Source organism: Sinohyriopsis cumingii, chromosome 16, assembly GCF_028554795.1.
Source record: "Sinohyriopsis cumingii isolate HCF-2022 chromosome 16, ASM2855479v2, whole genome shotgun sequence".
NCBI lineage: Eukaryota > Metazoa > Mollusca > Bivalvia > Unionida > Unionidae > Sinohyriopsis > Sinohyriopsis cumingii.
The window spans coordinates 47,902,193-48,024,088 of record NC_142976.1 but is presented as its reverse complement, the minus strand read 5'-3'; the positions used below and the strand labels follow the sequence as shown (position 1 = coordinate 48,024,088).

The following is a 121,896-nucleotide window of genomic DNA, read 5'->3' as shown; positions in this document are numbered from 1 at the left end:
TTATATACTTTTTCAGAACACGTTTATTGAATGTTTTTTTTTAAACATGAATACGAAAGACAAAAATACATAAAAGCCAAAGGCTTAAGTACAAGGATAAAAGGCACATGATAACTATGAACGTGGAATAAACACAAGTGTCTGTACAACATGTTTTGGGTAATGTTCTAACCAGTTCTATAGTAGGGAGTAAGGTCACACAAGTGTCCTCCCGAAAGGGTCTTTCAGGCCTGTCCACGACAGTCCTGTCCTGGGTGACGGGTTCTTCTGGCACCGTCACTAACACGGGTTGAAAAGTAACTTTTTTCCTTGAACAACTCTCGTGCATATTGGGCCACTTCTTGGGTCCAAGCCTCAAAACCCCATTCTTTCCAGGCACGGACATCTGTCCAATGGGGATGTAAGTCACAAGCTACACACACATCGTCATACACGTCTTGGGTAGCTAAAAGTTGACGAATCTTTTTTTCCTGTTGAGGTAGAGAAGTATCCAGATGAAACCGCAAGGCTTTGAGCAAAAGGAGTTTTCGTGACCATTTAAGGCCATTGAGGTGGTAAGTACTGATCGTAAAGAGTCCACAAGGAATCGGCTGGTAAACGAAATCCCAGAAAACAAGTCACTAAGACACACACCACTTGTCGTCCCAAATTGAATGGATACAGTTCTTGTAATAATCGATGGTAATGATCCACAGTTTGAATATGGTCATTGAGTTCCTTCCACGGAATCTGTTGGATGACATACGACATAAGTCGTGGCATAGCAGCCTGTTTTTATAGTCTCTTTGTTTCGAAAAGAATACACGTACTTTCTAGCCAGTGATCTTCGTTCTCCAGTTGGGAATGTAAATCTTGCACACTGTAAGCGAAACGTCAGAGTTCGATTAGAAGTTTCCTCTTCCGCTAAGTAGATTCCACGTAACAAATGTTGGTAATCCTTTACCTCGTCTTCCTCAAGGGGTCGCTCTAGGTGAATCTCGAAGTAACCAAAATGATCAACACGTGAATCATCGGGGACCTGGAAGTATTGAACAAGGTCTGACCATTGAAACAATTTCTGACGAATCAGTTCTCTTATACCATTCAGGTACCAGTGGTTAAAGATCTGGTGACGTAACGGATGCAATTGTTCTTTACGTTTCACTTGTATTTTCACCAGCTCTCGGTAAATCCTTTCTCTCAACTCCTCAGGCAAGCCCAAAATGTTCTCTTGTAAAGTATCCATAAGTATATACACTGTTTTTGTAATCGTTGGGTGGTGGCCAATAGCCTCGTTTACCTTTGTGCCTAATGTAATATCCACTCATAATCAGTCTTCTTGTACTTTGGAACATAGCATAATTTAAAAACGGACGAATCACTTTGAGTTTGCGTTTCACTTGTATTTTGATCAGTTCTCGGTAAATGCGTTCTCTCAACTCCACAGGCAAAGCACGAATGTTCTCTAGCAAAGTATCCATGAATAGGTCATACTAAATCCTCTTTGGTCTGACACAAGAAATGTACTCTTTGCACAAACATGGTTTTACTTCAGTGTCGAATTTAAATCGTTGAGTCACTAATCTACACATTACAATTCGTTCAAAAGTTTCCTCTTTCACCAAGTTGACATTGTGTTCAAGATGTTGGTAATTCGTTAACTCTTCCTCTGGAATTCGATGCAGTACGTTTACAATGATGTAGGTAGAATCGTCCATACCAAACCAATCCTTTTGAAAACTAGAGGATCGTTGATCAATGTCTGTCCGATGGAACACTTTCAATTGAATCAATCCTTGTATAGCCTTCAGGTACCAGTGGTTCAAACACCGGTGACGTAACGGATGCAATTGTTCTTTACGTTTCACTTGTATTTTAACCAGTTCTCGATAAATGCGTTCTCTCAACTCCACAGGCAAAGCACGAATGTTCTCTTGTAAAGTATCCATGAACAGATTATTATGGTAAGAAGTTACTTCAATGTCTCGGTCCCACTAAGGGTAAGTAATGACAATTCGGTGACCATCGAGCATGTTCTACGTAGGCCGAATCTTGCGGTTCCCAGTGGTGAAGTGACACACCGCAACTGAAGCACTTGACTTTATCTCCTTCGCCCAAGTAGAAAAATCCGGCTCTGGCTAATTCTTCGGGGGTCGGTCCTCCCAGATACTTAGGCCATTTTCCTTTGAACGATTGAAGACGATTTTCAAAGTCGCAGTATTCCGACAAACGCACAGGAAACGAATATTCGTTTTTCACAGGTTCGTTTCGATGAGGGTTGGGTGACAGGAACAGGAGTTTGCTCAGGGCTGGATGACATCCGTAGGGGGGTAGACGTGAAGGTGAACATTCCCCTTTAAAACGAAACCCGGTAAAATGTCCAAGAGGACGAGCGGCATCGCTCTCGCATCCCTCAGGTTTGACACGCACAGCATCACTTTCCATGATAGGGGCAGTGAGAACAAAGTTCCCATGATGCTTTACGGCATCGCTCAGGTCACAAGGTACAGCATCGTATCCATCGCAAGGCTCACAATCGCACTCGTCTGCAAACTCCGTTACGCAATTACAATGGTAACCACATGGACAATCGCAGTTTCCTTCCGGACATTTTCCGTCGCAATGCATGGGTCTTATCCATCCAATATTAGTCACACTAGAGGAAGATACAACTTTTTTACAATCCCCAAACTGGAACGATGCCTCTTTCAAAGTATTCATCTTGTTCGCTCGGTCTTGGTAGTCACAATGAACTATCGATCTTGCCTAGGGTTCCTTTTTTATATACAGACCAATACCGACGTGTCCATACGGTAAGGTGAAATGATTGGGAAGTCGCACTCGCTTCTGGTATACAATTTGATAGACTTTTTCCAAGGGTCGACTGACGATGTGGTGAGTGGGTAAACGTACAATCTTGTTCGGTTGATAGGTGGTCACTTTAAAGTTTCCATCCTCTCCCGATTGCAAGGCTTCTTTCAATACCCCAAAGTTGACCACACGACTGGTACGATAATTCAGAGTCAGTCCTTTCATTTTGCACGTCGTGTGCACTTCTCCTTGTTTGTCACGGTATTCGTAGCCGTAATTTTTGGGACCGCCACTGACGAAACTTAGAATCTTGTCGTCGGGATGCTCGTCTGTCCAGGCTCCTAAACGGTCTCCTTCGATGTCAGGGTGATGTTGAATCGGGTGATGGATGTAAATGCAACTGTCCGTGTCAAAGTACAGGACGCGTTCCCCTAACAGTTCTAAAGCTTCGTACAATTTTAAGCGAGCATGGGCTGTCACATAAGCTGCAATGATGACATTTCCAAAAGGGTCGTCTTGTACAAAGTCCAGATCTTCTTCGTAATTGACCAAGATCAAATTCTCTCGAACGACGTCCACGTGTTTCATGTATTTGGTTTTGTCGTGAATCATCTGGAAGTAGCGGGAAGGTTCTGTCAAATATTCCGTCTTGGGTAAATACGGTCGTTGTGCCATTTTACCCCACAAGCAATTTAACATCACTTTGGCAAACGATCGCCTGCCTTCGTTTTTCTCGATGTGGTCTAAAGTGATGCCTTCTTGTTCGTAGTATTTCTCTTTGAATTGTATTTGGTCTTCGGGAGTGTGACACCAGGAAGGATAGCCGCTGGCTTCTTGCTTCAGTTTCAAAAAGGCATCCACGTAGTCTGCGAAAATGCCTTTCTGACTGGGGTCACCCTTGCGGTACTGTTGTGTCTTGGGAAAGTGGCAAATTTCGTACACTTCTAACAGTTGGTATCCCATGTCCAGAGCTTTGAACAATTCTACGCTGACCCAGGTTCCCGTCAAGGCCCGTTCTTCCTGGGTGTGCTGGCAAGGTTGGTCTTGGTTGCACGTTTCGGCACAAGTACGGCACAAAGGAAACATCAGTTTGCCTTGACAATGGTGAGGTAAGACGGGATGGTATAGGTTCGTGGGAGGCAAAACTTTACACTTGATCAAGCCTTCGTATTGTCGAATGTTTTTCAGGTCGATGTGTTCAGTCAGCAATTGCGGGTGCCCTACAGGAAAGCGACAATATTTGCACACGTAGGGATACAGCGAACACACGTCCAAGTATTTGATTTCTTCTCCTTTCTCTTCGTCGGCTTGGTACAGCAAACAGGTGGCATTGGTCCTTCCTCCGTACAAACTATCCCCCGGGTTCAGCGGGTCCATGAACTGGTAACTTTCCACGAGGCGTTTAAACTCGGGATCGGTTTTCATACGGTGATCGTACTCGTGTTCCCACATTTCCACCACTTGGTATCCTTGCTGTTCTAACTTTAGGCGACGCTGACAAGTGTCCTGGTACAAGTCTTCCATGGTTCGTTGCAAAAACTGATTTTTGGTGCCACGGTCAGGGTAACAGACGGGTCATCCGTGAAATAAGCAACCGTTAAACTCGTACACGATCTTGGGGTTTTCCAAGTCCCAGCCATCGACCGAATACGTTCCGATGGTCTTTTCGCCCCCTCCGTTGCGGGCATGCTGAATCCACTTGTCTTCCTTGTCGCACAAGTAATGTAACCAACGTAGGGCTTTGACCGAGTATTGACTTTTGACATAGTGGGTCGTTTGAGGACTGATGACAGCCACGGTGTTTTCAGGCATGAATCGTTGGCGGTACACTAAGGAACACGCTTTGGCAATGGTGCAAGCTTCTTTCAAAGGATCGACCCCTCCGTGTTCCATGAACAGTTCTCGAAATTTTCCACAGCAACGTCGTAAAATGTCCACGTCGGAATGACAATACTTTAGCATTTCTTCCTGAAAGTCGAAAGGGTCCGAGGCGTGAGCCTGGTACCAAGCGTAGAAAGCTTCTCGTTGTTCGGTACGCATGTTGTCGGGGTCGTAATAGTGAGCCTCAGGTAAATGGGGTAGAACGGCATGTTGATTGGCTTCCGTATTGAAAAAGTGTGGAAAGTACCCTTTAGCCATTTCTGTCATTCCAAACGTTTTAGGCATTCGACTCAAAGGCATGGCCAAATAGCTCATCGAATCTTTAAACTGTACTTGTCCCACTTGCATGAAAATGATTTTGGCTCCGTTCAAAGTCACTTTAGGACGCTCGGTGCCTTGTTCCGTATAGTACCTCAAAAGAAACTGTCCATCGTATCCGGAGAAATTGTGAGCCATCACCGTGGCATGACGATGACAATCTCCGTAACGTTCGATGTCCTCTTGGCTCCACGTCTTGTCGACGGGGTCTAAGACCCATTGGGCAAAATCGGCTAACGTGTTCGGCCCCCGAAAGATTTTTTCACGCCCTCCGGGAATCTTGCTGCAGTGAGGGCAATGACTGAAGATAGGTTCTTGAATGCACTTCTCGCACGCTCGATGAGCCACGCAGAAATTAGGAATGTGAATGCCAGTCTCTTGCATGCATTCGAAATCGAAAAACAGGTAGGGCTGACAAACGTGCGCAGACAAGTTGAACAAGGCACTGGTTCTTCGCTCAGACAGGGTGAAGAGGCCAAACATCCTGTGCATTTCGATCCACAATGCTTGTGTTGTTCTCGATTGTTATAACCATGGTCACATTTCTCACAGTAATAACTGTATCCCAGGAATCCAGTGATAGTGGTAATCGTATCGAAATGGTCATCGTGATAATAGACATGAATGTATTTTCCGTCCTTAAAGCCTTGCCCTCGAAACAATAGAGGTCCGCGCACTTCTTGAGGGTGCACTTTCAAGGTGTATCGTGGAGCTAGGAGATCTTGCAATTTTTGCATCTCAGGAATGCCACAGGGTGTGTCTTTGGACAAGCCAGCTTGTTGCAACAGGAGTTCTGCTTCGTTTCGTTGTTTGGCTCGGTCCGATTGTTGAATAGTGTTCCAGGTTCTTTTCCATTCTACCGTGTCGTTCTTGTTGGCATAGGTTCGTCCCACCACGATGGCACGGGCTAAACACATCTGGTCATGAGGGTTGCGAATTCGGACGAGACTCTTTTTGGTGTTGCGAAGGTCGTCCACCAATAACATCTTTTTGCGTCCAGTCCCTTGAGGAGGAGAGACGTGGGTCATGTCCAGTGTGGCTTTACCATCGGTGATGTCAAACTGGTCATTAGATTGTTGCACGTGTTGAATCTTGTCCATGACTTTGGAAGCAGTCAATTCTGCAGGGGTGCTAAACTCGATCCAAACAGGGGATTTCAAACCGTCGTGTTGTATGGAAAGTCTCAAGCGGTCGTCTTCTTTGGGTTGACATTGTCGCTTGAGTGAAGTGAGCAAAGAATCCCACACCTCAGTGATGAACACTTCTGCTTTCTCTAACGGCACTTCAGCCTTGAAATCTTTAAACTTCACCGTGTATTTGTAAGCCGTGGTTCTAAATTTTCTAGAGGAGCGCTTTTCCGTCTCTCGAATGGAATAGTACTTTTCAGGGTTGACTAAGGGAGGTGAACTTGGTTTAGAGGGTTCTGATTCTGGTTCACTCATGTCCTCTTCAAAATCACTGGCATGAATTTGTGCCAAGATTTCAGCCCTGGTACGAGGCGATATATCACGTTTCTGCCTCTTACTTTCTTCTTCTTCTTCTTTCTTCTCGAATGAATTAGATCGTTTCATCTTGAAAGCAAAAAGTCAAATGACTCAAGTTCAAACACCATGAGCTACTTTATAGTCATAGCAGACCAGCGTATATAAAAGGGTGTGTGTCTTGTCCTTTCACTATTCATTTCACTCTCAAGCCGAGCACAACGATGGAAGAGACTAACCAGATGGAACGTTTCGTCAGAGCTTTGCGAGGGGTCATTAGAAAATTCTCTTCAGACCAGCCTACGGACTACTCTCCTTCCTTTCGAGATAAAAGTCAAGATACTTGCTATATCTGTCAGAAGAAAGGGCATTGGTCTTCAGAGTGTCCAGACCGTCAAAAAAGAACAAAAACAGGGACTAAAAAAGACAAAAGTCAAGATACCTGTTATTATTGTAAAGAAAAAGGACATTGGTCTCCAGATTGCCCAAAAAAGAAACAAGAGGAGTCAGAAGAAAAGAGGGATTCTTCAGAAGAAGAGAGGGATTCTTCGGAAGAAGAGAGGGATTCTTCAGAGGAAGAAAGAAGACAATTCCATTTACAAGAGGCAAAGAAAGAGGAGAAGAAAAGAAGAAGGGAAGAAAATGAGGAAAAGACGGTGAAGAAATTTAAAAAACAGAGAGACTAAACAAGGAGAAAGAAGAAGTCAATAAACTTTTTATTAAAGTGTTGTGTTGTGAATTGTGAATTGGATTGTAAAAAATGGATAAAAGAATAAATGAATGATATAAGGTAAGTGTCTTTGAGTTTTGATTTTAAAATAAGAACGTACACTCACGCACTCATACACAGACACGTACTATAAGGGTAAAATGGGTGGGTTATTTGAGTTATTGGCAAATTGAAATTGTATTTCTTTTCGAGAAATGTGGGTGGCCCTGAGAAGGGCCTTTTTTCTTCATGGTGAAGGGGTGAGTTTAAGCAATCAACTTTAACTGCCTTATGCCTTTGCCACGGCCAAGGCCTACTTCTGGACTGCGTAATGTTGATGATGATGATGATAATGATTGGGTTGAAATCACTAAGGGTGGTACGGTAGGCTTAGTCACAGGGTTGACGTGTTTAGCTCGGGAAGGTCGTATTCTCTTCGGTCGTGATAAAGAAGTCTGATACATTTGTTTCAGACTTCTTAACTCCGCTAAAATGTCCAACAGTACCGTGACCGTTTGAGTTTCACCCTCTTGTTTCTTTGCTGCTACTTCTTCTTGCTGTTGTTGCTGTTGTTTTTTTCTTACCTCTTCTTCTTGTTGCTGTTGCTGTAGGAGAAAAGCCTGTTCCGCTTCCTTTTGTCGTTGTATAAATTTCTCCAATTCTTCTTTCTGTCTCTGTCTAAAATTCTCCACTTGCGGTAATGAAGAAGGTAACGCAGGTTCCGGAACAAATTCTTGCGAGGAGAGAAAATCCACAAAATCCCAATTCACCTCTTCTGAAAGTAAGTCCAAGTTCCCTTGGGCGGTCTCCGCTGCTGGTGCACCCCATTGGATCGTTTTCTGAGTTTCCGTCATGTTGAATCACTGTCGCATAGATCGACTGCACACAAGCGCTAGCAAATCTATATTGACTACGTGACGTCACAGACTGCTCTCTTCGGATTGGATGCGGCTGGCTGAATTTTGTAACGCGTGTTCGGATTGGTGAATGAACTCAATCCGTTTCAATCCTACCTCTGCCTATAAATAAGCGCAGTTCACTACATTGATTCACCTGTTTCTCGGAGCCTCAAGATGTGGACCGACGTTCAATCTTCAACCCTTGTGTCAACAATGATGTTCAGGACGGACATGCTCATGTATGTCCGGTCCAAGTATACTGCTGTTGATAGGACAGATACAAGTCTATGGATGAGGAGAGTTTATATAGAAAGACAAGGATGTCTCAAGAGGGTACTTGTGTATGGACCGGCAGTTAGAAGGAGTTTAAGAAGAAGAAGAAGATGTGACAGATGCCATCTATGTTAATATTAATATTAACATAATCCCAAAGTCCCTTTTCAGGGCCAGCCATATTTCTAGAAAAAGAGATAGCCTTTCCATTGCCTACCCCTTTTTTAATTTTTTTAATTTTTTTAAAAAAAATATATAAAAAAATCCCATGTTCAATTTCCCTTGACGGTATAAAGGCCCACTTTAGTGAAGGCCCTTGACGCTATAAAGGCCCACCCTGTTTAATTTCCTTTGACGCTAAACTGCCCCACGATTTTTTCTTTCTCCATGTTAATTTCCCTTGACGGTAATCTTACCCACGATTTTTCTCCATGTTAAATTTCCCTTGACGGTAATCTTGCCCAGGGGTGTTTTTAATGCTAATTCCCATTGACCGTAAAGTGCCCCCCTTCACTACTCATAGATGTGGCTTGTATAGTCATATATTTTAAATATAAAAATACATATCAAATGATTATATTCTTACTAACTTCATGCAGTGTTAGAATTTCTTTATTTGTAGAACATAATGTAAATAATTAAATATCAAATAAGTTAACGATTAGCAAAAAAAATCTTACTAACTTCAATATTTCAGACTGACTCCAAAATTGCTTGTAGCCATGATCCGTCTTATCCTGATACCTGGGGTGGCAAGGGCAAATGGCAAAATTTGTAGTTGTGTTTTTTATAAAAAAAAATGCTGCTTTTGATACGAGCAGTGACGGTACAAATACAGAACAACATCCTTTCTAATTGGATTCAGGCTATACGAGCTATGACATCTGCATTACATAAAACATCTTACGAAACAAACGCCGTTTCCATCTATATGGATTAGCACCTCTTAAAAACCCTTAAAATGAGTCAATTTTCGACCAGCGTTCTTGCGATCCGTATCATGCGATGACATCCGAGCAGAAGGCAAGTCAAATTCAACTGAAAGAGGCGAGTTTGTTTAATGTACGGCGGTATCTATGGATAAATGTCTCGTGGCGGCTAATAGCTTTAATTATTGCTTATTTTAAAAAAGGATTTTCAGTCCAGTGACGGCATCATCTTTGCATGTGTCATATTTTCGGCATGTCCTCTAGATTCTCTATTGAGACAGGGTAATTCATATACTGACAGAAAGAATGTAACATGTGGAACACGAGCAATTTTATTCATTTCAGTAAATACATCTTAGTATAAGGAATACGTTTTATATTTCAGTATGCATCATAAAAAGAGCAACAACTTGACGGAGGGTTGATTACCCCACACACACACACACACAGAGACACACTCATCCCAACCGAAGGAATATATTTATTTATTTATGAGTTTATTTATTTATTTATCTTTGTAATTCCAGAGAATATTAATTTGAATAAATGATTCCAGCCCATATCAAATGCTGAACACAAGAATAAGACAGATTCTGACTCAGGTAAAGCAACATTATAAAGCGATCTACTTGACCTAGGTCACAATTAGCATTTTCTGGAAATAACAAGACAATGGACATTTCCATTCTAGAACATTCCGGGTTCACAACATGATACAATCTGTTATATAACAAATTAAAGTGTAAGCAAAACGGTCATTTTTTTCTTTCTTTCACACGTGAATATTAGATGATACAAATGAATATTTATTAATGCTTGATTAATGGTAAGAACACGTATTATATACTATATTCGAATTAAACGACTTGGTGGTTTGTGAGTTACTGTTTATAATTAATTGTCTATGTGACTGTACCAATCATTAAATGACCTTGATATTCAAACGGTTCAGATAGATTACATCAGAGATATCAAGAAATCAGAGCGATTCTTAGTGACATCGAATACAAATGCAGTAACCTATAATTACAGAGCGATTTTCCTGCACGACTAATTAAAATCAAAGGAAATCACTCCCATGGAGTCGTTGCAAGACATTATCTTGGGTACACTGTCCTCATTACACTGTTGTGTTGCAAGACAATATCTAGGGTACACTGTCCTCATTACACTGTTGTGTCCCAAGACATTATCTTGGGTAAGCTGTCCTCATTACACTGTTGTGTTGCAAGACATCATCTTGGGTACACTGTCCTCATTACACTGTTGTGTTGCAAGACATTATCTTGGGTACACTGTCCTCATTACACTGTTGTGTTGCAGGACATTATCTTGGGTACACTGTCCTCATTACACTGTTGTGTTGCAAGATATTATCTTGGGTACACTGTCCTCATTAAACTGGTGTGTTGCAAGACATTATCTTGGGTATGCTGTTGTGTTGCAAGACATTATCTTGGGTACACTGTCCTCATTACACTGTTGTGTTGCAAGACATTATCTTGGGTACACTGTCCTCATTACACTGGTGTGTTGCAAGACATTATCTTGGGTACACTGTCCTCATTAAACTGGTGTGTTGCAAGACATTATCTTGGGTACACTGTCCTCATTACACTGGTGTGTTGCAAGACATTATCTTGGGTACACTGTCTTCATTAAACTGGTGTGTTGCAAGACATTATCTTGGGTACACTGTCCTCATTAAACTGTTGTGTTGCAAGACATTATCTTGGGTACACTGTCCTCATTACATTGTTGTGTTGCAAGACATTATCTTGGGTACACTGTCCTCATCACACTGTTGTGTTGCAAGACATTATCTTGGGTACACTGTCCTCATTACACTGTTGTGTTGCAAGACATTATCTTGGGTACACTGTCCTCATTACACTGTTGTGTTGCAAGACATTATCTTGGGTACACTGTCCTCATTACACTGTTGTGTTGCAGGACATTATCTTGGGTACACTGTCCTCATTACACTGTTGTGTTGCAAGATATTATCTTGGGTACACTGTCCTCATTAAACTGGTGTGTTGCAAGACATTATCTTGGGTATGCTGTTGTGTTGCAAGACATTATCTTGGGTACACTGTCCTCATTACACTGTTGTGTTGCAAGACATTATCTTGGGTACACTGTCCTCATTACACTGGTGTGTTGCAAGACATTATCTTGGGTACACTGTCCTCATTACACTGGTGTGTTGCAAGACATTATCTTGGGTACACTGTCTTCATTAAACTGGTGTGTTGCAAGACATTATCTTGGGTACACTGTCCTCATCACACTGGTGTGTTGTAAAATATGTAGTCTATATTTTGATATGCTGTTCTTATTTCACTGTTTTGTTGTATTTTAAGATGTAATCTAGAGTAGTACACTGTCCTAATCTTACACTATTGTGTTTTAAGATGTAATCTGGGGTACATTGTCAAGGTTTGTTGTAATTAAACTACATGTATTTATGTTGTGAGATGTAGTCTTGGGTTCACTGTCAAGACAGTTTTTTGCTAGGCATTAAAGTACTACTGCTTGTCAGTGTTCCCAGCTAAACTACATCTGTAGTAATTATAATAAAACTTGCCAAAATTACAAACCCTCTTTTGATAAAACATTGCTAAATTTTACATCTGTGTAAAATGTACTGATTAATGGTATATGCATTTGGTGGAATACTGCAGAGATGGAAAGGCATTGTACATCTGTACATAATCTTGGTTGATGAAATGATACAAATGTAACATGATAGACCTGTTCATCTTTTCCACAACGATTTCTGCAACTCATCTGTTCTCTTAGTCTGAACTCTTCTCAAGACCTAAATTATGAAGATCATGTAAATGTCATGTGATTGTATGTTGTTGTTGTTGTTGTCATTGTGGGGTTTAACGCCACTTTTCAGCACACGATTGGCTATACATGGCGGCCAGTATTAATGGTGGAGGAAGAACCCAGGAAAACCCCAGAAAGAATAACTGACCAACAAGAAGCCAATTTCAAGATTTCTCACATAACCACATTGGCCGAATCGGAGACTCGAACCCAGTAGCATCATTGGGGGGGGGGTGTGGACCGCACCAGGTGACACCATCAGAGGGGCTGACACCCAAATGACTATCTATAAAAGTTTCGACTTTTGTGCAGGAAGTGTTCCATGGGGGTGACACCATGAGTTACTGTACATGACTGTCTATAAAAATTTTGAATTTTTGTGCAGGAAGGAGGTCCATGGGGGTGACATCATGAGTTACCGCACTGGGTGACACAACCCTAGTGACGCCACTGCTCGAACCCACGCAGGCAGAGGTGAGATGACAGTGATCCGTAACGGAGAGCGCTTTAGACCACTCGGCCACTCGAGGTCCCGTGACTGTATGTGACTTACCATGTAAATGCAATAGGTAATAACTAATTCACCATGGCAATAGATTAGTGGTACATGAGCCCCTGAAAGGAACTAATGTTCTATTAGGTGAAGATAATACACTGGAATCTGCAAAAAGTAAATTTCTTCCGTCCTTAAATTCTTACCTGCCAAGTAAAAAAACCATTGAGATATCCATTCCAGCTAGCAAAATAGGACAAAGAATTGCCATGTTTTGGTCTTTGCTTCTGAATGTGATATAATTTAAATGAACTTGTCTCAAATACTGTTAAGTTATACCCTCATAGTATGTTTGATCAAAATCCAGGGTGAAAACTTTAATGTTTTCCTAGTATTTATAGACCAATATACAGCAGTTCACTAACCCTTTGTAGCAACAATAAGCTTGCATCCATTGAATGTTTTCTTCAGATACATCCTCAAAACCAGTCTGAAAAAAATTCCTTCATACTCATCTACATTATGCAAACAAGCCATTACAGACAATCGAGGTAAAATTAGCACCTTTTTTATTCTGAACCAGCTACACATCACAAGAGGATGTTTTAGGAGAAAGCATATGTCAATACAAGCACCTGGAGGAGTGCTGCAGTTTAAAGACACCTAAAGATTGATAAAATCAATACTGAATGACAATGACCACCAGATTCATGTAGAATCAACCTGACCTATAATTAAAGCTGTGTAAGTTTCATGACTATCAAAGTACTAGTTTAGAAGGAAAATGCTAACAATCACTAACGGAAGTCAGTCACTGGATGTAGGTCCAGAAAGACTAAAACTTGTTACCAAATTTGAATCTCATGTTCTCAAAACCTTTTGAACAAGGAACTCAAGCAGTGGGGAATTCTTCATGTTTACAAGTAGTAAAACCTATATGACTAGACCAGTTAAACTTATGAAATGACCATTTTGACAGTTTGTGAAATATGATTAAACATTGTGGATTGTAGACGTACCTACACAAATAAAACAAGTAACCACAGCATTAATAGCACTTATACATTTTAATATATATTAAAAGAATTTTCAATTTAAAAATTTCATTTTTAGGGGGTCAACAACATTTACAAAATTTTGATTAACAAAAGTGGATCTTGTTGATGTGAACAATTGATTTAATGCTTGTAAAAATGGAGAATTTTATGCAAACATTTCTTGTAATTAATATCCATTTTAACAAGCACAAATTAAGTAAATACAAAATACAGAATCATTCAGAGGAATGTCCTGACCATTATGGTCAGTGAGATGTGCTGATGTGAGATCACCAGAAGAGGAAGTTTGTCTCAAGGTGTCTGGATAAAGATAACAATGTGCAGCACCAAGATAATTACTTTCTGGCCTATATCTTATAAAAATAGCTCAACTTGAAATCTGGTACAATATCTTAAAATTTAACGAGGATTAATATAGTGATAACAAGTTTGAAGGACACAGTTCAATTTAATAGTTAAATGAAAGAGCATTTGGCCAAGAGCTAAAAAATGGTTGACTTTGCTATTCTTATAAAAATAAATTATTAATTTCCTTATTTCTTTAATGTCAATGAACAAAATATACAAATGAAAATTTGTATGAGAAAAAAAAATACAGTCATCTATCTATCCACCACAACAGACTCCAATAATTTACCTTGGATTTTACATTGCATATATGGATACTTGATTACTGAAAAAAATATGTACATGTAGCAGAATGGTTCTCTTGATCTAAACTGTAAGGTGATTGGTAACACTGATTGTTTGAGCTACTGAACTATGAAGAATGATTTATATAAAATTGGTTGTATAGGAATGTGTGTCAATGCCAGCAATGCTAATATTAGCTGTTTGAAAACAAACTCTATATTTTGTACTGGTTGTTTGGATTTGGTGATAACTGCATGTTTGTGAATTTATTTCTGTTCAAAGGCATCAATTTTGAGGTTTCAACTCAATTACTTTCCTTTTTCAGTGTTTAAATATATGACTGTGCCAATAAAAAATAAATTAGTTCTGTGATTTTCAAAGTTTGAATTTTCTTTGCTAGGGTGAGTGGGTACATTTGTTGTGCCCAGCAGCCATGAAATCAACAAAAGCTGAAACCTCCTAAAAAATTATTTTCACAAATAGTCGTGTAACAAAAGGGAAAATCAGAATAGCATCATAATTAGATTATAAGAGTACATACATATAATAAATCCTTTTACATTCCGTAAAATCCATAATCAAGGTTTCTTTAAAGTTTCTGACTCTAATGCTTACAAAAATGATGTAAATCACGAGATTTACATGGCTTTTATTTGACAGGCAAAGAGTTTTAAAATTTCCAGATTTTGAGCTAGAGCTTGCATTTCAAAAGACCCAAGTAGGCCTGATACCACTCATATGGTTTACATAGATCAAGGTTGGTAATAGCCAATCAGATAGACTCTGAGAAAATGACGATTTAAGCATATTGAGCAAATTGGAACAAAATCCAAGATAAATTTGATCTGCGGAATGGTAACAAGCTCAGTAATTTGAACGCATTATTACCTCATAAATATGAGTAGATCATAAACATATTTATCCAACTATTTAAAGCCTGATTAGATAAAAAGTGGCTAGAGTGTTGACAAGCACAACCAATCCAATTGAAGATTGTGCACTTAAATTTGTAGATGTTGTTAATAATCATATCTTTAATGAAGATCCTGTTGATCTAAGCCAATTTACCAGGTTTTATTAAAGTTAGTTAAAAATACAGAATTAAGAATGGTAAATACAGAGTATCAAATGCAAAATCACTTCATAAATATGTGTAATACAATTCAAACAAGATCTTGATGATATCAGTATATTTACCAATTTTGATAAAAATCAGGTCAGAAATACATTGATAAGAAATAAAGCCAATTAGTTGCAAGACAGCCCATTAATAAGAATAGATCTTAGGTGTAACAGTACTCCTTGGACACCTTGATGATGTAAGCTTATTTACCAGATACAAATTTAAAAATTTCAGAAAACCATCTCTGGTCTAGAGTGATGACAGATTGAGCCAAATAGATGTAAGATCCGGTCATTAATAAGTCTGGATCTCACTCAATATCAAACTCATAAGACAGATTAAAAGTCAGATTAAACATATTGCCCAGAGTGGAACAGACCATAGGCTTCTTCCTTATCCCAAGTCCAATTCATCCACAAAGTTTGGTTCAGGTAGGTGATATGGAACTAATATTTTTGTGCAGAAACTATTTATTTTCTTTCAGTCATAGTGACCTTGTTATTTTTCCAACATTAGCTTGACCTTTTTGACCGCCAAATTTAAGGCCTCTTCCTTACTCTGAATGCAAGTAATTCACAAAAATCGTTTCAGGTCTGCTATATAGAACTAATGTCATTGAGAAGAAACCATATCTCTCCTTTCAGTTACAATAACCTTGACCTCTCATCTTTTGACCCAACAATTTATAGGCTTCTTCCTTATCCCAAGTGCAATTCATACACAAAATGTGGTTCAGGTAGGTGATGTTGAGCTAATATTATTGTGCAGAAACTATTTATTTTCTTTCAGTCATAGTGACCTTGCCATATGACCTTTTTGTTACCCCAAACTTCTTCCTTGCCCCACACACAAGTCTTCCACAAAGTTTTGTTTCTGTAGATGATGGAAAACTCAAGTTATTTAACAAAAATTGTTTCTTCTTTAATTAACCTTGATCTTTGAGCCTTTGACCCTGAAAGTTATAGGATTCTTTTGTAGTCCGAGTGCAAGTTATCCACAACGTTTGGTAACTGGGGATACAAAGAACCCAAGATAATCTGCAGTAACTGTTGCTCTTCATTCAGTCACAATGACCTTGTTTCTTTTGATCTTTTGACCCCAGATTCAATAGGGTCCTTCATAAATTGCATTGCAAAGCACGTGTCTCAAGGTCAAGTTATACCCATGAGCTAAGTTTGGTTGAAAGTAAATATTGGGAAAGGGGCATACTTATTTTTGTGGCATCACTCAATGTATTTCATCCGATATATCCCCAAAGTGATGTGATCAAATTCCTTCCACATTTATTTTTGTTCTCTTGCTCACAATTATCCATTACAGCTACAACCTTTGTCAAGACTTTTAGTCTTAAAATCACTAACAGAGTGCTGGATATTAGCTATCAAATGCAAACATTTTAGTGAAATGCAAGCAAATATAAATTCTAATCAAAATTCACTTGTATATGTACAAGTCAGTGTGTTCTTAATCCCAATAAAAAAAACAAAAATGCACGCAATAAATTTGACTCGACCCCATTGTCAATTAGGATTGGTTTTCAAGACACCTTCACAAAAGTGCAGACGTGCTGGTGGTCTGCATCTGTGTGATTTTTCATTCAATGCTGCAGGTGTTTTGGTGGAAACCCCAAGTCAGTGCCATCATTCATTTTCAGTGTAGGGACAACAACCTTCTGCTAAAAGATGGACAACAGACAACAGGTTACACTTTACCTGATAAAAATATTACATTGTTTTCTATTGTGTTATTTTTGTTCTACAACTCTGATATGACTTTACATGCAGGCATGATATTTTTTTAAGATGGCTGCCCTGCTGGACATATTTGACATCCAAGATGTCCACCATTTTCATTCAGGACAAACTTGACCATGGGATGAATGTGTGTTAAAAGTGTCACGTCAATCTTCAATGCAGTTTCGGAGAATCGATTATAATTGGTCACTAAGAGCAAATTTAAATTTTTGTTTGATATACAGTTATGTCTTTGCTGAACACTTCATAATATATGTACAGGAGTACTTTTAATACTTATACTTTAGCCTGATAAGAATATTACCGTGTTTTCTATTTGTCGTGTTATTTTCATTTTACAACTTTTTTATATGAAAGCAACATTTTATGACTGATCAGTTTTATGTAACTCAAAAACTGTTGCAATCTGACTCCTAAAACCTTTTCATGTGATGTGTCTATCATTTACAGTATAGAAGGAAATTATTCTTTTAACATTATTTACACATACTACAAACGACTGTACATTTAAACTGAAACAAATCATCTAAATTTTTATAAACTGATTCACTCAATAATTTAACAGCCAAATCATGTAATCATGACCATGACCTAATTATGAATGTTTGCACTGAGCATGATGTGATTATACAGGAAATAAATAATTCACATCGATGTAGATTGAAGTCCCATACAGCTTACCCTTTACATAGAAGTTTTCCTAACCTTTGTGTTTTTCTTGTAACTAAAAAGTAGTCTCCCTTTCCACACAATCGATTATGGAGTTTCACAATCGATTATCTTATTTGATCCCTCAAACCAACCGATGATTGATTATAATCAATAATCGGGTCAACACAACAGTTTAGGAGGATAAGCAATAACAAACTTGTGCAATTGACAAGTCAACTGATGATTGATGACAAACAGGTCATCCCCTAAGCTCCTTTGGTCCATGACAGAGCTAAAAAAAATGAAAAATATATAATCCAGTTCTGGAAACAATAGAGCCTTTTCCAACCCATAAATTTATAAACAGATGAAAATTAAATAGTTTTGCAAAACAAAGGGGATCAAGGAACATAAATCAATTCTTGGTAATTTAGTTTATTAAATTTAAAAGACATTGTGAAACCTGAGGTCAGCTTTTGGCAAGAATCATTGATTCCTTGGCCTTAAGGTAAGTGTTTCAACTCAGTTACAGGGGGAGAATAATTCTTTACCTACCAATCTGGCATGGGCTATTTTAAATGTTCTTAAAATTTGATTTTTCCCTTATTTTTTCTATGCAGAAGCTGTGCTTTTAACATGAAATTTCACTTGCCCAACAAAAAACTTAGCTGTTCAAGTTAGTTGACATAGAAAAGTATCATCCCCTGAGCCATCCATTTGTGATCCCTATTTCAATAGTTTACAGAACAAATTAAGTTAGTAATTTTTCACACAATCACATTCTTCATAACTTAAGTCTGTAAAAATTAAACCAATTTTGTGGCCTCTAATTTTGGATTAAAAAACAACAATATTCTTACTTAAATTTAGAAAATTGACACTACCTAAGATAAAGATAAATAATTTGTTCCATTAACACCTGAAGATATAATCAACAAAATCTGCCAAAAAATCATCACCATAAAGCAATTGAGTTTTACACATATCACAGTAGTAGAGTATAAAGACCTAATCTGATGAGGCCCCTGTGAGAAGAAGGCACAGTACTGAAATACAATTGCTTTGGCGGACAACCTGTCTGCAGATACCAAATACATAATGCATAATTAATATATTATACAATAAATAAAGGAGTTGTCTCCCATTAAATGGGTTCTAATGCATAAGAATACGTTGCATCTTTGCTTTTAAAATTTTGTTATTGTTTTGATAACAGATGATGTTACATGATTACTACTTTCAGATGAGCTGAAAATAGCATGCTGATGTAAATTAAAATATATCATTAAATATTTAGGTTTCAGTTCACTGTTTCTTAAATGGTTGAATAGTTAACTAAAAATAAATTCTGATTTCATCTTTATTTTTAAAATTTGATTTCCTTCACTGGTAAATAGATGAATGTATTTGTTGCTTAAAGGTTTGTCTTCCATCCTGACCTTATTGCATATTTGCTTTCTAATTTCTATATATAGGTACATATATGACACTTTGTGTGATTAGTTTTAACAATTTTCAATAGATTTCATTTCTACATCATCAGACGACACCACTGGATTGTAATGAAATATTTCCTGGCAGAGAGATGGGTCTTTCTGCTGAATTGCATTGTAAATTTCTAACATACAAACACCCTGCTCTACACAGTAATTTTTGGGGATGGCAAATTTAAACTCCTGTGCGACATTTTCATCATAGTACCAGTCAGGGAAACCTCTAAGGAGCATCAAGACAACATAGGGCATGTGATCAGCAGGGCTGATCCAAACTCCGGGTGCTCCCGATGCACCTTTCTCAAATGTGCAATGCAGCAGCTGGCGGTGCACATTTTCAACTCCATCGAAACCCCCTAATGGTGGTCTTACATTATTGTACTGCCAATTATGCAAGGCTGAAATCTGATAGGGAGTTAGTTGAACACAGCTGAATTTATCCATCTCCTTAATGTTTGCTCTAGAATGTCCTATGAAATACAAATTTCCGTCCATTTCCCTCAGTTCAGAGAAATTAATTAATGGTGGTGGATAGGCATTGGCACTTGGCTGTAGCTTGAGAATGGCCACATCAAGATCTTCATTTTCAAAAACAATCTCTGGCTCAAAGAAGAATCTGGAATTTTCATCAACTGGTTGGTTTGGGATTTCGTATGAGAAATCTATGTACACACTTGTGTCACTCAGGTAGTTAATTATGGGCTGTCGCTGTTGAGCAATTTGAACTGGAACTAAAATAAGAAGACAAAAAAAGTTTAAAATGTAATTGATTTTCATGGTATACATGCTTTTGACTTCAGTAATTCCTAAACTCAGTTCTTTTAACACTTTAAGCATTATTCTTTTAAGAAGAAAAATAATTATAGGCTTATAATTCTCCAGAGCAGTCGAAACAAGGAAAATTAAGCGTATTGTGGACACTGCCTACTATTGTGTGGTCAGCAAAAGCACATCATTATAAATAGAATTTGACCATGACCAATATGACCTTAATTCCAAGTGAGTAGCAAGAAAGTGAAAGTGACTGATCAGTCACCTTTTTACCTTGAACATAAAACTCATGGTGATACATAAGATGAGATGCAAATGACTCGGAGTGGTACGACACACACCTCGTAGTGATAATGTACATGTATAAAGTATAAGTAGTTTCATCTATTTATTCTAAAATGGTTCTAAATTTCTCAAATGAAAATGAATCTGTGATGGAAACTTTAAGATTGAACCATGGCTCAACTGAATGTGGTACAGTACATACTTATTTATAAGTCAAGTCCAATGGCAGACTGTGCAGGCCTAGAGATATCTTTGCATAATGTCATCCCACTAGATCAAGGTCTTCAGATGCAGCTTGTTAGGAATAATTAGTAGAACTACAACAAACACCTGGCATTGTGTTGTTCTGACTTATAAATGAGTATAAAGGTAAGTATATCAGACATCATAATTAGTAGAACTACAACAGACACCTGGCATTGTGTTGTTCTGACTTATAAATGAGTATAAAGGTAAGTATATCAGACATCATAATTAGTAGAACTACAACAGACACCTGGCATTGTGTTGTTCTGACTTATAAATGAGTATAAAGGTAAGTATATCAGACATCATAATTAGTAGAACTACAACAGACACCTGGCATTGTGTTGTTTTGACTTATAATTGAGTATAAAGGTAAGTATATCAGACATCATAAGAATGATATATGTACATTCCAAGATGCATCCTGTAATCTAACTTACAATTAATTTATAATTAATTACAAAAGTATTAAAGTGCAGAACAATATGTATACCAAAAATTATGATGAGATTCTTATGCTAAAAAGTGTGATGGGATTCTTATGCTAAAACGTGTGATGGGATTCTTATGCTAAAAAGTGTGATGGGATATGTATACTAAAAAGTGTGATGAGATTCTTATACTAAAAGTGTGATGAGATTCTTATGCTAAAAGTGTGATGGGATTCTTATGCTAAAAAGTGTGATGGGATATGTACATTAAAAAGTGTGATGGGATACTTATACTAAAAAGTGTGATGGGATATGTATACTAAAATGTGTGATGGGATTCTTATACTAAAATGTGTGATGGGATTCTTATACTAAAAAGTGTGATGGGATATGTATACTAAAATGAGTGATGGGATATGTACATTAAAAAGTGTGATGGGATACTTATACTAAAAAGTGTGATGGGATATGTATACTAAAATGTGTGATGGGATATGTATACTAAAAAGTGTGATGGGATATGTATACTAAAATGTGTGATGGGATACTTATACTAAATATTGTGATGGGATACTTATACTAAAAAGTGATGGGATATGTATACTAAAAAGTGTGATCGGATTCTTATACTAAAAAGTGTGATGGGATATGTATACTAAAAAGTGGGGGATATGTATACTAAAAAGTGTGATGGGATACTTATACTAAATATTGTGATGGTATACTTATACTAAAAAGTGTGATGGGATATGTATACTAAAAAGTGATGGGATATGTATGCTAAAATGTGTGATGGGATATGTACACTAAAAAGTGTGATGGGATACTTATACTAAAAAGTGTGATGGGATATGTATACTAAAAAGTGTGATGGGATATTTATACTAAATATTGTGATGGGATACTTATACCAAAAAGTGTGATGGGATATGTATACCAAAAAGAGTGATGGGATATGTATACTAAAATGTGTGATGGGATATGAATACTAAAAAGTGTGATGGGATACTTTTACTAAAAAGTGTGATGGGATTCTTATACTAAAAAGTGTGATGGGATTCTTATACTAAAAAGTGTAATGGGATATGTATACTAAAATGTGTGATGGGATATGTATACTAAAATGTGTGATGGGATATGTACACTAAAAAGTGTGATGGGATTCTTATACTAAAAAGTGGGATGGGATATGTATACTAAAAAGTGTGTGATGGGATATGTATACTAAAAAGTGCAATGGGATATGTATACTAAAATGTGTGATGGGATATGTATACTAAAAAGTGTGATGGGATACTTATAATAAATATTGTGATGGGATATTTATACTAAAAAGTGTGATGGGATATGTATACTAAAAAGTGTGATGGGATATGTATAATATAAAGTGTGATGGATATGTACACTAAAATGTGTGATGGGATATGTATACTAAAATGTGTGATGGGATATGTATACTAAAAAGTGTGATGGGATACGTTTACTAAAAAGTGTGATGGGATATGTATACTAAAAAGTGTGATGGGATTCTTATACTAAAAAGTGTGATGGGATTCTTTTACTAAAAAGTGTGATGGGATATGTATACTAAAAAGTGTAATGGGATACTTATACTAAAAAGTGTGATGGGATATGTACACTAAAAAGTGTGATGGGATATGTATACTAAAAAGTGTGATGGGATATGTATACTAAAATGTGTGATGGGATACTTATACTACAAAGTGTGATGGGATATGTACACTAAAAAGTGATGGGATATGTATACTAAAAAGTGTGATGGGATACTTATACTAAAAAGTGTGATGGGATTCTTATACTAAAAAGTGTAATGGGATATGTATACTAAAAAGTGATGGGATATGTACACTAAAAAGTGTGATGGGATATGTATACTAAAAAGTGATGGGATATGTATACTAAAAAGTGTGATGGGATACTTATACTAAATATTGTGATGGGATATGTATACTAAAAAGTGTGATGGGATATGTATACTAAAATGTGTGATGGGATATGCATACTAAAAAGTGATGGGATATGTATACTAAAAAGTATGATGGGATACTTTTAAAAAGTGTGATGGAATTCTTATACTAAAAAGTGTGATGGGATATGTATACTAAAAAGTGTGATCGGATTCTTATACTAAAAAGTGTGATGGGATATGTATACTAAAAAGTGTGATGGGATACTTATACTAAATATTGTGATGGGATACTTATACTAAAAAGTGTGATAGGATATGTATACTAAAAAGTATGATGGGATACTTTTACTAAAAAGTGTGATGGGATTCTTATACTAAAAAGTGTGATGGGATATGTATGCTAAAAAGTGTGATGGGATATGTATACTAAAAAGTGTGATCGGATTCTTATACTAAAAAGTGTGATGGGATATGTATACTAAAAGGTGTGATGGGATTCTTATACTAAAAGGTGTGATGGGATTCTTATACTAAAAAGTGTAATGGGATATGTATACTAAAAAGTGATGGGATATGTATACTAAAAAGTGTGATGGGATACTTATACTAAATATTGTGATGGGATATGTATACTAAAAAATGTGATGGGATATGTATACTAAAATGTGTGATGGGATATGTATACTAAAAAGTGATGGGATATGTATACTAAAAAGTATGATGGGATACTTTTAAAATGTGTGATGGGATTCTTATACTAAAAAGTGTGATGGGATATGTATATTAAAAAGTGTGATTGGATTCTTATACTAAAAAGTGTGATGGGATATGTATACTAAAAAGTGTGATGGGATACTTATACTAAATATTGTGATGGGATACTTATACTAAAAAGTGTGATGGGATATGTATACTAAAAAGTATGATGGGATACTTTTACTAAAAAGTGTGATGGGATTATTATACTAAAAAGTGTGATGGGATATATATACTAAAAAGTGTGATGAGATACTTATACTAAAAAGTGTGATGGGATATGTATACTTAAAAGTGTGATGGGATATGTATACTAAAAAGTGTGATGGGATATATATACTAAAAAGTGTGATGGGATTCTTATACTAAAATGTGTAATGGGATTCTTATAGTAAAAAGTGTGATGGGATATGTATACTAAAATGTGTGATGGGATATGTATACTAAAAAGTGTGATGGGATATGTATACTAAAAAGTGTGATGGGATATGTATACCAAAAAGTGTGATGGGATATGTATACTAAAAAGTGTGATGGGATACTTATACTAAATATTGTGATGGGATTCTTATACTAAAAAGTGTGATGGGATATGTATACTAAAAATTGTGATTGGATTCTTATACTAAAAAGTGTGATGGGATATGTATACTAAAAAGTGTGATGGGATACTTATACTAAATATTGTGATGGGATACTTATACTAAAATGTGTATGAAATATCCTGAACGTGGTATGTCAGTTGCTACTGATCATAATATACCTGTATACATAAGAACTGTCTTTAAACTCAAACAGATCTAAATACAAGGAGCAGAAAAGAAAATGCAATGAAAAGACTTACAATAATGTATAATGAAAGATGACATTGATTTTTAAGACACTGGATCCCCCATATTTTACAATTCACACATACACACGCGTCTCAGTTTCAATCAGTGCTAAAGTCATAGTGTAAAAAGAAGATGGAAAACTCAAAATACTGACTCATGACCTTGTACGTAGGAGACCAAATGTGGAACATACTTTATATTATGTTGATACTGAGTTGTGAAGAAAATGAAATAACATCAAAAACTTCAAAACATTAAGATGTGATTGACTTTACAAATACGACACTTCTTGTTGTTAACACAGCTTCCAATGATGTATAAGCATATCAAGTTTCATTCCTTAATCTGAAACAGTTTTAAAGTTTAAGAGCACTGTTTGTGCTGCAGGACTCTAGTATTAAAAAAAGCCATTAGATTGAAGGCTTTTATTAGTAAGTCCCACTGGTGCAATTGTGCTTCTGGCTGCATATATTAAACCTTTGAGATTACACTAGTCTTCAAACTGAGACATTTATATACACACCTGCTTTAAGAATTCCATCTTTCACATGCTTTGCTGTCATTACATAATTTGGGCCCACACGAAATCCTGTGCCACATGTGCTAGGAGATGTAATAATTCCTATGGATGAAGCAAGATTCACTATCAACCTCTGGTTATAAACAGCATCTGTTCTGTCAAACTGTGCCTTAAGATTCCCTGGTGCAACTTGATGTTGCAATGGCCATCTTGGAATTGCATTGGTATCCTCCTGGTGTGGAGCAGCTGTTGTTTTTGGTTCTAGGTGAAATAATAATAATAATATTAATAATAATAAACAGGGATTTACAAATCACTTGACTAGTAACTCCCAGGACAAGTTCAAATTTGGTTTGGGCAAGCTCAGATTTGCATTAGGCATTAGTCCATGGGCAAGTCCACAAAACTAAGAGAGGGATGCAAGATACAAGAAATTTTATTTATGCTTGAGGTCTGGGTAAGATAGTAGCTCTGTACAAACTTGTTTATCGTGAAGGGGTCATGTTCAGTTCCTAATTCTTTATGTTTTTGCAAGTTGCGTACCCTTTGACCTAGCCACAATACATATATCAATACATTTATTTAGCATTTAAACTGTAATGAATAAATTTATTAAAATTTAACTTAACAGTTGCATTGTACTCATAATATTTGTATGAATCAGGGATTTGTCAACTTTAAGGTTCTCTAAGGTTTGCCTCTGGCAGTTTTCCAAATATTTTCAAAGATTATTGTTTGATGCATGTCACCATTTTTTTGGTGAGAAGGTTTTAACTGTTAAAATTATAACTCATGAGGTTTGTTTGACAGGTGTGTGTTTCGAAATAAAATTATAACTCATGAGGTTTGTTTGACAAGTGTGTGTTTGAAAATAAAATTATAACTCATGAGGTTTGTTTGACAGGTGTGTGTTTGGAAATAAAATTATAACTCATGAGGTTTGTTTGACAGGTGTGTGTTTGGAAATAAAATTATAACTCATGAGGTTTGTTTGACAGGTGTGTGTTTGGAAATAAAATTATAACTCATGAGGTTTATTTGACAGGTGTGTGTTTCGAAATAAAAGGCACACACCTCTGATAGCTAACTACCAGGAAGATTTTTTTCAAAGTGTGATTATATTCAGAAAATGTAGTACCCAAATGCTTTGTTTATGAGATGTTGTTTATTTTCATAATTACAGGAGACTCACAGCTTGGCAAACAATTAAATGGACAAAAAAATAAGTGTTCTCAAATCATTCTCAAAAGTTGGATTCTCAAATGTTTTGATGAATGTTGCGGATTTGAAGGTGACTATTTAAAAATGGTTATATAAATGGATAAAATAAGTTTTCACAAATCTTTGAGTTGTGAATATACAAAAATCACTATAAAACAATCTCTCTCTCTCTCTCTTAAAAAAGATATTTCCAAAATGTTGTCTACCTGTCCCTTTATATGTCTGGATATGAGTATACCTTTGCCTTAAATTCCAACTAACTCTGTTTTCAGTTGAACTCTTTCTCATCTATATGCATTATATAAATATATAATGTTAGATAACATTAACTATCAGAAAATGGCTGAAAAGTGCCATCAAAGATAAAAAGGAAACATAAGTTTCAATAAATATAATGTGATTTCCTCAATGTATACCATCTTTGTCTTATTTTTTTTACTCATTTTGGGATAATATTTGGGGCAAGCTCAACTTTTCCAGGAGCAAATTCAATTTTCCAGTAACACTGTACTAGACAAGATAATTTTTATTAAATTTGTAAATTCCTAATGATGATTATTATGAAAATGGTGGAAGCATATACTTTTAATCATCTAAAATCTTGACAATATTAGACACCAATTTTTCAGAGCTAAAAATGACTTGAAAATAACACTTAAATTACAGATGCAAAAACTACTTGAAAATAACATGCTCAACGTTCATGCATGCACTCCTTATACACCAGTATGTAGTTGTATTTATTGTGAATACAGACAACAACAAAATATAAAAAATAACATGCATTAGATTTTAGTCTGCACACTTTATTCTTTATTACTGTAAGTAAATAAAACTGCTTAAAAAAGAATAGATAAACACAGTTCTTGATCCTACACAGAGGCCTCGGTCTGACTGGGAGCTGCATGACTCATTGACTGATTATGGTTTATGTGGTAAATCAGCACTGTAACGCTACCTAGTGACATATGAAAGGTTATATGCAAGATTATTTACACCTAATAAAAGGTTCATTATTGACCAGCAATAATTAAAAAAAATCAAACAATTAACAGCAATGTGATGAGATGTTGGGGGTAATATATGAAGCTTCCTGATCAATAGCAGTGGAATATAAATGGTGTGTGTTAAAGTTTAATTAGACAAATAAAGGTATTTAGGATGAATGACAGTATGGTACAAATACTCAGAAAAGGCACAAAAGTTATATTTTAGAATAGATGTTTACTTCCATCAAGAAATTTGCAATGCAAGACATGATAACTGTATCCAAAAATTACTTCATGTGTTTAACTTTATAGTAACAATTGCCAGTAGGTTGGAGATCTGAACAATGTACCCTAAAGTACTTCACAGTGAAAGGTTGATCGCAAGAAATGCACTCAAGTAAGTCTTCGCCTTTTAGTATATGTTGTTGTTGTAGGGTTTAACGCCATTTTTCAGCACAAGATAGGATATACATTGTGGCCAGTATAAATGGTGAGGAAGAACCTGGAAAAAATCCAGAAAGAACCACCAACCCACGAGATTCAACTACAAGCTTTCTCAGATACCCACATTGGCCAAACCTGAGATTCAAACCCACACAGACAAAGGTGTAATGGCAGTGATCTGTGATGGTGAGAGCTTTAGACCACTTGTCCCCCCTCCCCCCCCCCCCCCCCCCCGCATTTCAGTATAAAACACTGGGTTATACAATCATGATTAATTCTGGTTCTGTAGGAAGGAAGTTGCATATGGTTGGTTTGATTATATGTAGATTTTTATTGGGTACCTGTTCTTTGATTTTATGCCCATCATGCATTGATAATTCCATCATTTTCACCTTTGCTATAGGCAGATCCAATACCATTAACATGATGGCCCACATTGTTTTGTATTCATTAATATTATTCTAAATCAAATAGTTATAGTGAAATATGTAGGATGCTGCAGAGTCCTTACATGTGATCAGAATAAGGTTTCTTTCTCCTTGCAATATCTAAAGGAATAACTACTGTGTGATACTTTCAAGTCTTGATATACTGGTGTTCAAGTCTTGATATACTGGTGTTCAAGTCTTGATATACTGGTGTTCAAGTCTTGATATACTGGTGTTCAAATCTTGAAAGACTGGTGTTCAAATCTTGATATACTGGTGTTCAAGTCTTGATATACTGGTGTTCAAGCCTTGATACACTGGTGTTCAAGTCTTGATACACTGGTGTTCAAGTCTTGATATACTGGTGTTCAAGTCTTGATATACTGGTGTTCAAGTCTTGATATACTGGTGTTCAAATCTTGATATACTGGTGTTCAAATCTTGATATACTGGTGTTCACATGTATGTATTGAGCACAGTGAAATGTAGTACAAAAAAAATAGAAGCAAAAAACAGCAATATAAACTTCTCATTTGCACATAGATCAGTCCTGAAAAAGTATTTAACAGTTAATTTGCTCATTTTAAAATAATCTTTATATGCAATGAAAACTGACGAATCAGTGTCTCCTATTCACAGTAGACATTTACGGATTTCTCGCAGGGATACCTAAAAATGTCCCTGTCTATTTAGACAGGTATCCCTTTTATTCAGGTATTCTTTTAAAGAGGGTATCACTTCATATACAATATGTGTCTAAGAAATATTTTCTACATGCACTTGTATAAAGAGTAAAACATGCCCTGGTGTAGATGATTACATCACAAACTGTTCACACAGACAGGAAATTAAATAAAAGCCATGCACATGATTATTCAAATTAGTTGTCAATAAACTGATGCCATATAGTGCTTGCATTTACAACTAAAACATAGAACTGTGTATGCCCCATTTTGCACTAACTAAGCATCTGGCTGATGCAGTTCATTTTCATTTGCAAGACATTAGATCCCTAGTATTTTATGTCACTATCTATACACCTTGCCTCTCCTCATTGATGCTAGGGTTGGTTCCCATCCATTTTCCTCAGCAATCATTTGTAAACTTAACTTTCATTGTAAACATTAAAAAGCAATTATTCATAATGCTGTTTTATAGACATTCTTACTCAAATATGTTGACTTATCAAAAAACCTTAAGGGATTTGTTTTTATTGCTACTCTCAACATTTGGCAAGCTTAGACAACCATATAGCCATGGTATGTATATTGATCCCATGGTTGAAGCATTGCTGTGATCTTGACACCAAAGATTGAAAAGGTAGGTAAGAATGCCACAGAACAAATCATTTTACTTTCCTAAAGATTGATCCTGAGCATCAAGAAAAATAATTAATGACTGAGAGAAATTAAAAACTTATGTAAATTTTCTATGACAGTGACCTTGACCCAGAAGTTATAGGTGTGAAGAAAGAATGAACTATCCGAGCATCATAATGATTCATGCCAAGAATCCATCAGAGAGTTTAGGAGAGATATGCAAATTAAAAATGCTGTAACCAAAACTTTAATGCAGATTTCTATGACCCCAAGGTGAAAGAGGTGAATTAACATATAATAGGATGAACTGTCTTTGCTTCATAATGATTGTTGCCAAGAATAATAAGAATCCATCAAAGAGTTTAGGAGAGATGTGCAAATTAAAAATGCTGTAACCAAAACTTTAATGCAGATTTCTATGACCCCAAGGTGAAAGAGGTGAATTAACATATAATAGGATGAACTGTCTTTGCTTCATAATGATTTTTGCCAAATACAAATTATATATCAAGGGGTTGAGGTACTGTATGCAAATTAACAAACCTTAACTGATGGCTTAACAAATAGTGCCGGACACTTAAACCATCACTTAGGAGAAATAACTGCTATGTCTTGCTTCCCACCAATATTGACCCAACGATAAAGCAACTTATTTCATGACTATGAAAGCATCTTGGGGCAATGGTGAGTAACTCTTGGAGGTTACTGATGTACAAAATGTGACCAAAACACTGGTGATAGAGCTGAGCATGGAAGCAAAAATGACCTATAATCCTCAGGGAGGGCAGTGTAGCTTAGAACCAATAAGTGACAAGTCTAATGCATGACATGTGCTATCAACCTCAGCTAATTGTATGAATCTGGCAAAATGCAGTCAAGTATGGAAATTTAGATGGCAATAAAATTACTATGACCACAAACACAGCAATGGTTAAGGCTTTATTAATATAAGCTACTATCAGAAGAAAATTAAAGATGAATTTAAGGTCAAGCAATATGTAGAGACACTGGTTAGAGAACTCCAAATAATCAACTGTAATGGCTGGCCAGACAACGAAGCACAAGATCGCAACTAACAGTTCTGCCAAGCAGTGCTAGGTATATTAAAGCTCTAAATAATTATATTATTGAAAATAACCTTATACTTTATTATAATTTCTCTTTCATATGTCTTAACTAAAAACTTAACTCTTTGTCATCTTCAACCAATATTTCCATACTCAACTGATTATACTCTCATCGTTTAAGGTGACTGAATTATTTATTAGAGGTTGATGATCTTAATTTTTTAATGGGCGCTTAAAGTTTCAATTAGGTTGCCCTAGGAATACAAAATTTCTTAATGGGCACTAAAAGTTTCAATAAGGTTTCCCTAGGGATATTGAAATTTGAAATGGGCACTAAAAGTTTCAATAAGGTTACTCTAAGGATATTGAAATTTGAAATGGGCACTAAAAATTTCAATAAGGTTGCCCTAGGGATAGTGAAATTTGAAATGGGCACTAAAAGTTTCTATTAGGTTGCCCTAGGGATACTAAATTTTTTAATGTGCACTAAAAGTTTCAATACGGTTTTCCTAGGGATCGTGAAATTTTAAATGGGCACTAAAAGTTTCAATTAGGTTGCCCTCAGGAAATTAAAGTTTGATAGGTACTTGGAGTGCTGCCATGACCTAGAGTTTTTTAAGCATTATCTGTAAAGGCATGGCAGCTCACAATTTGCTACAACATAAATATCCTGAGTGATATGCTATATAAAGATATTTTGTGTTATATTTTGTTTTGTATATGCAATTTAATTATTTGTCTGTTAGTTTTATATATAAAAAAATTATTCCAATACATGCTATTGTAATATAATATTGTTTGCTTGATTTGATATTGTCTGGAACAGAGTTCAGTTCTGAGTTTTTATATGTTTCAGGTATTTAAAACAACTAATAATAAACACATTGTACATAATGCTGACCTAGTTCCTGACCTTGTTTCAAAATCAGTGCCAGATTTGGTAAACAACATTTTTCAAAATATTTTTGTAAAATTCTTTCTTAGAGTAGGAATTGATAAGTTGAGCCAAGGTCATACCTGGACTACATGATAATTTTCAAGTAACAAACTTCCATTTTTTTGTAAGGTTGAACTCTTGACGCCCATCCGGGAATCTGTTTTGTGTCTTAAGTTAGCCTTATAACCAATGTTTTGAAGTAGTGAGTGGGCTCTAAACTTTGGACACATTAAGTTGTGTTGTTGTGACCAGTTTGGGCGAGATTTTATTTTCTTCAAATTATTGGATTTCAAGTGATTATTTTCCCTGAAAATACTAAGGTGCTCTAAATTAGTTCATGGACAAGGACATTTATCAAAATTTATACAAAATTAAAAAAAATGGAATAATATTTTCTGTGATTAAACAAGAGCCTGTTGACAATGCAGCACTTCACAGGTTACAACAGACATCATTGTCTTCCATTTTGGACTTCAACAGGATTCAAACTCAGTTTCATTCAGGATTTATTATTACGAGGACTTCTATTTTTTATTTTTGGATTACTTTTGGATTTCATTCATAAAACCAAAAGTCCTTTTTTTCTTTCATTTCTTTACTTGATATTCAAGAGAAATAAATTATTTCTTAAATTTTACAAAGCTTATTGTCTTCACTTTTTTCCTGTTACTTTTGGCAAGAGCCTAGATTTGTATCAATTTATTCTGGTTGTTTTATCTTTCATATGTACATATAAATAGTTTGGTACTTTAATATTTTTTGTCTTAATGTGTGAACCTCTATTTAGTCAGTGGGCATTATCTTGTTAATTATGTTGCCCTCTTTACATACAGGATTACTATTATTATCTGTTAGAACTATATACATGTACATAGGGTCACTCTACAACTGAATATTTTTGGGCACCTTGCCCTATTAAAAAAAGGAGAAACTTTTCTGAATATATATGTAAGAGTGATTTAATAAAGAAATAAGGATAGGGCTTAAAAATAACTGGTGCATGATTTTTGCAAATTCTGTTGATTTACTAGTGCAATTTTGAAAAGTTGCATGAACCCCTCAACTGCACATGTTACAGAAGACATTATATACACTGGACACCAGTACTTTTGTTTTCTTCTTGGCTTTAATGGTGCTTTTCAACAGATTCTTTTATCACACAAAGGAAATAGGAGCAAAATGTCTTTCCCTAAGACTCAGCAAGGCAGTTTACCTGAGTGGGTACATATTGAACTGAGATGATATATGGCTCTCTTACAAAAGGATACACAATGTGGGTTCCTGCCCACACTTCTGTTTTCCAGACTTGTAACAATTACCATGAAATTTCTATGGGCCCAGGTTATTTCATGTTGTCAACATGCAGAACAAGGAAATCTTATGGAAACAAGAATTTTTTTTCTGTGTGCTGACATTTATTTTAAACATGGTAAGTAACACAGAAATCTTGCATCATATGGGTATCATCAAGTACATCAGATAGAAGTATTTTACAGAAAGATTTAACTTCAATTAATTAATTTTAATATCACAATTGTAATTTTTTCATTTTCATTACCTTGACCTTTTTCACTTGTATGCTCCTTCTTTTTCTTGGGTGTATTGTACTTATTTATTGTACTGTTTTTCCCAAACTGAAGATACTTCCCTGTGATGTTGTAAGTCACCATTCCACCTATACTTGGAAAGAAAGTTTATCTTAACAAGAAATACACTGTAATTTGTAGTCAGGCATTTATTTTTAATCATTCTAAATATACATTTACACTCACTAATGAGTCATGTTCAACTGCATAGACCGTGATCTACGATTGCATAATGTTCAAGCAGAAGTTGGTCTGTGATGTTTGTTAAGACTAATCAGTAGAACAAAAAAAAAAACCATAGAACTTGATCTGTTGCATTATGAGATGGCAGATCAGGGTGTATTTTGTTCACCGTTTGGCTTGACTTATATGAATATTTATGGTTACATACTGTAAATATTTCATTACAATATCATGATTCTGGATCAATGATTTACAAGATAATACCAATTGTGCAAATAAATGATTTCACATTGTTTTACAAAGTGTGAATAATTTTGATTGGATGAAATATCACGTGAAATAAGAGAGTATTTATCTTTCATAAACACCAAAGCATGGTCATGTAACTGGACATTCATAAACACCAAAACATGGTCATGTAACTGGACATTTTGAATTCAGAAAAAAATTTGACTTACTAATTATGAAAGAGATATCATTTGCCATAAATGTTAAAGCAAAATCAATAATTGTTTTAAATGGATGGAAATGATGATGCTTAAATTCATCCGATTCTGTGATGATAATATGCCACTAAGTTTTAATACTCATCATGTACATTTATCACAACTCCTTTACAACTCATGTTGTTGTTGTTGTTGTTGTTGTGGTGTTTAACGCCATTTTTCAGCACACGATAGGCTATACATGGCGGCCAGTATTAATGGTGGAGGAAGAACCCGGGAAAACCCCGGAAAGAACCACCGACCCACTACAACTCATGTGTCCACTGCCACCCATAGTGGTAGCAATCTGATGTCATTTCTGTCAAGGTCCTAACAAATAGTTATAATATACCCACATACTTACAAAACACATACATTGTTTTTAAAAGGATCTAATTAAAAATTATAATAGACACATAACCCAACAAACTCTCCCATCTTGTTCAATCTACCTTCAAAATGTCTGCTCAAGGTGAGTATTTGTTTATCTCATTTGGTCTTTTGATGCTATATATATATATATATATATATATATATATATATATATATATATATATATATATATATATGTTTAAAGTATGCCCACCCCCATTAATCAAGTCTCATAATTTGAGGATTGTAACCCCCGCATTTTCAAAGTAGCATGTGGATACTGTGAAACAATCTGTCCATACCTGTACATGGTCATATGTGATTAATGTCTCTAAACCTCTAGTCACTGTTAAACTCAGTGAAACTTAGGGGGCCCCGAGTGGTCTAAAGCACTCTCCATCATGGATCATTGCCATCTCACCTCAGTCTCTATGGGTTCCAGTCTTGGATTCGGCATATATGGGTATGTGATAAAGCTTGCCAGTAGCTTTTCGTGGGTTGGTGGTTCTTTCCAGGTTTTTTCCCCGGGCTGGCTGCCATGTATAGCCTATCATGTGCTGAAAAATGGCATTTAAAAGCCAACAACAACAACAACAATGAAACTTGGCTCAGTGATTATGAGTGCACATTTACATTGTAACAGTCTGACTCCATACATGGATGCAGATGTGGATTGTGTCAGTCTATGCATACATGGGTACACATGAAGACTGTGACAAAGTCTGTCATGTTACATGCGTGTACATGAAGATCGTGACCCAGTCTGTCCATACCTGTATACATGTCATGTGTGATTAATGTCATTGAACATTTACAATGTTAAAACTCAATGCAACTTGGCTCAGTGATTATGGGTGCACATGTACATTGTGACACAATCTGTCCATACATTTATGCTGACATATGTGAACAATGCTCTTGAACTTCTCCTAGATTGTGACAAACTAGATCAATGAAACTAAAAGGTTTACATTAAAGTCACAATCTGTCCAAACATGTATACAGTTCTATGTGAGTAATGACCTGGAACTCATCTAACACTTAAAGGTAGACAATACAATTTAATCAGTGACATAGTAATAGCAATACAGTCTGTCTGTCCCAATTTACATTTGTGAGTACATGTAATGATCTTAAACTTGTACAGTAATGTCTTACTGGCAGCAGACAATTAAACCATGCTCAGTGATAGCTCAATGAATATAGACTGTGGTACATAGAAAATATCTCATTGAGGGTGACAGTAGACTGGGATATGGTTTATTCGTAAATGCATATACAAGTAGCAACTTGAACTCCCCCTACACTGTTAAAACTCAACAGTAAATGGCTCGATGATGGACCAGTTGATGACTAGATTGTGACAACTCTTTCGGAATTTTGGTCACATCATGACCTGTACGAAATTTTCCACATGGAATGGATATGGAATCCATACGTACTTTTACAGAAATATCCATATGGACATTTCTATTCTATAGTTAAAGCACTCTTATGGATTTCAGTGTATCCATATGGAAATGTTATGGACTCCGTACGTACACCATATGGAAAATCTCATGGAATATGCTAATTAGTCCATGAGATCTGTAGGTTGTCCATATGGAATAAAATTAAAATTCCATATGGAATTTGGCAATAATCCATATGGAATTTGGCAATACTCCATATGGAATTTGTAAATGTTCCATATGGAATTTGTAAATAGTTCATATGTAATTTGGTAATAGTTCATCCCATACAAAAATTTCCAGGCATACTTAAGGCGGATTTCAAACGGGTTTTTTAAGTACTTTCTGTCTAAACCATAAAAAAATCTGCTTCAGATTTCTATTAAACTGCCTAATGATTCTTAGACATTATTGGGAATCAATGATGAATATTTCACCATAATTTTTAAAATGGATATAAATTTTATTTTGAAAGACATTATCAAATAAGATTTAGGTTTTTCTTGTCCTCATTTTCTTTCTCGCATACAAAGCCTAATCCATGATGGCATCACTTAAATCTTTTTCATTTCACTGAAAAGTCTGGTGAGATTTCACAAATATTTGACTAAAATGTTTGTGAGATTTCACTACAGTTTTGATCATTGTATAGTATTTTACTGAAGTTTCAGAGGTTTTTCATACATTTCAGAAGGTTTCAGATTAATAATGAATATGACTTAAACAGGACTTTATTAACCAAGGTGATATTAAGTTTGCATGATTTTGTTTACAGATGTTGTAATTATATGACATCCAAGGCAAGAGATATGGGAGTTAATAATACTAATAAAATTAATAATAATAATGACTTTATTTAGAGAAGGTAACTTAATTGCAGAACTAATCTACCTTGAGGCCTATCTGTTATGTACAATATTTATAGTATATACAACATGATGTGAAGAATCTGGCTTGATACTAAATAATTAAATGATTTTAAAAATCAAGGTATCAAGCCTAGAATATATGCACAGGCATCTGTGAACACATAAACATATATAAAATATTAATCTGCATTGAAAAATTCAACTGTGAAAATAATGCAAAATTACAGAAAAGCATCCATTTGAGACATGAAAAGAAATGCTAAAAGCCTGCCAATTGTCACTTGTACTGCAACTTGATTTTTGATTAATGTACAGACTATGATGCTGTTGTGGTCTCTTGAATTAGTCCTTGTTCAATAAGCAGCGTGACAAACGTTTATCATGACAGAAGTACTCTTATTTTACACTGAATTCCAACACACCTAGAATATTTAGATAATATACACAATAATGCCTCACAATATTGAATGATGATTCTACGTGTGGGCCAAGAAAATTCCACAAAGATATGACCATCTTTGATAGGCATGGGTATTTCGCAAGAATTACCACCAGTGATCTATACTTTGTCCTCTTTAAATTCATCCTGGAAGTTAATCAGTTTTGAGTTATATAACTTCGAAATCATCCTGGTTCAATTCCTTGTCCTATTTAGCATGTTAGCCGCTACTGTAGAGCTGTTATGGTACAAAAAGCGAAATGCTAATCCTGGCATTCAGTTTTCATACACACTGACCAATTATGCTCCCATCAACTTTGATCCTTTTTTTTTATTTTTGGGAGGCACCAGACAGATGCCCCTCCACCCCTACTTAATCAAAGAGAAAGTAGTTTTATGTGTTTATGTTTCCCCCAATGATTTGTTGTATCTGTTGTTTTTATTAAAAGAATTTTACAAAGCAAGTTTTATTTAGAATTTTGTCAGGGTATTCCAAATGACCCTAGTGTGTCTAAAGGTTTTTTTTCCGAAATAGATTTCCATCACCTAATTTCGGTTTTGCTGCCCTTTGTTCTTTTGGTGACCTTGCTAGTGGTCTCTTACGTCCCATGTGTGTTATATGTTGGTGATATTTGTTGTGTTTGCTATATATTGTTTCTATGCAGGGACTTCAGCCGTGTTCAAATCTCAGCCCAGTTGTCCTATCACCTCTCTCAGAGGCTATATAATTTTGATTTTGGACGAGATAGCGTTGCGTTGTTGTGAAATTAAAACCCCGGTGGTTTATATGTTTGCTATATGGTGTCGCTGTCGTATTTTTCAAATTAAGACAACTGTGCTTGAGGTGGGTTCAGTATTTTATTTATTTACTGTACTTCTCCCCTTTTGAGCAGGTTGTCTTCTAGTTATTTATTTCCAAAATTTCTAAAGTTTATTTGTTGATCTAATAATTTTGTATAGAAATAGAAGAGTGAGAATATAGTAGGCAAGGAAAAAAAGTAAGACTAAATGTTAAGAGTCAGTTTTTGTGTTATGTTGTATTTATTGTAATTCCCTTTATGGGCTTTTTCCATTCTCTTCCACAGACCTGCTCACTTCGTGTGGCGCCTTGTAATATAGCCCTGTGGTTCATTGATAGTACTTGCTCCATAAAGGGCCCTGTCCCTCCCCCTACTTCCCCTAAATTAGAGGTTTGCGATTTGCAAAGGGTTGTCCGTCAGTCTCTTCCAATTTTTATAATTTGTCCACATTTCATCATGGTGTCTACTATGTAATTTGTCACTGTGTATAAGGTTTTCTTGTCAAAATTACCGTCGAGATATAGTAGATTCTGCGTCTTGTATGTAGTCTTCTCTTTAATTTCATCATTTATCTTCTGTCTTAGAGTCTGTCTTGTTTCACATTGTATTATAGTATGTATTTTAGTAAAACTGTATTTTTTGCACAGTGGGCATTTCGGCGATACTCTGATCATGTGCCGCCTCACTGCGGCTTCTCCGGTCAACCATGCATTATGCATGTATTTGAAACAGAGGCTTTGCATTTTAAGGACCCTAATTTCACCCAGTTTTCCCATGCTTTACCCCAGTTTACATATATATTTTCTAACTCTACTTTACTCTTAGTTTTCCCAGTTATATCTTCCCTAATCCAATTGTATGTCTTGTCTTTTTCTAATTCCCACTGTTCTGTTCTGTCTCTATATTTCATAAGTATTTCTCTAATTTCCCTGAACTTTTTGGGTGTTTCCAGTAGTCTGCTTAGTTTATTATTATTGTATATGTCTTTCCTATGCCTCATTAAAAAACCAAACCAATATATGTAAAGTCCTTCCATGCCATATCTGGCATGGGTTTTAAATCTCTAAACCTATTTATTATATTTGACTGTTTTAGTATAGTTGGACTAGTGAGTGCTAAACCCCCCTTTTCCCTTGCTTTGTAAAGTATTTCTTTTTTAATATAGTGAGTTTTAAAATCCCAGGTATAGTCAATAATTTGGTTATCTATTATTTTTAGCCTATCATTTTTAAAGTCAATTGATTTAGTTATATAGTTCATTATTGCCAAAGTATATTCCTAATGCTTTGACCATACCTTTTAGTAGATTGGGGGTTATCCCAAAGTGATCTCCCCTCCAGTTGCCTATTTTTAAAATTTCGGTCTTTCCGTGGTTGATTTGGGAACCTGATGCTTTACCGAATTTATCATATTCACTCATAAGGTACTTGAATGAATTGGCATCTCTCATAAAGTTAGTGCAATCATCTGCGTGCTGAAGCATTTTAATTTCTTCTTTCATGTTCGGGACTTGAATTCCTTTAATTTGGTTGTTCTCACGTATTTTTATACTTAGTATTTTAATCGCTATCACATATAATAGCATCGACAGGGGGCATCCTTGCCTCACCGATCTTTTTATGTCAATTTTATCTGTGCTGGCTCCGCTAACCTGTACTGTTGAAGTAATTCCATTATACATGATTTTAGTCCAATTTCGGAAGTTTTCCCAAATCCAAATTTCTTTAAAACTTTGTGTATATAGTTTTGTTCTAATCTGTTGAAGGCTTTCTCCTGGTCGAGTAGTACCATAGCACCCCTCTGACCCGAAGTATTTATATAATCAATGTTGTTGTTGGCATCCGTTAGTCTCGAGAGACAATGGAACTGCGCCCATGAGAGATGTCCCGGTTGGTGGTTGTGCAGCATCTGCTGTGGCTAAGTAGTCCAATGCAGGAGTGGCAGTCCCTGCTGCACTTGAAGGTTGTGTCAGGTGTTGGTTGAAGCTGCTTCTTCTTCCTCTGCGATCGTCTTTCATCAGCTAACAAGCATTGCTTGTCCTCTCCGGCTTTCAGACCAGTGATCAGAGCATGTCGCCAGCCTTATCTGTCTAGAGCGAACTCTTCCCAGGTGTTGACATCAATATCAAGGGCTTTCATGTCATGCTTACAGACATCCTTGAAGCAGAGATGTGGCCGTCCGATCGACCTTTTGCCAGAGGCAAGTTCCGAAAAAAAAATGTCTTTGGGGATCCGTCCGTCAACCATCTGACATACATGGCCCAGCCACCTGATGCGGCGTTGGCAGAGGAGTGTGATCATGCTGGGAATCTTGGCACGCTTGAGCACCCAGTTGTTTGTTACTCGATCGCTCCAGGTGATCCCGAGTATGCGTCGGAGGCATCGCATGTGAAAGGTGCTCAGTCTTTTCTCTTGTGAGGCGTACTGAGTCCAGGTTTCACTGGCATACATGAGAGTGTTTAGCACGCATGCACGGTACACGGTGATCTTAGTGTTCATGGTCAGCATGCTGTTGTTCCAAACTCTCTGTGACAACCTGGAGAGAGTTGTTGATGCCTTTCCGATCCGCTTGTTGAGCTCAGCATTGAGCGAGAGGTTGTTGGTGATGGTAGAGCCAAGATATATGAACTGACTCACCACCTCAAGTTTGTAGTTGTTGATGATGATGCTTGGGGGGTCCATGTCCTGAACCATCACGTTTGTTTTCGTTAGGCTTATGGTTAACCCAAACTCATAACATGCTTTAGCAAAGCGGGCCATCAGGCGCTGAAGCTCAGCTTCTGTGTGGGTGGCTAGAGCAGCATCGTCTGCGAAGAGCATGTCCCTTATGGTTACTTCACGCACTTTGCTCTTTGCCTTCAGTCGTGCCAGGTTGAACAGTCTGCCATCTGATCGTGTGTGTAGGTAAATCCCTTCTGTGGACGTCCCAAAGGCGTGCTTGAGCAGGACTGCGAAGAAGATGCCGAAGAGCGTAGGGGCAAGGACACAGCCCCGTTTCACTCCACTGCGGATGTCAAAGGGGGCGGATGTTGAGCCATCATACTGCACTGTGCCTTTCATGTCATCGTATTTATATAATCAATGATAGTTCTGATATTTAGAATATTATTTTGTATGTCTCGTCCTTTGGTTCCGCATGTTTGATTTTTATTTATTATTTTCCCCATATCTTGTTTTACCCGCTTGGCTAGTATCCTACTAAGAATTTTATAGCATGTGTTAAGGAGGGAGATGGGCCTCCAGTTTTTGATATCTTCCCTTTCTCCCTTTCCCTTATAAATTATTGTAATCATGCCCTCCCTCATACTTTCAGTCATTTTGTCATTCCTAATAGTATATTGTTATACAACCATTCTAAAATTGGCGACAACTCACTACTGAATTTCTGATAGAATTCTGCAGTGAGTCCATCTCTCCCTGGTGCTTTCCCTAGTGATAGATTTTGTATTGCTGTCTTAATTTCATTTAGCGAAACGAAATCGTCACATAAGATTTTATGATGTGGCGTTATTGTTTTGCATTTTACTCCTTCCAAATAGTCATCAATGATTTTCCCTTCTATTGCTTGTGAGTTGTATAGATCGCTACAATAATTATGTATGTGGTTTAATATTTCGTTTTTATCGGTAGTTATTTTATTCCCTATTTTAATTCTGTCTAAAATTTTCTCCCCCCCCTTCTTATTTCCTCTCTTTTGAATAGTCCCTCCGCTTTTTTATATATATTTGTATATTTACCCGCTCGCATTTCTCTCCCTTTAATTTCTTCTTCCTTTATTTTGTTTAGTTTTTTTGTTAGAGTTTCTTCTGTTTCTTTCGTGATATTGTTTTTATGTTTATCTTTAAGTGTATATAAAATGGCTTCCTTTTCCTTTATATTCCTGTATGTCCTTATTTGTGAATGTCTTATCGATATATTTTTAAAGTTCTTTTTTAGTTCTTCCCATTCCTTGATTATGTCATTGTTCCCCTTGTCTGTAAAATTAAGTATTTCTTCCTGAATTTCTTTTGTTAGGTCTTGTGAGTCCAGGATTTTACAATTTAGTTTCCATGTTCCTGTGCTCCATCTGGATGAATTTGTTATTTTTATTTCTAAATATATTAATTTGTGATCTGATATTTTAAAATCCTCAATTCCTATTTCTTTGTACATGTTTTTATTAAAAATTGTTCCATAAAATTTATCTATCCTACTGCCTTCACTTATTTTGTATTCATATGTATATTCAGTTTTTAAAATATTTAAATGTCTATAAATATCTACCAATTTATGGTTATTAACGAAGGTTTCTATTTCTGGTCTGAATCTTAAATCATTAGTTGTTAGAATTCCACTCTTTCTATCTATTACATCTCCCACCCAGTTAAAATCCCCTCCTATTATAAGTTTTTCCATGTCATATTTTTCAATATATTTATTAAGATTATTGTCTTGTGCAAGGGGGGGCATCTTCTATCGTTGCCACTATCCCTTTTACTTCTAGGGTGCCAGCTTCTATTAATTTCTTTCCACTTTCTTTCGGATATAGGCAAAATCAATTGAAGCCTGCATTCTGCAATGCATCTATTTTCCCAATATCAATTATGTTGTTTAGAGCTGCAAGTATCTCCCCTTGTCTTGGGATTTCCTTTGCCATTCCAAAGTCAATTATTTGACATCCTTCTGCATGTCGACTGTATAACTGTCCTTCTTCTGTATATGTGTTGAAATATACACTCAATTTGGTGCCTTGGGGCTCACCAACAATTTTTTCACGGATTCTGGCCATTCTAATTCTAATCCTATGTTTTGAATTGTGTTCACTTTGCAGGTCTCACACCACTAATTATCCAGTGTACATGAAGTGTGTCACTGTAGAGTCTAACAATACAGGTCAAGATATTGTATATGCAGTCACAAACAATAATAGCAGTCATTAACCTCACACATTTAGGTAATCACAGTATATAGGTATTGCATCACAATAGAAAATCAATTGTTAATGTATTAAGCTAATTGTTACGTAGTGTTGCTACTAATTGTTCTCCCCTATGAAACGAGGAAAATACAAAAAGATACAAGGAAAAAAAATGATAGAAACGTAGATAGAAGAGAGAAAAAACAAAAAATAAAGAGATAGAAAATGTGAAATAGAATAAGAGTGAGTAAAAAGATATGGAGAATAAATGAAATATGAAAAATGTAGCTTATGATACAATGACCTATGAAATTGCCAAGCAGTCGACTCAGTAACGATCTAACAGCATTAATATCAGGCTAGTTTAGTGGATAAAGTGCCAAAACTATATCCAAGTTTGCTTTAGAGTGCATAAAAAGTATGTCTGCTCTCCACGACGACCTGGCCAGATCTTTGATTCAAGCTATTCTCTTTGCCGCACATTTTTCAGATGGTTATTTAAACTCGTATCCCGCTCGAATCACCATGTTTAGCATTCCCGTCAGTTTCCGTTATGCAATGACTCATTGGACAAGTACAAAATTTTGACCAATCAGAAAGCCCATTACAATGATCATCCTTTAAATAATAAACGGAACAAATACTTATTAGAAAGCCCGTTGCGGAATGGGACCGGATAGAGCATTATTTAAAAAACGTTTCGGAGACGATGTTAAAAAAAGGGTCCATATCGAGGAAAATCAGATTCAGGTCAGGAGAAAAGTGAAATTCTGATTCAAAACAGAAAACAAGAAAACTTGTTTGAGGGCAGTTAAATCCAGTTTAAGTTTAAAAAAATACAACAACAACAATAACAAAATTTGATAAAGAAATATAATACAGAAAGATGTGGAAAGAAGTTATTGTTCCCAAAATAAACAATACAATTACAGCTATCAGAAACAGGGAATATAAATGCTGCTGAAAATCAATCAAATTGCACAAGAAACAAAAATAAATTTTATTATATCTTATTTATATTTTTTAAACTAAAATTTCAGTGATATTGCAATCACAGAATATCACTATATTTTTAGAATTTTTGACAAACTCTCAGGGAAATTTCAATAAAAATTTCCACTAATATTTTCAGAAATGTTGGCAGAATCAGTGAAATTTCAATCACAAAATTTCACTGATAAAATCTCCTAAAATACCATGATTTTAGTGAAAATGGACATTTGAGTGAATGTCAAGAAATGTTCATTGATTTTGCTGAAATTTAAGTCACATTTTCACTAGGGTATGATTTTTGTAGAGCATATTTTAATAGGAAGCCAAAAAAATTACTTTTCAGAATAAACATTAGATCAAGCCCAAAATCCACCTTGCACCAAAAATTCATCTATGCTTGTATTTTAATACTAAATTTCTGATCATGTTTACATTTTCCCTACTTTTTTGGCCATGTCTTTGTTTTTAAACATCTGTGGAAATAAATTAAAGAAAACTGACATACATGTGTTTCTTAAAATTTATGAGTATATATTCATCCTTCCACATAGCTACACTGACATATACAGGTACACAAATCCTCACCAATATTTCTATTTTAATCAGATACATGTAGTTTAGGTTATTAATTCTTCAGAGAGTATTTTCCATGATGCTATAATACATGAGCCTGCTTTCCATAGGGAAAAAAGTGCTTATGGATTAAAGTTGCAACTTTATTCCATATGGAATTTTCACTTGCTGTGAAGTACTTATGGGATTGATATGGAACAAATTGTCTGATTCCATAAGTTTTTCAGTCCATATCTATTCCATATAGATTCCATAAGTATTCCATACGGAATCCATAAGAAATTTCTGTACGGGGAGGGATCTCAGAAATGGTATGTTTAACATAAATTTGCAAAATTCGTTTTATGTCTCTCTTTTCAGAGAATCGGCATTTGTGATCACTGATTCAATTTTCAAATGATATCAGACTGTGACTTCTGAATAATGCCCAAAGGTTAAACCGTAACAACTCAGAATGAAGCCTCAGGGTAATTTATACAGCTGAGAAATGATTGAGATCTTCAAAAATGTAACAATATATTCATTTACTGGGTATGAAAAGATGAAATTATACATGCAAATTACTCTGACCATGAGGTAACCCTTGACACTGGCTTATATTTTTTAGATCCTCACTCCGTATACAGCTACAGTCCCAGCCTTTTCATGATCAAATTTTTACAGTCAACAATGGGCTTTCAGGCATTAAGTTACAATTCTGATATTGCTAATTGAAAACTAATGAAATAGTGATATCCTGTATTCAGATAACAATTCTATTGAGAACATTACAAATAGCCTGATTTATACTGGCTGATCAAAGTATAAATACAAAGTGATGTTTGTACTGCGGAAATTTTTTATTTTGAGCCCTGACAAGCAGAGAGAAAAGAAGGCCAGAAACAGTTTTTGATTGACTTAGCTTTTATGGTTTTACTCAAAGGTATTTACTGTCATGTCTAAATCACATGACAAGATACAATCCAGGAAACCTATTTTGTTAGGAATAAAGAGGAATCTCCTCACTGCATCAGCCATTCATTGTTTTGAAACTGTAAAATCGGACAGGACTGACAGCTGCTAGCTGCCTCTAGTACTGTTGAAGCATAACAAATCTATAGAATGGGCTGCCTACATGGCAAATTTATCAAATCAGAAGACCAGATGTTCCTTAAAACTGCACCAATAACTGATTTTGTTGTTGTTGTTCTAGGGTTTAATGCCATTTTTCAGCACAAGATAGGCTATACATGGCAGCCAGCATAACTGGTGGAGGAAGAACCCTGGAAAACCCAGGGAACAACCACCAACCCATGAAAAGCTACTGGCAGGTTTTCCCATGTACCCACACTAGACGAGCCTTGGACTCGAACCCACGCAGACCGGTGAGATGGCAGTGATCCAGAACGGTGAGCGCTTTAGACCACTCGGCCCCTCAGGGCCCCCGCATCAATAACTGAAAAGAAAGCTCCAGGAAACCTTAGTATAATAAATGGATTAAAGAAAGTCTAAATAATATTGGACATAGGGTGATTTTAAAAAAGGAGTTAGTTCAGTGAAAAACTACGGAAAAGCACATTTTAGGTCCACTTAAAAGCCTGGTGCAATTGACATTGGCTACAGGGTCCATCATTGCATGCCAAGGAACTATGCAACTGGTTTAAAAGTTGAAAACTATAAAAACAAATCCCTATCCTGTGAACAGACAGATACATAACCTGAACTGGCATTTGCTCTTGGGGCATACAGTCCTTAATCTCAGGAACCTACCCAAACAGATAAAACTTCAAGATGTAGTTTTACAAACACAGAATTATAGATTTTAAATTTCTGAAAAAATAGCCCCACTTGACTGACTCGCCCCCATCATTAATGAAACATATCAGTGAGGAACATTTTGTATACCCTACCTTGGTTGCCCTTAGAACCTGATTGGGGTCCAACCTGAGACATGTAAATATATAAAAAATCATTGAGTCAACAAATTATCAAAGTTATTAAATAATAAGTAAATTAATAAATACAGATCATTCATCAATAGTTAGATAGATAACAAAATAAATACAATTTAAACAAATACATACATATTCATGTAATCATAAAAAATGTAATTTAAACAAATTAAAATATTAAGAAAACCAAAAGGTTCAAATAAGTGAAACAACAGGGTGTAAATTAGTCTATAAAAAAAAAACATTCCCTTGAAGTAAGGGATGAAGTAAAATGATAGAGAAAAAAGCTGTTTATTTTTTATCTATTATTATTATTATTGCTGTTCTTACAAATAACCAAAACTATAGCTATTTCTAAAATGTCTACCTTAGAGATAATATATGCCATCCCTCTAATTACCATCAGAATAGATGCCATTCCCATATTTATCATCACAATGGATGTCATCCCTCATTTCTACCATCCTGGTTGTTCCCATCTGTCTATTTACCATCACAATAGTTGCCATTCCTCTATTTACCATCACAATAGATTCCTTCCCTCTATTTACCGTCACAATAGATTCCATCCCTCTATTTACCATCACAATAGATGCCATCCCTCTATTTACCATCACAATAGATGCCATCCCTCTATTTACCATCACAATAGATGCCATTCCACTATTTACCATTTCAATAGATGCCATCCCTCTATTTACCATCACAATAGATGCCATCCCTCTATTTGCTATCACAATTGCCATCCTTCCATTTACCATCACAGTAGATGCCATCCCTCTATTTACCATCACCTTCATTGTCATCCCTCCATTTACCATCACAATAGTTACCATCCCTCCATTTACCATCACAATAGTGGCCATTCCTCTATTTACCATCACAATAGATGCCATCCTTCTATTTACCATCACAGTAGATGCCATCCCTCTATTTACCATCACAATAGGTAACATCCCTCTATTTAAATCACAATAGATGAAATCAGTGAAAGTCACAACCCAATCTGCTTGTTTTTGCAATGGAAAAACTCATTAGCATCAAACAGCATATGATTCTATTTTTTGGGCACATAACTGTATAGCCAGTATAATGGATTGCTTTCTGAAAGACATTTGAAAAGACAGATAACGGAAAACAAGTTCATGACTAAATTCTTGTTGGAATGACATTTTTGTCCAAATTGTATGCTTAAGTGGGTGCAAGTGAGAGTAGAACTGTATTCTATTGTGAGTTGGCAAATATTGAGGGTGTGGCTATATAATGCATGGCATTATATATAATGTGAGTTGGCAAATAGTGAGGGCATGGCTACATAATGCATGGCATTATATATAATGTGATTTGGCAAATAGTGAGGGTGTGGCTACATAATGCATGGCATTATATATAATGTGAGTTGGCAAATAGTGAGGGCATGGCTACATAATGCATGGCATTATATACAATGTGATTTGGCAAATAGTGAGGGTGTGGCTACATAATGCATGGCATTATATATAATGTGAGTTGGCAAATAGTGAGGGCATGGCTACATAATGCATGGCATTATATATAATGTGATCTGGCAAATAGTGAGGGTGTGGCTACATAATGCATGACATTATATATAATGTAAGTTGGCAAATAGTGAGGGTGTGGCTACATAATGCATGACATTATATATAATGTAAGTTGGCAAATAGTGAGGGTGTTGCTACCTAATGCATGGCATTATATATAATGTGAGTTGGCAAGTAGTGAGGGTGTGGCTACATAATGCATGGTATTATATATAATGTGATTTGGCAAATAGTGAGGGTGTGGCTACATAATGCATGACATTATATATAATGTAAGTTGGCAAATAGTGAGGGTGTGGCTACATAATGCATGGCATTATATATAATGTGAGTTGGCAAATAGTGAGGGCATGGCTACATAATGCATGGCATTATATATAATGTGATTTGGCAAATAGTGAGGGTGTGGCTACATAATGCATGACATTATATATAATGTAAGTTGGCAAATAGTGAGGGTGTGGCTACATAATGCATGGCATTATATATATAATGTGAGTTGGCAAATAGTGAGGGCATGGCTACATAATGCATGGCATTATATATAATGTGATTTGGCAAATAGTGAGGGTGTTGCTACATAATGCATGGCATTATATATAATGTGAGTTGGCAAATAGTGAGGGTGTGGCTACATAATGCATGACATTATATATAATGTAAGTTGACAAATAGTGAGGGCATGGCTACATAATGCATGGCATTATATATAATGTAAGTTGGCAAATAGTGAGGGTGTGGCTACCTAATGCATGGCATTATATATAATGTGAGTTGGCAAATAGTGAGGGCATGGCTACATAATGCATGGCATTATATATAATGTGATTTGGCAAATAGTGAGGGTGTGGCTACATAATGCATGACATTATATATAATGTAAGTTGGCAAATAGTGAGGGTGTGGCTACATAATGCATGTCATTATATATAATGTAAGTTGGCAAATAGTGAGGGCATGGCTACCTAATGCATGGCATTATATATAATGTGAGTTGGCAAATAGTGAGGGCATGGCTACATAATGCATGGCATTATATATAATGTGAGTTGGCAAATAGTGAGGGTGTGGCTACATAATGCATGGCATTATATATAATGTGAGTTGGCAAATAGTGAGGGTGTGGCTACATAATGCATGGCATTATATATAATGTGAGTTGGCAAATAGTGAGGGTGTGGCTACATAATGCATGGCATTATATGTAATGTGATTTGGCAAATAGTGAGGGTGTGGTTACATAATGCATGACATTATGTATAATGTGAGTTGGCAAATAGTGAGGGTGTGGCTACATAATGCATGACATTATATATAATGTGAGTTGGCAAATAGTGAGGGCATGGCTACATAATGCATGGCATTATATATAATGTAAGTTGGCAAATAGTGAGGGTGTGGCTACATAATGATTGGCATTTTATATAATGTGAGTTGGCAAATAGTGAGGGTGTGGCTACATAATGCATGGCATTATATATAATGTGAGTTGGCAAATAGTGAGGGTGTGGCTACATAATGATTGGCATTATATATAATGTGAGTTGGCAAATAGTGAGGGTGTGGCTACATAATGATTGGCATTATATATAATGTGAAGACTATCTATCTGCTTTTTATACTCGCTGATGAGTCCAACTGCAAACAACATGGATCCTGATCTGCTCTACCAGAACGCACCAGAAAATCAGGGTCTGTGTTGTTTGTTCTATTGATTACTCCAAATAAACTGCAGAGACCCAGTTCTGCTGGCACATTATGTGATGGAAGATAAATGGGCCAGTGCAGTTTGCAAATTGACTTGACTTACAAGCGAACATCCATCCATCCATCTGTCTATCCATCTATCAAGTTAAACCTATGAAAACTGAAATCCCTTGAAACCAAATTTGATTTTGCAATATGAGAGATTTACAGTTACTGTGGGTATCACAGACATGAAAATATGTTGTTTTTATGAATGCAGATATGCAAATACTTCACCGATACCTTCAGTGAGCCATACATTAAAGACAAAAGTGCCAGACAATTTTAAAAACCAAAACAATATTATTGTTTTTCACATGACTTGAGAGTGACAACTACAGAAGTTTGTTTGTGCTAAATAGGGAATGCACATATGTGACTTGGGAGAGATGTAATTATGAGAGAACATGTTTGTGTGCATTTAAGTGTGCAAACAATTAACAAATCATCTTGCTTTTATAAATTTTCAAGAAAACGTAGCTGAACTGTGATCTTACATTCCTTTTGAATACTGTCTTATCAGTCCTGACAGCCAAATATCAAAAGCTTAGCCATTTGCCTGGGTATGAATGCCCAAGTGTTCATTTTAAGACAAAAGTTATTATTAATCATTTTTACAATGAAATAACCACTGATACTACATGCTATTTCTGGACCATAAAGATCACCATTTTATGGAATTTAGCAGCTAAAAAATTTACTTGTTTAATTAAGTCTTATTTTTAAGAGGATGTAAACTTTAAATTTGGGACAAACAATTTGCTTGAGTGTTCAGAGAAGACAGGCTTCAATTTACAAAAGAAAGAAATTATGGTAATAAAGAAGGAATAATTAAATAAATAAAATTAAACAAAATTAAAATGGTGGGAATTTAGTAGGTTGAGAGTCTGGTTTTGTGAGGTATCACTGTGTTATGTATAATTTCATCTGGGATAAAGTAGATATCATTAGAAGTATTTTGGTGAAACATACCCATGTAAAAATGATTATCCATTTAGGGGGAATAGTGACAGGAAGATTAAGACAGCCATCATGGCAGACATACTGAATGTATGACAGGAATGATTTTCATTTAGGGACCAGCTGGGTATCATAATAAGTCTACCCTTTGATGATACAGTAATCCTTATGCGAGTCTTAGAGATAAAAATATTCTTAGATATGACTTTTCCATCCAGAAGGAGTAGCAATAGCAAGATTTTCAAGCTGGCTATTGTGGCATCCATACTCGACATCAGATTGGCACCATTTTCAATTAAGACCAACTAGAAAATATTCAAAAGGCTTTATTTATCAATTCTGGGTAATATTTCTAAGTATTGGAGTAACATGTTTTTATTCAAAATGTTCTGTAAAGTTTTATGATGGAAGGGTGTGATGGACAACATAGCATCAATTAATTCCAAATTTAAACTTGTGATACATGCAATGGACTTCATAGGTCAAAATGTTTGCTTTACAACAGAGGTAACAAAATTGTACCTGAAAAAGAATATTGTAACTTTATGGTTCCCATATATCTTTTCCGGGACCCTTAGAATAAATAATGCAAACCATATAAGAAATTCACGACTCAGTCAAACTCTCAAAAATATCAATACTGTACAATGGTTGCTATTAATGGTAAGGGTGGATAATAAGGAACTTGTAAGCAAAATGTTCATATTTCTCATTACTTTCAAGAGACTGAAAATAATTAAATATTTTGTTCACATCTTGGAAAGGAGAATGTGTATCAATTGAGCAACTGAGTATCTACTGCTTTAAAAATACTTAACAGCAATTAAGAAACACATTCATACACACACACACAAACTAAATCTCCAGGGATAAACCACATACCAACTTGGGGAAGTCGTCAGATGTGTCATCTGAATTTGATGAGTTGCCATGTTCTGTCTTTTCTGTACTTCTTTGTGCTAATTCTTCTTGCATATTTTTCTTCTTTCTTTCTGCATCTGTGAAAAGAATATATATATATATATATATATATATATATATATATATATATATATATATATATATATATATATATATATATATATATAATGTGTACTGAACATCTGAAGTTAACATAATGGTAATGTACAGAATATACTATAAACCAGACTTCCTCTTTCCTGGACATGCCCTCTTTTTTGGTCTTTAAATCACTGTCTATCCAGGAATTTTAAATATATTAAGATGTCTAGAATTTTGCCCTGCTTATTCTTTATCAAACAAATTTAGATACTATTATGAATGAAGAAGGACTGAAGAAAGGAGACAGGATGGCACAGTACAAAGGTCAAAGTATATTAATTGCATACTCACTCACACTGTATACTGACTCACATTGTATACTAACTGTCACTCATACTGTATACTCACTGTCACTCATACTGTATACTCACTGTCACTCATACTGATTACTCACTGTCACTCATACTGTATATGCTCATGATGGGTTAATGCAATATTTATACTATTATACAACTTGAGTTGGTAGATATGGATACACTTTCCAAAGAGCATCTTTTAAGAAAATTCAAATATGGTAGCCCTAAGAGTCCTGATGGGACACTTCTAAAACCGTGGTATTTTGTTAGTTATCTTTATTTGACTGTGGTGCAAACTCTTTATCCTTCTTTACAGAATTGTATGACCTTATTTAGCAGTAATGACCATCTCTTCAATAAAATTGAAACATTCATGGAGGTTAGTATAGCACAGTGAATTGCATTTCTGTCAAGATTGTGCTGCACCCAATGGTCAAACATTTCCTGCATCCAATCAGGGAAAACAACAACTAACTCATTATGTCAGTCTTAGAATGCAAATCATTTTGCCTTGCATGCATTAAGTTTCATTGTAAAATGATGTTATCATATGTACATTTGATTTTTCTCTAACAGAAACATTCACATCAATCAAATAAACTCAGTTTGTGTTTTCTTGATCTTAAACCAAGCAACAGAACTATTAATTCAAAACTCTCATCTGTTGCTTGATGGTGTGAGTGTATTATGGGATTTCTAGACAGTCATTGTTCATGTGCAATTAATTTCTGAAACACTATAGGAACCGAGTTGTCAATGCACGTATACTGGTACTGGTAAATCATCTTTGTAAGTTCCAGAGATTTTTGTAAAATAATTAGCTGTGATTAAGACAGACTAATATGGAGGGGTACAACTGTTAATTGCATGATATGAATATCACTCCTCAGTGCTCTCCCTTTTGTGCATTTTGGCACACCTCTACAGGACTCACGGTACTAATTCCACTCCAATGGTAAACATATGGAAACACTATCATATTCAAAATTCAATAACTTAAAATTTATGGGTGCTGATAATGACACCTATAATTTTTCGTGCACATCTAACCTTGGTGCAAGCTTATGTGTGGAGAACACCATATGACCCGCGGCAATTTGTTTACATACATGTGCATGAAACACGTGTTATTGATTCTGCACCAAATGAATCAGGTGCTACTTTCAGTATTGAGTACTCCTGAGTCAAGCCTGTAAAAATGCTAAAGTTGCATCAGTAGAAATTTGTCAATATTTTTTTTACATTACATATAGGATAAGCTCTCAAAAGATATTTTTCCTAAAATTTTAATTTTCATTATTAACCAATTATGGACCACCAAACCTGTAAATACTCTATTATTTCTTCACCCATTTCTAGACTGGTTCACAGTTCTTCCGTATAATTAGTACCGTGTGTCCTATAACCAGATTTAATTTTTTTTGAAAAAGTTGTATTTTACTCCTTGATATTAGAGCATAATTGTAAGAAAGAATTGGCCATGCTTGTGCATGGATAATAGTGCAATAGCATTTTATGTGATACCAATATCTGTAGTTAAATTGCATCCGCATTACATGTTGCTGTGTTGTATTGTACTTATTAATGGCTTATTCTTGTTATTAAAATAATTGTTTTCTGCCTTTGTATCTTCATGTTATCTTTCTATGGCATGCATGCTACACAAAAGAAACACAAGCATGCTGACATCAGCAAGTATGACATCACAGGGTATCAAATTACATGACGCATTGTATTTTCATCTCTCACTGGCTATAAGACAAGTTTTAAATGTTTTAAATTTCAAAATTGCATTTCTTTTCTTGCTGACTCTCACAGAAATAACACACAGTGCATCCCTATTCACATCAATCAAACAAAACAAATAAGTTTGCCACATGACAGGTCAAAATGATACGAGGCCATTGCCCTTTTGTGACTAAAACAAATAAACACACCCATGAAGCATCAAGAGATGCTGATATTCCAAACTTATTTAAACTATCATCACATGTGATTCATGACCCCCAAATGTTAATAAAAAGGTATAAAAGCCAAGGAAGAGTTCCATAAGCTGTATTATACTGAATAATTAAATAACATAGTGCTACTTTTTAGTATAAAACTATGGGGAAGGGTGAATAAGCAAAGAATAGACAGAGTAATTTCTTCAAGCCTGGTAATGTTCCCCAAAACAAAGGGGGTGGGGGGGAATGTGTATCAACCCAAATAACACATTAACATGAGGTATGTTACATAAGGACATCAAGAGACAAATTTGAAAAAGCTATCCAAAGTTCCTATAATGCTGACATTGATGTTGGAGACAGAAAGTGTATGCACAAACTGTTATGACTCAAGCTATTAAGTATGCTGGAGGTGGAGAAATGTGTGAAAAACTTTGCTATGCCAAGACAAGTTCATGTCTCTATGCAATATGCAGACACTGATAAAAATTGTCACTGAATACACTACTTGTTAAATTTAAGTAATAGAACTGAATTGCATATTGAAGTTGTCTAATACATAAACATATACCTACATTTACCCAAAGCTCATAAAAAGTTAAGAAAAAGTCTAAAAATCATTACTGTGGCTGCTTTCCACTATAAGCAGTATTAAATTACTTACTTTTTAATATAAAGCTGAAAAAAGGCATACATTATTGAACAAAAGAGAAACAAAGCAAACATTGCAATCACTCAATTACAGTCAAAGGGGAGGTAATACACCTTGATTTGGCAAACCAAATAGCAAGCTCTAATTTACAGCTAAATGATTCCTTACTATTACTTGATGGTAAGAACAGAGCAATGTAGGTTTTATAAATAGCTTTTGTTTCAAATATGAAACCATATTTCTGACATGAAGCTTGTTTTCATTTATTCACAACAACATATATGGTGAACAAAACACATATTGCTTAGTGCACGCAGTAATCAAATGCTGAGATTTGGAATAATGTGTTCTGAGACCACAAGTTGCAACACCCTGAGTATGAAGGTTTTCTATCATGGGACTTGGTACATGAAGAAAAAAGAGATCTGGTTTGGTGGGAGAGAGCAGTATGTTCACCATGCAGTTATACATCAAGAATGTTTCAACTGTATGAAGAGAGGTTGGGGAAGAAAAACTGCCTGTGTAAAGAATGCAATACAGATAGGACTTTTGCAGAGTTATATTTGGAATGAAGGGTTGAAAACTATTATTTTAAGTGAAAATATCCCTCCCTGCTCCCTCAACAAAAGGAATGCAGAAAAGTTCCAATACTGTTTACCCAAAAATGTAATGTACCAATATGAGAAACATGCTGAACATAGAATAGGTGTCAAGGAGTTTAATTCTAGGATAAGAAATAAGACCGGTATAATTGATATTCAATGTGACTCGACATATAATAATTCAATTTACAGGTTGAGGCAATGCAGCATGTGCAGTTTTGTGCACAGTCCTTATTTTTACAATGTTCTCTGCTTTGATCTGCTGAGTGTGTCTCTAAAGTTAAATGATCAGTACTGATACATAAGTGATTGTGACATAAGTGGCTTACATATAAAATCTCCCCCACCCCCACCCCCTTTTGGGGAATTGTTGCATGTGTTAAATGGTATTTAACCATATAGGCCAATCTATGGGTACCATCATATGAAATTCTGCCATCAGGCCATACTATGCTCTTTTCCCTATGGCCTGAGCTATCTACTTCCACTCTCCATTGTATAAAACCATCCCCATCTGTCTTTTGTATAGAATTTTTCTCCAAAATCACATTCAAACCATGATAAAAAGACTCCATTATGATTGTCATATGTAAAAACCACCAAATTGATACCCTGTATGCACGTGGTAACCATGGAAACAACAAACTCCTATTATGGTATAGGTCGCATATAGGACTCACGGTACTAATTCCACTCCAATGGTAAACATATGGAAACACTATCATATTCAAAATTCAATAACTTAAAATTTATGGGTGCTGATAATGACACCTATAATTTTTCGTGCACATCTAACCTTGGTGCAAGCTTATGTGTGGAGAACACCATATGACCCGCGGCAATTTGTTTACATACATGTGCATGAAACACGTGTTATTGATTCTGCACCAAATGAATCAGGTGCTACTTTCAGTATTGAGTACTCCTGAGTCAAGCCTGTAAAAATGCTAAAGTTGCATCAGTAGAAATTTGTCAATATTTTTTTTACATTACATATAGGATAAGCTCTCAAAAGATATTTTTCCTAAAATTTTAATTTTCATTATTAACCAATTATGGACCACCAAACCTGTAAATACTCTATTATTTCTTCACCCATTTCTAGACTGGTTCACAGTTCTTCCGTATAATTAGTACCGTGTGTCCTACACTGCCTTTCAAGAATCATCCCTTACTGCCTCTCTATAGATGAATGAAATACCTTTAAATCAGCGTTTTTGCCCCCACATATTTTTCTGTTTATTTAAGAAACTTATAAAAGTGCTTTTGTCTATTTCTCTTTCCAAAATGATTAAATGATAAATTTAATTATTGACATTTTTTTATATATAATGGGAAACAAAATATTCTTTGTTTAGTTCTCTTGCCTTCAACACAAATGCCCCCTTTTGCTAAAAGTGCCTCTCTTAATTCTCCCTCACCACTCTAAAACATATTCCTGGCTCTGGGATTGACCAAAGTGCACATAGAAAACTAAAAGTACATGTGATCAAATCATCAAATTTATTGTGCTGAATGGATAGATTTTTAAAATTCCATAGTTTATATATATATATATATATATATATATATATATATATATATATATATATATATATATATATATATATATATATATCTGTATATATAAACATATTTGAATAATGTTATATGTTCCATCTGTCCATCAATGTCAGACAGCCTTCTATTAATGGCTGGGTGGAAATTTATGAAATTTTGTAGATATGTTGCCCTTGAGGTTACAATATCTGGGGTCCCTTGGAGGGGTTTCATGGTCAGAATATTAGATGAACAATGCTTCAAGTACAATGACATTATTAAATATTTTCCATCCAAACTTGATATACTGTTATAGAGTCTAAGCAGGAAGATGTTATATACTGTTATGTATATTTGATTTAATTTGTATTTGATTTAATTTAAGTGTTTGTAAGTTTTAAAATCTTTTTATTTTTAATTTCATTACATGTCAAAGAAATGTAGTTTTGTTTTCTAGGAATCTGATATTTTCCAGAAATTAGTTTGACCTGACTGTTAGTTGTAAACACCGAACTATGTATCTTATTCTGACCTAGTTCCTGACCTTCACTGAGAATCAAGTAAACAACTTTTTTTAAATGAATTCTTAATGTGTGAATAATAATAGTGAAATCGAGGCTGACTGGAACTATGTGACTTTAGATGCAAATACTTCTATGCTGTTCTTGAAATTCTGGAGATTTTACCTTCATCTGGGAATCTGTTTTGTGTTTCAAGTTACTGTATAATCTTTGTCTATATAGAAATTAGTCAGTTGAGCTTCAAAACACTGGCACATAAAGGTGTTCCTTCTGTTGTGACCAATTTGGAGTTATATTTTAATTTTTATTAAAATTATTTGGATTCTTAATGATTAATTCCTCCTATACAGAGTCATTGTTCATGTGCAATTAATTTCTGAAACACTAATTCTTTTTCCTGGAAATATTTGAGTGCTCATACAGAATTCTTGGACAAAGACATTTCTTTAAATTTTGTTTGCAAATTCAAACACTGGATTATTGTTTGTTTAATCAGAAAGTACTGTAGACACATTCATAATATAAAGGCTTCATCGCCTTCCATTTTGGATTTTTCACCAGGACTTGAACTCAAATTTCATTAGAACATTTCATTTCTAGGATTTCTAAAATTTAATTAGTGGATTATTCTTGGATTTGATTCTTAAAACTGTAAGCTCTTATATTTTAACTTTTTACAGTGTTTTTTCCAGGGAAATAAAAAAATTCATTATTTACAGTGTTTTTCCTGGGAAATAAACTATTATTCAATTATTTAATAATTATTTATTTAATAATTATTACTTTTGGATTATGTTTGGATTTGATTCTTAAATCTGAAAGTTCTTATTTTTTCATGTTTACAGTGTTATCCAGGAAAATAAATTATTTGTTATATTTTTTAAAGTTTGTTGTTTTCACTCTTTCTTTTGTTGCTGTTTATTAGAGCCTAAACACGAAACTGTATATGACAGAATCTGTATTATAACCATCTAGGGTTGAGGGTAAATGTTAGATAATGCATTTTCAGCTGAAAAATTTAATTATAATTAGTTGGGGGGCTTTTTCAAAATTCAGAGCAGAGGGGTTGGAAATGTTTTCAGAAATATCCAAGGTGCCTCTGCTCCCCCTCCCTGAAAAAATTAAATGGTTCATCCCTTTCCAGGCAGACATGGGGAGCAACCATTTCTTGTCCAAGTCTCAAAAGGTCATTAGACTAAAATTAGAGAAATGGGGAAGAAACTAGATCAATGACCTTGACCGTGAACATACAGATACAACTTTGTTACAGATAATGAGATGGCATTGTCCCCAAATGTGGAATGCAGTCAATATACAATTCCCACTTTTCAACCATTTATCTTAAACAGCTCATAACTTATGGAGTCAAATGGAAAATGTTCATTAAACCTAGGGTATTGGCCTGTGATGCTGACCAGTGGTGGTACATGACAAATATACCAAGTTTTATTCCTTGATATCCAACTGTTACAGAATGGAAATGACAGTATGACCAAAAACTTAGTTCACAGACTAATGATTTTGAATAAACTGTAGCATCGTCAACATTGTAATACCCATGTAAGTGTATGAATCTTTTTGTATTGATCTCAAATTACAGTATGGGAGGAATGGAAAGTGTAATGGAAAACTTTTCAACATTGACCCATGACCTTGACCTAAATGGCACCGTCATTGTGCTACAAGAAACATTTTCTAATGATAATTTAAATATCTGGAGGAGAAAACATCCAACACCTGGTAACCTGGGACAATGTAAAATTAAAGCTGGGCAAGCAAATGGCTCCAAGTCAGGCATAGGTATCTACCTCCTGACAAATAAGTGACTTTTAAAGCCACAGCCTATGATGTAAATTAACGATAAACCCAGGTCATAGGTTGAGTCCAGTCCATGGGCTGCATTTTGTCCACCCATGCTCTGATTTGAAGCACAGCTGGATAACCAGCTCTGGCTGGTAATTGTTTCAAATAAGTACATCTGCCATGATGAAAAATACATAAAATTACCTTTCTAGACAGACTGATATTTTTTGCACAAGATTTCACATAATTTAAACGGGCTCCAATAGCAAATTTTGAATACAAGAGTAATAAAATTGAAATTACCTTTAAGAATTTCATAATGTCCAACAACTGGATGATTTTCTGCACATTCCAGTTTTTATTATATTCAGTCAGTTGGAAAGATTTATAAATATATGAGCAAACAAAGTTTCAAACTTAAAACTGACATTTCTTTAAAGTTTTGTGTCAAAAGGAAAATGTTTTGAGAAATATAAGATATTGACCTTGACCTTGATAACAGAACCACATATGAGGTACAAAACACACCTTCTAATATTGATATATCACCATACCATATTTCATATCTTAATATTTATAATGTTTGACCTTGAACTTGAATATATGATTCGCTCTGTGCCATGCCCTCTAAAGAAGATGTGTAAGTTTACATAGTTTCATACATTAAAAAACTATAATAATGTTATAAAGCAGAATGGAAAGTGTGATGGAGAATGTAAAACAAATGTATTTAGCTGATGTAAAGAGAGCTCTCTTCATTGAGTTTCCTTACTGCCAGGACCTCTTATTTCAGGTACTCAATTTTGAAAATATAGTTTTCCTTTTTCTATACCCTGTTTTTAGCCATGTGGCCCAGGACTTTTATTTTGAAAATCCTATAGACAGCAGACACTTAAATAATGACCTCTGTCCATGACCATCAAAACTATGGACCCACAATGTACACAGTTTTTAATGACTTAAGTTATCGGGTAAAAATAGATGTGAGATGAAATTTGAAATAAGGACCTTGACCTCAAATATACAGAACCACAATGAGACACACTTTCTAATCATGATATTAAGCATACCGAATTTCATTGCAGTATTGTTATAATATTGATATTAAAATAATGAGCTTTGACCATGACCTTGATGATAGAACCTCCAATGTTGTACATGACCTCCAATGTTGTACATGACCTCCAATGTTGTACATGACCTCCAATGTTATACATGACCTCCAATGTTGTACATGACCTCCAATGTTGTACATGACCTCCAGTGTTGTACATGACACATCTTCTGAACATGATCTATGATTATAAATTGCATATCCATGAATCTAAAATGACTTTAAATGTATTGAGCAGAATAAAATGGATGGAAACCCAGCTAAGATTTCCTCTGCTTTTGACGAAACGGCAGAGGACAAAATATTCCTAATCCAGGTTGACTCAGTACAGTAACTTGATTAGATGCTGGTAACATGTTGAGTTTATTAGTGCAATGAAAACGGTTCTCAGGAAACCTTCTGCAATGTGATACAAAGAAAGTGTGATGGAGAATTTAAAATAGAACCATGACCTTGATATAGATTTGAAGACCCCCACACCTTCAAATAATGATGTATGAGAATACATTTCATTCCATAATCTACTTGAAGGTCACAGCAACTTGAGCTGTGACCATGACCTTCAATGTTGTACATGACACACCTTCTAATGATGACATACAAGCAAACTAAGTTTCATCCCTTAAAAAGTTTCTTTTAGAAGTCAATTGCCTCCACCATTTTCAGCCAATATACAATGCATAACTGTTACATGCTATTGGTTACTTGGCATTACATATTATGGGAGGCAACCTGAAATCCAACAGATATCGCTGTGACAAAACATTAAAATATTTCCTTCATCCAACAAGATGTAGATAGGATTAACATACTGGAACCTTGGCTAGCCAAAATGGCTGCAACTGGTGCCCTACGAAAGAGTAGTAGTTTCTGTCTGTCATAGCAAAGTCCAGTCACTTGCCTTGATGTGAGATTAAATTAATCAAATATTTAGATCTTTTTTAAAAAATTGCCATACACATCAGTGAAAATCTATCTTTGCGAGAGGATAACTCTTACCAATGTAGTTCTTGTAGATTTATCGCTCTTAAGTGCTATAAAGTGGATGGTCCTTGTCCAATTGTGAATCCAAGATTTCTTTTTATGACATTGTGTGACATGCAAGCTTAAGTAGGGCAGAAGTTATGTTGATTTCACCAAACATTATCATTGTAGTCTGTAGAAAAATAATTGGTATCATGATACCAGTAGTTCCTTCATATGACCATGCAATTGTCTTTGCCATCAAGATAAAAAAATGAAACCTTTACTGCCATTGAGAACTATATTTGGGATTACTTTTGTTCAGTTGTCACATTATGGCAGTGAATTTTTTTAAATATTCTAATGATTGTTTTCACTTTATGATGTTAGTTGAATGACTCAAATCATCATGATACTTCTTAAATTGGTGTCAGACAAACATGTAGCTATGTGTGTGAAGAGCTGATTCTCACAAAATTATAAATTTTGAAAATAACACTCTACTGTTTCAAAACTCTATGAAATATGATACCTGCATTTTTAATTGATAATGTTTTACCTGTAATATTGCAATTAAAAAAATTAAGAAATCACTCAGTTTCAATAAACTGAAATTATTCCTTGTATGTGGCTGTTAGTGTTAGTGATCTAGTCACTTTAATGTCATCAAATGACAATAACAACCAAGGGCTTGAGCTCAGTTCAGAATGAACGTTATTTACAGTCAATGTTTTTTCTAGCATGTGTGAGAAAAGACTGAGGAGATTGGGAAATTATATCACAACCAGAAAATGCTGTCAGTTTTATTCTGTTATAACATACTCAGATGTGCATTTAGCCTTTATTTTAAAATCATGGGTTTAAAAGGTAAAAACAAACATGACTTGCTGAAAGCTGAAAATAATAAATTGATTTTTGTTTCATTATTATTATTATTATTATTATTACTATCATCATCATCATCCCTGGGACTTTTGAAGCCATGTAATGGTGTGCCAAAAGGAAACTGTTATCAGAAACAAACAAATTCATAACAGTAAACAAAAGCAAAAAAAAAAAAAAAAACATGTTTCCTGAGACGGTGAAAAACAAAAAATAATAAATAAAATTCTTGAAACTGATTTGTGCATCTAACAGAGCTGGTTTTGCCCAATACTTGAAGCACTTAGAACACTATTATATACACTAATCAATATATATATATATATATATATATATATATATATATATATATCAGTATTTAAAATATTCCTTCCTACCTACCCTAAATTTAACACTAGTGCATTTTGATAAAAAAAGATTGGCCTTGGGTAAAAAGAGCATTGTAAATAGACAGTTAATTTTTGTTAATCTATGCATGGGAGTTTGACGTTTTATCAATAAAGTACGGTGAAACCTCTGACAACATGAAATCACCTTATCGGTAATATAAATGAATACATTCCTGTCATCTATGATTATAATCAGTCTGAATGCTGCTAAATGAACTAGGATAAATATCGTCATATTCTGTCCTTGACACAGATGGTAATGTTTGTGTTACCTTCGGTGGGATAGTTTCTTGCAGGCGTCTTGTCTCTCGGACCCGCCCCACTAGTGACAATACTGGAACTTGAGTCATTGTCGTTCTCTTGCTGAGACTGCCTGACTGGATTTTCATGATTCTCTGGGTTTTTCTTTTTCCCTTTCACTTCTTCGTACTTTTTCTTTCCTAAACAACAGCAAAGCATCGTACTAAAAATCTAATTTCCGTTGATGATAAAATTCTGCCAGTTATCTTATTTTCAGCACAGTGAACGAAACTAGACCAGAAGCGTAGGCTATTCGCTTTCATTTTCTCTCAGGTTTCTATAAATAGGAACTGCAGTGGAAAATCCCACTAATATACACAAATTGTCTGGTTTGCAACCTATATACAGAATGAAGAAAACTTAATAACAGTAGAAATTCAGTTAGATCAGTCTGAATTTTCGTTAGAAACGAACGGAAGTTCCCAAAAATCTATTTTTAGAAATTATAGCCATTATCTCATTTACTTTCAACAGCTAACAGGTATGTACACTCTTTGCTTATATGACCTATCTTAAAACAACAAAAATAAAAGAAAAACGCACAATACGTATAGCTTGTGTCTCTATATGCTTGTACTGACAACTTTTGGTAGCAATTTGGTGAAAATTTGATTCGAATATCGTTCCAATGTTAGCTTGGCCTATAAAAAAAATATTACAGAGGTTTGTATTGTTGCTGACAATTTACCCATATAATATACCAAACATAATTTATTACTGTATATATTTATAATCAGCTAATTAGCTGATATACGAGCCCCAGTGAAAAAACATTATGGAAAATTGGCAAACACCACTTAATTTGGAATTAAGTGAAGTACATCAAGTGTATATAGCATCCCCACTGTTGAGTGAAGTACATCATGTGTATATAGCACCCCTAGTGTTGAGTGAAGTACAAGTGTATATAGCATCCCCACTGTTGAGTTAAGTACAGGTGTATATAGCATCCCCACTGTTGAGTGAAGTACAAGTGTAAATAGCACCCCCACTGTTGAGTGAAGTACATCAAGTGTATATAACACCCCACTGTTGAGTGAAGTACATGTGTATATAGCATCCCCACTGTTGAGTGAAGTACAAGTGTATATAGCACCCCCACTGTTGAGTGAAGTACAAGTGTATATAGCACCCCCACTGTTGAGTGAAGTACAAGTGTATATAGCATCCCCACTGTTGAGTGAAGTACAGGTGAATATAGCATCCCCACTGTTGAGTGAAGTACAAGTGTATATAGCATCCCCACTGTTGAGTGAAGTACAAGTGTATATAGCACCCCCACTGTTGAGTGAAGTACAGGTGTATATAGCACCACCACTGTTGAGTGAAGTACGTCAAGTGTATATAACACCCCACTGTTGAGTGAAGTACAAGTGTATATAGCATCCCCACTGTTGAGTGAAGTACAAGTGTATATAGCACCCCCACTGTTGAGTGAAGTACAAGTGTATATAGCACCCCCACTGTTGAGTGAAGTACAGGTGTATATAGCATCCCCACTGTTGAGTGAAGTACCCCCCACTGTTGAGTGAAGTACAAGTGTATATAGCACCCCCACTGTTGAGTGAAGTACAGGTGTATATAGCACCCCCACTGTTGAGTGAAGTACAAGTGTATATAGCATCCCCACTGTTGAGTGAAGTACAGGTGTATATAGCATCCCCACTGTTGAGTGAAGTACAAGTGTATATAGCACCCCAACTGTTGAGTGAAGTACAGGTGTATATAGCATCCCCACTGTTGAGTGAAGTACAAGTGTATATAGCATCCCCACTGTTGAGTGAAGTACAAGTGTATATAGCACCCCCACTGTTGAGTGAAGTACAGGTGTATATAGCACCCCCACTGTTGAGTGAAGTACATCAATTGTATATAGCACCCCAACTGTTGAGTGAAGTACAGGTGTATATAGCACCCCCACTGTTGAGTGAAGTACAGGTGTATATAGCATCCCCACTGTTGAGTGAAGTACAAGTGTATATAGCACCCCACTGTTGAGTGAAGTACATCAATTGTATATGGCATCCCCACTGTTGAGTGAAGTACAAGAGTATATGCCTCCGAACTACACAAAACATCTACACCAGAATTGTGTAGCATGGTCAATTCACTCTGTGTGTACTGAAAGGGAAAATTATGACTGGGAAACAATATAAACACTTTTTGATGATAATGATGATCATAATAATTGTTTTCATCATCATCATCATCATCATCATCATCATCATCATCATGTTGATTTCAAAGTTATTTTTGTACCTTTGTGTAACTATCCAAGAGATACCTCTGCGTATTGCATTATTCAGTGCCCAGTTGGTAGGACCACCGGAAAAGCACACAGAAATAGTTAATTTTATCAATGACCTGAATATTGACATCTTTTTCCTGACAGAAACATGGCTAAAAACAGCTGATGAGCCCAAGTGTGCAAATCTAACACCCACTGGTTACTCCATCAAGTCGTTGCCCCATAATTCTCATGGAGGTGGAATTGCTGTCATCACATCTAAATTTAATTCTTTTCAGCAATGTACAATCTGCATATTGCTCTTGCCACAGTACTGAAACTACTCTTCAAAAAGTAGTTAATGACATTCTCTCTGCATTGGATAGTGGAAAGATGACAGTCCTCACCCTCCTTGATTTGTCTGCAGCATTTGAAACAATAGACCATGATATATTACTTCACTGTCTCCAACATGTATTTGGAATTCTTGATACAACCTTATTGTGGTTCAAGTCCTACTTGGTCAACAGGACATGAATTTTATCTGCAAATGGAATACACTCCAGCCCAGTTGATCTATGTTGTGGTGTTCCACAGGGGTCTGTTCTTAGACATGTTCTCTTCATTATGTACACTCAGTCACTCTCAAGTGTCATTAGATCATCATCCAGTGTCTCACTAACTGCACGCTGATGACACCCAAATATACAAATCTAGCCACCCGACTGAAGTTGATGCTTAACCGTTCAAGCCACTTAATAATTATGGAATGAAACTTTCTATATACTCATGCATCATTGTTAGAAGAATTGTGTCACATAAAATGCTATAGTCATATCTTCAAGGTCAAAGTGATACCTCAGCATTTGGAATTTCCCATCACTTCTTTTCAGGTCCGTAACTTTGAAATCATGGAAAGTGTGCCAAAAACCACATTGCGGGCCCCCAGTTTTCATGATCAAGGAGAGAGGTCAATGTTTTAAGTTTTCCACCATATTTTCTAATTTGAAGACATTTCTGTCTTCTGAATTTTAAAAATGACAAGTCCAGGTTCTTATTTATAATATTTATAATAAAAGAGCTGAATGTCCTTAGAAAACAGAAAACCAAATTTTCAAAACAGAGAATCTGGACCTGAAATAGAGATCCCTGCACAGGGAATCTCACTACAGAGAACAGTTTAAGATTAAGGTACAATTCATTATTTTCCATTTTCCTTTCCACTTTATAACATTAAAAATTAAGATTAAGGGATGAAAAAGAAACTTACACATCATTAGATGACATGTCACACTGGGGATCATATCTTCAATTTGGCCAAGGCCTGAATATTTACAGGTTTCCATCACTGGGTGACTAAGTGTGTCAGCTCTTCAAGAATGTCTATATCTGTGACTTTGTTCCATCATTTTCTGAGGTATGTGCTCTTACATAAGAGGTTATAGGGGTTGCTGTGCACAGCAATGCAATGGGTGCCATAACCCGTGGACTCAGGTTTGAATCTCTGTAGGGTATGAATTAAAAATGTTCTAACCTGTATGATAACATTCTTTCTCAATATTCACTTTCTGACTCCATATTATCATTTATCCTCCCATAGGATCTAGGGTAAGAACTGTCTCTTTGGTGTATATTGTTTGTAAGTCTATCTATATATAAAAGCAATTTTCAAAAATGTGGGGACATAACACTAGTGTTTCAGTCTGTTTGTTTAATACACTTCCATTCATCACATTTTTATTTCCACTCTATATATTTAAAAGCTGTTTTAGATTAATAGATGAAACTTGGGGTGTTTTGTTTGCACCATATCTTCAAGTAGGTGCATATCATTAAAGTGTTAAATTTTTAATCACACTTTCCAATTTCCATTCAGCTTTATAGTTTTCAAGCGTTTGAGATGAACTGATGAAACCAGTTAACCAATAAAATCATCATTGGAAGGTGTGTGGTATAACCACAAGGTAATGTCTTACATGTCAACACCACAGGTTTGTTTTTCAAATTTGACCTCACACTTTCCTTTCCACTCTATATCTTTCAAAATGTTTTAGATTAAGAGATGAAATTTAATTAGAAGATGTGTTATATACTTTACAGGGTGAAAGTCACATTCATTACTTTACATTTTCCAGATGGTGAAACTTGTTTTACTAATTATACATAAGCATTATTAGGTGCTTTGTGTTCCATGTTTGGGATCCTATCATCATGGTCAAGGTCATAGGTCAAGGTCATAGGTCAGTGTTTTGAGGTTTTCATCACAATTTTCTATTTACTCAATAACTTTCAGGCTGTCTTAGGTAATTACAAGAAACTTGGTATCTTTATAAATTGTAAATAGAGATGTAAATCATATTATATTTGAAGTCCAGTCTGAAGGTTTAGATCACAGGTAAATAGTTTATGGTTTCATTTGTTTCTGCTGCATAACTTGAATGCTCTTAGAGGAATAAACCATGGTACACTGAATTTTATGGCATATGACCTATCAGAAATAAAGGTTAAATGGATGGTCTGGAAGAAAACAATAACTGAAATTTCTTGTTTGCACTTTTTAAAATTGAAAGGCAGGAACTTGTGTCATCCTGCTAGTCTGTATTCGACCAATAAGGCAGGGTATGACTTTCCTACTACACAGACAGTTGAAGTTAAAGACTTAAGACTTTGGGGTATGATTGGGAATGGTCTCAAAAGGATATGATTGGTAATGGTCTCAATAGGATATGACTTGTAATGGTCTCAATGGGATATGACTGGTAATGGTCTGTATGGGATATAACTGGGAATGGTTTGTATGGGATATGACTGGGATTAGTCTGTATGGGATATGACTGGGAATGGTCTGTATGGGATATGACTGGGAATGGTCTGTATGGGATATGACTGGGAATGGTATCAGTGGTATATGACTGGGAATGGTATCAGTGGTATATGACTGGGAATGGTCTCAATGGGACATGACTGCAATCATATGGGGAATGGTCTCAATGGGATATGACTGGTAATGGTCTGTATGGGATATGACTGGTAATAGTCTGTATGGGACATGACTGGGAATGGTCTGTATGGGACATGACTGGGAATGGTCTCAGTGGGATATGACTGGTAATGGTCTGTATGGGATATGACTGGGAATGGTCTCAATGAGATATGACTGGGAATGGTCTTTAGTGGGACATGACTGGGAATGGTATTTAATGGGACATGACTGGGAATGGGCTTTAGTGGGACATGACTGGGAATGGCCTTTAGTGGGACATGACTGGGAATCGTCTGTAGAAATGCACAAAGGTTAAAAATATTTTGATGTCACCATTGGGAATGGGAATGGGGTTGAGAGAGATTTCTTACAAATCACAACGTTATATTTCTAACTATTGAAGCTATTAATGTGAATTCATCATTTAGGTCAGAAATGAGTTTCTGGGATACATGTTCACCCTCAGGTCTCATCCTAGGTGCATGTTTCTCCTGTGTTATCACACGGAAATTTGTAAGATTCCAACCCTTAGTAGCCATATAAAAGTTTAATTAAGGACAATTGACTTGACAACTTCAGACATATATCCAATACAGATACTGGGTCATCCCAAATGGTTTGTAACCTAGAAAGTGTTGAGATCCCCAGTATGATTTTTTAAAATCAGATCTCCACTGTTCTATATGAAGATCTGACAGTGACCGCTTAGGGGTCATGTTCTGGTGACCTTTGTTATTAGCATAATTGCTAATTTTATCAGCCAATCAGATGAAGTGTTATATCTTTACCTTTGGGAATAGTGAGTAGTATAGCTGAAGAGCATTATGTGTGCAGAATGATTTGACAATGGTAAATTTGTCTAAAGCTGCATCTACATTGGCTAACTCAAAGGCCACAAAAACATGATGCCTAAGTGGTCACTGTCAGATCTTTACCTAAGATAATGGAGACCTGATTTAAATGAAATTGTTGAGATCCCCACTTGACCACTCCAGTGACCTAAGTAGTTAGAGCATCTGCCTCTGATGGAGAAGGTTGCAGGTTCATTAAACCCTGGCAGAGTCATACCAAAAACTTATAAAAATGGTAATAGCTGCAGCTGCCTTGCTAGGCAATCAGCATTAAGAGGTTAGCTTTAGGACTGGTCTGCCTGGTGTCAGGATAATGTGACTGGGTGAGACATCATGCCCTAGTGCTAGAAACTGCTACACTGTAGACATATTCCTAGTGATAATGATTAAAATTGTTAAAGGCTATTCAAACTCTACATCACACACACACACACACACACACACACTACAGAAAAGGAAGAGATCATGTGACCCTGACCTTCCATGCATGCAATTATGTTTGTAATGAATCATAACCAGCTACACTATTAAGGATACTGGGACTTCCAACCTTGGTATATGATTGGGGTTGGTATGTTACAGTTGTGCATGCAGTCCCTGGGTTCTGGGCTAAGGTTGGGAATATTGGTGTGGTGTAAATTTAAAATAAATTTCAGATTATGAAAACAACATGTCTGGAAATTTGTATGTGTGATGTACTGTCCTCATGTGTCAATAAATGTCAGATACATGTATATGGTTTGCATGATATCCTGGGTCAAGACTGGCAGAATAAAGTTGTGGCTCCTGGATTATAACCTTTAAACTTTTGCATTGTCCTACCCTCTAACCAAATATACTCATACTGCCAGGAATATAAAGAAAAATTGTTACATACAGCTGACCTTGGTTCTGGGGTCAATCCCTAACCCCTGGGACTTTGCCCCTGGATGATATCTTGGAAAATATTAAGATCTCTATTCTGTAACCATATACATTAACTGGGCACAAAAAGACCAGTTCCCATATGCAGTTAAAATTCGCACTTTCGTTTGTTGATAATCTCTAGGATTTAAACCTTGAATTTGAAAGTGGTTGGGTTAAGTTGAGTTACAAACACTCTTGTTTTGTTATTGCCATTATTCTGTTACTATAATCATCTTTATCATCATCATCGAAGTCAACTGTAATCGGGACAGATTTTTGTATTTGCATAAATGAGATTACTGGTATTATTATTATGTTGTTGTTATTGTTGTTCATTATTACAAAGTAGAGATATTTGGAAGAGATGGGTGCACTTATTTAAACAAACTGTGTATATGTTTTGATAATTTGTTGTTCAAAGGTTTATAATGGACTGCTTTGGGTTTTGTGGAGAAAAATGCTCCAAAAAGAAAAAGAAAGCAAAGGAAAAGTACTATGAAGAAGTGGATAAAGAAACAAATGGAGTGCCTGTTCATTTCCAGAAGGAAACTCAAGAGTCTGCAGGGGACGGTCAGGAAATGGAAACCATATCTGAAACTCTTTTGAAGGTTTCCCAGGAAACAGGAGACCTATCCCCTCATGTTGCTCCCAGTGGAGTTGGAGACCCAGCTTCACTCGATAACAATGTCAAACAAGGTCAGTCTTTTATCACAAAATAATCTGGCTTCCAAATTTAAACAACTGTTTGTAAATTTGTAGCCTATCTTGTGCTGAAAAATGACATTAAACCCTATAACAACAACAACAACAAAAACAAACTGAGCAGTGAGTATCCAAAGGCGTTATGCATTTATACAAGTTATATTTCAAGTCTAGCATAATATATGGCCACATAATACTAAAAGTTGAAATAACATTTTAAAAACTTTGTTTTAAAAAAAGACATTGATCAACACTCTCCTAAGCATCCTGGCATAAAGGCATTTCATTATTTTGGATCAACGATGAGACTTACTGATCCAGATTTCTTGATGAATTATTAGACTACTAGACAGATGTAAGCCAGGTGAGGAATCTCTGTCCCACTTGGGTCTCTGTTTTTAGCAACATTTCATATATATATATATATATATATATATACACAGTGTGACCCTGCTATAACACAGTAGTTGGGAGCCATAGAACCCAACCATGCTATAGAGCAAACCGTGTTACAACAACCAGGTCAGTTAACTGAAGAAAATGATGCATGTTTCCTAATAAATTTGCGGGGGTGGGTAAGTAATAAATGTGGGTGGTAATATAGGTGCTTCGATGGCACAGTTACCACCTTCAATTGATGCATATTAAATGGGAAATATACCTGAAAAGAAAACAGAGAAGGCATATATTATATTTTACTTTATTTAGAGAATCACAAATTGAGACATATACATGTACATGCATACTTGATATATACATGTCTAATGTATAGCATGATTAGATTATCAACACCTTGTATTCCCTGTGAATCTCATCAGACACACACACATTTAAAATATTCAGTAATTTTGTCACTTGTCATAATAGGTCTGAATTCAGTAGATAAACATAGCACAATCACATAATGAATGATGAAGCACATTTACTTTTCAGTACGTCCAAAGTCAGTACAAAGTCAGTTCAAGTTAGTTTGCATTTTAAACCACCATTGGTAGTGTTCATTAGCATAAACTTTGTCCCTGCAAAAAGGAAACTTTCACGGCACAGTAAATGTTTTTTCAGTCACATTGGAAAATATAAAAAATCCATCTGATTCCATTGCTTTTATTTAAGTTTGGTACTGACTTCCTTTGAAGAAAAGTCAATGTTTTTATTGAAGATTGTAATTGGCTTTCTGTGATGAAAGGTACATGCTTTATTGAGCGTGGGTGTGTGTGTGTGATTTGGATTTTTAACGTAGCTTTAACAATTTTTCAGTCATATTGCTACAATATTTGCAGTGTGACAGTTTATAGTAATGTCTAGCACTGGGGCATTATGCCGCAGACATGTAGCATGATGTCCCACCCAGTCACAATATCCTGACACCAGGCCAACCAGTCCTAACACTAACCTCTTAATGCTGAGCGCCAAGCGAGGCAGCTGTTAGTACCATTTTTGTAAGTCTTTGGTATGACTCGGCTGGGGATCGAACCCACTACATCCAAGGTAGACACTCTAGCCACTAGGCCACTGGGCATGCATTATTGAAGTCACTGCAAAAGGCCAGCTTTGGAGAACCAAACAAATGCCCATTTCTTATTGTGGCTGCAACATCAAATAATTGTATTGCATGACTGAGAGTGATTTTTTCCCGCTTGCTTAGTACGTTTTCTTAACAGTCAGTGCTTCAAAGGTAATGTTTTCGTTGAAATTTCAGCAAACTATTTTTATCTGGATACATTTTGAAAAATGGAATTGGCCATTGTTTGGTCGATTGTAGTTACTGTTCCTCCCTGTCTATTGAATAGACCAACGAGTTAGATGGTTTTTTTGTGGGAGGTTACATTTGTGGTAGTGGAGTGATGCTGTCTTCCATGCATGCATCAGAAATTTAACAGAGGGTTAATAGACGATAGAGACGCAGGTGTTCTAGTGTGATGACAGGGATTATTACAGAAAATGTGTGTTCTGAAGGATTTAATTCTGAGTCAAAATGTCAGTCTAATGTAAATGTATTAATTACTAGCGAGTGGCCGAAAATCTGACAAAAGATAGATTACAATATAATGCCTCATCCGGTTGATCTCTGCTACCAGAAATGTCAACAACAAAAAAAGTGGGTATCTCACAACATACAGTACTCATGCGCGATATCAACATAAGTGGATTATGATATAACAATGCACTGTTAAGATGGTTTGTCAGATTATGGACAGAGAAATTGTTTATGTAGCAATATATCAATTTCAGTGTATTCAGTATCAAGTTTGTGGCTTCCTTTAATGGTGACCCTGATTGCCAATAAAAACAATCACCGGATGGTATATGTGGCCACCAAAAAGGGTTGTACTTTTAAGAAAGAATTTTATTTTGGTATGCAAGAAAAATACATGCATATAAACCAACACAATTGAATACCCTTATTATTTCAGTGTTTTATGAAGAACTAAAGTATATTTTTTATGTAAACTTGAATATATGTGTAGTGATGTAAACATGAATGTATGGTGTAGTGATGTAAACATGAATGTATGGTGTAGTGATGTAAACATGAATGTATGTTGTAGTGATGTAAACATGAATGTATGTTGTAGTGATGTAAACATGAATGTATGGTGTAGTTATGTAAACATGAATGTATGGTGTAGTGATGTAAACATGAATGTATGGTGTAGTTATGTAAACATGAATGTATGTTGTAGTGATGTAAACATGAATGTATGGTGTAGTGATGTAAACATGAATGTATGGTGTAGTGATGTAAACATGAATGTATGGTGTAGTTATGTAAACATGAATGTATGGTGTAGTGATGTAAACATGAATGTATGGTGTAGTGATGTAAACATGAATGTATGGTGTAGTGATGTAAACATGAATGTATGGTGTAGTGATGTAAACATGAATGTATGGTGTAGTGATGTAAACATGAATGTATGGTGTAGTGATGTAAACATGAATGTATGGTGTAGTGATGTAAACATGAATGTATGGTGTAGTGATGTAAACATGAATGTATGGTGTAGTGATGTAAACATGAATGTATGGTGTAGTTATGTAAACATGAATGTATGGTGTAATGATGTAAACATGAATGTATGGTGTAGTGATGTAAACATGAATGTATGGTGTAGTGATGTAAACATGAATGTATGGTGTAGTGATGTAAACATGAATGTATGGTGCAGTGATGTAAACATGAATGTATGGTGTAGTCATGGAAACATGAATGTATGGTGTAGTGATGTAAACATGAATGTATGGTGTAGTTATGTAAACATGAATGTATGTTGTAGTGATGTAAACATGAATGTATGGTGTAGTGATGTAAACATGAATGTATGGTGTAGTGATGTAAACATGAATGTATGGTGTAGTTATGTAAACATGAATGTATGGTGTAGTTATGTAAACATGAATGTATGGTGTAGTTATGTAAACATGAATGTATGGTGTAGTGATGTAAACATGAATGTATGGTGTAGTGATGTAAACATGAATGTATGGTATAGTTATGTAAACATGAATGTACGGTGTAGTTATGTAAGCATGAATGTATGGTGCAGTTATGTAAACATGAATGTATGGTGTAGTTATGTAAACATGAATGTATGGTGTAGTGATGTAAACATGAATGTATGGTGTAGTTATGTAAACATGAATGTATGGTGTAGTTATGTAAACATGAATGTATGGTGTAGTTATGTAAACATGAATGTATGGTGTAGTGATGTAAACATGAATGTATGGTGTAGTGATGTAAACATGAATGTATGGTATAGTTATGTAAACATGAATGTACGGTGTAGTTATGTAAGCATGAATGTATGGTGTAGTTATGTAAACATGAATGTATGGTGTAGTTATGTAAACATGAATGTATGGTGTAGTGATGTAAACATGAATGTATGGTGTAGTGATGTAAACATGAATGTATGGTGTAGTTATGTAAACATGAATGTATGTTGTAGTTATGTAAACATGAATGTATGGTGTAGTGATGTAAACATGAATGTATGTTGTAGTGATGTAAACAATGATGTATGTTGTAGTGATGTAAACATGAATGTATGGTGTAGTGATGTAAACATGAATGTATGGTGTAGTGATGTAAACATGAATGTATGGTGTAGTGATGTAAACATGAATGTATGGTGTAGTGATGTAAACATGAATGTATGGTGTAGTGATGTAAACATGAATGTATGGTGTAGTGATGTAAACATGAATGTATGGTGTAGTGATGTAAACATGAATGTATGGTGTAGTTATGTAAACATGAATGTATGTTGTAGTGATGTAAACATGAATGTATGGCGTAGTGATGTAAACATGAATGTATGGTGTAGTGATGTAAACATGAATGTATGGTGTAGTGATGTAAACATGAATGTATGGTGTAGTGATGTAAACATGAATGTATGGTGTAGTGATGTAAACATGAATGTATGGTGTAGTGATGTAAACATGAATGTATGGTGTAGTGATGTAAACATGAATGTATGGTGTAGTGATGTAAACATGAATGTATGGTGTAGTGATGTAAACATGAATGTATGGTGTAGTGATGTAAACATGAATGTATGGTGTAGTGATGTAAACATGAATGTATGGTGTAGTGATGTAAACATGAATGTATGGTGTAGTGATGTAAACATGAATGTATGGTGTAGTGATGTAAACATGAATGTATGGTGTAGTGATGTAAACATGAATGTATTGTATAGTGATGTAAACATGAATGTATGGTGTAGTGATGTAAACATGAATGTATGGTGTAGTGATGTAAACATGAATATATGGTGTAGTTATGTAAACATGAATGTATGGTGTAGTGATGTAAACATGAATGTATGGTGTAGTTATGTAAACATGAATGTATGGTGTAGTGATGTAAACATGAATGTATGTTGTAGTCATGTTAACATGAATGTATGGTGTAGTCATGTAAACATGAATGTATGGTGTAGTGATGTAAACATGAATGTACGGTGTAGTTATGTAAACATGAATGTATGGTGTAGTGATGTAAACATGAATGTATGTTGTAGTGATGTAAACATGAATGTATGGTGTAGTGATGTAAACATGAATGTATGGTGTAGTGATGTAAACATGAATGTATGTTGTAGTGATGTAAACATGAATGTATGGTGTAGTGATGTAAACATGAATGTATGGTGTAGTTATGTAAACATGAATGTATGGTGTAGTGATGTAAACATGAATGTATGTTGTAGTGATGTAAACATGAATGTATGGTGTAGTCATGTAAACATGAATGTATGGTGTAGTGATGTAAACATGAATGTATGGTGTAGTGATGTAAACATGAATGTATGGTGTAGTTATGTAAACATGAATGTATGGTGTAGTGATGTAAACATGAATGTATGTTGTGGTGATGTAAACATGAATGTATGGTGTAGTCATGTAAACATGAATGTATGGTGTAGTCATGTAAACATGAATGTATGGTGTAGTGATGTAAACATGAATGTATGGTGTAGTTATGTAAACATGAATGTATGGTGTAGTGATGTAAACATGAATGTATGGTGTAGTGATGTAAACATGAATGTATGGTGTAGTTATGTAAACATGAATGTATGGTGTAGTGATGTAAACATGAATGTATGGTGTAGTGATGTAAACATGAATGTATGGTGTAGTTATGTAAACATGAATGTATGGTGTAGTGATGTAAACATGAATGTATGTTGTAGTTATGTAAACATGAATGTATGGTGTAGTGATGTAAACATGAATGTATGGTTTAGTGATGTAAACATGAATGTATGGTGTAGTCATGTAAACATGAATGTATGGTGTAGTGATGTAAACATGAATGTATGGTGTAGTGATGTAAACATGAATGTATGTTGTAGTGATGTAAACATGAATGTATGTTGTAGTTATGTAAACATGAATGTATGGTGTAGTTATGTAAACATGAATGTATGGTGTAGTTATGTAAACATGAATGTATGGTGTAGTTATGTAAACATGAATGTATGGTGTAGTGATGTAAACATGAATGTATGGTGTAGTGATGTAAACATGAATGTATGGTATAGTTATGTAAACATGAATGTACGGTGTAGTTATGTAAGCATGAATGTATGGTGTAGTTATGTAAACATGAATGTATGGTGTAGTTATGTAAACATGAATGTATGGTGTAGTGATGTAAACATGAATGTATGGTGTAGTGATGTAAACATGAATGTATGGTGTAGTGATGTAAACATGAATGTATGGTGTAGTTATGTAAACATGAATGTATGGTGTAGTTATGTAAACATGAATGTATGGTGTAGTTATGTAAACATGAATGTATGGTGTAGTGATGTAAACATGAATGTATGGTGTAGTGATGTAAACATGAATGTATGGTAGAGTTATGTAAACATGAATGTACGGTGTAGTTATGTAAGCATGAATGTATGGTGTAGTTATGTAAACATGAATGTATGGGGTAGTTATGTAAACATGAATGTATGGTGTAGTGATGTAAACATGAATGTATGGTGTAGTGATGTAAACATGAATGTATGGTGTAGTTATGTAAACATGAATGTATGTTGTAGTTATGTAAACATGAATGTATGTTGTAGTGATGTAAACATGAATGTATGTTGTAGTGATGTAAACATGAATGTATGTTGTAGTGATGTAAACATGAATGTATGGTGTAGTGATGTAAACATGAATGTATGGTGTAGTGATGTAAACATGAATGTATGGTGTAGTGATGTAAACATGAATGTATGGTGTAGTGATGTAAACATGAATGTATGGTGTAGTCATGGAAACATGAATGTATGGTGTAGTGATGTAAACATGAATGTATGGTGTAGTTATGTAAACATGAATGTATGTTGTAGTGATGTAAACATGAATGTATGGCGTAGTGATGTAAACATGAATGTATGGTGTAGTGATGTAAACATGAATGTATGGTGTAGTGATGTAAACATGAATGTATGTTGTAGTGATGTAAACATGAATGTATGGTGTAGTGATGTAAACATGAATGTATGGTGTAGTGATGTAAACATGAATGTATGTTGTAGTGATGTAAACATGAATGTATGGTGTAGTGATGTAAACATGAATGTATGGTGTAGTTATGTAAACATGAATGTATGGTGTAGTGATGTAAACATGAATGTATGTTGTAGTGATGTAAACATGAATGTATGGTGTAGTCATGTAAACATGAATGTATGGTGTAGTGATGTAAACATGAATGTATGGTGTAGTGATGTAAACATGAATGTATGGTGTAGTTATGTAAACATGAATGTATGGTGTAGTGATGTAAACATGAATGTATGTTGTGGTGATGTAAACATGAATGTATGGTGTAGTCATGTAAACATGAATGTATGGTGTAGTCATGTAAACATGAATGTATGGTGTAGTGATGTAAACATGAATGTATGGTGTAGTTATGTAAACATGAATGTATGGTGTAGTGATGTAAACATGAATGTATGGTGTAGTGATGTAAACATGAATGTATGGTGTAGTTATGTAAACATGAATGTATGGTGTAGTGATGTAAACATGAATGTATGGTGTAGTGATGTAAACATGAATGTATGGTGTAGTTATGTAAACATGAATGTATGGTGTAGTGATGTAAACATGAATGTATGTTGTAGTTATGTAAACATGAATGTATGGTGTAGTGATGTAAACATGAATGTATGGTTTAGTGATGTAAACATGAATGTATGGTGTAGTCATGTAAACATGAATGTATGGTGTAGTGATGTAAACATGAATGTATGGTGTAGTGATGTAAACATGAATGTATGTTGTAGTGATGTAAACATGAATGTATGTTGTAGTTATGTAAACATGAATGTATGGTGTAGTTATGTAAACATGAATGTATGGTGTAGTTATGTAAACATGAATGTATGGTGTAGTTATGTAAACATGAATGTATGGTGTAGTGATGTAAACATGAATGTATGGTGTAGTGATGTAAACATGAATGTATGGTATAGTTATGTAAACATGAATGTACGGTGTAGTTATGTAAGCATGAATGTATGGTGTAGTTATGTAAACATGAATGTATGGTGTAGTTATGTAAACATGAATGTATGGTGTAGTGATGTAAACATGAATGTATGGTGTAGTGATGTAAACATGAATGTATGGTGTAGTGATGTAAACATGAATGTATGGTGTAGTTATGTAAACATGAATGTATGGTGTAGTTATGTAAACATGAATGTATGGTGTAGTTATGTAAACATGAATGTATGGTGTAGTGATGTAAACATGAATGTATGGTGTAGTGATGTAAACATGAATGTATGGTAGAGTTATGTAAACATGAATGTACGGTGTAGTTATGTAAGCATGAATGTATGGTGTAGTTATGTAAACATGAATGTATGGGGTAGTTATGTAAACATGAATGTATGGTGTAGTGATGTAAACATGAATGTATGGTGTAGTGATGTAAACATGAATGTATGGTGTAGTTATGTAAACATGAATGTATGTTGTAGTTATGTAAACATGAATGTATGTTGTAGTGATGTAAACATGAATGTATGTTGTAGTGATGTAAACATGAATGTATGTTGTAGTGATGTAAACATGAATGTATGGTGTAGTGATGTAAACATGAATGTATGGTGTAGTGATGTAAACATGAATGTATGGTGTAGTGATGTAAACATGAATGTATGGTGTAGTGATGTAAACATGAATGTATGGTGTAGTCATGGAAACATGAATGTATGGTGTAGTGATGTAAACATGAATGTATGGTGTAGTTATGTAAACATGAATGTATGTTGTAGTGATGTAAACATGAATGTATGGCGTAGTGATGTAAACATGAATGTATGGTGTAGTGATGTAAACATGAATGTATGGTGTAGTGATGTAAACATGAATGTATGGTGTAGTGATGTAAACATGAATGTATGGTGTAGTGATGTAAACATGAATGTATGGTGTAGTGATGTAAACATGAATGTATGGTGTAGTGATGTAAACATGAATGTATGGTGTAGTGATGTAAACATGAATGTATGGTGTAGTGATGTAAACATGAATGTATGGTGTAGTGATGTAAACATGAATGTATGGTGTAGTGATGTAAACATGAATGTATGGTGTAGTGATGTAAACATGAATGTATGGTGTAGTGATGTAAACATGAATGTATGGTGTAGTGATGTAAACATGAATGTATGGTGTAGTGATGTAAACATGAATGTATTGTATAGTGATGTAAACATGAATGTATGGTGTAGTGATGTAAACATGAATGTATGGTGTAGTGATGTAAACATGAATATATGGTGTAGTTATGTAAACATGAATGTATGGTGTAGTGATGTAAACATGAATGTATGGTGTAGTTATGTAAACATGAATGTATGGTGTAGTGATGTAAACATGAATGTATGTTGTAGTCATGTAAACATGAATGTATGGTGTAGTCATGTAAACATGAATGTATGGTGTAGTGATGTAAACATGAATGTACGGTGTAGTTATGTAAACATGAATGTATGGTGTAGTGATGTAAACATGAATGTATGTTGTAGTGATGTAAACATGAATGTATGGTGTAGTGATGTAAACATGAATGTATGGTGTAGTGATGTAAACATGAATGTATGTTGTAGTGATGTAAACATGAATGTATGGTGTAGTGATGTAAACATGAATGTATGGTGTAGTTATGTAAACATGAATGTATGGTGTAGTGATGTAAACATGAATGTATGTTGTAGTGATGTAAACATGAATGTATGGTGTAGTCATGTAAACATGAATGTATGGTGTAGTGATGTAAACATGAATGTATGGTGTAGTGATGTAAACATGAATGTATGGTGTAGTTATGTAAACATGAATGTATGGTGTAGTGATGTAAACATGAATGTATGTTGTGGTGATGTAAACATGAATGTATGGTGTAGTCATGTAAACATGAATGTATGGTGTAGTCATGTAAACATGAATGTATGGTGTAGTGATGTAAACATGAATGTATGGTGTAGTTATGTAAACATGAATGTATGGTGTAGTGATGTAAACATGAATGTATGGTGTAGTGATGTAAACATGAATGTATGGTGTAGTTATGTAAACATGAATGTATGGTGTAGTGATGTAAACATGAATGTATGGTGTAGTGATGTAAACATGAATGTATGGTGTAGTTATGTAAACATGAATGTATGGTGTAGTGATGTAAACATGAATGTATGTTGTAGTTATGTAAACATGAATGTATGGTGTAGTGATGTAAACATGAATGTATGGTTTAGTGATGTAAACATGAATGTATGGTGTAGTCATGTAAACATGAATGTATGGTGTAGTGATGTAAACATGAATGTATGGTGTAGTGATGTAAACATGAATGTATGTTGTAGTGATGTAAACATGAATGTATGTTGTAGTTATGTAAACATGAATGTATGGTGTAGTTATGTAAACATGAATGTATGTTGTAGTTATGTAAACATGAATGTATGGTGTAGTGATGTAAACATGAATGTATGTTGTAGTGATGTAAACAATGATGTATGTTGTAGTGATGTAAACATGAATGTATGGTGTAGTGATGTAAACATGAATGTATGGTGTAGTGATGTAAACATGAATGTATGGTGTAGTGATGTAAACATGAATGTATGGTGTAGTGATGTAAACATGAATGTATGGTGTAGTGATGTAAACATGAATGTATGGTGTAGTGATGTAAACATGAATGTATGGTGTAGTGATGTAAACATGAATGTATGGTGTAGTGATGTAAACATGAATGTATGGTGTAGTTATGTAAACATGAATGTATGTTGTAGTGATGTAAACATGAATGTATGGCGTAGTGATGTAAACATGAATGTATGGTGTAGTGATGTAAACATGAATGTATGGTGTAGTGATGTAAACATGAATGTATGGTGTAGTGATGTAAACATGAATGTATGGTGTAGTGATGTAAACATGAATGTATGGTGTAGTGATGTAAACATGAATGTATGGTGTAGTGATGTAAACATGAATGTATGGTGTAGTGATGTAAACATGAATGTATGGTGTAGTGATGTAAACATGAATGTATGGTGTAGTGATGTAAACATGAATGTATGGTGTAGTGATGTAAACATGAATGTATGGTGTAGTGATGTAAACATGAATGTATGGTGTAGTGATGTAAACATGAATGTATGGTGTAGTGATGTAAACATGAATGTATGGTGTAGTGATGTAAACATGAATGTATTGTATAGTGATGTAAACATGAATGTATGGTGTAGTGATGTAAACATGAATGTATGGTGTAGTGATGTAAACATGAATATATGGTGTAGTTATGTAAACATGAATGTATGGTGTAGTGATGTAAACATGAATGTATGGTGTAGTTATGTAAACATGAATGTATGGTGTAGTGATGTAAACATGAATGTATGTTGTAGTCATGTTAACATGAATGTATGGTGTAGTCATGTAAACATGAATGTATGGTGTAGTGATGTAAACATGAATGTACGGTGTAGTTATGTAAACATGAATGTATGGTGTAGTGATGTAAACATGAATGTATGTTGTAGTGATGTAAACATGAATGTATGGTGTAGTGATGTAAACATGAATGTATGGTGTAGTGATGTAAACATGAATGTATGTTGTAGTGATGTAAACATGAATGTATGGTGTAGTGATGTAAACATGAATGTATGGTGTAGTTATGTAAACATGAATGTATGGTGTAGTGATGTAAACATGAATGTATGTTGTAGTGATGTAAACATGAATGTATGGTGTAGTCATGTAAACATGAATGTATGGTGTAGTGATGTAAACATGAATGTATGGTGTAGTGATGTAAACATGAATGTATGGTGTAGTTATGTAAACATGAATGTATGGTGTAGTGATGTAAACATGAATGTATGTTGTGGTGATGTAAACATGAATGTATGGTGTAGTCATGTAAACATGAATGTATGGTGTAGTCATGTAAACATGAATGTATGGTGTAGTGATGTAAACATGAATGTATGGTGTAGTTATGTAAACATGAATGTATGGTGTAGTGATGTAAACATGAATGTATGGTGTAGTGATGTAAACATGAATGTATGGTGTAGTTATGTAAACATGAATGTATGGTGTAGTGATGTAAACATGAATGTATGGTGTAGTGATGTAAACATGAATGTATGGTGTAGTTATGTAAACATGAATGTATGGTGTAGTGATGTAAACATGAATGTATGTTGTAGTTATGTAAACATGAATGTATGGTGTAGTGATGTAAACATGAATGTATGGTTTAGTGATGTAAACATGAATGTATGGTGTAGTCATGTAAACATGAATGTATGGTGTAGTGATGTAAACATGAATGTATGGTGTAGTGATGTAAACATGAATGTATGTTGTAGTGATGTAAACATGAATGTATGTTGTAGTTATGTAAACATGAATGTATGGTGTAGTTATGTAAACATGAATGTATGGTGTAGTTATGTAAACATGAATGTATGGTGTAGTTATGTAAACATGAATGTATGGTGTAGTGATGTAAACATGAATGTATGGTGTAGTGATGTAAACATGAATGTATGGTATAGTTATGTAAACATGAATGTACGGTGTAGTTATGTAAGCATGAATGTATGGTGTAGTTATGTAAACATGAATGTATGGTGTAGTTATGTAAACATGAATGTATGGTGTAGTGATGTAAACATGAATGTATGGTGTAGTGATGTAAACATGAATGTATGGTGTAGTGATGTAAACATGAATGTATGGTGTAGTTATGTAAACATGAATGTATGGTGTAGTTATGTAAACATGAATGTATGGTGTAGTTATGTAAACATGAATGTATGGTGTAGTGATGTAAACATGAATGTATGGTGTAGTGATGTAAACATGAATGTATGGTAGAGTTATGTAAACATGAATGTACGGTGTAGTTATGTAAGCATGAATGTATGGTGTAGTTATGTAAACATGAATGTATGGGGTAGTTATGTAAACATGAATGTATGGTGTAGTGATGTAAACATGAATGTATGGTGTAGTGATGTAAACATGAATGTATGGTGTAGTTATGTAAACATGAATGTATGTTGTAGTTATGTAAACATGAATGTATGTTGTAGTGATGTAAACATGAATGTATGTTGTAGTGATGTAAACATGAATGTATGTTGTAGTGATGTAAACATGAATGTATGGTGTAGTGATGTAAACATGAATGTATGGTGTAGTGATGTAAACATGAATGTATGGTGTAGTGATGTAAACATGAATGTATGGTGTAGTGATGTAAACATGAATGTATGGTGTAGTCATGGAAACATGAATGTATGGTGTAGTGATGTAAACATGAATGTATGGTGTAGTTATGTAAACATGAATGTATGTTGTAGTGATGTAAACATGAATGTATGGCGTAGTGATGTAAACATGAATGTATGGTGTAGTGATGTAAACATGAATGTATGGTGTAGTGATGTAAACATGAATGTATGTTGTAGTGATGTAAACATGAATGTATGGTGTAGTGATGTAAACATGAATGTATGGTGTAGTGATGTAAACATGAATGTATGTTGTAGTGATGTAAACATGAATGTATGGTGTAGTGATGTAAACATGAATGTATGGTGTAGTTATGTAAACATGAATGTATGGTGTAGTGATGTAAACATGAATGTATGTTGTAGTGATGTAAACATGAATGTATGGTGTAGTCATGTAAACATGAATGTATGGTGTAGTGATGTAAACATGAATGTATGGTGTAGTGATGTAAACATGAATGTATGGTGTAGTTATGTAAACATGAATGTATGGTGTAGTGATGTAAACATGAATGTATGTTGTGGTGATGTAAACATGAATGTATGGTGTAGTCATGTAAACATGAATGTATGGTGTAGTCATGTAAACATGAATGTATGGTGTAGTGATGTAAACATGAATGTATGGTGTAGTTATGTAAACATGAATGTATGGTGTAGTGATGTAAACATGAATGTATGGTGTAGTGATGTAAACATGAATGTATGGTGTAGTTATGTAAACATGAATGTATGGTGTAGTGATGTAAACATGAATGTATGGTGTAGTGATGTAAACATGAATGTATGGTGTAGTTATGTAAACATGAATGTATGGTGTAGTGATGTAAACATGAATGTATGTTGTAGTTATGTAAACATGAATGTATGGTGTAGTGATGTAAACATGAATGTATGGTTTAGTGATGTAAACATGAATGTATGGTGTAGTCATGTAAACATGAATGTATGGTGTAGTGATGTAAACATGAATGTATGGTGTAGTGATGTAAACATGAATGTATGTTGTAGTGATGTAAACATGAATGTATGTTGTAGTTATGTAAACATGAATGTATGGTGTAGTTATGTAAACATGAATGTATGGTGTAGTTATGTAAACATGAATGTATGGTGTAGTTATGTAAACATGAATGTATGGTGTAGTGATGTAAACATGAATGTATGGTGTAGTGATGTAAACATGAATGTATGGTATAGTTATGTAAACATGAATGTACGGTGTAGTTATGTAAGCATGAATGTATGGTGTAGTTATGTAAACATGAATGTATGGTGTAGTTATGTAAACATGAATGTATGGTGTAGTGATGTAAACATGAATGTATGGTGTAGTGATGTAAACATGAATGTATGGTGTAGTGATGTAAACATGAATGTATGGTGTAGTTATGTAAACATGAATGTATGGTGTAGTTATGTAAACATGAATGTATGGTGTAGTTATGTAAACATGAATGTATGGTGTAGTGATGTAAACATGAATGTATGGTGTAGTGATGTAAACATGAATGTATGGTAGAGTTATGTAAACATGAATGTACGGTGTAGTTATGTAAGCATGAATGTATGGTGTAGTTATGTAAACATGAATGTATGGGGTAGTTATGTAAACATGAATGTATGGTGTAGTGATGTAAACATGAATGTATGGTGTAGTGATGTAAACATGAATGTATGGTGTAGTTATGTAAACATGAATGTATGTTGTAGTTATGTAAACATGAATGTATGTTGTAGTGATGTAAACATGAATGTATGTTGTAGTGATGTAAACATGAATGTATGTTGTAGTGATGTAAACATGAATGTATGGTGTAGTGATGTAAACATGAATGTATGGTGTAGTGATGTAAACATGAATGTATGGTGTAGTGATGTAAACATGAATGTATGGTGTAGTGATGTAAACATGAATGTATGGTGTAGTCATGGAAACATGAATGTATGGTGTAGTGATGTAAACATGAATGTATGGTGTAGTTATGTAAACATGAATGTATGTTGTAGTGATGTAAACATGAATGTATGGCGTAGTGATGTAAACATGAATGTATGGTGTAGTGATGTAAACATGAATGTATGGTGTAGTGATGTAAACATGAATGTATGGTGTAGTGATGTAAACATGAATGTATGGTGTAGTGATGTAAACATGAATGTATGGTGTAGTGATGTAAACATGAATGTATGGTGTAGTGATGTAAACATGAATGTATGGTGTAGTGATGTAAACATGAATGTATGGTGTAGTGATGTAAACATGAATGTATGGTGTAGTGATGTAAACATGAATGTATGGTGTAGTGATGTAAACATGAATGTATGGTGTAGTGATGTAAACATGAATGTATGGTGTAGTGATGTAAACATGAATGTATGGTGTAGTGATGTAAACATGAATGTATGGTGTAGTGATGTAAACATGAATGTATTGTATAGTGATGTAAACATGAATGTATGGTGTAGTGATGTAAACATGAATGTATGGTGTAGTGATGTAAACATGAATATATGGTGTAGTTATGTAAACATGAATGTATGGTGTAGTGATGTAAACATGAATGTATGGTGTAGTTATGTAAACATGAATGTATGGTGTAGTGATGTAAACATGAATGTATGTTGTAGTCATGTAAACATGAATGTATGGTGTAGTCATGTAAACATGAATGTATGGTGTAGTGATGTAAACATGAATGTACGGTGTAGTTATGTAAACATGAATGTATGGTGTAGTGATGTAAACATGAATGTATGTTGTAGTGATGTAAACATGAATGTATGGTGTAGTGATGTAAACATGAATGTATGGTGTAGTGATGTAAACATGAATGTATGTTGTAGTGATGTAAACATGAATGTATGGTGTAGTGATGTAAACATGAATGTATGGTGTAGTTATGTAAACATGAATGTATGGTGTAGTGATGTAAACATGAATGTATGTTGTAGTGATGTAAACATGAATGTATGGTGTAGTCATGTAAACATGAATGTATGGTGTAGTGATGTAAACATGAATGTATGGTGTAGTGATGTAAACATGAATGTATGGTGTAGTTATGTAAACATGAATGTATGGTGTAGTGATGTAAACATGAATGTATGTTGTGGTGATGTAAACATGAATGTATGGTGTAGTCATGTAAACATGAATGTATGGTGTAGTCATGTAAACATGAATGTATGGTGTAGTGATGTAAACATGAATGTATGGTGTAGTTATGTAAACATGAATGTATGGTGTAGTGATGTAAACATGAATGTATGGTGTAGTGATGTAAACATGAATGTATGGTGTAGTTATGTAAACATGAATGTATGGTGTAGTGATGTAAACATGAATGTATGGTGTAGTGATGTAAACATGAATGTATGGTGTAGTTATGTAAACATGAATGTATGGTGTAGTGATGTAAACATGAATGTATGTTGTAGTTATGTAAACATGAATGTATGGTGTAGTGATGTAAACATGAATGTATGGTTTAGTGATGTAAACATGAATGTATGGTGTAGTCATGTAAACATGAATGTATGGTGTAGTGATGTAAACATGAATGTATGGTGTAGTGATGTAAACATGAATGTATGTTGTAGTGATGTAAACATGAATGTATGTTGTAGTTATGTAAACATGAATGTATGGTGTAGTTATGTAAATATGAATGTATGGTGTAGTGATGTAAACATGATTGTATGGTGTAGTGATGTAAACATGAATGTATGGTGTAGTTATGTAAACATGAATGTATGGTGTAGTGATGTAATCATGAATGTACTGTGTAGTGATGTAAACATGAATGTATGGTGTAGTGATGTAAACATGAATGTATGGTGTAGTGATGTAAACATGAATGTATGGCGTAGTGATGTAAACATGAATGTATGTCGTAGTGATGTAAACATGAATGTATGGTGTAGTGATGTAAACATGAATGTATGGTGTAGTGATGTAAACATGAATGTATGTTGTAGTTATGTAAACATGAATGTATGTTGTAGTTATGTAAACATGAATGTATGGTGTAGTTATGTAAACATGAATGTATGTTGTAGTGATGTAAACATGAATGTATGGTGTAGTTATGTAAACATGAATGTATGGTGTAGTTATGTAAACATGAATGTATGGTGTAGTTATGTAAACATGAATGTATGGTGTAGTGATGTAAACATGAATGTATGGTGTAGTGATGTAAACATGAATGTACAGTGTAGTTATGTAAATATGAATGTATGGTGTAGTTATGTAAACATGAATGTATGGTTTAGTGATGTAAACATGAATGTATGGTGTAGTGATGTAAACATGAATGTATGGTGTAGTGATGTAAACATGAATGTATGGTGTAGTCATGTAAACATGAATGTATGGTGCAGTTATGTAAACATGAATGTATGGTGTAGTTATGTAAACATGAATGTATCCATGGTGTAGTTATGTAAACATGAATATATGTTGTAGTTATGTAAACATGAATGTATGGTGTAGTGATATAAACATGAATGTATGTTGTAGTTATGTAAACGTGAATGTATGGTGTAGTTATGTAAACATGAATGTATGGTGTAGTTATGTAAACATGAATGTATGGTGTAGTTATGTAAACATGAATGTATGGTGTAGTGATGTAAACATGAATGTATGGTGTAGTGATGTAAACATGAATGTATGGTGTAGTCATGTAAACATGAATGTATCCATGGTGTAGTTATGTAAACATGAATGTATGGTGTAGTTATGTAAACATGACTGTATGGTGTAGTCATGTAAACATGAATGTATCCATGGTGTAGTCATGTAAACATGAATGTATGGTGTAGTGATGTAAACATGAATGTATGGTGTAGTCATGTAAACATGAATGTATCCATGGTGTAGTGATGTAAACATGGATGTATGGTGTAGTGATGTAAACATGAATATATGGTGTAGTTATGTAAACTTGAATGTGTGGTGTAGTTATGTACACATTAATATATGTGTAGTGATGTAAACATGAATGTATGGTGTAGTTATGTAAACATGAATGTATGGTGTAGTTATGTAAACATGAAAATATGGTGTAGTTATTTAAACATGAATGTATCCATGGTGTAGTTATGTAAACATGAATGTATCAATGGCGTAGTTATGTAAACATGAATGTATCCATGGTATAGTTGGAAAAAGAGAGTTAAAGGATGAGAGTAAGCAAAAAAAGAACATTTTTTATTACACCTGATTGTTGCTACGTTACCTCGGCTATGACAATATATAATATATCATGCAGAACTCCTAAGCTAATGAACAGAGCTGGGTACCACAAAAAAAGCTTATACTATGGTTTTCTGCAGTATCTTTCAGCACACTGTGATACGTACCATGGTATGCTGCAGTATCTTTCAGCACACTGTGATACGTACCATGTTATGCTTTGGTATCTTTCAGCGCACTGTGATATGTACCATGGTATACTGCAGTATCTTTCAGCACACTGATACATACCATGGTATACTGCAGTGTTATTAGGGACAACAATTAACATTCTGGGGCAGGAGCTTATGACTTTATTAGAAAATTTCCATCTGTTATTGTAGGAAAATTATCTCAATCTGAGCAACAAAAAACCCCACCTTAAATCCGTTATATTATTTGAAAAAAATTAATTATCTTGAGAATATGAAAAGAAATTATACTCTATAGAAAATCTCCGGTCCTCCCACCACCCCCATCCTGAAAATTTAATTGTCAATATCTTATTGTAGATGAGTTTGTTATGTGTATATTGATTGTTGTATAAGTTGTAATCTTAAGACTGTAACTAAAGTGGGATGATTGTACTTTCATTTCAGCAGGATTGTCATTAAAGGATCATAATTATAATTTTATTTGCAATATTGTTAATACTCTGTGGTCTTAAACTATGTAACAGAAAAAAATCAAAACAAAAAGTTTTGTTAAATTCAACAAATATTTTAGCTTCCTAGAGTACAAAGTGAAAATTTAACAAATATTGCAAATTAAATCCCAAATTATCCTACAGGTTATAAGTCCAAATGTGAAGAATATTCTGAATATTAAATGAGCTTATGTACGATTGTCTTGGAAAGGCTGATGTACCAAAAGTCTTGATATATGGCAATGGTATAATCCAGAATGTCTTTGAAGGAATTTGCCATAATCCCAAAATTGTGTTCTCTTCATTCTATACACTCAGCCGCTCTCAAGTGTCATAGATCATCATCCAGTGTCTCACCAATTGTACTCTGATGACACCCAAATATACAAATCTAGCCGCCCAACTGAAGTTGATGTTGTTGTTGTTGTTGTTGTAATGTTTTATGCCATTTTCAGCACATGATAGGCTATAAATGGTGGCCAGTAATAATAATGAAGGAAGAACCCGAGAAAAAACCTGGAAAGAACCACCGACCCACAAGAAGAACTAAAGTTGGACAATTGTACTTTGATTTTAGCATGATTGTCCTTAAAGTATCATAATTATAATTTTATTTGCAATATTGTTATGACTCTGTGGTCTTAAACTATGTAACAGAAAAAATCAATTCAAAATTTTTTGTCAAATTCAACAAATAATTTATTTCCTTAGAGTACAAAAAATGAAAATTAAAAAAATATTGCAAATTAAATCCCAGATTATCCTACAGGTTATAAGTCCAAAAGTGAAGAATATTCTGAATATTAAATGAGCTTATGTACAATTGTCTTGGAAAGGCTGATGTACCAAAAGTCTTGATACATGGCAATGATATAATCCAAAATGTCTTTTAATGAATTTGCCATAATCCCAAAATAGTGTTATAGTCCATATAGTCAATTAGCACTTTGTAATTCCAATGAATAAAATAAATAATTCCTCTCAAATTACACTTGAATGCAACTAAATTATTCCACAGACTGAACTTAAGGCATGAATAAATAATTATGTTGGCTTCAACTTTATATAAAAATAATAAGACACAATAAAATGACCAGGATGTGGGTAGAAATTCTCATCCAGAATGTTTTACTGTTATAAATAAGGCTAGGCACAGAACTCAGATATCAATAAACAACTTATTCATAATTTACAAACATTTCTAAAAATGTGAGAATAGTCAGGTAGGCCAAATTTCTACCTTCACTTACTTACAAAGGTCAAGCATACATGCAAATTAATGAATTATTGTGTCATGAAAAATGAAAGGATGCTGTTAGTATAATTAAATTCTGACAAGATTACTTCAGAATCTCTATATATTATTTACTGACAGAAACTACTGAAGTACTAGTACAGTGAGAAAGTAACATGGTAACATACCATGGAACGAAATACTGTGGTAAGCCAGTATGCCAGTAATACCATGCACTTTTCATAAGCTTTGATCTAAGACTTACTGTAGTCCAGCCAAAAAGTCATTAATATTTACTTGAATACATAACAATTCCAAAGATTGACTACATGGAGGAAATTTATATCCCCCAATGGGTCTGGATAATCTGCTTTTTGTGTATTTGATTCCTTTTTCAGTCTGTGCATTGCATATGTCCATCTATACTTTTTGTTCCAGGCTGTCATTCCACTTTAATTACACCCGCTGACATCAAATTTGTGCTTCGGTTCATCATATTTGGATACAGGTGTCACGCTTAAAGATTGGTTTCTTTGTTCTATGGGGGAGTTTTAAAAACTTGCTCAAAAATCATGTATGGGATTTAATAACAATACCTTTCTACCTATTGTCATCAAACTTGCCCTGTATGGGTGTCTTGGAATACATGTATGTTGTATACCATGCTGGGGCACTGTGACCTACTTCCATGATTAACTGAATATTGTTTGAAAGTGATTGATCCATCCTAACTTTGTGGACTATAACTTCTATATTGCTTTACCTATTGAAATGAATGTGAGTGGGTTCTTGGGATGAATGCCTGGCCCTTACCAAAAGTGGATCTCTGTGGCATACATTTCATGATCTATAATTATTAATTACTAAACATTCTGTATGGGATTTCATTGTAATATACCTTACACCTATTGCCACCATGCTTACAGTGAGGATGCATTATAGTATAAACTGAATCAGTGTGACCTTAATTATTTTTCTTGATTAACCCAGTCCTGGTAGAAAAGTAATTGAGTGTTATGATATACATGACCTACTATTGTTGTCATTGATATAATATTAATAAATTAATTTAACACTACCATAAATCAGTTCCAGAATTACATGCTTACAGTAATACAGTTAATTATTTCTTTTTGTGTTTTACTTTCAGATGAAACGACAAACAAGTCAAGCATTGGACAGAATGATGTAAAGCAAACAAGCCAAGTTACTCCTGAGGTGAAGGTAATAACTAACATGAATATGACAGAATCAGGATTTCAAACCAGCAGATTTACAAATTTTGATTTGATTATTAAACCAGTTGTTTCTTTTATCATGTTGTTGTTGTTGTTATAGGGTCTAACAGCATTTTTCAGCACAAGATAGGCTATTTCATGGCGGTCCAGTATAAATGGTCGAGAAAGAACCCGGAAAACCACCACAAAGAACCACTGACCCATAAGAAGCTACTGGCAAGCTTTCTCGCGTACCCACATTGGCCGATCCCGAGACTTAAACCCACTCAGACAGAGGTGAGATGGCAGTGATCCATAATGTTTAGCACTTTAGACCACTTGGCCACTCGGGGCCCCTCTTTTGTCATCATAAATGTTATGTTTCAAGAGGATCAAAAATAAGTACATTTTCAGTCATAATATACATTCCTTTTGTACAATAAATTAGAATTTTAAATTTAAAATATGAATCACTTTGGAATCGGATGAAAATGCTATGATAATATTTAACTAATGAGTCAGCATATTGTCAGCAGTGAAGAAATTTGTTTTTGTTTATCTTATATTTCATGCAAAGGTTTTTAAAATATAAAATCCAGTAGCATTTTTAGTTTCCTTCACACAGTCACTATCTGGTGACCACTGATGACATTCACTGTGATTATTCAGTCTTGCACTTAATAGGCCTTAAATAGATCTCTGATGATATTCACTGTGATTATTCAGCCTCTCACTTAATAGGCCTTAAATAGATCTCTGATGACATTCACTGTGATTATTCAGCCTCACACTTAATAGGCCTTAAATAGATCTCTGATGACATTCACTGTGATTATTCAGCCTCACACTTAATAGACCTTAAATAGATCTCTGATGAATTCACTGTGATTATTCAGCCTGACACTTAATAGACCTTAAATAGATCTCTGATGACATTCACTGTGATTATTCAGCCTCACACTTAATAGGCCTTAAATAGATCTCTGATGACATTCACTGTGATTATTCAGCCTCACACTTAATAGACCTTAAATAGATCTCTGATGACATTCACTGTGATTATTCAGCCTCACACTTAATAGGCCTTAAATAGATCTCTGATGACATTCACTGTGATTATTCAACCTCACACTTAATAGGCCTTAAATAGATCTCTGATGACATTCACTGTGATTATTCAGCCTCACACTTAATAGACCTTAAATAGATCTCTGATGACATTCACTGTGATTATTCAGCCTCACACTTAATAGGCCTTAAATAGATCTCTGATGACATTCACTGTGATTATTCAGCCTCACACTTAATAGACCTTAAATAGATCTCTGATGACATTCACTGTGATTATTCAGCCTCACACTTATTAGGTCTTCAATAGATCTCTGATGCAGATTTCCCCTTGAATAATTTTGTATGATCCCAAAAATGGATAATGTCCACTCTGTATCAACAGTAATGTGTTGTAATGATATGACAACCATACTCAGTCTGCAAAGAAGTTCTAACTTCATTTTTCCTGTTCCTTGGTTTGAAACATTGCTGACTGCCATCAAATACTTCTACAAGTAGGAAGTGCCTCACTAACTTGTCTTAGAATGTATTCCTGACTCTTGCTTCTTCATGGCTCAGGTCGTAAAAATTGGTTGGCAAGTTTCACCACTGCAAATAAAAATTAAAAATTAAGATTGATTTAGACTAGATGTAAACAATGAAATTTCATTATGAGTTTATTCTTTTTAGAATAATTTTTCCCAACTTTCAAATTATCATGCAATATATTTTTAAATGATATATTTCATGTGTAGCTTGAACTTAATTTATGTAAATCAAAACTTTGAGTAGTTTATGATTTATGAAAGATGCATACCTTTGAAATACAATGCAAACTAAGGGACCATTGAAAGCTGTCTGCAACACTTGAACACTGGTATTGCTGAAATTTGTTGTAATATTTCTTAGCTGGTGGTTTCTTACATGCAACATTGGGAGACACTGCATGTTGTATCCTTTTGACACAATAATAAAAAACAAGCCAAAGAATAAAATAATTGACTCCAGTTGTCTGCTGAAATAATTTTGTATGATTGGTCTCTTCATTATAACACCCTCTACATAAGATTGGCCAATATTTATCAAAGAATCAGAAGAAAAATGGACCACCATTTATAACTTTATAAAAAAAATCCAGCATTTGGCCTTAATTATCCTAGATTCCAACAATAAGGTAATCAGTGAAACGTTTTCTGTGGCCACACATCAGCTGTTTTTTAACGTTTCTAATCCTATTGGTTTACCATCATCATGGCACAGATCTTTGTTCTGGTGGAATATTTCCGCTCCCCAGGAGACTGGTCCTGGCCTATTTCATGCAGTTTGAGTACGGTTAATTGAACTTAAAAAAGTGGACACTCCAGAGAGTGGTAATATCTGTGAGGTTTATAAATGGAAAAGGAGAGATGGCAATCTAAATCTTGTGCTTGTTCAGTATAATGTCAACTAGAAAGGGAGATAACTTCTACAGCACATCAGGAATTGGTCCATTTAAAGCATGGTCACAGGCAGGTTAGACCATAATCTTCCATCTCATGAAGTATTAGAATTTACACTGTTTAAGATTAAAGTACCTCATAATAAGGCCCTTCATAATAACATCTCTCCTTTTGCAAGGTGTGTGTGGTAACACATTCCATTTCATTAAGTGGTGTGTGTGTGTGATTTGGATTTTTAACATAGCTTTAACAAATTTTCAATCATTATACGATGTCTGCAGTGTGGCAGTTTAAAGTGATGTCTAGCACTGGGGCATCATGCCGCAGACATGTAGGATGATGTCCCTCCCGGTCACATGATCCTGACACCAGGCCGACCAGTCCTAACACTAACCTCTTAATGCTGAGTGAGGCAACTGTTAATACCATTTGTGTAAGTCTTTGGTATGACTCGGCCGGTGATCGAACCCATGACCTCCTGCATCTGAGGTGGATGCTCTAACCACTAGGCCACTGGAGCGGATTCCGTTATGTGGTAATAAAGTTATGTGTCATTTTCTTTATTATTAGGCAAGTTGCTATAAGGTAGTTCAATATTTGACCCCCATGGAGAGAATTATAAAAGAGCGCTGGGGGCAAGTAATAAACATCCATCTCAAGAACAAAAGAGGTTGTCATAATTTGTACACTCAGAGTTGATTTGAAAGACCGCTGGTATTGGAGACCATCTACCTTGAATGACTAAGTTTCTGAATGTATGGATTAAGATTTTATATAGTGAAATGGACTCCATTTTGAGAGGCCACATGTCATGAGAGACCATTTTTTGTTGCCTTTATAAAAAAGTGGGCAATTAAGACATTAGTTTCGCTACATTATAATAAATTAATCTGCACATTCTAAGGAAATGGTATGAAGGTAGATGGTCTTCAAATAGCAGTGATTTTGCAATTCATATATTTCTTCTTTCAACACATTACCCAGTCATAGTACTAATAGGAAATTTACTATTACCTTAAATCCAGCTCTTCCAGATAAAACCTTTCAGCTAAGGTGGCGCTATACAGTTTCACATTTTGCATAGGGTTAAGATTTTAAAGAAAAATAATTTCCCTGGCTTTCCTCACTGGTTATACAGACTATTTAAAAAAGACCTTGTATATCTTAGGTATAATTAAAAGAACCTTTAATTCCCTTTATTTTGATGTATGATTGATGGGTGTACTATGGGTTATAGTGTACAGCTTGGCCTTACTTAAAATGTGAACCTTTCAAAAAAGTGCTTAGTTCTACTTGGTCATTTTCACTTCCTGAACTTCAGAGGTAAATTGTATAAAAAAGAGCCGATAACTTTTTTTACATTTTACATATTTGGTAAATCATTCATTGCACTTTCAGAAGCTGGTATTGTCTAGTATGGCAAAATTCATTTTCCCTATTTTAATAGCTGCTATGTATAGTGTACTTTAGACTAATTCAGCAGGATGATTTTTTAACACAAGGGAGCAGTCATTTTAGTTAGCAGTGTGCTTAAATCATGTAAACTTTCCAAAAGTACAATATCCAAAGAAATATCATCCACATTACATTACTGTAGCATATAGGTATGCCAACATTCTCTCTATTGTGCATGTTTTAAATGCAAACTACTTCACCTTACATACGTCACTCTCTCTAAAGTACATATTAATTGGTGAGCGCCCCCTAAAAGAGATAAAACTTATCTGCTCACCTAGGTGGCGATTGGGCAGAGTGATCTCCCCTTGATTTATGGATTGACAGCAAAACCAATAAATATCTTAGTTATTACTTATGCTTGTGCTGAGATACACCTCCACCTTCCTTAAGGATCACCATAAGGCCAATCACAACTATTATCCTCTAATCTACATTTTAATGGCCAAATCAACAAAGTACACAAACAAGCCAGTAAGGCGATGAGTTTCCCCACCATTCAGCCACATCATGGATACATGGATGTTTCAGGAAACCAACAAAAGGAACCATGGGACATGAACACAAACCTCTGATGATGTGTCCTATTGTAGATCCTTACATCGAAAACCACAGTTCTCACAAACCAAAGTGTACAAAAGACAGAGAAATAGTGATCGCTTACGCCAAAGTTTCTCTACACGAATGCCTACTTCTCTCAGAAAATGACATCGTCTCCAAGCCACCCTTCCCACAGATCCCAGTAGTCACAAAGGAAGGTTTTAGTTCTTTGCTGCCAAATGGGATAAGATTTGCTACAATGATCACTGGATTCGACAAGTGGTTTCCAATAGAGACTCAGCATCAAAGCATCTCCATTCCAACAGACCCATTAAAAACCACCACCTTGAAGCAAGAAATAAATCCCTTCTTCGAAAAGGGGCAGTTGAAATTGTTCAAAATATTAATTTCCTGAGATTTTATTCCAGACTTTTCTTGGTCCCAAAGGCATATGGCACTCTGCACCCTGTCATCGACCCAAGCACTCTCAATTCATTCATGCTTCTGGGTTCTTGTTGGAAACACCACAGTGCAGTTTTAAATGCTGTTCAAGAAGTAAACTTTGCAATTAGCATGTATTTAAAAGATGCATATCTCTACATCCCTATTCACAAGGATTCCAGGAAGTTCCTGTGTGTCATCCACAATCATATCATTTATCATTACCGAGCACTCGCATTTGTACTCAACATCAGTTTCTGGGTCTTTACTGGCCTGATGAACTATGTCCTGACCATCTCTAAGGCAGCGACATTAAGTTATCTGTACAACCTGCAGAAACATCAGATGAGTTATATGCTAAACACAGTATGATAACCCTTGTCACACTGCCTACAAATTTGGGTTTCCTTGTCAAAAAGGAAAAAAATGACCTAGTGCTATCTCAACAATTTGTTCCTATACATATAGAATTCAACACACTAGTAAATGGAGAAAGTCTTTTTTTGGAATGGGCACTGAAAATCATGACTGGTAGCTTTGTTACACTTGAGGTATTCTCTCTTCAGATGGCAATTTCTTCACCTACTAGGTTTGCTCTGTGTGTCAGCAGACCTCATCATCCTAGGTCATATGAGCCCGTTACAAATGCTTCCCCACTGGAGCCAAAAAACCCACTGGAGTCCAAAAACCTACTGGACCAACCTTTCCCCATTCTCAGAAATATGAGGTCAGATCTTTAAACTTGGAGTGACTTAACTTGGCTCACATTGACCTCGATACAACTGCCATAGATCATATTCTGTAAGGATGCAAGTTCAGATGACTGGGCTGCACACCTATACTACCATCATTATGAGAAGCCAGTTTCTACACAGTGGTGTACACAAGAACACATTCTTAACCACTACAGGCATCTATACCAGAAATAGCCAACTTCCTTCTCTGCAGCTCTTCGATGAGAAACAGTTAGCAACAAGCGCAATCAAAGGTTACCACTTCATGATCACTGAACCCTTTTGTCATCATGGAAGAGAGAATATCAGACAAAACAGATTTATCTGGCCTCCTCTCCAACTTCAATTGCATATGGTCAGAAACATTGGCTCCTTGCCCACAGTTGAACCTGTCATGGGTACTAACCTAGTTGAACAAAACACCACTTGAACCACTTTCAAGGGCATCTCTGCTCACTTTTCATACAACACCTGCTTCCTTATCACAAAGTGATGGCAGGCAGAATCAGCAAAATACATACACTATAAGGGGATCCGAATTACATGCAGTTCCGACAAGATGGGTCAGTTTCACATATGACAGTTCCTTCTTTAATTGCCAAGAACTGGCTTCTGTCCATGAGCAACTAGGTCTTTGTAATGAAATCATTGTCTACTCTGGACACTTCCAATGAAGTCCACCTACAGGGTCCATTAAGGGCCTTGAAGGGGTGTCTTACAAAGACAGAGCCTGGTTGCATCAAGGGAGATCACACCTATTTTTACCTCTCAAACAGGGACAGGGCAATATAACAGCATAGACCCTTTCATCCTGAATTTAAGTGGGTTTTTCGTTCTGCATATCGATAAAAACTCCAACTTTGTTAGGCATTTTGGGTCACGAGATTAGAGCGGTTGCCACAAGCATAGCCGGAACTGTCACTAACTGTTATCATGATCCATGCTGTGGGATGGAGATCTGAGTCCACGTTCTCCAGTTTTTACCTCAGAGATCTTTCATCTCAATGGGCCCAACTCAATCTGGTGGGGCCTGTAGGTGCAACCCTTCCAAAGTCATTTGACAGCTTTATAAGATGCGGCTTCACAGCTTCATGGGTTTTGCTGCCAATCCCTATATCAAGATGAGATATCACTCTGCTCGACCACCACCAAAGTGCATGCATGGAAAAAAACATTAGCTCATTCAGCTAAAACGTTTTATCTGGGAGGGCTGGATTTCCAAGGTAGAAGATCTCCTAAGGTATTATGATTGGGTAAGTATTCGTGAAGAAATAAACTTTACAAAAGAAAAATTAGTTACTATATGCCTTGCAAAATCTCTGATCAAAATTCTGTGCCTTATGCAAATTCTGTGCCTTATGCAAATCAGGGTCTATATTGATCACTGTTCAGTGTAACAAACACTTGCAATTTAAATACATGTACAATATTTAAATATCTCATTCTATAAGTCATAGGTTATGTACTGGGTTAAAATACATTGTTAGTTGTTTCCTTCATATTTTTTTTTTATTTTATGCAGAAAAAGAAACGACATAAACCTAAACACAGACACTACCATGATAATAAAGAGAGCAGTGACTCAGAGACTGACTCATCCAGTGACTCAACTAGCGATGAGTCTTCTTCATCGGATGATTCAGATGATTCACCAGGTAAAAGGCCCAACGTATTCATTTGAAACTTCTTTAGATATTTTCTTGAAGACTTTATGTTTGTATGGGATAAAATTCTGAGAATAATTTATCTCTCATTACGCTCACAAATTTAAAAAATAAATAGGTTTGACTGTAATCAGAGTCATTGCCTAGGAAGAAAAAATATGAAATAAAATTCATTGCTCAAAATATGTTTAAATATATAAGATCAATATGCTAAATACAAGGTGTGAGAAGCTGTACTAAATTTAATTGTTAAACAAATACCTAAGTAAACAAAGTAAATTCACGTAGACCAATTAAAATCCTCCTCTTTCTTTTAACAGTGGAGAGAACAAAAAGCTCCAAAACCAAGAAAAAGTCAAGATCAATAACAATCAATGCATCAGGAGGTATTGTTGATTTTGGGAAACACAACACAAACAAAATTGTTCATATCTCGTATGGGGGACAGAAGAAGAAGAATAAGGATAAAGACAGATCATCAAGGAGTCATAAAAAAGGCAAGCACTGCAACATCAAAGATCATATACTTATAGATAATCTATAGATTTGAACAAATTGCTTTTAATTACCCACCTTCTGTTGGTGTGGGGTGGGGGAAGATGGAAGTAGTATAGTTTTCTGAATTTGTGGTAATGTCACATAATTAGCTACAATGGACCTTGAGTTGACTAGGTGTATGCTTAATTGGTGATGTGGCCAGCTGGACACCTCAGATTTTATTACTCTGTGATGGAAGCTCTAAACAATGCTTTAAAAAAATGAAATCAAAATGACACATTCTAATTTACCTTGCAAGCACCAGATGGTAATGTGAGTGTAAAATAATGCAAACTGAGTTAAAAATAAAAGACATTACTATTCACAAATTGTTGTTATGACACACAAACACACATACAGTGCACACACACACACACACACACACACACACACACACAATGCACACATACACACACACACATGCCAATCATATTAATGTGGAAGAAAATTGTAAGATCAGTTATGTTTTATGTAAGCCAGTCCAGTTTTAAAGTCATACACATTTTGACAATATGATATGAAAAGTCAGCATTTTCTCCAGGGATGTGATGAAAATATATCCATTTGATATAAGTATAACAGAGTAAAAGCAGATTAAAAGAAAAAAAAGATAAAGTTGTCTTTTGCACTGCAGATATTTTGTTGATTACCATTTATATACTTTCATTTGAAAACTTTACTTAAAATTATATTTTCTTTAAAATACATTTTGAAAAAATTGGAGAATTGTCTTGAGTAGTCATATTGCATAATAATTCCAAAAAGTTTAATACTTGTAGATATGAAACCACACATAGACCAAGAACAAAGTCAACCAGATTTTCCAGGAAATTTTCACAAAATTTGTGATGAGACAGATACGATTTCTAACATGGAGATGATTGTAGACGGGGCTAAATCAGTTGGAATTATTCGTTCCCCAATTGTCCAAGGCACTGGCTTCAGAGTTGGTAATAGCTACATCATGACAGCCCTTCATGTTGTGGAAGGCATCATTAAACCAGGTACATGTATACCTTTATTATTTAAAAAAGTGAAACCAGCATGACAATCAACCTCACTCCAGGGCTCAGGAAATTCACTTGTCCTCTTATCCTGTGCAGGTTAAAATGATAAAAATTAAAACATAACTGCACACATGTCCCTAGGATTGATAGATGCAGATTCACACCTTGAGAATAAATCAGAATACATTTTCTACATTTAACAAATGCTTATGTTAAACATCGCTTAACTTTTGGTATGCATCAATTATAAATAATCTACTGCATCCATTCAAAATTATGTTGTTCAGATTTGAACACTGTTCCTACATGATCGAGACAAGGGGAGCACACAACTTGAATGGACTGATAAATAAGCAATTTTCCACCGCTGATCCATGTATGTACAAATAAGTTTCACTAAAATACACCTGTAATGGCTTCTCTATGGTATGTAGTCATACTTTTGATGTTAAACTTACAAAGAATCCTTTTTAAGTCATTTGTCTCCACCATTTTCGGCTAATGTACAATGCACTACTGTTACATGCTATTGGTTAGTTGGCATTACATACTAAGGGAGGCAACTCATGAAATCTACTAGATGTTGCTATGACAAAGTACTAAAATATCTACTTGGTCTGCCAAGGTGTAGATAGGGTTATCATATTGGAACCATGGTTAGTGAAGATGGTGACCAGTTTTAGACATTGCTTGTTTCACTTTGGAATTTGGCAGCTAAAACATAACAACATTGAAATTTAAAACCGTATATGAGAAAAAATGTATCATCTAAGAATAAATTCCAGTTTCTTTTATGTAGATTTTCTTAGCAACAAAGAAATGTATGCAGATGTTTGATGGTACAATTGCTTACAGTTCTTCTGAATACTCTCTTTGGAACCTGCAATGGAATTAAATGAGGGTGAACAATATAAATCCACAGAAAATATTCATGACTCAAAACCATGGAAAGAACTAACACAAGTATACAAACTGTTTCCTTGTACCTGTCATATCTATACATCCACATACTTTGAAAATAGAAAGTATTGTAGTCTTTTATGAGATAGCAGTTTTAAATACTAATAAAAGTATTTTTGTAAAAAAATAAAAAAATAAAAAAAATAAAATTAGTTTTTGCAAATATTTGTTATGTCTGAATATTTTATCCATTATAGTACACCTACCCCCATCCCTAAAAGTTTTTCGTTAGTCAAAAGTGCAAATCATAATCTGCTTTTAAAAAATTCCCCTCTCCCATGTAAATATAACCATGTCTTTGACTTAGATATATCCAATGAAAGAATTCTGTTTAACAGGTTCCATGTCAGCTTGACCTTGCAGTTCAGCTCAATATACATGTATGTGTTAGTCGGAAAATGGCATCATCACATCTTCTGTTTGTGTATTTTTGTCTTGGGTGGATCATATCAGCAGCTAATAACCATAGAGTACATATACCTAAAATTACACTCAAACAAAACAAGTTACATTAAAGTCTTCAGCGTTCTCCTCATTTATTGTCATGCACCTAGGTTTGAAGTGTGTCTATTCACAGAATATTTTAAAAATATTTTAAAATGAATGTAGTGTATCTAATAGGTAGCTAGTGAATATTTAGATGAAAGCCAGAAACAAAAACAAAACTCTTAATGTTTCTTTGTTCTTGCAATTTAACAAATTTTCTGACAGTTAATGCAATGACACATATTTATTTTGCAATTATTGTGATATGTGTCATGATAGCTACTGTGTGGATGGCAATTATTGTAATATGTATCATTATATCTACTAGATTGAGGGCAGTTGTTGTGATATGTATCATTATGCCTACTGTATTAAGGGCAATTATTGTGATATATGTCATGATACATCTGTCTTGATTGCAATTTTTGTGATATGTATCATGATACCTACTGTATTGAGGACAGTTATTGTGAAATGTATCATGATACCTACCTAATTGAGGGCAGTTAATGTGTCATGATACATACTGTACTGAGGACAATTATTGTGGTATTTATCATGATACCTTTTGTAAGAGGGCAGTTATTGGGATATGTATCATGATACCTAATGTATTGAATGCAATTATTGTGCTATATATAATGATACATACTGTACTGAGGACAATTAGTGTGATATTTATCGTGAGAATATTGTATTAAGGGCAATTATTGTGATATATATCATGATAATACTGTACTGAGGGCAATTATTGTGGTATTTATCATGATACATTTTGTAAGAGGGCAGTTATTGTGATGTGTATCATGATACATATTGTACTGATTGCAATTATTGTGCCATATATAATGATACATACTGTACCGAGGGCAATTAGTGTGATATTTATCATGAAAATGCTGTACTGAGGGCAATTATTGTGATATGTATCATGATACCTATTGTATTAGGGAAATAATTGTGGTATGTATCATGAAATCTATTGTACTGAGGGCAACTCTTGTGATATGTATCATGATATCTATTGTATTGAGGGACATATATCATGATACCAGCTGTTGTATTGAGGGAAATTATTGTGGTATATATTGCAGTTAGAATTACTGGCAGTACCTTGCTCTGCAAGAAATTACATTAGAATATTCATGACCATGTTACTGAATAAGGATTTATTTTGGTGTAGGTGTGAAAAAATTACAGTTGTTTTGAATTCTAACACAATAATTTTAAATGCTGATTTGTCTTGTGATTACCATTTTATTTGGATGAAATACTTCTTCCATGTGTAACATAAAAGGACCTCATATTGTTATGATGTCATACAAGGATGTACAAATCAAGACCTCATTTTAGTATGATGTCACATAAGTCATCATGATGTCAAGGTAAGGATGTACAAACCAAGACCTCATAATGGTATGATGTCACATAAGTCATCATGATGTCAAGGTAAGGACGTACAAACCAAGACCTGATAATGTTATGATGTCACATAAGTCATCATGATGTCAAGGTAAGGACGTACAAACCAAGACCTCATAATGTTATGATGTCACATAAGTCATCATGATATCAAGGTAACGACGTACAAACCAAGACCTCATATTGGCATGATGTCACATAAGTCATCATGATGTCAAGGTAAGGACGTACAAACCAAGACCTCATAATGTTATGATGTCACATAATTCATCATGATGTCAAGGTAAGGATGTACAAATCAAGACCTCATAATGGTATGATGTCACATAAGTCATCATGATGTCATGCAAGGATGTACAAACCAAGACTTCATGTTGGTATGATGTCACATAAGTCATCCTAATGTCAAACAAGGCAAGGACATACAAACCAAGACCTCATAATGTTATGATGTCACATAAGTCATTATGATGTCATGCAAGGCAAGGATATACAAGCCAAGACCTCATAATGTTATGATGTCACATAAGTCATCATCATGTCAAGGCAAGGACGTACAAATCAAGACCTCATAATGTTATGATGTCACATAAGTCATCATCATGTCAAGGCAAATATGTACAGAATTTATCTCAGTGTCTTTTCAGTGCATTATATAGTATTCATCAAATTACATTTTTCAACACATGATATAAATTGTATTACATTTCAAATTAAATGTGCCAATGCTAAGGCAAAGATTAATTCCTAATCTTTTGCTCACCTGATAGGTTACTACACAAATAGAAATCATTCAACTTGTTCCATAAATTTCATCTTCAGTGTTATCATGTTGACTTTGTCACTTTCAGAATCTATAATTACTATCAATCCTGTATTTCAGTTCTGCAGCCTCTCAATCACAGAGAAGGGGAAACAAATTTAAAGCTGTTAGGAGACAAGAAAGTCCACATTGATTTTAACTTCAAATTGCCTGTTGACGCATCACATGTAGGGCAAGTTGTACAAGAAAATACACTTAGGTTCAATTTTGAACCTCAAATCGTCTACCAGAATAAAGACCTTGATACAGCTGTTTTGCAATTAAAGCATGGCAGTTCGGGCTTTCCATGCCAACTTACACGATTTTGTCATTGTGTGAAGAACATGCCAATGTATTTTGTTGGACACAGTAACCATCAAGTAAAGAAATTTGACAAGACAAATCCAAGAGATGTGACTCATTCAGTGATTCAACAATATCAGGCCTGGAGTAAACAGCATCCGATAGGATGTCGGGAGAATTACCGTGGATATGATGGTGCTGCTGATCCGAGGAAGATCCTCTTTGACTGCAGCACAACCTTCAACAAAGGTGCATCAGGCTCACCTGGATTCATCGTAAGTTCCCATGATAAGATGCCATATGTTGTTTCCATGTTACTTCGTGGATACCCAGATTGGTATCATGATGAGGAAGTGAGGGAGAAAAGGTGTATCCCACGTGAGTATACTTTTGAGCAAGGTGTACGCATTACAGAAGTATATCGGCATATGAAGAATGATAATCCTAGACTGTGTTCTGAGATATTTGGTACTGGAACATAATATGGAATAACTGTTGACTGTTAAACAATATTGCTCAGAATTTACATCATCAACTTGTATATGTATCTTAGACAGTTGTTTGTAAGTTTTAAATACTGGTGTTTATTACAATATGAACATTTCGCACAATAATATTTTTGTGTCATGAAATGCAGAAGTGTCTTTACAGGAGTTCCATTAATTTTCTTTTCTGTCAGGAAACCCCTTACTCAAAGCCTGAAAATCCTATTAAAAGTTATATTATTGCACTTACCAGAAAGATACTTGGTTAAAATTAAAAATGTAGTAATCTTCATGGCAAATTTTTTAATTAGAATGTAAAAGTGAAAGAAATTTATTTCTAACATTTTCTGGATTTTTGTTTATATATATATATATATATATATATATATATATATATATATATATATATATATATATATATATATATATATATATATATGTATATATATATATATATGTATATAAACAGTGTGATTTGTCCCCCACTTTTTATATTTAAAAGAAAACAGTCTGTTAAATTGCCAACTTCATCTGTGAATAGGTTCTTAGAACTTGGATAAAATATTATTGATACACCTGTATTGAATGTAAAGGGAGAAAATGGATGAACATAATATATATATATATATATATATATATATATATATATATATATATATATATATATATAATTTTGGATGGCCAGGATTAGTTGATAAAGAAATTTATTTCCTCAGAAAAAAATCTCTTGAGAGCTTATCCAAGATGTAACTGAAAAAATAGAGACATTGTTTTATTAATGGAATTTAAGTCCTTAAGCAGTCCTGAGTATGGAACACTTATTACTGAAATTAGCACCCAACTCATTGATGTGGAATTAAAAGCATATGTTTCAGAGACATGTAATTTCCAGAAAATGCTGCGGCTCATATCATTTTCTCTAGACAGTCACTGTCATTCAGGTTGCATCAGTACTGATAAATATAAGTTTGATCATGAGCACTCAGAAATTTAAAGTTATAGAAGTTTTAATATCATGGTGTTTGCTTGGGTTTAATAAGAGAACTGAATTAGTACATTGAGTCCTGGAGCTTGAAGCTCCTACACCCTATCCCCTGCAAGCAATCGGTCATTATTTCCTTTTTGCAACACAACTAGGCTTGCTATTCATGATAAAAAAGTCAAAGGAGAAGAATAACTATTTTTTTTTTTTAAATATTTTATTTTGGCAATGTATGGTCTGTGTAACATATTGAGATGAACTTAACTACTGAATGATGGTACGCGCCAACAAAGCAAATAGAAAATGACCTTTTTCTTCCCTAACACACTGCACATGCAAGAATGTCCTGCATCATATTAGCTCAATAATTTCGAAATGACATCATCCCTGGTAAAGAATCTTTTTTTTTGGGGGGGGGAGGGCACCAGACAGATGTTTGTGTGTTTCCCCCTCAGATATGTTGTATGTTCTATTTAAACAGAATTTTGTATCAAAAATTTAAATTTAAAATTTTGATGAGGTATTTATTTTTCCCTAGTGTTATCTATAGGGTCGTTCTTCCAAGCCTGGTTTTATTCACCTTGCTCGAAGTCCCTTCCCTTGAGAATGTTGTGACCTTTGCTAGAGGTCGCCTAAGTCTCAGTGCTTGCTATGTTTAGTAGTGCTATATTGTGTGTATCCTATATTTTCTGTATGTTTGAGACAGCAAGTATAAATCAAGTTTTTTCCCAGTTCTTATTTCAATTCTTTATATTTAGAATCCATTTTAATATATTTTATGTTATTTTCCATTAATTTATTTTCAATTTAGAATTTTGGCGATCAGAATGGTGCAATATATTAGGCTATGAAAAAAAAATTATATTGTTTTATTTGAGCGTTAATCTGTGTCGTTCCTCGCAAAAAGTGCTAGAATTAAAAATAGATAGGCTGTGCTCGATTCAAGATCCACACTTCTTTATTCTCATTGTATTTCTCCTGAATCGAGTTAGGCCTCTTTTTATTATTTTATTAAATTACTTCTTTAAAAAAATCCAAAATTGTTTGTATAACTACAAGATTGTAGATTTGTCAACCATACAGTATGGGAGCTGCATGGTTTGAGATAAAGAAGGGGTCAGTGGGGTATTTACTATGTAGTATTCTCTGTTTGTATTTGTGTTTTTGTTTTGTCTGTTTATGTTCTATATGGGGTGTTTTTCCAAGACTCTTTCATAGGCCATGTGACGTATCCCCATGATGTCATCGCCTTGTACTTTCCCCATATAGATTCCCTGTGGATTTCCTGTAGTTTCGTATTTTTAGATTTAGTAGATTTTCAAATTATTTGTACGAGTTTTAGTACAAAACAAAAACAAAAAATATTTAAATTTTTAAGACTTGTAATTGGGTCCTGTTGTTTGGTGGGGCTCATGTCTGGGTCGGGGAATGAGTTGGAGGCTCTAGCCTGCACACTGACTGTATCACACCCCTAATGGGTAGCCAACCAAAGCTCTCCCTCCCATTCCCCTCCCCTTTATATTCCTTCCTCTCCCCCAAATACCAATTTCAAGTTATTTCATAGTTATCTACCTATCACTATTATTTGCCCACAGGCCCTCAGTGCTCTAACAATGTAATCTGTAATTTTATAAAGTGTATTTTTGTCAAATTTCCCATCTAAAAATAAAATGTTTTCTCTTCTGTAATTATTCTTTTTTTCATATTTCCCCTATTAACTTTAGTGTTTCTTCTTTTCTTTTTTCACATTGCGTCATGGTATGGTATTTACTGAAGGGGGCGTTTTTACACAGTGGACATTTTGGCGATACTCTGATCATGTGCCGTCTCACTGCCACCTCTCCTGTCAACCATGCATTATGCATGTATTTGAAGCAGAGGCTTTGAATTTTAAGTGATCCTAATTTGTTCCAGTGGCCCCAGGCTCTTTCCCAATTTACCCCTAAATTTTTCTGTTCTACTTTACTCCTACTTTTTTTTGTTGTATCTTCTCTTATCCATTGATATGTATCTTTTTCATCCTTTTCCCATACGTCTGTTTTATCACGATATTTAATTAGTAATTCTTTAATGTGCCTGAACTTTCTAGGTATTTCTAACTTTTTTATTAATTTATTATTTTGATATATTTCCATCCTATTCCTCATCGTAAAACCGTAACAGTATATATATAACCCTTCCCACGGTAGGTTGGGTTCAGATTTTAATCTTTTAAATCTATTTAAAATGTTGGCATATTTAATTAAAATGGGATTAGGTAATGCTACCCCCCTTCTCTCGCTCTATATTACGTTTCTTTATTTATGTAGTGGGTTTTATAGTTCCATATATAATTAATAATATAATTATCTATTTTTTTTTGAAGTGGCATTTTCTATTTCTATAGATTTTAAAATATAGTTTATGTTAGAGTACATGTATGTTTTGGTGACCTGGACCCGTTCCATTATACAAAGTGGCATTAGTGCCCAGATATTCACATTTTCTTCTATTTTCTTTTTCATGTTTTTACAGTTTTCCTGTTCATCTCTTCTCCCAAAGTAGACTCCCAATGCCTTAACTCGGTCCTTGATTAGATGGGGGTGGGGGGACAGTCCGGGGTGATTGCCCCACCAGTTCCCTATCTTTAATATTTCTGCTTTTTCATGGTTGATTTAAGACCCTGAAGCCTTACCAACTTTGTTAAATTCCTTTTCCGGGTGTTTGAGCATCTTAATTTCGTCCTTTGTATTTGGAACTTTAATACCTTCAATTTTACTGTTAAGTCTTATTCTTATACTTAGGATCTCAATTGCTATTACATATAATAGCATAGATAGTGGGCATCCTTGCCTGACTGAACTTTGTATGTCGAATTTTCCCATGTTCGCTCCATTGACCTGTACTCTTGAGATTATTTTGTTGTACAGGACTTTTTGCATATAGTTGTACTGTTCTAATCTGTCAAATACTTTTTCCTGGTCAAAAAGTACCACAGCACCTTTTAGCCCACATTCCTGTATATAATCTATAATTGTTTTAATACTTAAAATGTTATTCTGAATGTCCTTCTCCTTGGCCCCACATGTTTGATTTATGTTTATGATTTTATTCATTCCCTTTTTTAATTCTTTCTGCTAAAATTTTACTTAATAACCTGTAGTCTGTATATAGGAGGGAGATGGGCCTCCAATTTTTTAGATCTTCCCTATCCCCCTTCCCCTTGTATATTAGTGTTATAACCCCTTCCCTCATGCTTTCTGTCATAGTATCATTTCTCAAATGAATATTGTTCCCTTTACACCATTTAAGTTTATTTTTCAATTATATTTCTAAATATACTAACTTGTGATCTGAGACTTTAAAATCCATAATGCCTGCTTCTTTTTTTCTCTTTTATTCATAGTAGGTACAATAGAATCTACTCCCTTTGTATATTTTGTACTCGTATGTGTATTCCCTCCGAAGTAAATTTAATTTCCTATATTAGTCTACCATTTTGTGTTTATTTAGGAAAAATTCCATCTCTGGTTTAAACCTTACGTCATTTGTAGTTAATTCCCCTACTCTATCTATATTTTCCCCCACCCAGTTAAAATCTCCCCCAAAACTAAATTTTCCATGGTATATTTTTCCATGTATTTTGATAAGTTTTCTAAAAATTGTTGTTTGTGGTATTTATTGGCCGGCATGTATACATTTAAAAGGTGGACATCTTCTATTATAATGTGGATCGTTCTCCCTTTAAAAAAAAAATCCCCTTTATTTTCCCTTTTCCATTTTACTCCCCTTTTATTTTTAATAAATGTTGCTACCCCTCCTCTTATGTCTTTCCCCTTAAAATCATTTAAAATCAATATACAATTCATTTTTTCCTCACATAACGCCTGTAACACTTTAGTGAATCCATTATGTGTTTCTTGTATAAATAGAATGTCATTATTGGTTTCATTACATAATTTAATTAGTTTATCCTTATTAATCCCATTTACATTTATAGATGAAACACGGAAGTTTTTTCCCTCCATTTTTCATTTTCCTTCCAGGTTGCCGCATCTCGGTTATACAGTGATTATTATTTAAAATATAGTTATGAATGTATAGTATGTATGTTAATTAATTTTATAATTTATTTGTTTTTGCTTGAGGGGGCACTGGATCCACCCCCACCCACCCCGTATTACTATATGCTGGAGTAACTTCCTCCGTTGTATTCTCTTCTGTCCTGTCTATACTCGTTTGATCTGGTATTTTCTGTGTACATTTCCATTTCATTTTCGTGTTCCGTCAGTTTTGAGTCAGTTTCATTTTCCGTTCCTGTCTTAATGTCGTTTTCACTGTATTCTTTATCTCTGTCACTGTCTGTTGCGCTCTGGTCTTCACTGTCACTTTCTTATTCCTGTCTCAATTTTTTCTTCCCCCCCCCATCTTATCGTCCTTGATTTCATAAATTGACTGCGGACTTTCTCGTTCTGTATCACTATTGCCTTTCTCCTGGGATGAACCCGACTTAGAGAGGGCTTTCCTTTTTTTCAGTCTCAATTTTGGTAAGGGAGTGGAGGTCAGGTGATTCAAGCTCACTTCTGACTCCTCACCTTCCGTTTTTCCCTTTTTGACTCCCAGGGAGTTTTCCTCCTCTTCTAGGTGAGAAAACCTATTAGTGTAATTGGGTTTGCCTTGTAGGGAGTTTTTAGTTTCCCTCTTTAATTGGGACTTAAGATTTTTTCCCATTCTGGGGTTGGTGAATTGTACCTTATTTCTGTTACGTCTATTTCTGGTAAGTTAGTTCGTTGTTTACTGAGATATCAGTTTTGTCTCCCCCCTCGTATCTTATTTCCTGTAAAGATTCTTGAACTATTATTCTAACAACAAACTACAGCAAATGAACACTTTCGTCCCTGTCTTTACCAGTTTCAAAACAATATGACCAAATTATATTTTTCAGTTTGATGAATTCGTGGATAACTTGCTGGAAAATTCCAGACAAAAATTTTGGCCCTTATTCTGGTTGGACAGGTTTGGGAAGGCCAAATTTTATATAAAATTTTTCTTTTAAATTTAAGAAAAAGTTATAAGAAAAATTAAACTTTTTACAGCTTTTACTATTGTTTTGATTTTTATATTCTTCTAACGATTAACTCTCAGAATCTTGTTGACACGCACCGTCAACAAGTATTGGTTGCCTGACTTGGTGTTAGGTAAGGGACTGACACAATTTGTCATTATTCTACTTAATGGTTTGTCAAATGCAGGAATAGTTACAGATGAGCATTAAGTATCTTCTGATTGGTTTTTTTCTACCATTTGACAAAGGTGACAAGATCTGCAATATCTACAAACATTACTTTTAATTTTTGGCCAATAAAAGTGATTCAAGGTCTTGTGATCAGTCATATTGATACCTAAATACACAGCCAAAAGGAGTTTCATGGTCCAGGTTAAGAATTTCATGTATATACGGCTTTGGAACTACAATTTGATGTTTGCTGACCACTCATCACCAGCTGGTACCTCAAGTAGTCTCCATTTTCTCATAAAGACCCCATTTTTAATAAAATAACAAAAAGGTACTTCTGTGTTTCAGTTTCACTAATGGCCCACTGAAACAATCAGGAGATCTCATGATCTTTTTCCTGTTTGATGATAAGTGATTCTCGTTTGTCACCCAGATTACAATAATGTGAACGAGTAGTTAAAAGACAAGGACTATGATCAATATCTTTTGATTGATCCAAATAAGGAGCAATAGATTGACCAATAATGTGTCATCTAAAGGAATATTTTCCTGATCAACATCATTCTCAAGAGATTTCTTTGCCATAGATCTAGTAACTGCACAGGCTGGGTATAAATCAGGGATATCTTTTTCAATTGCATTGACTTTCTGATCCATACAAGACCTATCAGTTACAAGTGGATTAACCACTGCCTTATCTTCAGCATGGTCATTGTCTAGTAATAAATGAATACCGTTGATGGGTACAGACAACACTGTTCAGACTGTCATGGGTCCTGGGACCAAGTCTGATGACAAATTTACGCAATGGGTAGGAACATTAACAAAGCCGCACTCTACTCTCTGAACAAGAACACATTCAGAAGAAGACTTTAAAGAAAAAGGCAAAGTACCTGATAATCAAAAACTCATTTTATTTCTGAATTCCAGAATATCTTTTCAGAAATCACTGCAAATGTCTTCAATGGACGTATACTTGATGATGTTCTGATATAATGGCCTGATTGAATTAGCATTTAAGTCATTTATTGTCTTAGTAGACATGAACGTCTACACTTCAAACTGTGTGCGTTTGCTTACTACTTAATTTCTGCTTAACTGCTTATTTCTGCCGTCTGTTGTTTGATCAAATTAGGTCTGGTTTCCTATTTTCAGGCTGTCCCTAATTGCCAAACTGCACGAATATCATTAAATAATATTGTTTTTAACTATTTTTTTCCTATCATTATAGATTTGAAACATTTTGGTACTTAGGGTACATTTTTGTTTTACAAATCTATCAATCTTATGTATTAGTTGAATTTACAAATTTAGTGATCGTAATAATGTATTAAAGAATCTATTTAACTGGCAGTCAGTCAGATGTAAAGCAATTTCACAAGTTATTTTAGCCAAAGGCGGTCTCAAAGGGCTATAGTGAGAACCATGATAAAGAGCCCTAGTAAGGGCTGTTTTGACTGCGGGAGATTATTTTATAATCTGGACATGTTTGGCCTCGCACTGTTCCGTGCTCAGACTAATGTTGTATTTCAATCCCAGAAATTGGTGCATGACATGTATCTCCATAGCTACTCAGATAACTTTATCAGAATATCTAATTTCAGCATGCATCCATGTAATAGGTTCGGATTATGTGTATTCCAAATTGACACTGTGCTGGTGTTGGCATCCCTTGTCTACTTAGTGACCTCCAGGTACTTCTCTGCATTAATGATGTGGCTTGCTTTTTACTCGTCTTCTGCTGCCTCCTCCAATCACATGATATGTGGACGCTGCATGTCAGGGACACTTTCCTCCTCCTCCATCTATTCAGTTGCATTGTTCGGAGTCAGAGTCATTGCAGGGTTCTTCCTCAGTTTTTACTTCCCGAGTGTGTATGCCGCAATGTTATCTTGATGGTGGGAGAAATCCTTGTCCTTTATCCAGGGTGGTAACTGGAGGTGGGTATCTGCATTAGGACTGATTCTTCTTTGCAAGGCAAAGAGTGGTCAATGGCCAAAGGTCATGTCTCTTTCCTCCTCTTTGCTCTTTTCCTGTTTTATATCATCCTAACCAATTAGGGCCTTAAACAGAGGCACTCTTCTCATTTATTGTCATTCACCTAGTTGGAAGTTTGTCTATTCAAAGATATGATATTAAAATTATTTTGAAGTCAAGTATCTCGTCAGTGGCTGTAAACAGTTAGAAAAAAGAAATAAACAGAAACAAAACTTGAAATTTGTCTATGTTCTTGGAATTTAACATCTTTTACAACAGTTTAATAAAAGATCCATGACGTTTATTTTGCAAACATGGCTAACTTGTATATTTTTCACTTTATTTATGCACATATTGTACCAGGGGCAATCATTGTGATATATATCATGATAATACTGCATTATGGAGAATAATTACAACATGTATCATGATACACACTATACTGAAGGCAATTATTATGACGTATCATTTTACATATTGTACTGATGGCAATGATTATGACATGTATCATGAAACATACTGTACTAATATCAATTATTATGACAATTTTCATGATACATCATAGAGGGCAATTATTGTGACATGTATCATGATAATTAATGTATTGGTTCACTGATACACATGGTTCACACTTAAGATTTTGAGCATATAATATGGATTTTTAACGAGCTTTAACAATTTTAGTCATGTCACTAAAATGTCTGCAGTGTGGTACATTATAGTGATGTCTTGCACTTGGGCATCATGCCAGAGACATAGAGCATCATGTCCCACCCAGTCACATTACTCTGATACCAGAAGACCTGTCTTAACACTAACCTCTTAATACTGAGTGACAAGCGAGGCCATTTTATAAGTCTTTGGTATGACTCGGCCAGGATTCTAACCCGCAACCTCCTGCATCCAATATGGACACTCTAACCACTAAGGCCACCAGGGCTATCTTAATTGTAGATGCCACAATTTACTATGGGTGAGAATAACAGACTCAAAAATAAAGTCTCAAAGTGCAACAAGCTCAGTCAATGATGCATAAAATCACCATTACAATACATGCACAGATCTCATTATCAAATTAGTCTATTAGCTGTTTTTCAGAGTTTGATTGAAATTAGATAGAAATATTTGATAACCAGCTTAGCTAGATGCAGAATACTTCATAACTGTGCACATATTATCCACAATATCAAACTCATCCAAAATTATAAAGCATTTTTATCAAAACTGGATCAAACATATGGCCTCCTGAGTGGTATGGATCAGCCAATCCAATGCAAGATCACATCATGTACATGCAAATATAACAGTACCGAACTTGTCCAAGATACTGATGATATAAGCTTATATTCCACGTCTGATCAAAGTCAGATCAGGAATAGTCTCCAAAGTGATAGCAATTGCAGACATTCAGATGCAAAATCACCTCATTAATAAATGCAGACCTTGCTCTTTACCAAAATCCTCTGAGATCTTGGTGATACAAGCATGCATTCCAAGATTGATCAGAAATACAGTCTCCAGATTGACATGGCATGCAATGGACACAGGGCTATACCAAAAACTCACATGGAATAATGGTCTGTTGAGTTAAACATTTACACTCCAGAATGCAGAAAACAGTTTAAAACGTTGTGAATTCTGATAAAGCAACTGAAGGTCAGAGAAATAGTGAACATCACTAAAGAAAGTTCCGATATTAGTACATTTGTTACAAAACTATGCAATCACCAAAAATTAGTTTCTGTAAAAGGACATGGAGTATACAACAGTTGATGAACACAATTCTTACTCTTTTACAAAATATCCAGCAATCCTTGTATTGCTCAAAACAGTCTGTTAGTTGTTTAAATAAGTGTCTTAAATTTTCTTTAAATTTTATTTAAGCATTTCACATATTCAAGCAAAGGAACAAAACTGTATTCTTATCTCCCTAAAGTCAGTGTCCAGGTTTGGGTCCAAATATATTTTCTGCCATATCACATATCAGGGTTGTGAAATCTCATTTCATAACAAATTTCAATCATACGAACACCTTGCTCAAAAATGTATTCCTTTGGGATATTTATCTTTTCTTCCTGCGGAACATTGTCATCATATAGCTAGTCTGGATATCCACGCAGTAGCATGGTTACCACATAAGGCATGTGATCGTGCTTACTAATGATGAAACCAGGCAATCCAGATGCTCCTTTATTAAAAGTGCAATCAAACAGGACCTTGCTGTTATTATCTGCCTCCCATGTATCCTGGACGCTTCACCCTACTCCAAACTTGGTGCTGCATGCTCCATTGTTGTAGCTGTTTATACTCATCTTCCATCAGATTCTCTCTGGGAGTTGATTTGTCAAACCCCTTAATCATACAATTGTTGTGCCCAACAAAATACAAGGGTATGTTCTCTGATTTTGCGAATCGTATTAGTTTAGGTGGAAAATTTGAACCTGATCCCAGATTGTTTGGCTTTAGTTTGAGGACAGCTGTGTCAAGTGCTTCATTTTCGTAGCAGATATTTGGCTCCAAGTTAAAGCGTAATGTTTGTCACTGTACTTGCATAAAAGAGGAGTCCTCAGGCAACTCAAAGTCAAAGTCGATGTACACATTTGAATTTCCCAGCATTTTCACTCTGTCTTCCTTGTGTTCTTCAAGCCGTGAAGGAATTACAACAAAGAATCAGGTTATGATACAGCACTGATGAATTAAAACATTCAAGGGTGCTCTTTTTTGAGTTGGCAAAGAAGTTTCATGCAATGTAAGGATATGTCAAGGCTGCCATGCTTAGATATATTCACATGTGATATCAAACTAGTTCTTTTCAAAGGCTCAGAACCAAACAAAAATGGTTTTGTGCAAATTACAGAGTCTCTATATACTTTCTAAAAAATTTTTATCTCTGCTGTGCAACTGAGTCAGTGCATCCTATCAAAAACAAATGCCATTCAAAACATAAATATTTCAAATCTGGGTGTGTGACGAAAAAATATGGATTAAACATCAGCATAAAATTTAAAATATCTCCAGTGAAATGGGTAAGTACTAAATAAAAAACAGTTGACACAATGTTTATGCAATTTACATAAGGATTATGACATCACAAAGTCAGTTATTTTTGTGGGCATTCTTTTATTGTGGTTTTGTGAGAAATTACTTTTTCATCAAACTAAAATTCATAGTATGGAGGAAGTAGGTCTGTCTGTTTGCAAAAAAAGGATCATTTCTCAAAGAGTTTTCAATTCATCATTCGTTGCAATCCGAAATCCATGAAATTGGCAAGATTTATCATGGTTTTCTCTGCAGTTGAGATTGTCAATAAATAACTCAACACAGACATAACTCATATCCAAAATCAGACAAAATGATTTGCAATATTTACAGGAAATATTATTCATCAATATCAGAGTAAAATCTCTACATTGATTATTGTCCCTAAAGGCAACGGAGACATCAAAGAGATCAATTAATCTGTTGTCATTTGTGTATATGGGGGTCCCTCTATCATTATTAGGCCACCCCTTCCACAGCAAGAAAGTGACCTTATACATGTAACAGGCGTGGCCTTTTAAGAGGTGTATCAAAGAAAATTGTGAAAAATAATTACACATAAATGCTTAGAAAAAACTAATCTTAAAATATTTGAATTTTTAATTAAAAGCATGCATTCTATGGCATCAATGTGACAAAACATATACTAATGTTATTTGAAGCAATTATGAATAATCATCTAATCAAAAACTCTGACGTTTGTGGATCCTTTTAAATTCTTTGCATAATTTAACTCTATCATCTAAATTCAAAGAAAACTCTACTCCTAAAAGTCAATGAAAGATCTAAAAACCTGTGGAGAGCCAATAATCAGTAAAAAGGCTTCAGGATACTGACCCAGTTCAAACTCAATGTTATAGAAAATACCAGTAATATTTCTGTTCTTGAGTACAATGGAGAGAAGTTATATTTCTATTGTTATGTATATCTATTTTGTGTGTTTAACTTTTGTCCTTGATTGTAATCATTTGTAAACAACATTTTTACTTGGATATGAGTTCAGAACATTGGTTTCTCAATTTGAAAAAACCCATGTTTAAACTGATATGTGTCATGTAGTTTACTAAAATTTAAGCAAAACACCTGTTTTTGTTTACAACTTAGAATGTTCTGGAAATGAACTCGTGACCCACATCATATTATAATTATTGTGTTTTAGTTTTTATATAAGGAAGAAGTAAACAGAAATTATTCACTCCTATCTATAAGTTTTATTCAGATTTAATTTGATATGAATCTTTTATTGAATTTATTCAATGGAATTACAAAGTGCTCATTGCCATTTAGGACTAAAACACCATTTGGGGATTATTGTGAATTCGATCAAGGACATTCTAGATTATACCATTGTCATATGTCAAAACTCTTGTCATATCATCTCAACCAAGAGTACTGGCCCATCAGCATACTGGAATTCATTCATAACGCTCTTTCTTTTGGACTCGTGATAGAGCTTGTAGGATTATTTGGGATTTAATTCACAATACTTAAGTTCCTCTTAAATTTTCACTTTTTGTGTTCTAGGGAAATAAATTATTTGTTGAATTGTACTAAACTTGTTGGTTTTGCTCTTTCTGCTACTAAGTTTAAGACCATAGACTTGTGGCATTTTAAGAAATATACATGGAGCTAATGGGTCTCCTTGATGATATCCTTTCTCTAAATGAAAGAACTGAGGCAAGTAACCATTTATGATGATGATGCTTTTGAACATGTTGAAAAATACTATGAACCAGTGACAAAAAGAACATTGGATAACCTTGTCAATAAATCAGTCTATATACATCCAACAGTAACTATCATTTTCTATCGAATCAATTTTCTTACTTCTCCACAATGTAGTCCATTTACTTTCATTTTCTAAGCTGACAATGTCTGATGACATTTTGTACTTTCATTTTCCCTTCAAAACTGACAATGTCTGATGACATTTTGTACTTTTTGCAACAACTTATTCCTTCATTCGTAATGAAATCAATACTGAACTAATTTAAGGCTATTACATGAAATGCTGCATTTCCCAAGGAGGTGAGCTTCTCCCATTATCAACTCGTTATAGTTTACTATTGTTTCAGATTTATTTTGTAATCTAAGAGTGAGAACCCACAAGGGCTAACATGACAGTTTCACTCTACAGTGACCAGATGTCATGTTGACTTGTTCTGAACAATACTCTGCTTCTCAACATTTGTAAGTATGAGTGGTAACAACAGCCAGTAATTACCAACTGATAAAACCTGACATTTAAGGAACACACAGCAGTAAGGATAATCAGATTACTAAATTCTTCGTATGGATTCAAGTTATTTCATTAGAGTGTTGGAATGATTGTCAATATACTGATTTTAGAAATCAAACAACATATAGATTTCTATATGTAAACCGATATGTGCCCACTCATGGTGGACTATCTTCCTAGACAACATTTGAAAACAAACTCATTGGAATCTGATTATTAAAAAGGTGGGGCACCTAGTCAGGGGTTTATTTGAAATGGGAACCACTATATATATATATATATATATATATATATATATATATATATATATATATGAATAATAGAATCCATCATATGCAATGGTGTGATATAATCTCAGAATGTATGGGAAGGAATAAGACTGTAATCTACATAACTACTTAGAAATTTTAGCTACATAATTATGCTCTATCAAATATAAGACAGACCACAGGGGCAGCACATGAACAAAACCAAAATATTGAGAATATTTATGGCTTGGAAGATCAAAGTAATACTAATTTATGTAAGTCAGAAGGAAGAAGACAGACATTAAATATTTTTCATTGTCATTTTTACATCTATGTAGATACCAGTATTGCTACAAGCAGCCTTCACAGTACATGTATTTTGCTCAAATATCTTTATATATATATATATATATATATATATATATATATATATATATATATATAATACTGTGAATTAAAAATAATGTGGACTTAACTTTAGGTTTGTACATAATTAATGCATTAATGCAATTTACCTTTGATCAGGTACATGGGTAACATCTTTAAGATTGACAGGTACCTGGTAGAAATTTTCTAAAATTCTGACAAATGTAATGTTCATATCAATTCTCTAGTGATATATATATGATATGAACAATCCTAACTATCAGTTACCCATGTAAACGATCAAAGGTAAATTGTATTAAATATGTACAAACCTAAACTTAAGTCCACATTATTTTAATTCATAGTATCCTATAAACATCACTACCTAATGTCATCTGGTACAAATTCCAGGAATTTATCCTCATTTGTCTGAAATCCTCCATCATCATCTAGTAATTCATTGTTTAGTCATCGCATTAATATTGTCTGACTTCGTTTCCTTGGCCTCACTGTCATATAACTTTGCTTATTTTGAGACTGAGCTTGAATTTTGTAAGAAACACTTTGATCCTACAATTTGTGAAATCTATTACAAGTCAATACTAAACACATGTCAGTTGTGTGGCAAGATCAAATATTTATCCTCTGTTATTTGCCACTGTACCACACTCATGGTAAAGACAAAGGGTTGTCACATGGGAAAACAAGCTTTGGGATTAAAGTTAAATATTTATTGGAAGAGACAGTGCTCTGCTTGACACTGAAAAGTACATGTATTCATGGCTCCATCAAAAGGATTGTCAACTTGTCAACAAAGTGAGTTCTGCCCTTACAAGTACTAGCAGAAAACTTACATATTGTAAATGGCTACCCTATATCAATGGTGATTACCTGGATACCAACTGAAATCTTTAATGAACATCAGAAACATTAACCGACAAATTATTGGGATTGCTTTTGAAAAACATTTTACTGTTTCAACTGCAACCATATGTGGGAGAGATATCTACTCTCAGGACAAATAATTTACATAAACTTAAGTTTTCTCCCCAGAGATAAAAAAATAACATGTGAAAGCCAGTGGATTTGCATGAATACCTTGTTAGTAATTTTAGTAAGACCAGGGCTGAAATGAATAAATGAAGCTTTGAATCAGAACACAACTGCAAATATTTTAATACAAATTCATTTTTATTATTTATTTCTTTAGCTGATGAGTTTGGAACTCTTTGATAAATGAACAAATATGCTGAAAATTAAGCTATAAAATAATGAATTAGCTAACAAAGGAATAACATTAAACCTACTAAATCTCCAAACCCATTCATCCTAACCATAATGCAAAAATTGACAAAGTTAACAGTACATGCAACATTATCATTATCATTTCTGTTCATTGTCATGTAAGCACTCCTGGAAAGATAACATGGATTGTAGCAAGTTGCTCAAGAAAAGAGTAAATTATTGGAGTCATATCCAAGTTAATAAAGTCTTCATGTATAAATCTCTCTCTCTCTCTCTCTCTCTCTCTCTCTCTCTCTCTATATATATATATATATATATATATATATATATATATATATATATATATAATACTTTGATTATATATATATATAATACTTTGATAAAATTAATTTATTTATATATCTACAAAAACAAATGCATAAATCATTCTATTGCAAACAGCAGTATATCCCTGCTATTAAAGTTTAATTGAATCAGGCCTCTGAATTAATGAATCAGTTTTCGACATAAATCTTTACTGTATAAAAATATATTTATTGGAGTGAAATATTTTCTTACTGTAAGTATATTTGCTTTTAAATAATTTACCTGAGACTTTGATAATCATTTCATGCAACTTTACATATCAATCAATGTATCTAAATTAAATTTAATTAATCACATGTAGATGCTATTTTTTTAACAAATCACTTCCCAGAGAAATTAAAATCCTGCCAGTTCTCATAATAAAAAATACCATTATTTCACAAAGTCAATTTTCAGTGTATTTTTAATACTATAATAAAAAGTAATTTACTTCTATTGCTAAAAAGTACTAATGCATAAATCATTCTGTCATGATTAGTTTGGAATATACACCTGGTTGGATCATGTCACTGACCTACCAGAAATGTTCTCATTGTAGGCCTTTAAAATGGTGAAATGCATTTATCTATGAGATTTGATTTATTTTATTAAATTGCCTTGCCCAAGAACACACCATGACAGCCAATCTGGGCTAATAAATGGTATGATTCCGAATGGCACCCTTTGAGCCTCAAATCCAGTATACTAACTGCTAAGACACCTGTTCTGTTTTCTAGGAATAATGCTGCTGTGATGAAATCATTTTTCTTCTATCAGTCAGAATGAAAACATTTGACCTTTAGACTCCAAAAGTGATAGACAAAGTTTGTTAACTGGACATGGAGAACTCATGATTTTTGTGCAGAAATGAAACTGACAACATATAGATTGTTGAACAGATAGATGTAATAGCATTATATTTATATCACACATACAATAAACTAATTGATTAAATGTTTGTTCATTCTTTGATACCCTTTAGCATTTTTTATAGTTTTTTATTTAAATTTCTGTTCTAATATTTATATTTTACATGCTTAGTCTGGCAAGATCCTGTCTATAATTTTTGCCAAATGTCCAAAGTTGAATTTCTTAAAAATGACAGACAGCTAACGTGGCATGTGACAG

At 34.6% G+C, this 121,896-nt stretch overlaps 2 protein-coding genes across 3 annotated transcripts; one reads left to right on the top strand and one right to left on the bottom strand.

Annotated features, from left to right (window-relative positions):
- Window positions 1–13,659: 13,659 nt before the first annotated feature.
- LOC149780364 (serine protease FAM111A-like) lies at window positions 13,660–62,678 on the bottom strand. The gene is made up of 6 exons (XM_089937262.1): window positions 62,388–62,678; window positions 51,229–51,344; window positions 46,037–46,070; window positions 33,059–33,175; window positions 25,099–25,356; window positions 13,660–20,054 (listed from the first exon to the last, which is right to left on the bottom strand). Exons 1-6 carry the CDS (start codon window positions 62,572–62,574, stop codon window positions 19,336–19,338), a joined length of 1,431 nt encoding a protein of 476 aa, XP_089793388.1. The 5' UTR covers window positions 62,575–62,678; the 3' UTR covers window positions 13,660–19,335.
- A 3,662-nt stretch (window positions 62,679–66,340) lies between these two features.
- Window positions 66,341–105,274, top strand: LOC149780363 (uncharacterized). Of its 2 annotated transcripts, none has more exons than XM_089937260.1 (7): window positions 66,341–66,606; window positions 69,804–70,078; window positions 91,721–91,794; window positions 98,969–99,101; window positions 99,431–99,607; window positions 100,427–100,651; window positions 104,406–105,274. In XM_089937260.1, exons 2-7 carry the CDS (start codon window positions 69,811–69,813, stop codon window positions 105,107–105,109), a joined length of 1,581 nt encoding a protein of 526 aa, XP_089793386.1. In that variant the 5' UTR covers window positions 66,341–66,606; window positions 69,804–69,810; the 3' UTR covers window positions 105,110–105,274. The 2 variants fall into 2 exon arrangements, with proteins under 2 accessions (XP_089793386.1, XP_089793385.1); XM_089937259.1 differs by having other exon boundaries at window positions 66,341–66,633.
- The last annotated feature ends 16,622 nt before the right edge of the window (window positions 105,275–121,896 follow it).

Bases quoted from the DNA above. Each gene is read 5' to 3' on its own strand.
- LOC149780364 (XM_089937262.1), bottom strand. From the start codon at position 62,574: ATGCTTTGCTGTTGTTTAGGAAAGAAAAAGTACGAAGAAGTGAAAGGG. The intron at 51,345-62,387 runs GTAACACAAACA...TTCTTTTCACAG, and splicing joins AAGAAACTATCCCACCGAAG to ATGCAGAAAGAAAGAAGAAA. The intron at 46,071-51,228 runs GTATGTGGTTTA...TACATGTCTCAG, and splicing joins CTGACGACTTCCCCAAGTTG to GTTGGACCCCAATCAGGTTC.
- LOC149780363 (XM_089937260.1), top strand. From the start codon at position 69,811: ATGGACTGCTTTGGGTTTTGTGGAGAAAAATGCTCCAAAAAGAAAAAG. The intron at 99,102-99,430 runs GTAAAAGGCCCA...TTCTTTTAACAG, and splicing joins TGATTCAGATGATTCACCAG to TGGAGAGAACAAAAAGCTCC. The intron at 100,652-104,405 runs GTACATGTATAC...CCTGTATTTCAG, and splicing joins GGAAGGCATCATTAAACCAG to TTCTGCAGCCTCTCAATCAC.